Source organism: Python bivittatus, unplaced genomic scaffold, assembly GCF_059951505.1.
Source record: "Python bivittatus isolate LINGU-HERP-01145 unplaced genomic scaffold, Pbiv_v1 ctg000070_np1212, whole genome shotgun sequence".
NCBI classification, from domain to species: Eukaryota; Metazoa; Chordata; class Lepidosauria; order Squamata; family Pythonidae; genus Python; species Python bivittatus.
Window position 1 is genome coordinate 1,168,594 of NW_028277034.1, and position 144,179 is coordinate 1,312,772.

At 39.1% G+C, this 144,179-nt stretch overlaps 3 protein-coding genes across 11 annotated transcripts; 2 read left to right on the top strand and 1 right to left on the bottom strand.

The window, feature by feature from the left end:
- Positions 1 to 3,183: 3,183 nt before the first annotated feature.
- Positions 3,184 to 30,659, top strand: DCUN1D4 (defective in cullin neddylation 1 domain containing 4). 2 transcript variants are annotated; one of them, XM_007439854.4, is made up of 11 exons: positions 3,184 to 3,380; positions 14,257 to 14,327; positions 16,646 to 16,685; positions 22,791 to 22,905; positions 23,957 to 24,048; positions 24,566 to 24,636; positions 25,478 to 25,569; positions 27,604 to 27,712; positions 28,816 to 28,920; positions 29,632 to 29,734; positions 29,849 to 30,659. In XM_007439854.4, the coding sequence occupies exons 1-11, from the start codon at positions 3,215 to 3,217 to the stop codon at positions 29,902 to 29,904; spliced, it is 1,020 nt and encodes a 339-aa protein (XP_007439916.2). In that variant the 5' UTR covers positions 3,184 to 3,214; the 3' UTR covers positions 29,905 to 30,659. The 2 variants fall into 2 exon arrangements, with proteins under 2 accessions (XP_007439916.2, XP_007439917.1); XM_007439855.4 differs by lacking the exon at positions 3,184 to 3,380 and adding an exon at positions 3,884 to 3,936.
- A 6,612-nt stretch (positions 30,660 to 37,271) lies between these two features.
- SGCB (sarcoglycan beta) lies at positions 37,272 to 50,811 on the bottom strand. 2 transcript variants are annotated; one of them, XM_015890177.3, is made up of 6 exons: positions 50,790 to 50,811; positions 48,699 to 48,908; positions 45,064 to 45,249; positions 44,424 to 44,615; positions 43,025 to 43,156; positions 37,272 to 39,888 (listed from the first exon to the last, which is right to left on the bottom strand). In XM_015890177.3, the coding sequence occupies exons 2-6, from the start codon at positions 48,876 to 48,878 to the stop codon at positions 39,685 to 39,687; spliced, it is 894 nt and encodes a 297-aa protein (XP_015745663.1). In that variant the 5' UTR covers positions 48,879 to 48,908; positions 50,790 to 50,811; the 3' UTR covers positions 37,272 to 39,684. The 2 variants fall into 2 exon arrangements, with proteins under 2 accessions (XP_015745663.1, XP_087986817.1); XM_088130691.1 differs by lacking the exon at positions 50,790 to 50,811 and adding an exon at positions 50,387 to 50,534.
- Positions 50,812 to 52,687: 1,876 nt separating this feature from the next.
- SPATA18 (spermatogenesis associated 18) lies at positions 52,688 to 88,853 on the top strand. Of its 7 annotated transcripts, none has more exons than XR_015794012.1 (14): positions 52,690 to 53,308; positions 55,664 to 55,769; positions 56,356 to 56,471; positions 58,900 to 59,018; positions 61,366 to 61,461; positions 66,835 to 66,969; positions 67,870 to 68,107; positions 72,269 to 72,427; positions 77,595 to 77,770; positions 79,570 to 79,693; positions 82,163 to 82,255; positions 83,773 to 83,810; positions 84,600 to 84,645; positions 85,330 to 88,853. XR_015794012.1 is itself a non-coding variant. In XM_088130715.1 (13 exons), the coding sequence occupies exons 1-13, from the start codon at positions 53,222 to 53,224 to the stop codon at positions 85,335 to 85,337; spliced, it is 1,503 nt and encodes a 500-aa protein (XP_087986841.1). In that variant the 5' UTR covers positions 52,691 to 53,221; the 3' UTR covers positions 85,338 to 88,853. The 7 variants fall into 7 exon arrangements, 4 of the variants coding, with proteins under 4 accessions (XP_087986852.1, XP_087986848.1, XP_087986837.1 ...); XR_015794010.1 differs by lacking the exon at positions 83,773 to 83,810 and having other exon boundaries at positions 52,691 to 53,308; positions 85,330 to 85,462; positions 87,983 to 88,853; XR_015794011.1 differs by having other exon boundaries at positions 83,773 to 84,645.
- The last annotated feature ends 55,326 nt before the right edge of the window (positions 88,854 to 144,179 follow it).

The following is a 144,179-nucleotide window of genomic DNA, read 5'->3' on the forward strand; positions in this document are numbered from 1 at the left end:
GAGATGTGCATGACATTCTTTTTTGAATAATTTTCTACAGCTTTTCTACAGCTGTTTCATTTAACTACTTCAGGATATTTCTTTAACACCGGCAAGCTTTGTGGCTTTACTGTTGTTTCTCTTTAGAGTAGTCACACACAATGATTAGCCTTACCCCAATCTGGCATGACCTACTGTATTATTTTTTAAAAGAAATTGTTGAGCAATCAAGCTTTTGTGATACCTGTTGAAGAAAAAAGAAAGTTTATACAGGCAGTCCTCATTTAGCAACTGCCTCAGTCAGCAATTGTTCACGATTATGATGGTGATGAAAAAGTAATTTTGCAACCAATACCTGCATTTACCACCTTCACAGCATCTCTCTCAGTCACCTGTTTGCCATTACAGTCAGTACTATTATCTCATTGTCCTGTGCCTGACCCATTTTCTCCCCCCACTTGCAGTGTAGAAAGATTGCCTAAACAAGCTATCTCTTCCTGAGCTGTTTTTCTCCCCAGCACAGCACCTCCCTAAAACGTGCTAAGAGCAAGTTAATAAGCTCAGCTCTGTGACCTTAATTAGTTGATTAGAATGCTGGGCCACTGGCAGCTGCTTCCCGAAATTGACACAACTCTAATCAGTTTCACAGGAAAGGCTTTTGTTTGCCTTCCTTTGATGTGTATTCCCCATGGTGCCTGCTTACTCTTTTGTAATCCCTTCCTCTCCAATGAATGTGAATACAAACATCAATTCTCTTGCTAATTATCCCAGCACTGGGGTGAGCATTCCAAAGGGCAAGGGTGTGGGGAAAAATCACCGTAAGTTTTGGTCTTTTATCTGGCTTCCATTGACTAAGTTCCAGAAACCTTTCTACCTTTTGGGGTCACCTGGCTGTTTGAGATTGCATCTGTCTGATGCTGAAAAGCAATGGAAAGCTGAAGCAAAATTGTAAGCATGCTTGTGGTCATGTGATTTTTCATTCAGCAACTGCTTTGCTCAACAACTGAGCCACCAGAACCAATTGTGGTCACTAACTGAGGGCTACCTGTAGTTCCTTCATCTCTTACACTGATGTCTACATTCAAGCAATTTTCTCCTCATCTGCCTTTGCATCCATGTATTTTTAGTGAATAATGTAAAGCTGCTTTTTATAAGATTGCAAGCACTAACTAATGAGCTGGCAGGCATCACTTTTTCTAGCATGCTTTGTGCCATTGCCATATGCCAAGCACATTCACCTACCCTAAAGCAAATCCTGGCCACATCCATGTAGTCTCTTCATCCTGTTATGACCATGCCCCTCCTACTGGCTTCAGAGCATGTGTCCTCAGCCCTCCACCTGCATTGCTAGATTGGTCCACAGCTGGGGCAGCTTGACGAGACTTTCTGCTCTATTTCCAGAAGTGGTGTTTTTTTTCTTACCCTTTGATCCAAGCAACCTATAACATATGGAAGAAGCCACTTGAGGCTAAGTGAACCACTTAGTCCCAATTGGTTTGCTATTGAACTGTGGCCTTCTGTCTGGTCTCTGGGTTCATCTCCTGTTTTCCAAGTGCTGGCTTGGGTTCAAGGGAGGAAGAAAAAAAGGGGGGGGGCAGTACACAGAGTAACCAGAAGAATATGCATGCCAATAAGAGGATGCTTTTGCTTTTCTGAAATGTTGGTAAAACGCATTATCAATGCAGCCACTATAGTATTCTTCAACATTATACATTATTATTCCTTTAGAGAAATACAGTTGCTATTGGGTTCAACAATAAGAAACAACTTACTGTATGCATGTAATATACAAAATACAAATTTGAGACCAAAAATATATTCTGAGCAATAAATTCAGAGGATATCACATTACCACTAATGATTATGCTGCAATAATTATTTATTTTCCCAACCTGACATTCTACAGATGTTTTGAACTGCAACCCTTTTGCCCAATCTCCAAGGCCAAATGCCACACTGGCTGAAGAATTGCAGGACTTGAAATCTAATACACCTGGAGGGCAGGACAGGAAGCCAAAGAACCCTTTTACAATCCACCCTAATATAAAGCAAAGCTAATGTAATTATTGCAAATGATTTTTAACTAAGCCCAATTACATTTCTTTTATGACTTTTAGAAATTGCACACAAAACTCAATTTTAAATACTAGAAGAAGCCTGCAAATAGGTTATCCAAGATAATCTTGCTTTGTGTATACATCACAATTACCTGTTTTGTGTCCAGATTAAATTCTGTCTATTATCTGCATGTTTAGCCGTGGAAAGTTGGTCTCCTAATGCATAACTTATTGCATGTTTCATAACACAGAGTTTCTTGGCAACTCCCCCACCCCCCACACACATATGTCCAATTGCCTCTCTGATCCAGTGTTCAATTTCTTTTAGCTTCAGGCTAAAGAAAAATTGGTTGTTCACACCCTGAGTGCCATCTACAGGACACACATTATGAATACTTAACATTCAGCTATGATATATGATATCTCTTCTGGTGCCTTTCCGTGTACTCTATCAGCTTCTTAGAATTTTAACATGTAACCATTGGCAAGAGTAGCACATTCCACTTCTGATGAAAAAAAACCAATGCAAGTAATCCCACATATATGCTTATTTAATGCAAATTTTGGATGACTCTTCCTCAAACGCTGGATGCTAACTAACATCAAGCATCCTTCAAGGCATGCCATGAAAACTCACAATGACAGAAATAAGCTATGAAATGCTTTTTTGGCTCCTGGGGAGTTACATGGGGAGGGCCATGGAATTATTTACAAGAGTACCAAATTGGTTTTTCGTTGTCTTTCATATATTTTTAAAAATTTCTAAACTACCCTTAAAGGTCAGAAGACCTTCCATCTAAGTTTTACGAGCTAGGAAGCGATCCTGCTGATTTCGTCTAAAGTCCTCTAAATTCCATCAATGGTCTGCGGTCCACTCCTTTTCTCCAATCAATTCACAGATTGGGCGTGGCCTCTATTCTGCCCTGTCCAATCAAAGCCGAGCTGCCTCTCCGTGTTACGGTTCCTCTTTCGCACGCGCTTGCTGCGCTGATTGGCGGAGGCGGTCGCCCAATGGGAGCGGCGGGACCCCGGGGTCTGGGCACGTGATTCGCTCCGTTCGGCCAATCGGAAGGCGCGAGATCCGGCGGTGGGCGAGCCGGGCAGCGAAAGGAGCGGCAGGCGAAGATTCCCGTCGGGACGGCGGGGGCGAAAGAGGCGGGGCGAGGGAGCGGCGTCCAATGGCGGCTCGCAGGGGGCAGGGCGGAAGGGCGGACCTCTGCCTGGGGGAAAGCCGAACGGAGTCGTGGGAGAGCCGGTTGGAACGCCCGCGCGGGGCAGGGTGTGTGGGTGCGCACACGCGCTACGGCCGCTGCCCGAAAATGCACTCGGATGCTGCGGCTGTCAGTAAGTGGGTCTCCGGGCGGGCGCGCGGAAGCGGCCTGGTAGGCGGCGGGCGAGTCGGCGTTTGCCTTCGCGGGAGGGCGGCGGAGCGAGAGAGGCGGCGAGGGGAGAAAGCGACTGGTGCCGGCGGGGAGTTCGGGGATGCGTTGAAGGGGGAAGGCTGCCTGTGACGCAGTTCGACCAGGGATGCTTCGGGCTGCGGCGGCCCCTCCGCGCTGGGCGGGCGGAGAGTCTCCCTGCCCTTCTCAGCGGCGGCCGGGCTGAGGAGGCGAGAGGCGAGCGGCGCACGGATCCAGGGCCGCCGGTGAGGGGGAGAAAGGAACACCCCGCTCGCCTTCTCTGCCTCACTGCATGGCGGGAGTTGGAGTTCCCGACCGCGGTGGCTGCGCAGCCCGACCTGGCCCGCGCACTACAATTCCCAGAGTGCATCCCGCGGCCAGCTGTCTGCCTCTCCCCACACGCCCCCTCCTTTCTCCTCCACCATTCGCCCCTCTTTGGGTCAGGGGTGCAACTGGAGCCCGAAACCCAGGCACGCATCGCCTCTCTGGGGAAGGCGCAGGTAGGGGGGGTGTCTTGCAGAGGGACCCATTGAAGGCATCGGGGCAGCTGCATGGGGGTGGGGGTGCCGTTTGTTAGGAGGGGGGAAGGAAGCAGCGGAGGAGGTCCCCTAACGTGTTTTCCTCTGATCTTTGGCTCTCTACCTCGTTTAAGGCTGGACGTTTTCTAGGGCTTGGTCTGCACTGGACAAAGTTCCCACGCCTTGATTGACATTGACGAAAGAAAAGTGGGAGGGGGGAGGCATTCTTTCCTTGCCCCTCAATATCTTGTTTTGAAGTCAACAGAAGCTAGTAATTTACTTCAGGGTAAACTTACTTGAAAGTTGCTGTGTGCCTTTTAACTTGTTGCTGGGGAGCCATTCCAAAAGAGAAATCCTGTTGAATTGTTCATTGATCAGGGCCATTCTAGTATTTGGATAAGTTTCTTTAGGTTACTGTTTTTGTTTTTAATATTCCTGATTTTCCAGGGTTTGTAAATGGATAACTTACATTTGCAGTTTTGTAAAGAGGCTTGCCAGTATTTGGATGGTAGACATAGAGGAAGGGATTTCTCCATAGCTAGGATAGAACAACAAGCTGCTAACGGGTTGTAAAAAAAGGTTAGTAAAAACAATAATCTTCCATCAAATAGTGATGGAGAGGGGAACAGAGTGGTAGAGAAGGGGCAGATCACTCTGTTCCTCTCTGGCCTGTTCAGTCACCTGCATGGAATTTCTTGTCGTCTATGGTGACCAGTGAGTTTTTAAACACAAGGCTGCATTATTTGCATCATCCTTGTCCATGTAGAGTAGAAAACATAAATATTCTTCTTTGGTATTACAGCAAGTTATGGATAATCCACACTGTAACCCTGTGTTAGACACTTTAAAGGTAAGACTGCAATTAAGCTAGTCAACTTGGTGGCTCCCGTAGAAAGATGTAATAAAATATTCAACTTGGTTTTGCAAAATCTCTCTAATATTTATTCAGAAATAACATCATTTCTCCACTTCATGAAATTGGTCACTCTGTACAGTTTATTTTTATGAATATTCAACATTTATAACCTTTAAAAAAAAGTTTGGAGTGATGAACTCGGAAGACTGTCCTGACAGCTGCTTCTGAAATATGTGTGATTTAGTTATCCTCTAGACAGAGAACTTTTATCTACCCAAAGAAGTAGCTCCTAAAATTTAGTCTCTGTATTTAATGTAGTAATTATGTATTGCTATCAAACAAGATTATTGACCCATCTATTCATTGCTATTAATACTTAGTAGATTTATATCAAATTTCTTTGGTTTCCTTTTCCAATAAACTAGGCCCATATCCTCAAAACTTTCTTTCAATAATAAGTAGCAGTAAACTAATTTAGCTGGTATCCAGTGAACTGTTGAACAGTAAACATTTACAAGTGCGGTAGAACATCTGAGGTTCTTCTGATCTGGTTTCTTGAACAGATTATCACTGAATGCCTTGAATGCTTGGAAATTGAGAGGAAAGTGCTAATGGTTATGTGGCTATGTTGCAAAATTACAATGCAGTAATATTCACTTGGAATTAAGGCTCATTAAAAAATAGAGATTACTTTCAAATAAATCTCTTAAGAGTTCAAGTTGCAGCCTTACAGGTTTTATGAAGGGGTAACTGCTACTGAATTTCAAGGATAGACTGTTGCTCAATGGCATTTTCTTCTGAGTAGGCATGAACTGCATAGAAATGCATCCTCATAGTAACATGTAAAATCACACTTTAGCATGTTTGTTAAGAAATAAATATTGAACTAGAAGTAAAGTACTCTGTTTTGCCCTGTTGGTCTTCAATTTGAGATGCCATTTTAACACACATCTCACTTAAATATTTTTAAGCTAATTTAATTTGTTGTGTTTTGTTTTTGAAAGAAATAAGTTATAACTCAACTGAAAGTTTTATTTTTGTGCCTTTGTGATACACATGATTGACTTTGAGCTTGGAAGCTAAGCAACATCTTTTCTGGTTCATACTTGGATGGGAGACTGAAATTTCAGGGCTGTGGGTTGGAGGAAGACTGTGGCAAACCATTTTTGTACTGTTGCCATGAAAATGTTATGAACAAGTCTATGAATCATCAGGGTCAAGCTCAGTTTGAAGGAGATATGTTGTTTAAAGCTTATTGAAATAAAAAGATTCTAGCCAGACATGGTTAGGCAGGTAAAGATGGGTATAGACAGATTTTATTTCAGAGAATGTTTCAGAGCTTTGGTGCAATGTCAGAAAAGTCTTCTCATGAACATTTGTTGCATGTCAGTTAATGAAAGTAGTTTGGTATAAGAAAGCACACTTTAAACTGATTTGAACCAGATCATAATTTCAAGCAATAGTTTTTGCAGAAACTCATCATCCATTCACCACCACCAGCCCCCCATAGGAAACATCAGCTGTTTTTTGGCTTGGTATTCTTTAAGGAAATATGGGGTCAGAAGTGGGGTGCTGAGAGGCCATATATTTGCCTGAACTGTATAATGCATCTGTTGCCTAAGGAAAACCAGGAGAACTTGAGTTTAGGCTGCAACCTTCTGACCACAAGACTGATTAGATTTTCCTCTTTGAGAGCAGAGAAAATGGCCCAGTTTTGGAGGGGATAATCTAACACTGAATTCTTCTTCTTATTCTCCTTGGAAATAACTGCAGCTCTCCCTTGTTGTAAAGCTCTGATTTTAGGACAGGAGAAAGGAAGAAAGGGAAAGTCATTGAACTATTCAAAGGCTTCTCATATGACCCCATCCTTGGAGAAAATGTAAATCAGCTCCTGAGGTACTCAAGTGTTTCTCTCCTGTTGCTTGCAATTGTCTTTCCATCCTCATTTCTGCCCAGGTGGCCTGTTGCTGATGAAGCATTTAAAATGCTGAAGCACTTTGGTGGGGTAGTATTGCCCAATTCTAATTTCTATTATAGATGATAATTTAACCACACAAGGAGTGCTGTGTATAAACATTGATATCTTCTGGCTCCTATTTTGTGAATGTGTTTGTTTTCAGATGGCCACAGAATTTTAAATAAATATGAATTCATAGCATACTCAGAATAGTTCTGGTACCTAAAAGAGTGGTGGGAAAAAAAAATCCTTGGCTACTGTAGTACCTGTGTTTATTTCATTAAAATGAAGTGACTTGTTAATCTAATTGAAATAGATTGTACTAAGCCATAATTTGTTTTGTTCACACATTTTGCTAATCAAAACAATCTGTTTCAGTTTAGAATTATGGTAAACTAGGCCATTATGCTTTGTTCAATAAATTGTGGTAAAAAATCTTGGATCAATCTGTATGAACACAGACATCCATTAGAAGAGAATATATGTAGCTCAGGGTTGAACTGTGGAGTCCTTGGTGCTTTCCGAGCTTGGTTGTTTGCTTGCGGACATTTCATTACTTGACTAGGTAACATCATCAGTGCTAGTGAGCATGGAGTTTGCTCCCTGTTTATATACAGTAGCTTGCCCTGCCAGTGTTGGTGGAGGTGTGGTTTCTCTGTGTTAGTTCCTTGATTAGGGTATTGTTTTCTGCTTGATTGTTTGTTTGGTGTTAATCTTTGCTTATCTGGGTGTCCTGGAGAGGATGTGTTCTGATCTTTTTGTTTCCTTCTTACCTTTTTTTATTGTTTTTTTTTTAATGGTGTGTAAGTGTGGTTTATCTCTGTGTGTCTACTGATGGCTGATTTATTGATGCTGTAGTGGGTTGAGTGGTCAGGCACTTTTTGATAAAGTTGTGTGGGTATCTATTTTGTTGGAAGATGTTGTACAGGCAGTCTGTTTCCTTTTTCTAGTGTTTTGGGTTGCTGCAGTGCATATCACTCAACCCACTGCAGCACAGCCAACACAAGCTATAAAAAGGATAGTACTTCCATACACTAGAAACATCTCAGAAACAACCAATAGACTGTTACAACCAGATGGCATCACTGTAGCACACAAATCAACTAAAGCCCTCCAAAACATCTTAAGTAAACCACAAGACCCAGTGGCCCAAGAAGAAAAAACAGGAGTCATGGACAACATACAGTGTAAGGACTGTAATAACCACTAGGTAAGACAGACAGGCAGAAGGTTAGCAGAGTGCATACATGGACAGACTCAACCATAGTTTCAACTGGGAAATTGTGAGCACCCTATACCAAGCTAAATCCAAAAATGCTAGGGAATTCCTAGAAACTTGGCATTCAAACAAATCAGCCAACAATAGATACATTGAGATAAACCACATTTACATACCATTCAAAAGAGATATTAAAAAAAGAACTACCAAAGAGAGAACCACACCTCCACTAATACTGGCAGGGCAAGCTACTGTATATAAACAATTCCCTACTCACTAGCATTGATGATGTTACCTAGTCAGGTAATGAAATGTCTGCAAGCAAGCAACCATGCTCAGAGAGCACCAAGGACTCCACAGAACACAGACATGTTAAAGAAATACTTAGCTGTGGCATCAAATTTGTCCCTCTGTAGTATCCTTATATCTGTTTTGTCATGATCAAAATGTGCTTAAGAGCAGAATAAATTAACACAAGTGTTGTCTTCCATTATTACAGTGAATGTGATGAAAAGATCTGAAGTATGGAGTCCTTGGTGCTCTCTCAGCTTGGCTGAATAAAGATTACAATTGCATGGTTCTAGAATTTAATTTTTAAAAAAATATTTCATTTTTTGCAAATGCTTTTATTGCATTATATGCATTTATTACAGTTTCTGCTTGTAAATAGTTTTCTTGTGTATAGTAAAATCATATGTTGTACACATATGTGCCCACTGAGAACATATGTATGCACATGTGCCCATCTGTTATAAAGATAGATTGCCAAGTGTAATTCAAAATAATGGTTTTGACCTGTAAAATTCTATGCTTCTTGGTGCCAAGATGTCAGGGTGTCAGGACCACCTTCTCCAGCCTGAATTGACTCATCCAATACATTCATCACAGGAGATGCTCTTGGTGATTCCACATTTTTAGGAGATACAGAGGCTGAAACCAGGAAACAATATTTCTCTGTCATGGTCCTGACTTAATGGAACTGCTTCTTTTTGGACATTAGATGACCCCCCATTGTGATGGCCTTCTGGAAAGCATAGAAATCAGGATTAGTTTGGAGGGGCTTTAGTGATTATGTATTTTCTTGCTTGTAATTATGGATTGTGAATTCTGGAAGTGTTAATGTGTTGTTGTTATTATGAGATTGTTTATAGTTAATGATTAATTATTTAGCTCTGATGAAATGTTGCTGTTTTTGCTTTTTTTTTCTTACCGTTTGCCATTTACTTTTATGTTCTTACCATGGATGTTTTATTATTTATGTTGTATCTTGGCTGTTATAATTTTTGTTGTCTTGTAAGTTGCCATGAGTCTCAGTAAATGACCACCCTCATCCCTTTATAGATAGGCACGTTCATATAAGATGCTATATAGTTAGGTTAGTGTAGATGGTGGGTGAAAGTTCAACCCAAAGGTGCCATAGCATGTAACGCAGGCACCACAGCAGTATGCAAATAGAGCAAGGAAAGTGCTTAGTTAACTTACCCAGTTTCAGATAACAAACTGCATCCTGGTTAAGGTAAACTAATCATGGTTCTACTTTAACCACAATTTAATATTTGAGTGTAAACTCAATGCCTAGCAAGTTTTGCCTACTGCATCTATATTTGGTGTAAAATTTGTCTCTAAACAGAGTAGAACTCTTTCTCAACATATTGTTGATAATTAGGAAGTTTTATTTCTTTTGGGAATGCTTGTCATATTTATTTGGCTGTGGCTGAGGGTTGGATTCTGGGAGATATTTTAGTGTTGTATGCTATTTTGTCCTATAGCAGTATTTATTGTGTTTAGCTTTCATTTATCCTAAAAGAAAGGTAGAACCAGCTGTTGCTGAGGTAAATTGGAATATTCTCTTATGTGGTGGTCCTGAATTCTGTGACTCTTAAGAGTGCTTATTTTTATGATATTGTATCCCTCCCCTAATGCTTCTTTGTACTACTGGATTGAACAGTCATGCATGTCAGTTCCTCTGTATCTACAGTTAGGAAACTAATTTGTGTAATTTTATTTATTTGGACACAATATGTTAAATCTTGTCTTCCTTTTGATACACAGAGTTCACCTTTGGATAAACTAATATGTTACAGTGGTACCTCTACTTTCGAACGCCCCTACTTACGAATTTTTCGAGATAAGACCAGCTCCGGCCCCAAAAATTTACCTCTACTTACGAACTCGCCTCGACTTACGAACCGGATCCGCGGCCATTTTCCGCCCGTGCCACGTGGTCCGCGGCCATTTTCCGCCCCTGACACGTGGTCCGCGGCCGTTTTTCCGCCCTGCCGCGTGGTCAGCGGCCGTTTTTCCGCCCCTGATGCGTGGTCCGCGGACACCGGAACGGATTAATGGTAATTACATTGAACCTTATGGGAAAATTTACTTCAACTTGCGACCAACTCGACTTGCGATCAGAGTCACGGAACGGATTAAGTTCGTAAGTAGAGGTACCACTGTAATTTGTTGGTCTTGTTTTGTAACAGAGTATGAAAAGTTTTTCTCTTCAAACCGATATTTTCTTGTTCAGAAAACCTGTTTGGGACTGAAAAGTATTCAGGCTAGCAAAACTTCATTTATAAAAAGCAAGCATGTGTTGAGTCTTTACAGAGTGCAAGCTTTAGAGTGTGGGAGGAAAAGTTCTGAAGAACTGTGTTGCAAAAAACCTGGTTTGGCTATTTTTCTTACTGCTTACTGGCAATTAGTATTTAGGTTTAGACTCTATACTGTTTACTCGTATTAACATTCTTTTTGTACTCCCCCCCACCCCCCGACAACTTACATATTCTTGTTCTGTATGATGAGGCCATGTTTTGCTCTGCTGGAGAAATCTCTTCAAGGCAGAACTAGCCATTTAGAGGAGACCATGTTGGGATTAGGGCTCTTTTTGGAAATTATTAAACTGAATTTAGAAATAATTTTTGGAACTATGGTGTTTCTTTGATTCAGAGAATTACTCCAAATATATTAATGTTGCTTTTAATGTTAAGGATGTACAGTGGTACCTCTACTTACGAACTTAATCCGTTCCGTGACTCTGATCGCAAGTCGAGTTGGTCGCAAGTCGAAGTAAATTTTCCCATAAGGTTCAATGTAATTACCATTAATCCATTCTGGCGTCCGCGGACCACGCGTCAGGGGTGGAAAAATGGCCGCGGACCACATGTCGGGCGGAAAAATGGCCGCGGACCATGTGGAATGGGAGGAAAATGGCCGTGGACCATGTGGAATGGGCGGAAAATGGCCGCGGATCCGGTTCGTAAGTCGAGGCGAGTTCGTAAGTAAAGGTAAATTTTTGGGGCCGGAGCTGGTCGTATCTCGAAAAATTCGTAAGTAGGGGCGTTCGTAAGTAGAGGTACCACTGTATCAGCAATCCCTTTTACTCCCAAGGCTATACTTTCCTCAAGAGCTTCTTGACTAAAGACACCACTGCTTCTATAGGTCAAATCAGGTCAGAATCTTATGGCACTTTCTCTTTATGACATCAGCAATAATTTGGCCATTCTACTTCAGTTCTAGCTAGCCTATACATTTAGAGTAGCTATGCTAGTGTTGGATTCAAATGTGCATACGGAAAGATTTTTTTTATTCCGAATAGTTTTTTTGCAGAACTAACAGAAATTGTATACTATTGAAGATGGAAAAGTTCACATTACATTCTTCATTTTGTATGTTTTGAGGGCTGAAGAAAGCTAATCAAAATATCCCCTTATAGGATAATGTAATGGATTTTATTGGGGGTAAGTGACCTGCTCTTACCAAAAGCTACCTTACAATAACACACACTCATGTGTGTTGTTACTGAAAGATGCTTTAGCCCTGGTGTGCCAGGAAAAATTCCGTGCTAGCTGTATAATTCCTTGTACTGTTTCTGCTAAAACCATTACATGATTTGCCTCATAATTTTAGGGACATGAAATCAGTTAACAGAATAAATCTCTGTCAGTAATAAACTATTTCAATGCAATTGGAGTTAATAATAATACAGTTCTGCTTGCCTTGTACAAGTTGGATCTTAATAATGCCAGCATTAATTGAGTTGTCCTGGTCACTGCTATGAAAGTCTTGGTCTTTGTTGCAGATTGTGGCTTTATGCAGGCTTTACTGCTGGTTCTCTCTTAACTAGCTTGAACTATTGCATAGGTGAGTTTCCCTTTAGAAGTCAGTGGGAAAGATCCATTTGGTTTCTTTTGGCATTATGCATTGTTCTGGTCTGGTTATTTGATGTTAATTTTAATAATTTTATGGCATAACTTTGGACTGTAGTACACTGTAGTAGATATTTGAGATAGAAATATAGAGATACCTACAGTGGTGGAAGAGTAAATGGAGGCACCAGAGGGGGAGATGTGGTTCTCACTGAAATTAGTGATATCACTTTCCTGTCCCATCACTGTTTATTTGTATAAAATAAACCCATAAGAAGGTGGCATGCTATGAAGCAAAGCAACAGCCTATAGCAGTGCTTCCCAAACCTGGGTAATTTAAATTGGGTAAAAGTGGTTTTTCTTTGGGTAGTGATACACAAACCCATTACCCAATCACAACAGGGACATTTAAATTGACTTAAAGATTGCCATGTATATTAACATATATTCAAAAATCTCCCAAGGTATTCCTATTAAGATGAAAATCAATGAAATGACCAATGGTAATTTGTTGAAATGACATAAAGATCATTCAGCGATACTGTTTTTATAATACAGGTGGTCCTTGAGTTACGACCATTTGTTCGGCGACCATTTGAAGTTAGGGTTTTGAGTAATGAAGGAAAAAGTTTGGGAAGCACTGCCCTATAGCATCATAGTAATTTGCAAGTATACCTTTGGGCTTTGCAAAATTTCTACTTGTACAGTTGAGAATATGGCTGTACAAAATGTTCAGAAGAGGTGCTTTGCAATACACAAAGGTGCAAGCAAAGCACCTTTCTTTAGTTTCTTAAAGCGGCCACATCTTTCACCAGTCTTGCAAAATGTTTCAAAGGGATCTGCGTTCAAGTGCATGCACAGAGACTACCCTTTGCTTTCTTCTCACCTTGCGAAGGGGGGATAGCTAATGTTCTACTGCTTTTTGAGTATCCTTGCCTGCCATACAGCCATTTTGTGAATAGGCACGTATCCCATAACAGCCATTTTGCAAATGTGCCCACCAGATGCTCTCAAAATGTCAAATGTGCTCCTGCCCCAGAAAGGTTTCCTATCTCTGATATATTCAATGACAGTTATGCTTTTATAACAACAGTAATCTTGTAAATAACTCTGTGAGACAGATATTTTTAAATTGGTGGACTGATTAACACATGTAGAGTGATAAGAAACTTTGATTTCTGCTTCATCCATGTAAAAACTGCCAGCCATGCTGTTTAGCTACTTTGCCCTAGAACTGGGCTTTGTAATTCCTTGGCTCAAGGTTAACAAGTTCAAGTCAGTGATAAAGCAAACTGGGGAATAGAATTGTTTCCCTACCGGAATGTCCTCATCACTATGTAAAAGTTGCCCTTTTGAAATTCATATGTTTAAGAAAGGTCTGGCCTCTCTCATTGTTTGTTCTTCTAGAAGGACTGTGTTTAAAATATGTTTGTATTAGCTGTTCAGATACCTTACATATCTCTATTTAATTATTTCTGGCAGTAAGCTTGTGATTTTTATATTTTCCTTACTGTAAGCCAAGCTTTTTGTTGCCAGCAACACTGCAGAAATAGGTGCGGCTGGGCCCAGAGGGGCAGGTTGGTTCAAGAGCTTTAAGGGCTGAAATGGGCATCTTAAGCATCTGCAATGTTTAAGACACCTGTTATGCTCCTAAATCCCACCTCCACCCCATGCCAAACATTGCAAAAGAAAGACCCACTATTTGGGGCCACTTGGAGGATATTCTGGGGATACTGGCAAGGGTGTACACAATTGTGCCTCTGCTGTAAATAATTATGGTATGTGATTTGGAGAAGTTAATCGAAATCAGATCCAATAACTGAAAATGCAGTGAGTGATATACAGTATGCATTGTCATATTGTTCAAGTTGCATTATGTGATTGAAATGTCATTTGGGCTCCAGATGACATTTCAGTGAATGAAGAAGCTCTAAAAAGCTACATATTACATATTCTGTTCTATGAGAGAAGAAAGGCTAAGTTGAGAATAAATTAGCACTAAAAAAGAGTCCTAACTTATTAGGTTTCCAATATTAATTTTTATTCCAACCTGTTATAATTTTAAAAGTGTTTGGTCAGTACCATAATGGATTAATGTAAACTTTATGTCTTTTTTTTTTTTCATTTTTAGATTTTCAGCTGAATTCTCATCTATCAACACTGGCAAATATTCACAAGATTTATCATACTCTTAATCGGCTGGTAAATACTTGCATTTTTGAAAAATTATGTTTATTTAATGTTAAATGCATATTTAAGTATTCTTCCTTTATTACTTTGAAATCAGCAATGAAGACCTGTGTAAATTCAACTGTGTATACTTTCATTAGTGCTAATCCCTTTTCTTCAGTGTTCATCTTTAGATTAATATTCACACTCTATATGTACAACTGGCATGTTCACATACTCTTCCATATACCAAAAATACCCATCTGATTCTACTTTTGTTAGAATTCCTATCCTCTTATTCCTACTACCATACACAGCCCTATCTACTTGTAGATTGCATATTAATTAGTATAATTAGTGTGCTGTAGGATTATCAGAAAAAAAAGAAGCCAAAGCTCTTAGTACTGATTATGAAGGGGGTCCCAAAGTTCTGCTTAGTAAGTTTTAATACTTTGGGTTTTTAGATATAATGGGCACAGTTATATTATTTAGTTATGTAAATGTTTGTGCACTTTAATGTGATAAATAATTTGTATCTCTGACCATAAGCACCCTAATTAGATTATTCAGAGCTGCTTATCCCCTTTCAGAATAAGTGTACAGGAAGTCCTTGCCTAACAACCACAATTGGGGCTGGAAACTCATTCGTTGAGTGAAGCAGTTAAGTGAGATGCCCACGTGACTGCTTCGCTCAGTGACTGCAATCCGGACACTCCCAGTTGCAGTTGTTAAGCAATCTCCCAGGTCATTAAGTGAACGGAGCAAAAGAGCTGTCTGCTGAAGGATTTCAACTCCACGCAGAGCTGAAATCCTTCAGCAGACAGCTCTTTCTCTCTGTCCTCTTTCCCCTCCCTTCTCTCGGTGGTGAACAGTGCACCTGAAGATTTGAGGTCTGTGCTTTCACACCACTGAAAGGGGAGGGGAAACCTTTCAGCAATGCGAAGGCAGGGAACTCAAACCCTGAAGATTTCCACTGCCCACTGCTGCGTCCCCTCTGCTTGCAACCTTCCCTGCTGGCTTCCAATGGGAGAGCCAGCAGAGAAGATTGCATATGGTAATCACATGATTGTGGGGCACTTGGCAACCACTTGTAAATGCAAGCTGGTTGCCAAGCACCCAAGTGACCATGGGGGATGCAATGTTTTACGACATCCAGAAGTGCTTTACGGGTTGTAAAGCACCCTTTCTGAGGCTGTCGTAACTTTGAACCATCATTAAACGAATGGTTGTTAAGCAAGGACTACCTATATAATGAGTAGACCTTGGATAAAACATTAAAACGCATCTCAAGCTACTTCTCTGCCCCTTCCCTCTGGAAGCATTAGGAAGTTTGTGTATCATGATGACATGACCAATTGTTGAAATGTTTACAAGGAGAAAGAACTAAGAGTTAGCAAGGCGTTGATTTTTGTCACAGTCTCACAGATGAAGAGAAATGAAAGCTGCTTTTCTCACATCCTGCTCTTTGGCTAATTCTTCTACCAGCATCAGCAGCCTTTTTTCCACATGCCTCCTTGTAATGGTTATACTCTCCTGGGGCACACTCCCTCTGCCCTCTAATGGTTGAACCAAGGAGGGGTGGCTTTGAAAACAAAGATGGTTTGTCATCACAGCGGAATGGCTCAGTAAAGGAAAAACATGCACACAAGTCTTTAAGGGAAGCAAAACTCTGACATTGCCTTTGTGTACTTGGTGACTCTCATAACTTACAGCATGGAACTTTTAACTCCATCTTTTCAGCCAGTTATTCTAAAATAGGCTTGGGTTTGTTGTGTATCTTCCTCTGTTTGATATTTTGTAGTCCAAAACATTTGCAAGGCACTTGGTTGCTTGTGTCTGCTCCAAGCCTAGGCCTTTTATATCCAATCCCTGAGTTGTTTCAATCTGAAGGTGTATTTAATCTCATTGTTAATATCAGTTACATACAGGCTGAATTTATCTTGCTGACTTTGGGGAAAAACCAGGCTGTAATGTCTTATTCATTATTTGCTTGGATGGATAGATTATTTGAAATTCTTAGAAGCTGAGATGAAATCTGGAGCTTCATTGAATCCATACATTTTGTAGTCATTAAAGGGAAATAACAAAATACTATAAAAATATTAATGACAATTTTGACAGTAAAACACTTAAGAATTAACATTTACAGCCAGAGTAACCTAAATCAGAAAAGTTCACAAGTTTTCCCTCAGATAAGGAAGTCAGTTGTAAATGTCTGCACAGTCTGCGACATTTAAATCTAGTGAATCAGAAGTGAGGGAAAGCGGTAGGCCAGAATAGGATAGCTGTCAATATTTGAAACTACAAAGCAATATCCAAACTTCCAGTTAATTAATTTAAATATTTTTCAGAATTTGACAGAAGATACTAGTCAAGACGATCACCAGACAGGTAGAGTTCTTAAGTTTATATGCATTATGGAATTTTTAAGAATGTTAGATAAAAAGGAAACATTAAGTTTTCATTTGTTAGACAAATTTGTGTCATGTTTTAGTGTTAATTTCTACCAAAAATGGAGGAGGGATCCTTCCCAGGATTTATAAAAAATGGTGCGACAGTTTGTTTATAAAGGTGTGATAATGTGTATTCAAATATTTAATATTGTTATATCAATTACTCTTTATGTCTAGTAAATGTTCAGTTAAAACAGACTGCTATAGGCTGGGTTAAAACATTTGATTAACCATGGTTTGTTTAATTATCTTCAGTGAATACATCAGAATTGGCTGAGTTCACACAACATGGTAAATCATAACCACCAGTTCACAAACTATTGTAACTGAGTTCACAAAATGTGCTAGGGAAAAAAAACCATTTTAGTTTATTGTTGTATGAATCATAATGTGATTTGTTTTTAGATAATGTTAAGGATAATGTTTGATTTCTTTAGAGTGCTTTTACCGAACTGTAGTATGTAGTGAAATCTTTAGTGTTGTGTTCATTTTCAGTGATCATCCTTTGCTTACAATACACTTGCTAAATGTATTGCTTGACTTTATTATATCGCTGCTGTTGGTTCTACACTAAGAAGTTGCAGCTCTTTGTTCTGTAGCAAACCTATAATTTGGTAATATTTTTAAAGTGACAACTCCTGTTACCCTACATAATTGGCCTATTGACAGAGGATGTTGACTGCGCTTTCTTTATATGCCTTAATTTCAGCAGAAGATAAGGTACATGTATAGTGATCATTCATATGTACAAAGGGAACAAAGTTGATAAATGCAGTATGTCAGAGACACAAAGTTATAGTAACTAAACCACAGTTTCTCAACCTTGTCAAGTTTAAGACCGGTGGACTCCAACTCCCAGAATTCCCTAGCCAGCATTTGCTGGCTGGGGAATTCTGGGAGTTGAAGTCCACCCATCTTGAAGGTGACAAGGTTGAGAAACCCTGAGCTAGACATTGGGGATGTGTTCATAAAGTAACACTTAAGTAAACAAGAAAAAGATGGTAGCTGAGTTTACAAACTTGTACTTTACTGAAGTTTGGAAGAAGCTGTTTTTAAGTTTTTAAGTTAAAAAAACGTTCCTTAGAATTTGCAACCAGAACAGTTTTTCTGATGTTCTGATAATGAAAAATACTTATTTTACTCATTCATTTGCCTTAATTAGCATGAGGATTGATTTTGCATCTGAAGATAAACTCCAGCTAGATGAATCATATAAATTTTATAAGGAAAAGTCTGCAACAGTAGAAAAGTCTCTAACAGTAGAATACTAACAAAGGTTCTTGACTTTACATTGCAGTACCTGTTCCTGTTTAATATGTTTTAGATTTATGTGGTTATCACAAGATCACACACATTCATCTACTTCTTAAAGGCTCACATGGAAAGATATAAACCTTAAGAGGCCTATTGCTAACATAATATGGAAAGCAGCCACAATATTGGTTATTTTGAGAAATACATACAACTTTCTGCAGCTTACAAACTGATTTTAAATAGTTTGTTCTGAGGATTGGTTCTGTTCCTTCTTGAGTAGATGCCGTTCCCTGAATAGACTCTCCTCTTGAATATTTAGGGAAGGGTATCTGATATCAGCAAGAATAAGGAGCAGAGTAATATTTTTATCCAATACAATAATATTTTGGGGAAATATAGGATAAACTGAGGAAATAGTTCAAGAGGTATGTTCAGCTCTTGCTGTTTGCTAATATTATAGGTTACAGACAAGGGTTCTTATATGCTAGATTTTATAGTCCATTTATGAGATTTTTGCATGAGTTAATTGGACACTTGCTTAAGGTTGATTTTTTCATGGGCTAAAAATCATTTCAAGCAGATTTAAAGTTATGTTAGTTGATTATTTTTAGATTTTATAAGGGCTTTCTATGTAACAATTTACAGTATTCTGGTATGTTTTCTTTCAGTTGTGTTTTGGTTTACGTATTACTGTATATATTCCTACAAGAAGGCCTAAATAGCTCTGAAGTTGATCTAGTCACTATTTACAGTATTTAAAATTGGCTTGAGGTCCAAGTTTGTCATGAAGCCAGTTTGGACTACTCCAATAGATGACTTCAGCTGAATGAGAATGAATATCATAGTTAATTCTCTTATAGCTTTGAACATTTAATACTTCAAACATTTAATACTACTTAGCCAAATTCAAAAGGAATGTGTTGGGATGGGGAAACTTGCTCTCTACATGATATTAACTCTGCTATGTAGCTTTGCAGGGTTAAATTTTATCTCCCTGCTTTTCATAAGGACCTAACAACAACAACCCTACTAAATTAGGCCAAAGCTCAACCTAGTGCATCATTTTGTTTTTCACAATAGTCAGTAAGATGCCTCTGGGTGCCTGCAAAAACTTCTAATCAACATCAGTGGATGATCTCCAGCCTTAATGTTTTGAAATGGGAAGAAAAACTCTGTCTACTTTCTCAATACAATGCATGCTTTTTGCACATCTTAATCATACCACCTTTAGTTGCCTTTTTCAAAGAGGTTCAAATGTTTTAACCTCTTCTCATAAAGATATTTTATTAGCCTCCTAATGATTTTTGTTTTCCATCTGTGGGGACCAGAACTGTTCACACTATTACAAATGCTAACATACTATACATCTGTACATTATTATTATATTATGCCTTCAGCACTGGCTCCTGGCAACTCCTGAACTAGTCCCTGCAGTTTTCTGATTTCCAGAAATGGTTTGCCATTGCCTTCTTACTAGGGCTGAGAGAGTGTGTGGCTGGCCCAAAGTTATCCTTTGTGCCTAAGGTAGGATTAGAACTCTGTGCTTTCTAACCTGGCACCTTAATCACTACACCAAACTGGCTCTCTATAGATCTATATAAGGGCATTACAATATTGGTGATTTTATTTTCAATTCTTTACTTAGTTATAGATAATTCAAACATATTGATGTATATGTGAAGTAGTGCGGGGGGGGGGTTACCTCATTGTCATCAACTCACACTTGAATTGAATTGCATTTGCCAATTAGTTGACCACTTACTGTTTAAAGAGATCTTTCTGGAGCTCTTTTGTTTTTTTCCACCCTGAATACTTTGGTTTGTAAATTTGACCAGATCACTCCTATGCCTAAGTCACAGTGATTTATGATCAGGCTAAAAAGCACTGGTCCCAAGCATTCAAGGTCCTTGAGTGACTTTACTTCTTGCTTTCCTCTATTGAGAAAATTGCCTATCTATGTGAAACTGTTGTGAAGTGAGCTTGAGATATATGTATATACATTTTTATCCTGCCCCAATCAACTCTGAGCTGTTCACAATTAAAACAGTCCATGAATGAAAACTCAGCCCCCTCAAATCAGCATAAGTATAACTAAAGAATGGATGCGGAATCACCATCAACTAAAATGCCAGCTTAAAAGAGTTTTCAGAGATTTCTGGAATACTAAGCATAAAAACTTTAAGCTTTATATCTGGGAGCAGCATGTTCCACAGTGTTGGAGCAACCACAAAGAAGACCTGCCTTCTGCCTCATATCTCATTCATTCCTTGCAGTGATGAAATCCTGAGCAAGCCCTGTTTCAATGCTGTCATAGGGTGGGCAGAATAATTTTAGATAAGGCGATCCCAGGTATAATCTGGTGCTGTGGCATATAAAGCTTTAGAACTGATAACCAACACTTTGACTGCAAAATAGGTGTTATCCTGCAATAGCAGGTTCTACTTGCTAGCAGTTTGGCCACTGCATTCTGTACCAGTTAAGCTTCTGAGTCATCTTCTGATTTAGAGTGAAATATGATGACCCATAGCTCTTTTCAGTAAGTGTCTGTTTCAAACTTGGAGAACCCTTTTAAACCTGGCTCTTATTCTGAATGCTTAGGTTTTATTTGTAGCAATTCTTCCTCAGCAGATAGAATCCAAGCATGAGTGACCGTGGCCTAGAAACATCTATGTTTGGTGGCTGTAAAATACTGTATGTGAAAGTACCTTATATGAAATGTAGTCATTAGATGATAATCTGCACAGTTCCTGTGGAAGACGTATTGATGATTTTGAAAGTGCTTCACTAGCTATAGATCAGAGTGGGGTGCAGGATTTCATGGATTATCATATAGGCTCTCTCCTCCTTATCTCTCTGCTTGTTTGAAAGCAAGGCTTTCTCTGGGAATTTTTATCTCACAGAATTTATGTGGAAATCAGATTTCGTTAGTAGTGGCACGCCTTCTTAAGGACTGTATATCTGGCATCCTTATCAGGATCGGTTGTTATGTAATAGTGGCTTTGTTTGGTGCTCTTTTAATTTTCAGTCTGTAGCAATTGTAGCTATTTTCAGAGATTTAGGAGAATTGCACATTTGAGTTTTCTCTGCTGATGCTGTAGTGTGGCATTTTGACTTTTATGTGTCTTCTGATATTTTTATTGCAATTTATTGTTCAGTGGTTTAAAAGGTATGCATTTGATTGATAAGCTGCCTCAAACCCTTGAGAGAAAGTAGAACTTGATGAAATAAGACATTTTTAGGGAAGGTGGTTGAGAAGGTGGTGGTGTTGCAGCTCCAGAGGATCCTGGAGGAAATGGATTATCTGGACCCTTTTCAGTCAGGTTTCAGGTCTGGATTCGGGATGGAAATGGCATTGGTCACGATCATGGATGATTTCTAGCAGGAGCAGGATGGGGGTAATGCATCTGTCCTTACTCTTCTTGACCTCTCAGCAGCTTTCATCACCATCGACCATGGTATCCTTTTGGGTCGACTTAGGGAGTTGGGAGTGGGTGGCACAGTTTTGCACTGGTTCTCTTCCTTTCTCCAAGGTCAATCCCAATCGGTGTTGATTGGGAGTTAGAGGTCCAGCCCATGGCCCCACCATTGTGGGGTATTGCAGGGTTTGGTACTCTCTCTGAGGACTTTTACTTTTTAACATCTACATGAAACCACTGGGTGAGGTCATCTGCAACCATGGGATGAGGTATCAATATGCAGATGATACCCAGTTATACATCTCCATTCTGGGTGACTTGAGTGATGCCATGCCCACCCTTTCATGGTGCCTGGAAACTGTAGGGGTCTGGATGGGGTGCAACAGGCTTCAACTGAACCCTGGTAAGACGGAGTGGCTGTGGATTGGAGGCCCCTCTGTATCTGAGAATTTACCATCTTTGATTTTGGATGGGGTTGCACTGCCCCAGACAGACCCAGTGTGTAATCTGGGGATCCTCCTGGACTCATGACTCTTGCTTGAGCAGGTGGCAGTCATGGCCAGGAGGGCCTTTGCCCACCTTCATATGGTGTGCCAGTTATGCTCTTTCCTGGATCTGGAGGCTCTCTGGTCATGCTCTGCTCATCTCTTGGTTAGACTATTGCAATGTGCTCTACATGGGGCTACTCTTGAAGAGTATCCGGAAGCTATTGTTGGTTCAAAATGCAGCTGCGTGGACAATCTTGGGTGCCCCAAGGATGGCACATGTAACACCTTTACTGCAGGAGCTGCATTGGGTGCCAGTTTGCTTCTGGGTCCAATTCAAGGTGTTGGTTATCACCTTTAAAGCCCTATATGGCATGGGTGCAGGTTACCTGAGGGACCATCTCACCCACATCACGTCAACCCGTCCCACCCAGTCAGGCAGAGAGGGCATGTTGCGGACCCCGTCAGTAAGAAAATGTCCTGTGGCAGGGCCCAGGAGGAGAGTGTTCTCTGCTGCTACCCTCGCCCTTTGGAATATTCTCCCCTCAGAGGCAGTGGGCCCCTACCCTCCCGGTTTTCTGGAAAGGACTAAAAACCTGGCTCTGCCAGCTTGCGTGGAGCAATAAGAGCTCTAATCAATCCTGGGGGTGGCTGGCACCCTGATGATGCTCCCTGAGCTAGTTGCCAATTCCATCAATTCTTGGAATTTATTTATGATTTATTTAAGACTGTTTTTATATTGTATTTTAATTGATTTTATCTTCTCTGTAAACTGCCCACATTCACTTTTTGACAAGATGGGCAGTGACAAATTTGATATATAAACAAACAAACAAACAAACATCTACCTATTTCATTGTTGTCTCTTTTTCCTACATTCTTCCCCAGGAAATCTGAGGTCTTGCAGTTCATCAGACAGTTTTAGCAAAGTGATGCCTCCAAGGAAAAAAAGGCGACCTGCAGCGGGTGATGATCTGTCGGCTAAGAAAAGTAGACACGATGGGTATGTAATCTTTCCTATGCAATGATTTTTTAGTTAGGAGACATGATGTTTGGAAGGGCAGCAAATCAGGAGATGGTGGTTGAAATTTCAACTCTATCACCAGCTTATTTAAACGAAATGACTAGGCTTTCTTATGCTTTGCGGGCCTGGCACAATATACTTTCCTTATTTTAAGAGTTACCATCAATGCTATCCATTCTCCTATAAGAAATTGTTTAGTATGAAAGATTTTTCTGTAAACTTATAATTTGACCTGTGGATCTTACACAGCTTTGATTATGTATGTATGTATGTATGTATGTATGTATGTATGTATGTATGTTATTTATTTATTAAATTTATATGGCGCCCATCTCCCCCAGAGGGTGACTCTGGGCGGCTCACAATTAAAATCAAATATTAAAAAAAAGTAAGAATATAAATATCTATGTTAAATTAGCTAAAAAAATAATACTATATTAAAAAAACTATATACAATTCAAGATGGGGGGGCAGGATCCATTACCCCACCAGCCAATTCCAACAAATGATAGAGTAGCCTATAAAACAGAAATCTGACAGTGATGGGCCTTAATTTGTAGCAAAGTAAGATTTGGTTTCTGCTTCTGGAAAGAATAGGGTTGTGCATGCTTTGAAAATCATTTGGAAGAAGTGCTTTGGACCTCAACTGAGCACAGCACCTCTCTGCTATTCATTAAAGCAGCCTGATGTTTTCTGGGTTTCAGTGCAAGTCTGAAAAAAGATCCTTCTGCTGTAAGAGTTGCAGTTGATTTTATAAAGCAGCCACATCTTTTTCCAGGATCATGCCATCAGTTCTGTCTTGAAAGTTCTTTAAATTCCAGTATAGAAATTTGGAAGCATTCCAAATTATAAAAAGCATTCACAGGAATGCTGTTATAGAATAATTCATAGTGCCAAAACTCTGAAAGTGAGTGGGTTGACTAGGAACAAGAAGTTACTTCAAAGGCTTACAATATATCAATATATCAATATTGACATATTGTTTTATTGAACTGAAACACTATGTTCTTAAGCTTTTTCTCTCTTTCAGCATGTACAGAAAATACGATTCTACTAGAATAAGGTCAGAAGATGATATGTTTTCAAGTAAGAGGTGCTTAGAATGGTTCTATGAATATGCAGGCAAGTGTTCACATCTGCACATTTCTTAAATTTTGCTAAGTAAGAATTTGGAAAGAAAAATCATTTCCTATTTGAAGTATTCAAAATATTGAATTTTTAATTAAATAAGGATGGCTTCAAATAATTTTACCTTTCTCCAAAATGAAAACATTACACGTACAACTTAAGTTTTGACTTGAAATTATAGACAGTTTTGCAGATACTTACTAGATGCATTTATGAAAATTCAAAGTTGTTTCTAAGGTGCTGTATTTTAAACAGTTGAAGAGTATCTCTTTTTGGTTAATTGGAGCAATGAATGTGAATCTGCAATGTTGTAAATAATAAAATTTGATTCTGTTTTGAGAAACATTTGGGCTCTTTGAACATTTGCATGTTGTGACAGTTATACCTTGTGGGGTTTGAGACAGGGAAAGGAGTTTTTGATCCTTGGACTTACACTGCCTGCTCTGTACCTAAGCAGTGTTCAAATAATTGTAACTTTTGAGAGAAAATAACCTTTGTCATTCACTTGTAGGGACAGATGATGTTGTGGGTCCTGAAGGGATGGAGAAGTTCTGTGAGGACATAGGAGTTGAACCAGAAAATGTACGTTCATGCTCATTTTATAGGTAGTAGGGAACCTGTTTGCGTTTCTCCCATTTCCATTTTTTTAAAAAAACTTTGTGATTTATTTGTTCTGTCACTCTACCCTGAATCTGATGAGCAACTTAAAACATTGATTGTGCTAGCATAGCGTGCTTAGGCATTGCATGATTAAATGGCAAATATAGCTACTTAGGCCTGCTAGCTCCTCGTCTGGGCAGCTGGAGCACACAGCTTCTGTTGTAGTTGGATAGCTGAGGCAAATGGTTCTATATGCCTGTGCATGCAGGATGCATGTTATAGCCTGTGAACCTGTACTTTCCAGTTAGTTTGTTCAGGAATAAATACATCCAGAAACAATGTTGACTTGCATTTGGATAGCATACTTAACAATTTGCTCTGGTAGCGAACTATGACAAGAAGTCCACTTCTTCACCTACCAATGAGATGGATCACCGGGCATGTGTGGGGTAGAAATTATATGCATTTACCACTTGACTGGTTTATGGTGGCCCATTGAAACTATTTGATATTTTATGTTTTTGCTGTGAAGAAAGGATAGTTTTCCAGCAGTCATCTTTCCTCTTCATGGTTCAAATGCTTTTGTCTTTCCATCCATCCCCCTGTATGACAACACTGGGAATGACCCCTGCACTTTTTTAGGTCCAAATGCTTGAAAAAATAGAATTGTGTCTCTCTTCTGCCCCATCCCTGGTTGCCCGCCCCTGGCGTGATACAAGGCTTTGAAGACTCTAGGTGCATTAAGAAAAGTATTCAAGAAATAAAATTCTTCTGTGTGGTTATGTAAGCTTTGGGATCTTTCATTTGTTTATTTTTAAACCAGGTAGCCATGCTTGTGTTGGCTTGGAAATTGGATGCTCAGAACATGGGCTATTTTACATTGCAAGAATGGCTAAAAGGAATGACATCCCTGCAGTAAGTATTATTTCTATTATCAAATGTGAAGTAGCTCCAGTAATGACCTGTTGCCCTCTTACAAAGTTGATCTTGCACATCTACATAAAGTAAAAATCCTGTACTTTCTTATCCAATAATTTTGTAAAGATGCATATAGCACCTGTTTCTGGATATCCATTAATTATTTATATGGTTTTACCTACTGTCAGTTCCACAGGACTTGAGGCAGATGACAAAGAACAAAAGAAACATATTCAATAAAATCAGGAGCATTCAGTGTTAAAAGGCTTACCTTAATGTGCAGCAGGCATACTATGAGTCCTAACACACTGGTGGAACAACCAGTTTTTAAGCAATTTGCAAAGGGCAAAGCAGTTGGGGCATTTTGTAGCTCAGGAGACAGGTGTTTCACAGCACGGGGGCAGCTACATAAAAAGATACCAGGGAGCCCAGCTCTTGAAATTGGACCTGGAAATGGCCATAGCATAGGTGTTATGTGGCTAAATCTTCTACCAGCAGTTAGATGGCCTACTCTGGACACATTAAAACTTCTGAGTTGTCTTCAGAGGCAGCCCAATGTAGAATGTGTTGCTCTAAACATGAAGTGACAAGGACATGAGTCAAAGTATTCAGTGCATCCCAATCCTGGTAGGTCACAATTGGTGCACCAGCCAAAGCTGGGCAAAGGCCCCCTGGCCATGGCTTTCACATGCTGCTCCAGCAGGAGTGATGACCTCAGGAGAACTCCCAAATTGCATTGGGGGAGGGGGGATGCAGCCCTGTCAAGAACTAAAACTGGAGCTGGGGTAGAGCCTGATCTGTCACTAGCAAACAACTGGTGTTTTGTTTTGACCCATCCAGGCCCTCCCTACTTCCAGGCACTGGGTCTTGACTTCCATAGCATTCCTGGCCCTGAGAACCGTCAGCATACTGAAAACGTTACACCCCAATCTGATAGATGGCCTTTCTCGGTGGTTTCATGTCAATGTTATGCATGAGGGAGAGGATGAAGCCATATGGCATTCTGTATTGGAGCAGCCACCCATTCCAGCACTCCTCCTCCACACACAATAATTGAAACTGCCTGCTTACGAGGGAGTGAAACCACTGCAAAACAGTACCTGGAATCCTCATCCTCACAGGCACTCCAGAGGGTTACCATTTACCAGCACCATTGCAAAACCCTCTGGATCCAGCAGGTTCAGGGGAACAGGCATTCTTAATCAGTCTCTTGCCCCTGTGGAGGTTCAGCATGCTTATGACCATAGCAAAAGACTTGATGACAGTGACCTCCATTTCCAGATCATGGCACATCTGCTTTAAGATAAAGCCCAGGTCTAGCATGTGACTATGTGTAAGGACCAAGATTTCCTGATATCTCATGATTGCTATAGAGGAAATGAACTCCTACACCCATCCAGACTCCTTCTCTCTCCACCTCAGGTCTTGGAGGTTAAAGTCTCCTAACACCAAAAGGCTGGGAGACTCCACTACTAACCCTGCAATGAGATCCCCTGCCCCTCAGGCCCAACATAACATGCAGTCTCCCCCAGTCATCTGTGTGGCAGCACTTCTGGTTGTAGCCAGGGTCTCAGGGACAGCTATCACCAGGCCCCCTCCCTGGTCCACTTGCCGCTCACCTCGGTTGCACTCAGTCATATACGGTCTGCTTCCAGATCCTATACCCATCCAAAGAAACCCAGCTCATGACCACTCTTTCCCCTGAAATCCTTTTCCCACTAGGGCTCCAAGTAATGGGGGTGGAAGCTCTTCCTCTCCTCCTGGGGGGAACAGTCTCCTCTGCCCCACATCTCTCTCACGAGGCTGTCCTAGACCTGCCTCTTATGTGTGTTGTAGATGGATTTCTCATGCTATGAGTGCATTAAATGAAGAAAGGGTGTTGTGCACTGTAATTCCTTGAGAGTTGTTTTGGAAAGATTTTTTCAGATTTTAAAAACAAAGGGTTTAAAACTGGAAATTTGTGGGGTGATTATAGCAATCTCATAACATTTAAATTACTATTGATGACAATGAGTATTGTTAATTTTACAGATGTGATACAACAGAGAAGCTAAGGAATTCTTTGGATTACTTGAGATCTTTATTAAATGAGCCTATGAATTTTAAACTTATTTACAGATATGCATTTGACTTCGCACGTGTGAGTAGCCTGAAATTCTGTTAAATCTTCTAGGAAATCAGGGCCAAAATGAGAAAGCCATGTTGGGTGCTTCATTTTCTCTCCTAAATTGTTTGCTTTAAAACAAATACTCTTGATTTGAAACTGAGGGAAGAAATTAACCTTGCTAGCCTGAAGACCAAAATACATTACATGCGAGTTTGAAGCATATTGTGAGGAAGAGCCAAAGGATTGGCTCCACCTCCATTTCTGACCCTCCCCGGACACATTTGCCTTCAGTGTTTTTCAAAATTTTCACAGACCAGCAGGATGTGCAGAGTATAGGATGGGAAATTCCTCCCCCAAGCTAAAGAAACACCTAACCTTATGGGAAAATAAAAGGAATGAACTGGAAGATACAATTTGTACCAGTCCAAATCCATAGGTTTGGCCCCAGCGTCCTCCAGAATTGTATTTTTTAAATTATATTCATAATGTCATAGAATGTTTCAAACCTGAGGGCTGTTTTTGCCCTCAAACCACTCTTGTGTATCCTGGAAGCGGTGCCATTTTGAAATTTTCATACCTCTAGCATTTCATGGGACAGGAAGGGAAGTATTAAATATATGGGGAGTTACCATATGACTAGTATTTAATTTTCATTTAAAAATTACAGAGTTACATTTAATTTTTTAAATACTTTTTCCTGGCTCTTCCTGCTTCTGAGACTGTGGACTGTACTCAGAGTCCAGAAGTGGCCTTTCCCTAAAACGTACATCCCTGGTTTCTGAAGCCAATTATTGCAACAAGAAAAAGTCACTATTGCTTTTTATTATCCTAATCACAGATGCTATAATTCATGAAGGTTTGAATATGTCACTTAACATGTGAATAGGTCAGGTCACTTCCTGGGGTTGGAAGTTGGTATTCAAACTGAAGATAGCATTAAATTTGTGCATCTACTTTAACAAATCTTCATTGACTCTAGTTAGGTGTAGCTTGACTGTGCATGCATTAATGAAAACAAAAAAGCAAGGGAATGCTAAATAAAGATAAGAGTTTGATTATACTTTGTGAAGAATAAATTGACATGGCTCTTAGCTCAACTAACCAATATTACAAGTAATTTTTTTTCCTTCTGACAGGAAAAGGATCAGCGAAGCCTAGATATCAATACTGCCAAATGTATGTTAGGACTTCTCTTAGGAAAAACATGGCCCCTTTTCCCAGTATTTCATCAGTTCCTAGAGGTACACATAGAAAATAACTTTTTATGTATAATCTTTTTTAAAAATGCGGCATAAAAGGTTGACATTGAGAATTGACGGTGAATTAATTGAAAATGTTGCTACTAATAACTATATTTACAATTACAGTTAATGCAAATACTTATATAAATTAATACAGATATTTATATATTTTTTTGCTTGGAATTTTTGCTTGGACTAATGTCTGTTAAATTGAGGTTTGCTCGCTAAATGGAGTTTTTACTGTGGTGATGTCTTTTACATCAATTATGTAATTATGCAAATGCCATAGATCTAAATGATGGACATCTGGATCTTACAGACACTCCACCCTCTAAAGTGGTCCATTATATTGAGGTAGTACTAATACCCAAAGTATCTATTTGTGATTTCTGAAACTGAAGAAGCAGGTGACAGTATTTTGCAAGATTCAAACTTTGAAAGAGGCAAAGATTTCTTTAAAATTCCTGTGGCCATGTATCCCAGAAAAGTGTATTCTTGATGCTGCCTTCCTTTCTGTAGCTGGTTTCATCTTGTTTTGGAGGAAGATAATTCCTGGCGCATTTAGTCACCTTAAAATATTTCAGCTATAATATTTATATTTCAAAATATTATACCTTCTATTACATTTGCAAAATTAGCTTCTGCATTTGTAGTTCCCAGCGACTGTGTTCAAAAGGCATTTTGAATAACTGTTATTTTTGTTTTAAGTAGCAATCTAAGTATAAAGTTATCAACAAGGACCAATGGTGCAATGTTCTGGAATTCAGCAGAACCATTAATCTTGACCTCAGCAATTATGATGAAGATGGAGCATGTACGTATTGTCAGGAAAGACAAAGAATCATTTCACATCATATCTGCAATCTATGTGCCTTTTTATGTTTTTGTAATATAATTTTTTAAAAAAAATTTTCCTTCTTTCTTTAAGGGCCAGTGTTGCTGGATGAATTTGTGGAGTGGTATAAAGAGAAACAAATGACATAGGAATTTTAACTATGCACAGCTGCTCAAGAGTCTTTGTTACTACAGTTAATGTCAACCATTAGCCATAAACTGCTCTTTGTATATAAAGCGCATGCTGCTTTTCCTGCACTGTATCCCGTTTTCAGGGATCTTTTGGTGTTTGCTGTTTAACAGGCCAGCTCTGCTTGCTGTGTACCATTGTTCTCTTCGAAGGCTGCTTTGCATTTTGTCTCTACACTACAGATGGTAAATTTACCAGCATCCTCACTGTGATTAATGTGAATATTGCTGTCTAAACTTTGTATATGTGTATAAAAAAAAAAGCTTCATCTAGGAATGATTTCAGCAGAAAGGTATTGTAAAAATTTTGTTGCATTTCTAGTTGAGTCAAGTAACCATGTAACTTAATTTTTAATTTTCACTTGGTCCTGGGCATAGCATTTCAGGGAAAGTGATTGGTGGGATGCTTGTCTTGTGTGAGACTGTTGCTAGTTAGCTAGCAATCATTGTCTTAGGATGCCAGTCTTTGAAAGGAAATCTTGCAGTACGATTTCTTTGCCAGTGCCCAACTTCATTTTTATTTAATAAGCAAGCATTGGCTGCCTTTTTAATTGAAACTCTTATTAAAATTGTTACAGCTTGGACAGAGTTGAACATGCCATAGTAACTTCCGTTTGGTGATAATGCTGATTTCTTAATATTCAGATGCTGTAGTTTGCTAATAGGTATAGGTGATCTAATTAAACATCTGATTAAAAAGGGTTTTAGACTTGTAATGTGGCATATTCCTTTATTTTACTGTTGTTCTTGTTCCCAGAGTGTTTGGATGATCTGGATTAAGACAGAATGAAGTCTGTTTCAAAACTCAGCCCAAATGTATGAATGTGTTTCAGAGACTGGAATCAAATCTTAGCCTGAAAACTCAGCATGGCTGTATTTATTCCAGGGATTAAATTTCTTGGCAAAATGCCAGTTAGGAACAACATCTACTCTAATCAGCAACATTACTATTTATTTGGGATCATTTTATCTGTTTGGACTGGAAAGTTCAAAGAAGCAGATGAATGAGATAACTTGGATGTCACCTTTTTCATCTGTCTTCATTACAGAATTCAATATACATTTCTATAAAGATTTGCTAAGGGGGTTATAGACATGTTGAAAATGCATTCAAAAATCCATTGGTCTTTGTTGAATCAACCAAGAGTTCATTGTGGAATTTGCAAAAAAATATTAGCTTGCCTTTTCCTTTACAGAAAGTTAAAGCTACATGAACATTCAGAATTTAGGAATCTAAGTTAAGCATAAATAACAAATTGGTACAAACCACTTATTTTTATTTTTAAAGCATGTATTTGGAAAAACATATATAGCCTAAACACATATAGCCTCTTTAGGACTGGATACTTCTAAACAAATGAACAAAATAAGAAAAATAAAGGACTGGGATCCAAAGAGGTCCATGCGCAAATGTGATTCTGCCCAGAACAGGAGGTGTGGGCACTGAGTGTTTCTTCCTTTTTGATGACTTCATGACCTTCAGAAGCTTGGGAGCAGGGATTGAATGGGGCAGGGTTATACAAGCTTTTGCCCAAGTAATAAGACTAGAAAGGCCAAGTGGATGCAGTGCAACAGGGACCTTTCACAGGGTATCACTTCTGTTGCCCATGTTTGCCAAAGTACAGTTTGAAGTTGGCTGTGCAGTTCCCTTCAGCTAATCTCTGCTGATTAGCTGAAGGGAACACCATGAGCCATCTAGGCTCCCTCCAATATCCCCTGACCTACATTATTATTATTATATACACATCAACGTGAAATCACAGCTGCCAGTTCTTTAGCTGGTGTTGGCCTTCATTCACATTGAGTTTTTCCCAAGAACCTAGGATGTCGTAATGTATCGGCCTAGTATATGTGTGAATCCAAACAGTGTGGCCTTTTATAATTGACAGATGGAAATTTTGTCAATGCACAGATTTTCAAGGCTTTTTGGTATGGCACCCAGTGTGCCGATAACCATTGGAGCACCACAGCCAGTTTATGCCATAATCTTTCAACTTCGATTTTCAGATCTTGATACTTTGTGATCTTCTCCAGTTCTTGGTCTTCTATTCTACTGTCTCCTGGTATTGCCACATCAGTTATCCATGCTTTCTTCTTTCTAACCACAGTTAAATCTGGTGTATTATGCACCAAGACTTTATTTGTTTGTATTCAGAAATCCAGCAATATTTTAACCTGCTCATTTTCGACTACTTTTTCAACTATATGTTCACACCAATTTTTCATTACTGGCACATGATAGTTTTTACAGATGTTCCAGTGAATCATCTTGGCAACTATGTTAGGTCGTTTATAGTTTGTGCGATCTTCTCGCAGGAGCTGAGTATATGATCTACTGTTTCTTTTGTTTTTTTCTGCTTCTGATTATTATTATTATTTAGTTATAAGTCAACTAATTATTATTTAGTTATAGTCAAAACCTGATGAACTGCCCAAGTGGGAGGATACAAATAAATGCTGCATTTATTACAGGCTACTTTTGTTGAGACCTAAAAGGGCTTTCAGCAACAAAGATAACAGCCAAAGAACGTAATGAGATCTAGTTTCTTTAAAGAGAATTATAAGGTTAACAGAATTGTGACTAGTTAATTCTTGGGACTGATTCTCACTTTTTCTATTTACATGTGAATATTAGTATACAAAGCAAAAAGCACCTGATCAAGTTGTGGAGAGCAAGAGAGGACACACTTCAAAATTGTATTGTCTTCCATTTAAAACTGAAGCAGAAATTGGGTTATAGATGGATTCCGGCTTCAGAAATCACTGTTAAACATGTGCCAGGACTCAAGGTACATGGCCAAATCATTCCACTGGTGCAGAAGTAATAGGCTGCTGTCTATTTTCCTTTGTCCATGGCAAGCCTCTTCCACTTTATGGCTTCTATTCTGGTGGGGTTTGCAAATGCAAAATGTTCTGTAGTTGATCAAGAGACTTTCTTATGTTTTGTTCTCAATAATCACATAGAAAAGAGTATTGGCCTTGGCTGTAAAAGCAGGCTCATCTAAAACACAATTATTAAGGAGACTATTCTAATTACTTTTGTGATATACAAAGGTGAAATGGAAAAAAGTTCCAGTTGGTATATGGCTTAGAATTGTATTTTGGGTTTTTGAAATTCTGACCTACCTATTTAACCAGACTTGTTCAGAATGGCACTGATCCTTGTCACTATTGGGGAAAATAGTGTTTTGTGGAAAACTTTTTTCTTATGTAATGCTATCTGGGTAAATAATTTAAAGCTGTTCATTTTTCACACATTTTGAATTTTTGGCATTTTTAAAATAGTATGCTTGATTTTTTGTTTTGGTTAAAGGAAGGAAGGCCATTCACTGAATTGGTTAATGCTGAAAATGTCTTTTCTACAGAAATGCTAGCAAGATGTGTGTGCATTATTCTAATGTAAAATTCTTTTTAAATGACCAAGTAAATAAACATACACGAATGGGCAAATGGCCCATGAAAAACAGACCCTCTATATTGTCCAGTACCAAAGACTGATGAGTCTTTTATGCTCTTAACTTTCAGAATCAAAAATGGTATTAGCAATTCTAATGCCTATTATTATTTATACCATTTTCTTTTTGGGGTGTGGTTGGGGTCAGATAAATTCAAATTGAATATTGATAATGTAAGCTTCATCTGAAACATTTTTGGTTTGTACAAACCAGATGTTCTTTGCTTTTGTGTAAATGTGGGAAACAAAATTGTGAAAGTGTTCCATAATTTACTATAGTATAAATTTACATAAAGCATTTAAGTAAATGTGAATAGTTTCCTGCTTTCCTTTTTAAACAATTCATATCAGTCTCTCATGCTGAAAGTTAGCAGATACATTTACTACATAAACGCTTCATGGTCTTACATAATTCTGTGCCTGTAGTTAAATTTCTTCCTACTTTCCATTGGCAGCTTTTTCCCCCCTACCACTTTAAGAGAAACCATCATATAGTACAATTTTGTTAAATTCATGATGGGGAGAAGAGAAATTCTAACAATACTTACATACTTGGTAATTGATAATAGATTTGGTTTGTGCCTGAGTAAATTGCAAGTGTTAAATACAGTGGTACCTCGGGTTACCAACTTAATCCGCTCCGTGACTCTGATCGCATCTCGAATTGGTCGCAACCCGAGGCAAATTTCCCCATAAGGTTCAGTGTAAATACGGTTAATCCATTCCGCCCTCCGAATTTGGTCGCACCCCGAGGCAAATTTCCCCATAAGGTTCAATGTAAATACGATTAATCTGCCCTCTGAATTTGGTCGCAACCCGAGGCAAATTTCCCCCATAAGGTTCAATGTAAATACGGTTAAACAGTTCTGAAACATGCATTTTATTTTTAAACCACAAAAACATGAAAAAAAGTACAGTACAGCACAGTATGAAGAGGGAGAATGGGGTGGGGAGGCAGTTATTGTTTGGAGGGAGAGTCCTCCTCCAAAAGGACATCGGGGAGATCTCCTTCAGGGGTTTCCTCTCTTTTTTGCCTCTTAGCTGCAGGCTCAGTTCCGGGGAAAAACCTGTCTAAAGTCAGTTGTTTTTTCCTGCGCTGCATAACCCTCCGGAAATGAAATTGCCATGCTGACAAGCACACCAAAAACCTTCCAAAACGTCACAAAACACACCACAAGCCTCACCGAACGTCTTCTTGCTACCGCGATCTCGCCCACAGGAAGCCGCGACCGCGTGGCAGCAGGGAAAATGGCCGCGGATCCGGTTTGTAACCCGAGATGGTTCGCAACCCGAGGTAAATTTCTGGGGCCAGAGCTGGTCGTAACCCGAAAAATTCGTTAACAGAGGCGTTCGTAACCCGAGGTATCACTGTACTTCTTGACAGCCTTAGACACTGTCCTTTTCATATGCTTGTGCAAATGCATAAAGTTACTTTACTGATTTACATTGACTTTCTGGGAGACACACCAAAAACTAACTTTTTTTTTTAACATCCTGTTGTGACATAAGCAAGCAGTCTACATCTGCTTTTTGTCTTAGTGCAAATCTGAAGTGTGCTTTCGCTGACTGCAGTTGTTCCTCCTTCTGGGAATTTGGTACAGTGCAGTTGTGTGTAAATCCATTATCTTGCTAATAAAAACTTGATTCAGTCTCAATAACATGCATAAAAAAAATAAAAATTCTAGAGCAGTGTTTTTTGAAGTTGGCAACTTTAAGATGTATGAACTTCAACTCCCAGAATTCCCCAGCCAGTGCTAGGAGTTGAAGTCCACCTATCTTAAAGTTGCCAACTTCGAAAAACACCGCCTTAGAGATATATAAGTTGTACCTACAGCTGTCTCTGCTACCCTATTTTGCCCAGGGAGAGATCAGGAATTAGTCACTCCCAAAGTAGCCATAGGATGCTATTCTAATTTGTAGATCACAAGCTGTATAGGTCCACTTCATATTCCCAGTGCTTCTGACACGTGCTCAGTAATATTTCAGCAGCTATATAACTGAGACCAGTGTTCCTACACAGGATACGGGGCAGCTGAAAGAGAGAGTGGTTTTAGAGCTACACACATGCCACAACTCGGTATGATTCTGAGTTTTAAAAAAGAATTAAAACAGATTAATTTATATTCTTTATTTAAAAGGGAAGTTTTACAAATACATAGAACTTCCTTTGGCACTGGGAAATCCAACCTGCTTCATAGTAATATGATGAAATCTAAGGCATAAATGCAGTCTTTAAAAATCCCGCTTTAAAACATACACAATATAGCACAGTTAAACACCAGTTAAATATTCCATTTTATATAACTTATTAGTAGCAAACGTCAAATAAGAACAGCACCACAGTGGAAAAATAAATTGGTAAATGCTGATTATTCAATTTTGTTGTGTTACCTATTGTGTGTCTATGGATGATTCAAATAACAAGATCAGAAGCTTTAAGTTACCTGGAATATTGTCATTTTAATCTGTTGGTACAGTGCTACAAAATAACAAAGATATTACTCTATAACATGCTCCATGAATGAGATTTAAAATGAACAGTAATTCTGCCACCCATTCAGTTGTAACAGTAACTACCACAACCTAAGTTTGAATTCCAATATTTCACTACAAAAAAGCTGATCCTATTAATGCTAGCCCCACATCTTCCCCCAAAAGCATGAGGAAGGATTTATAATTTAAGGCTGTACAGTACTTCAGATTCAATGCAGAAGAGGTACTTCAGAATTTATAGAACTCAGGAGTGTGAAAACAGCTGTATCTCTTTCCCAGTTCACTCAGCTGCAGTGGGGAAGCTTTGGGAGAGACTTCTGCAGTCACTTACACCTGGAAACAGACAAGACTGCTTTAATGAGCCTCAGGTGCTGTGTTTACACTTCTGTCATTCTGAATCATTGCTCAGTTCTATTATCAAGTTCATCAAACTCTTCACAACAGTATTTATACCCTACTAAGAACATTTTAAATATATATATATGGGCTTTTTATTGCACACTGATTTGCTAAGGAGCTCAGCCGATTGTGCCTATGAATCCTGTGTTAGACACTAGAAACTATGGCAGAGCAAGCCAGTCACTTCATTCTTCCTTTGTGAATATCTAGGACCTAAAAGTTCTCTTGCAATTCTTACTGCAATTCTTTTTTCTTTCATATGGCCTGCCAATGCTTACAGTATAACAAGAAATCAAAAAGATGTATTATTCTAATCAAATCCAAACCTTAATACACATGTTTAATACACATATCCTGTGAATTAAGCCTGTACTGCTGAGCTAAGTATTCCAGGCACTTCATATACTCATACCTGAACCTTAAAACACCCTTGTAAGAAAATCATTGTTATCTACATACATAATATGTTAACATATAATTATGAGCAATTAAATATAAAACAGTTAAGATGCCCAATATCAAATATTAGTATCTGTCAAAGCAGTTGCCAAAGCCTAGTGGCAGATACCATTACCTCTTTGTGGTAAACTCCCTATTTCATTGTGACATTAAAGCAGTGTTTCTCAACTTTGGCAACTTTAAGATGTCTGGACTTCAACTCCCAGAATCCCACAGCCATCATTGCCAAGGTTGAGAAAGACTGCATTAAAGCGTATACAACCCATAACAAAATGCATTTTTTAATGTGTTATGAAATGAATTAGTCATGGAACAATAAACTTGCACTTAACTCTTCTTGCAACCGCTATCTTAACACTCTTTCGGTAGTTTTAAACATCCCTAGGTTTCCAAGTTTAGAGGGTTTCTTCTTTTAATATTATCAACTTTTAGCCTCTGAAATGCCTTTAAATTCTTCCACAGATAAAAACAATTGCAAAGCATAGAACAGAACAGAACAGAATCACCTCTAATGTTACACTGATTTTGTGAGGATTTTTTATTTTTAGCAGTTCTCATACCAGTTTCTGTAACATCATGAAATACATAAACAGCATGTGGCGTTTAGGGCATGGATGAGGACTGCTGACTGAGGAGGACTGAACATTAATTCAAGTGCTTGTACATCACTGGAATGTAGGCTTTTATCTCTTCCCTACATGGCATGCAAGAACATGCTCACTGATCAACAGTATTCCAATTAAAATTAACCCTGTGAAATAAGTCAAAAGAAACAGCCACATTTCAAAATAACAACAATAACAGCATCAACAACACTAGTACAATTTCGATACTGCTCTTCTAGAGGAGCCCGGCAGGGTGGCTTACAATTAAAATTAGGCTTAAGTAAAACCACAAGGGCAGAACATAACAGAAATGGTGTCCAATAAAATTATTTGCCCATGTTAGCAAGTGATTTCAATCCAGAGCAAGCCTGGCCCATAACGGCCACAGAGCTGAGAATTGGGCAGATCTTTGCTCACAAGACTGACTAATCCCACCCCACAAGATATATGAGGCTATAAATTGAATATTCTCTGTGAACTGTTAAAACTCCAAATTATCTAGCTGCATCATTTTGTTGCATCACGTTTCAATTTATCACCTCTCTCCCCTTATGCAAGCAGAGCACAATCTCCTGAATGGAGTGGCCCTTAACAACGTCTTACTTCAAATATTTATTCAAGCACTGGCAATTCTGACAGCAAAGACAAAATCTGATCTCCATGTCGATATAACCAGTTCCAACTGACCCATTTCTTCAAATATTTCAACAAAAGCACCAAGATCTAAGCATTCACTTACTAACAACTTTCGGTGTATCCTCTGTATAGAAATGAATTGGGAAAGGGAATCTTTTACATTTAACAAAAATATCAAAACCAGAGTTTTTTCCTACCACTTGTACAACCTGATATAAGCAAACAGAGGTCTGACTCCTACAGAAATGTATATATAAATATAAATGCTTGAAGTTTACTGCTTGTTAAGATGTCCTGTATTTAAGGCAACAGTACCTTTAGTCTAGACAGTTTTAAATATTCCACACCCCTCAGAAAGATCAGTGCCTTGATGCAGCCCAATTGTTCACCTACTGAGCCATGCCTTCTCCCTCTACTTCTGCAGAGGCATTCTGTGCTTCTGAAGCAAAATTACAACTACATCAGCTCTAATCAGATAATGTCAAGCAGTTTGCCTATTTGCATACAGTCAAAGCTGCAGAAGATGCTTTGCTGTGAATTGTGGCTAGCGTTCTCATTAGTGCACTCAATTGACAATATTTGTTTTCAAAACTGAAGGTGGGGATGGAAAGACTGAGTGGAGGACGACACAACGTTAAGCACGGAAATACCTTCAAACGGCCCAACCTTGACTAGCAATGAAGCAGAATTATATTTGCAGTAAACCAATGTAATTCATGCTCTTTGACAAGGCAGACCTAATTAATATTGTTTTTGTTTTTAATTTTATTCAGTTTTCATGGGACCTGTACCTGAAGCATTTAGAAATACCATATCTAATAAATTGACACACCAAAATAATTCTTTTAAACATTTTCAATTTTGTTTGGGATATTTTCCAAAATGAACCAACAGTATTTGGGCAGAAGCATAGGCTAATAATCCTCTTATGAGCTTTGCCGAACCCAAATTATTCAAAGCAGTACCACTCAGAAAAAACGTGATTTTTCAACTTGGCAGGAAAAGGGAATAAATAGGCCCACAACCTGTAGCTGCTTGAGCATAGACACCAGCTCTGAGTTTCTATAATTGTAATGACTACTCTCCCCCCGCTCATTAAGTCTACATACTCCAACATGTACTGGAGCAGTGTTTCTCAACCTTGGTAACTTTAAGATCTTTGAGCTTCAACTTGAATTCCCCAGCCAATATTAGAACATGGAATTCAATGCCTATAAACTTCAGAAAACAGCTGCCTGAATGTAGTGAAATTATGGCCAAATAAAGCTCTACATATAACATCTGAGAAATGCGTATGTTTGCAAAGGTAAAAGTACCAGAAGCAAAACTGAGTTATGTATTAATGTTACAGCAGGCCTTTGGCAACAGTTCCAGGGGCTGTTGGCAAAGTCCAAAGCAATTCTTCCAAATTATTTCGAAGTATACACAGGCTTATTTAGTAGTTTCAGTTCAACAGTATCCTGAAGCACTTTTGGAGCAATCTTTCTGTTTAACTGCTTTACTGAAATGCAGTTCTACACAGTAAGGAACATACCTTAAACATGATTGGCATAGTCAACAGTGCTACATGTAGAGTTCTCTGCATAAGAACTGCTTCGCTTAATATTTCTACAAATAACTCAAAACATCTTGGCACATGCAGTGGCTTGAACTTAAATATAGTGTCTTTTCTTTCCATAGTACCCAGCTTTGCCTTTAATATGTATTACCACATGGGTTGATGGAGGTTTGACAACCCATATTACGACTCTTAACTGGTACACGGAATAACGTCCCATCAGAACACATGCAAAGTTTGTATCGTTCCCAGTCACCATTGTTAAATTGTTCCTTGTGAGAAGAATTTGGCAGCCGGGATACACTGATCATCACACTTCCATTTAGGATAATGGAGTTGTCCTAGGAAAGGAAGATGTCAAAATCAGTAAACATATCTGTCTCCATAACCCATACTTCAGATCATATGAAGCTTTCTTATTTTGCATCAATGGAAGATTTCATCCAGTCCTACTCTAAGGGTAGAAACACTTTCCTAACTAACTACATAATATCCCTTAGTACTCATTAAACAGCAATGGCAGGGACAGAGCATAAGATCTTATCACTGGACTATGTTTATAGAGTTGGGTGTTTGCAGAATGTATGCATAATATTTATTTATTAAATTTATCCCTGCCCATCTCCCCCTAATGGGGGACTCTGGGTGGCTTACAACTCATTAAAACAATAAATTAAAATACAATTACATAAAACCTAAAAGCTATATAAAACAATTACTAAAAAAAGAAAGAGTCCAGGAGGCCGATGGTTCGGAGCAGCAAATGCCAGGGCTCTAAGGGGCTAGCCAAACCCACACATGATGTCCCACCCCAGGCCAGATGGCAGAGCCAGGTCTTCAAATCCCTCTGGACGGCCAGGAGTGAGGGGGCCAATCTCACCTCCAGGGGCAAGATATTCCAAAGACTGGAGGGTACAGCAGAATATATATATAATATATTCTGATACTAACTGACCTGCTCTGGATTTCCTAGATTAATGTGCAGAAGAGAACTTAATTATCCATTAGTCTTCATGCTTTTTGAATATTCTAAGGCTATTCTCAGTTTAAAATAGTATGAAAATACTACTTACCATACCTATTTGAGAGACAATATTTTGAATATTTTATATAAATAATGTAAACCACATCTGAATTTTTAAGTAGGAAGCAGTACTATAAAATGTAAATTGCCATTATTTTTGTGCAGATTAATGTGAAAATAAGATGGAATGGTTTACCAGTGAACACAAGCAAAATAAAGAGAATAGATTAATACATCCATCCTTTTCAAAACAGATGTTTTAATGCAGCTTGCTTTCATTGTGTCCAGTTCTCTATTTTCTACTCACCAGGACAGAAAGATGAGTTATAACTAAATACATAAACAAACATGTCTCCAACCCTCCTTTCTTTACTGGAAATGTTCAAGTGACACCCATCTGGGTGCTTTAATTTGGATTCCTGAAAATTAAAGAGGGTTGGATTTCATGGTCTAAATGGGTCATTCCAGTGTTATGATTCTATGAAATTGTATGGCATCTTTTATTTCCCAAGTTTCAATAAAGCCAAATAAGAAGACTTGAGATGAGGCTTTTAATTAACAGATTTTATTGGCCAAGGAAACCTTCTGGATGGCCCAAGCCAACACCGTGGCAGGAGTGTTGCCCAGAACCACACCTTGCAAAGCAAGCAACAAAGATTTTATAGGCATATTCAGATATTTCAGATAGTATATCCCCTTATATCCATACAAGGGAATTTTGGGATGACCCAGGGAAAAGTAAAGGTGGGCCTAAAGAGGTGAATCTAAGTTTAACTTTTTCTTCTGGTTATCAAGGAAATACCTAACTTCTTTGGAATTTGGTGTCTCTGCCTGCCTGGTACGAATCTAATTTATAGCTTACTTGTTCAGTCAGGCATCTGGCTAATTGCTTCTAAAGGAAATGGGGTGGGGGAATGCTGTGCTCTCTTAGAAGGCAATCAGGCATTCAACAAAGAGATAAGGTGGGGGAAAGAAATGCTGTGCTCTTTACAAAGCAAGTTAATCCTTTGTAAATAAGATAGAGTGCACTATCACATGCATGCCCACACATTATGAGAGAGTGTAAAATTGTGTATCAAAACAATGCCCTTCAAAATCATGATACATTATTTTACACACCTTCCTTCTCTCCCTGCCATCTTATAGTTATTTGCATTGTACTCCATGTATTGAGCTCACTTACAGCTATATACAATAGAGATTCCTTGTTTGACTGCAGTGGAACTGTGCTTTATGCTTTAAAATAATCTTCACTGAACTTTAACAATATTGTCTATGTTAAAGCACAGAAATGTAAAACTTGTCTATTATTTTTCATAGTCTCTGTACATGGGTAATGTAAGGTTATGGTAACATGCCTGGATGAATTTCTCTTCATACTAAAAATGCAGAGCTGAGGGGAAAATATACTATTTGGCCATAGAACATGAAGTTTTTCTACTGCAAACAGAGACATTATGGGGTGTATTTTTTAGTTTTTGTTCAGCTTTAAAAATATATTCTGATCATTGCTTTAAGCAGGAGTGAGCACAAGTTTTGAATGAAACCATTTCAGATGTGAAACATCTCATTTTGTGTGTTAGTACCCTGTTTTGAATGTGAAACAGGAATGTGCAACTGATAACTTTCAGCATTTGTGGAGGTTTTTTGAAAAGCTCAAAACATTTTCAAAATGTTAGGAATACCTTGTTTGCCACTCAAAACAGGGTGTTTCAGGGTATTTCAGGAATTCAGAAACATTCAGTTCAAGATATTTTGAACATTGCTAGTACTAAGCTCCCACGTACTTTGGAAAAATGGGGTCAATGCACCATTTGCTAGCTGGGAATTCTGAAAGTTGTAGTTATGATACATCAAAGGATGACATATTGGAAAATGCTCTATGCTTAAGCCCATGACATATTTCTCTTGAGGCAGGGCTGAACTCACTCATTATTGCTACTACCGAACTGAACTTGTTTCCAACTTTAAGTTCCTTAGCAGGAGGGCAATAATTAATGGAGGAACTACAACTGGTTGGCTGTATTTTTGAGGTAACAAAAATGTTTTGATCAAAAAAGTTTTCTCTTAATGGAATTGGATAGTTGCTTCCATTTGCACACTCAAAACAGGACACTGTCTTATTCTTATTCTTCTTATTCTTATGCAAAGAAGCTATTTGTTTTAGTTTTAACATACGAATATCCTGTATTTGCTTCAAAATAGTTACAAGTCTATGCGTGCATATAACTTATTCAGGAATTCAACAGCATATGAACTAGAATGTATTTATACACAGAAGAGTTTTTAAGGGTAACTGAAACACAAAAAGAAATAGCGTTTTCACACACACACACACACACACACAAGCTTAATTTCATAAATGACTAAACCGAGCTATTATCTGACTGACTGACATTGCTTTAATCAAGTGACTACATTATAAAATAACCAAAAATCCTGGAATTACTTACTGCTTTCAGTTCCAAGTTGCGTCCCATGTAAAACTTAATAGTTTTGCCCATAATAAAGACTCCTTCATTTCCACGGACAATAGCATGTCCATCAACCTTTATATTCAGATCACTAGTGGCATTGCTTGTAATCTAAGAAGAAAGAGCATAGCTGTACAATGCATTTACTAAACTAATATCAATTTATAAAAATCAAAACATCTTAATCAAAAGGTGCCTTGTTCACTCACCATTTGCAGTTTGATTATAACACATAAATATTGTTTAGAGTTACCAGATCTGGACTTAAAAATGCTTTCATATCTGGATTTTTGTCAGATTCAAACCAAGAACAACAATGAGACAGTCCAGAACAGTTAGCTCCTTTATTAGCATGCACCTAATAGACAGAATCTCTCCAGACTAATTCTAATCCCCAACAACAACAGCAGCTATAACCATGATGCCCTACGGAGGGCCCAGTCTCATCCTCTTGACTTTCCCACACTCTGGCTGGGAGCTGAGGAGGTGCTTCCCCTGGAACCTCTCTTCCCCCTCCTGGCAACCTTGAAGCTCCATTCCAGAATCCTCCCCATTCATGCTTTCCATCACAATTTTAAAGTTCTAGTTTTCTGTATCTCTCTGTTGTCTTTCTTGGTTGTTTGGATTCTTGTTACCCAGACTTAGTAGCTTTATCTAAACACTACAGAGCAGCACTCACCGAATTCTATATAATTTCTATTTAAGTGATATGGTTGTAATTGGGTTTTATCTCAGTACCGTCACAGTAGCTGCCGTTTGGAAAAGCAACACACAGCCTGAGATCTGAATGGCACCTACCCTGACTGTGTTTAAAAGTCTATGAAAACCTGGCTTTTTCCAAGACTTGGGTTAGGGTGGATGGCGAGTCTGTTACAATGGGTTTTCTTTGGGTTACTTTAAATGTTTCGTCTTTCGGAAGTGCATCATTTTTGTTGCTCTATTTTTTCTTACTGTTTTTAATGGTTGCAGACCGCCCAGAGTCTTTATGAATTTGGGCAGCCATCTACATTTGACAAATAAATAACAATTAATAAAATAAATAGCAAGTAAAAGTAGTTGTAGAATGGTTTATAGTCGTAGTAACCTGTTGCTAAGATTCAGAGATATAACCTGTGGTTTAAATGTACCACTGAATAAAATTCTACCATCATTCCAAGCTCTCTGTGTTAACTATCTTTATGGTTAACTAGGTACATCCTGGCAGAGTTATTGTTAGCTTGCTTACTCTGTGTGCAGAACATGAGCCCCTCCTTTTGCAAATTTATATGACTTTCAATCAAAATATAAATAAAATTATGAATTTTATGTGTTATTATTTTTAAAAAACCTCACATATTATACAATTTACAGTTAGAAATAAACAAAAGGTAATCCATACCCTTTCTGTAGATGCTTTTTGGACATTCAAAATTTTTACTCCACTTGGCAAATGAAACTCATGGGTATTATAGTCAGTGCTAAACAAAGTGTTTTGAGTCCGTGGGTCAACAAATTCCATTCCAATATCACTGGTAATTGAAGTTTTATTTTTCTCCACACTAAGTTTTGTTTCCCCCTGCTGAAATATAATCTTTAGAAACAGAAAAAGGGCCCTGAATTTAATAACAATTTATTATGTTTAAATTATTAATTGGTAGTGCTTTATCATCTCAACAAGCAGCTTATCAATTTATTTTCAAAATGTATAAATGCAAGACAGCTTCCAACAAATTGCAGTAAACAAAACAATAAAAACAGAAAAACTGTAATTGAGAAAATTGCAATATCCAGCATCATAGAATTAAAAGTCCACAATCAAAACAATTTCACTAACCAGCAAAGCAAACAAGTGACCCATAACAAAACCCCAGATTTTTGACCCCCAGAAGTATATAGTGTCAGCACAAGGGTCTCTCAGGAGGGTATCCAACAAGTACCATTATTAAGATTCACCTCTTGGTTAGATTCCAGCATTCAGCAAGATAATATTGAGCCAGACCTCAGACCTCAATGTAACATGCAAGGAGATATATACTTACTGGCTGATTTTCTCCAACGATCATCAAATCTTCATTTCGCCGACCTCCCACTGTGCTCTTATACAATGGATGTATAATTCCCATATCAGAATCTTGTTTAAATCGCAGTAATCCACTATCATGAAATTCCATGCTATCACAGCCATTGGGTCCAATACGAATCACAGCCCAAATTATGAATGTGATCTAAAAAAGTAAACTAATATTTTTTGCACAGTTCTGAAGGACTAATGCCACTTAGAAAACAAATTAATATTAACAAAAACTGAGAAATATTTGCAGCATGCCAAGCATGAATGCTGTCCATGAAAGGCAGCTTCCTACAGCAGTATTCTTAAACTTTTCAAGACCATGAAATTCCCAAACAATATATGAGGAATGACTATGATTCTTTCTTTTAAAAAATGAAAAATAAAAGAAATATTTAAAACATGATTTTTCTCCCCTTATATTCAATATTTTGGTTATAAATCTTAATGGGATGTAAAAGTTCTGGATGAAATTCTGGATTACCTATCCGGATGTGATTTGTTAGTCTTGAAACTGGCATAATATTTAACCTTTTAAATACTTGGTCTTAGGTCAGGGAGTGCTTGATAAAAAAATATTTTTCCCTATAAGGCCACACAATATCCTGTCTCTTGATAGCCAGCAAAAATAGGTAGGAGAAAAATCTGTGTGAATCCTGCTTGATCACACAAACTGACAAACAACTGTGAATTAAGAGCACTGGATTTTATGAAGTTAACATTGTGATGGTTGTTCTTAATATTTGATTTAATTTGACATATTCTTTTTGCCAGCATCTCACTGTGCATGTGCCTTATACATCTGGAGCTCCTATTTCATTTTTGCAAATAATCTTACATGTAGATGTATAAACTGAAACATAGCCTGAAATTTGTAAAACAGCACTTAAAACATCGAAGAATGATTTAGTGCTGTGTTTTGGGTGCTATGTAAGAACAACTTGGCAGTCAAGTGGGACCTTCAAGTTATTTAGAGCACAGAAGGGTTCTATGGAATATAGTTTAAGAAACACTGCACTAGAACATCCTTCACAACATACTATTCAGATCTGTATTAGAACCGCATCTCCCAGAATTCCCCCACCTATATGGGTTGAGTATTGTGGGAACTGCAGTCTCAAAATATTTGGAGGGACCACATTTGGAAAAGATATCAGAGTCAAAATATCTCCTGCTTTTCTAGTTGCAGCTGGGATTGCAAACCACATGTATGCAGTTTTCAAATATTTGACAGATCAAAATGCACAAATGAAAAGCTGTTTTCAACTCAAGAATTCTGTAGTCCCAAGAGCAGTCTCATCTACAAGGAACAATGTCCAACAACCAAATGTTCATTCATGCAATCGACGCTTCTGCACAATCCTCATCAAAGTATAAATTATATGTCACATACTAGAGACACAGGCTAGGTCTATATGCTATGGCCAATAAGTGGGAGTAACTGATTGTGATTAATTAATTATGTGCCATCAAGTCAGTTTTGACTCAATAATTATTAATAGCAATTATTAAAATGATAATTAATAAGGTATTGTAGAAGGTAGAGGGAGTGGCCTTAAAGAATAGGAGGAAGAGCTGCTACCAAGGAAACAGATAAAAGTAAGTAAACATCTCAGGAAAGCTCCTCCCTAGTTCACATGAAGATGGAGGGAGGGAGGGAGGAAGGAAATGCATTCAGGCTTGCAATAGCTTTATAATAAACTGACCTACATAGCATTGGTTTCCTGGTCTGGTCTACCTTGAAGGACTGACAAGTCTATATGCTATGGCCAATAAGTGTTAGTAACTGAGTGTACCTCTAGCTGATTAGATTATTATTGAAATCAACCTCCTGTACTTTTAATGAAACTAAAGGGCACACCTTATTTATAATTTACACTATTGTCTAAACAGGCATAGTTCCAATTATATAAAGTTTGGTTAAAATCCTGCATATTAGTAACAAGAATAATTTCACTAATAATCATACCTGGAGGTAGAACTTTAAAAACTTTTAGAATTATACTGACAGTCTTAACCATTTTATGTTCTAAGAACTAAATAGAGCCAGTTTATTGTAGTTAAGGTACCAGACTAGAAACTGGGAGACCCTGAGTTCTAGTCTCGCCTCAGGCACAAAGCTAGCTGGATGACTTGGGCCAGTCACTCCCCTTAATCCTAAGAAAGAGGCAATGGCAAACTACTTCTGAAAAAACTTGCCAAGAAAACTGCAGGGACTAGTCCAGGCAGTCACCAGGAGTCAAAAACTGATTCGAAGGTGCGCACGTGCGTGCACCCCCCCCAAAATACATGCAAGTTTTGTACTCCCACTTCCCTGAACACAAGAAAGTTTGGCAATATTTTATCTGGTTAAGTTGAAATGGAATACTAGTAAAACTATGTTGCTGTTTGTCCAAAAACCTGGTTCAGTCTGGTCAAATAGTAACTCTGGATGGGATAGTGCTCCCAAGATCATGACCTGGGGTCCTTCTAGACTCATGACCACTGCTAGATAATTAAAAGGGCTTTTTGTCAGCTATGGCTAGTGGGCCAGTTGTGGCTTTTCTGAGAAGACCTGACAACAGTGAGTGACTTATACAGTGGTACCTCTACTTACGAACTTTTCGAGATACAACCAGCTCCGGCCCCAAAAATTTATCTCTACTTACGAACTCACCTCGACTTACGAACCGGATCCGCGGCCATTTTCTGCCTGTTCCACGTGGTCCGCAGCCATTTTTCCGCCCGTGCCACGTGGTCCGCGGCCATTTTCCGCCCGTGCCACGTGGTCCGCGGCCATTTTCCCGTCCATTCCACGTGGTCCGCAGCCATTTCCCGCCCGTCCCACGTGGTCCGCGGCCATTTTCCGCCCGTTCCATGTGTTCAGCGGCCGTTTTTCCGCCCCTGATGCGTGGTCCGCAGACGCCGGAACGGATTAACGGTAATTACATTGAACCTTATGGGAAAATTTACTTCGACTTGCGACCAACTCGACTTGCGATCAGAGTCACGGAACGGATTAAGTTCGTAAGTAGAGGTACCACTGTATCTTTGTTACCTCCTGTATAGTTACTTCAATGCATTCTACACGGGGCTGCCTCTGAAGACCACTCAGTATTTTGCAGTTGATGCAAAATGCGGCAGGCCACCTCTTGGTGAGTAACAGCTACCCCATCATACATTACACCAGATCTGTGGGCATTGCATATGCTACTAAGGAGCTTCTGGGGACAATTCAAACTGCTGGTTTTGACCTATAAAACCCACATGGCTTGGCACCCAGGTACTTGCAGGAACATCTGCTTCAAACAGAACCTACCCTGCTAGTTCATACATCCTGTGTGAGAGATCTGGGGAGGGGTCAGCAGTCAAACCATCTGGAACAGTCTCCCCCAGAGATTTGTAGGATGCCCTCCCTTCTAATATTTTAAAACTATTCAGACCACCCTACACTTCCTAAGTCAGTTTGCAGCCTCCCGTGCAGTTGCAGGAACCTCCACTCTGCTGTTTTCAGTGCATGGAATGGATAGGTTGAGTCATTTTGTCCCTTGATCAGGAAGCAAAGATGGGGCCTCTCCTACTGCTCTAAGTTCTAACCAGATGCATTTTATAGACTCTTATACTTACAATTAAATTAACAACAGCCAAAATGAAAAGCAGGACCAGCACACAAATAGCCAAATTGCCTTTTCTGCCTCGCAAACCAGTTTTGTGTAGACGATCTTCATCGATCGGTATGTATCCAGCCTTGAAGTTGCTGTTGTGCTCTTTGTTAATATTTCTGCGTTCCACGGCCTTTTCGCGCATTGATTTCTTCACAGGGCCATTCGAGCTTTGCTAAAATGTCAACCAAATGTACCATATTGGAACCACATTAGATGTTTCATTTCTGCCATAATATGATGACCATAGGAGGAATTGCTTCCTAACACTTAAGCATTTTAAAAGGATCAGAAAGCAACTTCACAGAATACATTACTTATTTATAAAATGATTACATTCTGGAGAAATGCAGTAACAGTTGAAAAATACTTCAACAATGATTACAGTACTTTCCTGCTGGGATATATTTTTTTTCCTCTTCTCCCAAAATGGGGAAATCTTCTATATGTCTTTAGAGCAAGAAGAATCAACTCATTTCTCCCCAATATCGACCTTATATTTAGGCCATGCCTATAAATTGGCTAGACCAACAACTTGCCCAACTTTTAGCTACTAGCCATGCCCACCATCATTCAAATAAACAGAGCATGAAATTCTAGATTTAGGGTTAGCTTGAAAGAGGCCCAGTGAAGGTGTATGTTACAGTGCCTGCTATACTTTTGGAAAAAAGGCCCGGTGGAAAACAAGCAAACTTGACAATACTGTAATTTATAGTGAATGAACATCGGGCGCACCAACTCGCACAGTCCTTCAAATAAAATCCTAAAACAATCTCACGTTCAAATGTAAATACTACTGTGTTCCCTTTATTTTTTATGTATGAAAAAGGCAATCTTTCCAGCCCGCAGCAACGCCTTCAAAGGGGAGCGTTATTAATCTAGATCGCCAGCCCCTTCCGCTCTTCCCGATCCCCGCTATTGCGTCGTGCGTCGGTCTGGCCAGACCGTCCCGTTTACGCGCATCATCTCCGCCACACACACGCTCCCTGTTCCAGGGCGTCCAGGAGCAACAGCCTTCTCCGGACCCTCCGGGCGCTGGCGAGAGGCTCGCAGTTGTAGTGGTCTATTTTTGCTTCAGCCAGGACTGGGCACCCTTCCTTGGGAAGGAATCCCGTTCTCGAATGCCGCGCCGGGCGCGGTTCTCCGGCAAGGGGCAAACAAGCCAGTTTGCAAATCCACTCAAGCGCATGACGGGAGGCGAGGGGGGTGGGGGAGGGTGGGAGACGTGTTTTAAAGATTCCTTCAGAAAGCGCAAATGTAACGGGCGATGAGGCGACGAATGCCCCAAAGGAGGCGCTTCGCTACCAGGGCCAATGGCGCTGCCAGGGCGAGCTCCTCCGCCCCTGCGCCCTCCCTCTAGCCGCCGACCCGCTGCTAGGACACCCTCGGGTGGCTTCCAGCGCCCTCACCGCCCTTCTTCGCCGAGCTTCCTCGGCTGCGGCGAACCCCGGGGCGCGCTCAGACCCGCCCTTTAATCCCAATGGGGGACTAGGGCGTTTCAGGAGCCCCTGCCACGGCCTCTCCCCTCCCGCCGCGGCTCTCCTTCGCGCAGGATTTGCAAAGCGCAAGAAAGCGCAGCCGCCGCTTCCTTCCCTCCCGCGAGAAGTTAAGCCTCGGCGGCTCCCGAATCGCTCCCTCTGCCTGGCTACCGACCTGCTCGGAAGCCGCCGCCGCCGCTGGAATAACCGCCATCTTCCGCTGCTTTCCTTCCTTACCCAGAAGGGGGAGGGAGGCTGGGCGGCGAGACGCACACCGAAAAGCTGGCACGGGGTCCTCCTCCTCCTCCTCCGGCCCGCGCTTTCTGCGGCAGGCGGTGGGGAGGGGAGAGCGAAGGGAGGCAAGACCCGCAGCTGAGTCTCCGAGAGACCCCCATGAAGGAAAGGAGCGCTGGCTGAAGGGACGGAGAGAAGCAGGAGAACTATTTTTTTTTTAATTATATCATTCTTGGGTACGCAGCTCAAAAAGATAGCTGCAAAGATTTACCTTCGTTTAATGAAAATACCCTATTCTGACACCAGATCCCCCTCACAATTTTAGAATTTCGCCCCCTTTTTACCTTTAGCGCCTTCCCCGCAGCTGCACCAGGACATGAAGTTTGCTAAGGTCCTTTGCTAAGAGCTTTCCCCAAGACTGGTTCTCCTCAAATGTGTGGCGCAGGGATTTGGGAGAGTTATCGTGCAAAGCGTCTGGAAGGCAGCGAGATGGAGAAGCCTGGTGTATAAGAGGATGTGCAAAAAGTTTCTTAAATTCATAGAATGGAAGGATTAGAAGGGAAATTGGAGATAATCTAGTCCAACCTTCTGGTGACCTTGCTTTATTTATTTTGTTTTTATCTATGTTTGTTTAACTGATTTTATTGAATGTTTTAATTTTGGCTTTTTTGTACGCCGGCCAGTCACTTTGAGTGGGATGGGTGGCCATATAAATTTAATAAATACATAAATAAAATAAATCCTCTGGCTGGTGCAGGAATCCACTATAGCATATCCAACCCAGTGTTTCTCAACCTTGTCAACTTTAAGACAGGTAGACTCCAACTCCCAAAATTCCCCAGCCAGCATGGCTGGCTGGAGAATTCTGGGAGTTGAAGTCCACACATCTTAAAGTTGACAAGGTTGAGGAACACTACTCCAGCTGATGGCTTCCTAGCCGTTTTTTAAAGATCTTTAGTGCACCAGAGTCAACTGCTCCAGAGGCTGTCAGCTGTATGGGTAACAGTTCTTACCATAGGAAATTTGTCTTGATATCCAACTGAAATCTACAGCCTTGTAATTTAAAACCAACATTTCTAATCCTGTCTTCTGACAATCCTTCATCCACCCACAATCCTCTTTTTTCTAGACCAGTGTTTCTCAACCTTGGCAACTTTATGATGTGAGGACTTCCACTCCCTAGAATTCTAACCCTAACCCTAACCCAGAATGCTGGGAGTTGAAGTTCACACATCTTAAAGTTGTCAAGGTTGAGAAACACTGGCCTAGACTAAACATAACCAACACTTCCAATCGTTCCTTATCTGTTTTTCCTGCCAGACCTCTTATTTGCTGTAAGGGGTTGCTGAACTCTGGACATGCTCTAGGTTGTCAATGGCTTCCTGACATACCATCCCCCAAACTGGAGGCAATAATCTAAGTAAAGTCCAACCAATACAGGACAGAGAGGAATGATGACTTCTCTTGAATTTAATCCTATAATTCTGTTTTTGCAGAGGAGAACTGCATTTGGTTTTGTTGCAGCTGCATCACACTGATACCATCTTGGAGAAAATGATAATGCATTCTTTAAGTGCTCTCACACAAACCAATTTTTAATAATGCCTTCCAGAGTTTTGGTATTGATGTCAAGGTCACCATTGTGTAGTTACTCTGATCCTCTCTTTTCCCTTTTTTGAAAATTGGAGCATTGCAATCTTTTGTTCTAAGCTAAAGTCTTTTTATAACTGTTTCCATTCATCCCTGATACTTTCCTTTGTTACTGAAGCAGAGAGAGAGAGAGAGAGATGTCTTCAAGATGTAGAGGAGAATAATCAGAACAAGAAGTGGGTTCATTTAGATTTTATCTTGTGGTCTGAAAATTAATGCTTATTTTGGGAAAGGCGCCTGAAATCCTGAAGTTATTAGAATGACTTGAGAGAGTGCGCGCGAGAGAGCGGTCGCCTACGCGCGTCCCTGTTGTCCGCGCGCGGCTGCCCGTCGCGGAAGCGCCTATCCGTACCTTTGGAACGCAGGAAACACCTCCGTATCCTTCCAGCCGCACGCCGCGAGAGACCCAGAAGTGCGGCCTTTGCAATATTATGTTCATTACCCGAACCCCTGACGGGATCCTATCTTTTCCCCCCGACAGTATCTGTCTGCGGCAGCGCGTAATAAAGGTCGCTTTGTGGTTCTGTGCGCCTCACAACCCCCCCCCCCCGGAAACCTCGCCAAGGCGAGGCATCGGTTGGTCATCGGTGGTGGAAGCTGGCAGCCAAAGGAAAGACCATGTGGGGGATCGAGTGATTCGGAAGGAGATCTTCCAACGCGTTTTATTTTCAAGCGGCCACTAGACTCCATCTCCTTTGCCCTTGGGCAAAGGGGGAGCGCTCCTCCCGGGTCCCTGAGTTTAGAGAAGAGGAATGCAGGGCAGAGCAAAGGAAGGTGGGGGTTTCGGCGTTGCTACAACCAAAGAACTGGGCTCTTTCCGCGCAGCCGTGGCGTCCCTGACATCCGAGCACAGCAAACGTCAGTTTGTTTAACAATCACCGAGTATAAAATGGTCCAATCATAGAGGAGGCTTGCAAGGGCAAATCCCAGGCTAAGCCCATTTGGAGGCCACCAGCAGTTGAGGACATCTCCTCGCCGATCTCCTCGCTGGGACCTCCGGGGTGGCGAAAACCAAAACCCCTGGGGAGAAGAGAGATCGATGCCCATTGCTACGTTGGAAGAGAAGGCACCTCTCCTCATCGCCTAGAGTCTCTATTCACCCTTTCTGTCGCCATCTCTGGGCGGTATGGCCGACACCCTGAGAAGACTGATCAACAACGAGACCTGCAGGATTTTACAGGAGAAGCTGGAAAGTTGGTATAAAGACTATCACGTGAGTGTGTAAAACGCCTGATTGTCTTCCGAGAGAGCATCTGGAGACGATGGGGTGGCTGGTATATGTATATGGTGATGTTCTAATAACCTCTACCGATTTTTTTATGTGATGAAATATTATTTTCTCTTCCGGCAAAAGCAAGAGGAGGTGAGGGGGGAAATGCATGTCGGGGTGACGGGCTTCCAACGCGGCTGTCAAAGAACGAACGTTCTCCCGAATCCTCTTCTTAAGGGACAGAAAAGCCCTGCCATAATCTGATTTGCGAATGGGGTTGAGATCCAAGTGTATGGCGGGAGATGGATCTCTGCTTAGTGGATCTTGGAGACCTCTAGCGATTTCCCGGGAAAACAGTAACCAAGGACGCTGGATTTCAGCGCCAAGAGGGAGTGTTGTGGTTGCCACAGTTACAGGACGTAATGGTATACCGACAACATCTTAGACCAGCGATTATTTGTAACTATTGATTACTCAAGTTTCTTTTCTTCCTCCCACACCCCAGTTTGGCACGGATAGCGCTTAGGCGACCTTGGCTGATCGGAAAAGGCTATTTAGGCAAGGGAAACACACCAGGGCTATTAGCTGGACTGGAAAGTTGAAAAACCTCCCAATGATACCAGGGGGAAATCACTTTGGCACTATTAAAAACTAGACTACATGGAGCGTCCCTGAAGTCACCAGGAGGCAGAAGCTTAGCTCAGTTTGGAGCAGTCTTTACATTTACATTTACATTTACATCCTTAGTTTATAGTCTATAGTTTATAGTATAGAATAGCTGGGAGGCTATTCCTCCTTAGTATTTACATTTCACATGGTTAGAATGACATCCTGTAAAATCTTTTTAGTTCTTAGATTTTTATTCTGCTGTTCCTGCAAGATGCTCAGACAGAGTACTTGGCAGCCAGTTCTCATTTTGTTCCTGCAACAGTCTCCTGAGGCAGATTGAACTGAGATATAACAACTATTCATGGCTGAGGATAGAGTCTGCCATTGGAAGTAAATAGCAAATGGTTTAGCTACCTCTGCAGTTTCTATTACAATTTAATATAATCCATGTCTTGATCATTGCAGTGTGATGCAATCTTTGTCCTCAGGTCAACAGCGGAGAATGATTGTAAGAGCCCATTACAAGCTGTGTTGCTCTACTAGGACATACTCATTCTTTCCTCTTAGTAGCATTTTAATATTTTATTGATGAATATCAGGGCCATTTCAGACTTCTGGAACTGTATTTTGCATCTTTAGGACACGAATGGTTTTGAGATGTATCAGTTTGTTTTTTGAGGTGAGTTCTCTGTACATTTTCTTTAAATATACTGAGATGAGCTGGAGGTGATAGGAAATTAAGGATCCATTCGGTCCTACCCAATTTCATCTGAGGTCTGACAGCTCAATGTATGGACAGGTTGAACTGAAGATCATTGCACTGTGTAGTGATACCACAGAGTTCTCTTTCTGGAACTTGATCCGCCATGGCTTATTCACACATACCGGTCATCATCTGATGCTGCAGTCAGGTCTGAATGAAGCCTAACATTCCACCTCATGAAACCATGTTCCAGTAGACTGTATAGATCATATATTTTTCCCAGTTTCATGGGAGGGTTTCTGTGGATGCAAAACATTATTCCTGATTAGATTGTTGATCTCAGAATCTAACTATGTGACACTTCACTTGATTCCCATCAGTTTTCCTGTCCCATTTGATTATTTTAAAAATTACAAAAATAAATAAATGGGAAGAAAAGCACAAACTTTGCATCATATTTATTTGCAATAAAGCCTGTGAAATCCACAAAGTTAGTCATTTTGTGAATGAGGAAGTCTCACAAGACACCCATTTTGTGAGTGTGTCCACCACATGCTCTCACAATTCCAAATGTAACGTGGGTAAAAAGGTTCTCCTTTTTTAATGTATTATATATAAGCATATGGAATAACTGAAAAATAACATACTGTAAACTGAAAATAGTTTTCTTTGCTAATGAAGTTGGTTATTTATTAAGTCAGTGTGACTGTTTTTTCTCTGTACTCTCCTATGATGGTGCGGCTCGCATCTCAATCCTTGGTTTATTATGTTTACTATTACATATTTACTCAGTTCCATCTGCAAGGTGATCTTTCAATAAACAAGCAAAACTTTCCCATGATCAGTATGGCCAAAAGTAAGAAAAGGTTTAGGCTACCTTTCCCCAGATATATTAAAACATAATTTCTCTCATTCCTACTCAGCAGGAGGGACATATGATATAAAATTGTATTTCTGACTCAGATTTGTTCTATAAGTAAGAATGACTGCTGAAGGAATAATATGGATAAAATGGGATTAATCAAGAACATTTACCTGATTTTCAGATTAATTCATGTGATCAAAATTTGACTCTGTGCTGTGAAATCATGAAATTGAACTCCATGATTCAGGGACAATTGTTTTCGATTCTCAATCAAGCTTGTCGAGAAGGTGAGATTGTGCTATAGCAGAGGCCCCCAAACTCTTCAACTCATTGATCCCTTCATGAAGTTTCAGATTGTTCATCGATTCCCAAACATTTATTATATGAAAATAATTTAATAAATACTACTGTAATAGTGCTATGAATAATAATAACAATAACAATGCTAAATAATGACTTCATAAAAATAGGTAAGATTTAAAATATGAAAAATATAAGATTTAACATACCTTTTTTACCAAAACTGTTGATATCATTAATGGGAAGGATGCATCTGATGAGCATCAAGGGCACTTTGGTTGGAGATTGGTGAGTTTTAGTTGTAAGTCACCACGTTCTTCCAGGTTCAGCCTGTTCCTATTGGCACTCAGATATTTACTGACCCCCTTTTGACCCCCAGACATTTATCAACCCCTTGGATAGTCCCATTGACCCTTGGGGGTCGATACTGATCACTTGGGGGAACCCTGCTCTATACGGTACATGTGTAGCATGTGTTTGTGTGTATGCATGTATTGTTGAAATTGATTCATACCTAATCATTTAAAACATTTTGTCATATGTCTTTTTCATCCTTTTTATTTGTTGACTCAGGTGGCAATTATGCGGGTATGGAAATAATAAAATCTCATCTCCTCCCATGGCTGGGTACTTGTTTTTCTAGCCCCCCTTCTGGAAGGACCTTTGACACCTCTTCTTCTATCTTACAGGTAATTTTTAATTTTTAAAAATACATTTCCTGATAAAAATTAAACCAAAAGTTTGCATGGTTTTGATTCATATATTGTATTTTTTATCATCACTCCTTGAAAATGAGCTTGGGTGTTCAGACTTCAAATGGAGAATTTGAAACTGATTGCAAAGACCACACACAAATTTCTCCAGAGAACTCCCTGTTGAAAACACAATTTTATAGTGGATCTTCATTCTATCAAATATTTTGTATTACAGAAGTCAGTTTTTAAGCCATTTTGCTTGGTCAGTCAATATTTTACGTAAAGTTTTTCTAGAAGTACATGTTAATTTATTCATGGCTGTTTTACAGAAGAGTCCCTATGTTTGTATTTGTGGTTTTATATTTATGTTGAACATCTTAATGGGGAAAGCAATAGTATAGTTGGGAAAATGGGTTTGACAGATAGGCATGTTTCCAAGAGTTCTCTGTGCATCCAGGTAAAGTGTACGATGCAGAAAGAAGATTTCAAATGACAGAGGAGTTTGCTCAATGAATGTGGCATGGCTGAGCATGCAGTGTGAAAGGTCTCGTGTCTTCTCTTCCAGAAGTTTTCTATACATCCTTGTTTTATCTCCTTCAAATCCTAGAATTCTCATCAGTAGCCATGTTGGCTGTGGAATTCTTGGATTTGAAGCCCATATTCCTGGAAATTGCCAGGGCTGGGAAATACTAGTGTAGAGGCTTGGTAGTTACTGGTGTCACTGCCTTTATTCCAGGGGTGTTCGCCCCACCCCAAGTATGTAAGAGGGATACAGCTCCCACAATTTTGTTGCTTTTCTGGCAAATTAAACAGGGAAAAATAAAGATAAAAAGGAAAGCATTTTATAGTGCCACTTCCTGTTCCTATAATGTTAAGGTATGCACCTAGGGGAATCATCTCTTCCTCCCTTTTGCCTTTTGGAAATAGACTAATTTCATAAGGGGTAAGTAAAATCAAACTTTGTTAATTAAAAAAGAGGGGGGGAAAGAACGTAAAATCAATTTTTAAACCTTCAGCAGGAAAGGAGATAAAAATTTATCAGTTTTTTTCAAACTTGGCAACTTTAAGATGTGTGGACTTCAAATCCCAGAATTCCCCAGCCATGTTGGCTGGGGAATTCTGGGAGTTGAAGTCCACACATCTTAAAGTTGCCAAGTTTGAAAAACTGTGATGGAAGGCTTGAGTGAAGAGGTCCAAGGTCATGGAGAGAGTGAGAAGAATCTCAAGCATCTCCTCAGCCGGCAGCCTGAGTGTGTGAAAACTAAGAAGATGAGACTGGCACCACCCTAAGGAATTCAGAGTGTTTAGTTGCGGTCATTGGGGTTAGAGTTAGTCTGGCGAGATTCTGTCTAGTAGGTGTAAGCTAATAAAGTAACTGAACTGTTCCTGAATTGTCCCGCTAAGTTTCTTGGGCTGAACCTGACAAAAACATTGATTTCTGTTCTGTATGACCATTTCCCAAAGCTCTCTGTCTCAGTTCTTGCTGGATTTCTCCTCCAGAACCCCGGGGATTCCAGTCAGTTAATGCTGAGGTAGATGGAGAGATGGAACAAAATAAAATTCTTGTATACTGCATAGTACTTGGGTATTCTTGCCATTAGGAGTAATAATGATGACAAACTAAAAGTATGATCTTAATGAAGGACGAGCATGCACCCTCAGATACAATAATTAGCTGAAATTCTCTGGACAATCTGAATTCAGTGTTTTCCAGCCAGACAGCTGTCCTGGCTGGAAAGTCTTAAGAGTTGTACATCTGGAGGACATCATGATATGGAAGCTGTATCTTTCATATAAAAGGTCCAAAATGTTAAACGTCTTCAACTGGAAAATTAAAGCAACAACTGAAGTATCCTTGCTACTAAACAGTGCTGTTAGACTTCTTCATACCTTTCTGCTAGGGAAAAGCTATGTTAAGGGGGATCGTGTGATGTGATCCAATCATGCTATTTGTATTGCAACAAAAGCAAAACCCTTTTTGGATGATGCAAATATTGACATACTGTTGGGTTCCTCTCCCAGGGATCTGGCTGCCCTTTTTCTGCATATACTCATATCAATCAATCAATCAATCAATCAATTAATCAATCTTACTATTTTAATTAAACAGGGGTATTTGCCCCAAGGCGAGATTGGGTAAAAATGGTGAAATGTATGCTGTGATGTTGCAGTGCCAACCCTGCCCCTTACATGGATTTGTGTCAGGGGTTGCAATGCCAGGATGAAGGAGGGGGAGTTTGTGTTGCAACCTCATGACACACGTATCTTCGCTTGACTGTCCTTGACCTCCCCGCCATGTTAAGCTACTTAAAATCAATTTAAGATCCCTGCAGCATTTCTCACAACATTTCTGGGATATATTAATATGCCAAACAAACACTCTTTTATTTATAATTTTTAGACTATGTATCTCTGCTTGTAGGAATCTCTTGAGAAAGACAGACTGCTGAGAGAACTCAGCAGTGCTCGGAACCATGAAGTTCAACAACTGGAAAAAGAATTGAATGCTACCCGGTTACAGCTCAGTTTGGTGCAGCAAGAGTAGGACAATTTTTTTTGTCCCTCTTTTTATAAGTCGAAAATATTAAATCCTGTTATATACAAATAACTGTGCAGCATATTTATATGTGAAGGGCTTCCAGGTATGACGGGACACAACGGGCAGGATTTCCAGCCAGCATGGCCAATAGCTGGGAATTCTGGGGATTGTCATTCCCGTCAGTCTGGAGAGCACCAGCTGAGAAAAGGCTGCTTGACATAAACTGGCATGGGGAGATTGTATATTATATTGCTCAGTGCCAGGTATCTCCAATACAATTGGCATAACAGTATTACATTTGCTGTGGAAGGTAAGGTTTTTTGCGTGGGTACCTTTAAGTCATTCTTGGTTTCTGGTGACTGTCTGGACAAGTCCCTACAATTCTCTTGGCAACATTTTCGGAAGTAGTTTGCCATTGCCTTCTTTCTAGGGCTAAGGGAGAGGGACTGGCCCAAGGTCGCCTAGCTGGTTTTATGTCTAAGATAGGGCTAGAACTCACAGTCTAGTTCTATCTAGTTGTATCTATTTATCTGAATATTTTTATCTGAAGGAAGAAAAAAAAAATTGTCTCTTTGCAAACCTCAAAAATTGTGTGCTGGACATCAACTATAATTATTAACAGTTTGTTTATGAGTAGGAGCAGCAGTTATTTTATTCAGAAACCTATTGAATTATACATATATTGTGAGCAAAACTAACCTAAACATAAATCAACTTATATGGACTTAAATTCCTTTAGAGGTACAACCACAAATATTTATTAATTACTAATTATTATTTTTTATTTTTAAGTAGCAGGAAATTCCCTCTTTAAAAAGCTTGTAGTATGTGATCTTTATTAAACTATTTATTTCTTTTCCATGATAGTTTTAACACAAAGTGCAGCTAACATTGAATGGCTCAATGAATGAAATCTTACTGGTTTTGCCCTGCATGTAATTCGGAATTAGCTTTGTGTGATCAGTAGAATGTCAGCCCTTATATATGAGAGATTCATAGATATTAAAGGAAGATGGTATTATTTTGTATTAGGAAAATAAAATAGAAATATTTCCCTTTGAAATTGTAAGAATACTCATCAACCCCAAAATAAAATATACAAGTAGTTATGATTAATAACTTTAAAAAATTGAATTCAAGCCTTCATGTTTATGATAGGAGCTGATTGGTGACATGTAGGGAGAAAATGAACTAAAATAGTCTGACTCATTAAATGAGAAAAATCCTGTCAAATGTGTGAAAATTTGGAGCTATTTGGATCAGTATAGCTTTATCTATATAAAGTCCCTGAAGCCACCTGGAAATGCCAATAAGTTGGATTTTCTTACATCATAAAATGTCCATTGTTCTGCATTTCTGGTTTTTCCATCTCTGCATTATGTTAATTATGTTGTGAGATGCTGATTGCCAAAGTATCAATGAGGTTTGACATTTTAGGCAGAATCCATAGTCTACCAGAACAACCCTTAGAATTTCCACCTCAAAGCTTCTGGGAAACAAGCATTGGGCAACATTTGCATGATATTGGAAGAGTTGCTTCAAGTCAGAGTAAGCAGCACTAGCCTAGATTGACCGATGGATGGACAGATACATAAGTTGCTTTTTGAAGCTGTGATCCAATTATAACCTCCAAAATATATGCAAATAGCATTCATTACAAATGTTAGCTTCTGCAAAGAAAATATATGAGAGATGTTCCATAAAAGATTGAGCTTTTGTTACAATTGTGGTCTTCCAAATTGTGATTTAAATTATACATGCCTGTGCCATTCATATATTTTGCTTGCTTTGTACTTAAGAAATGATCACTTAAGATAAAAGTGATTATTATATTATATTATGACATTTATCAACAGAAGAGAATATATGTAGCTCAGGGTTGAACTGTGGAGTCCTTGATACTCTCTGAGCTTGGTTGTTTGATTGCAGAGGTTTGATTACTCAACTAGGTAACATCATCAGTGCTAGTGAGTGTGGGGTTTGCTCCCTGTTTATATATAGTCGCTTGCCCTGCCAGTGTTGGTGGGGGTGTCAGGTAATGAAACGTCTACAATCAAACAACCAAGCTCAGAGAGCACCAAGGACTCCACAATTATGACATTTCCCCAGAAAGTAGAGGATCTGGGGGTGGTTGATGGCTACTTCTGCTGTACTAGTTAACGTGATTTTGATAAGGTACTTTACCTGTTGATAGATTAAGTCAGCCTGTTCCAAGCTCACATCTTCCAAAGGGGTGCATTGGGACTGCAGTTCTTCGAGATACTGTGTCCTGTTTCATTGAACAAACTAGAAGAAGTAGTGTTTTTTTACATTTAAAGGTATATCTTTCGGTATTGAATTCTCTTGCAGTCTTACAGAAGCCCAGTTGGCTCTTGAGGACACAAAGACCAAATCAGCCACTACTCTTTTGGCAGCAGAAGATGAAATTGTTCAGCTAAAAACAGAGTAAGGAAAAAGAACCCTATTATGCAGGACTATTTATGACTTTTACCTATTTGTCAAAATTGCTTGGTGATTTGCCACCCAGAATAATGTTGCTACCTTCTGTTCTGCATCTTAGCCTACAACTTAATTTATGAATAAGTTACCTAGGTATCAAGATATTCCTTTGAGAGAGATCTCTGTGTATTTCCTTCCAATGGTAAAAAAAAAATAATTGTACTTGTTCTCTGATTCCTATTTTTCAGTCAGTTCCAATAATGAAAGAATTTATAACCAAAGAGAGCTAGCCAAATTAGTATGCTGCAAAGGTGACATCAGAATTTGTCTGTATTGTTCTGGTTTATTGAAATTATCAATAGTAATTTTGGTTGGTACTTTTAAAAATCAGTTGCAATTCTCAGTTGAAATTGATGGAGGTTTCTCTACTAATTTTTATAAAGATGTCACCAGACTCCAGGCAAATAAAGAATTTCTGCTTTCCTATTTTCCTTCTATATTATAAGTTCTCCTTGATTTTAAAATTAAGTTGAATGAATAAAAATGGAGAAAGAATTTCTTTCTATTTCTAAAGAAAGAATAATTCTTTTGCAGATAAACAATCCTTAGTGAATGGATTTCCAGTACAGCTTATAATTAGGTGATACCCAATTTAAATGCTAATCCATGTCCAGGCCAGACCAATCTTATCAGCCCAGCCAATATTGCCCATGGAAACGGATGATAGTCCATCTGGACTTTTGAGATTGCCCATAGCTATTCTTACATCTGTTATTAGCACTTGGATTCATATAACTGCCTGCAGAAAGAGATGAGCAGAATTAACTTCCTTGCTTCTTCGCTCCCCAACAATCCACAAACCTACTAACCCTGAATGATAGGGAGATCTTTTTAAGTAGAGTAGAAATGAGGCATGGAGGCTGAGGGGGAAGGGGAGATTGCAAAAATCTCTGTTCATGGAAAGTGATGTTTCTGCCTAATTTTCAAGATCAGATTCTCCCTGTGTTAGCACAAAAGCTCTAGTTGACTTAACAAGGCTCCTCTGGTTTTTGAAGGGATATTTTTACAAGGTTTGAGGTCCTAACAGGGCAGAAATGGGCATGACAGCCAGCTTTCTTCATGTCCTATTCTCTAGGCAGATCTGTAGATCTGCTCCAATTATGCTAAAACGTGGATAACACTGCATCTGCCTATGTCAAAGAATGTTACTGCACTGTTCTGTAATGTCATACTACATAATTTCTATAAACTAGAGCTGAAACCAGATGAGACTTTTTCTTCTAATGTTATGCTGGCCTAACTTATAAAACACTCCATTCCAAAGATAGTGGTGTTGCATTTTTTACATTTTAAAAAATTGTTTGCTGCTGTAATAGAATTGGTGAGGTTATTGTCTTAGAGAACTCTGAAAGCAGTTTTGCTGTTATATATTTTCAGATATTTGTAATTTCCAAAAAAAGCCATTTTTACAGGTTAGGGTTTATTGGGATATGTAACTGAGTTGTCAAGGAGCTGATTGCATGTTGAAAGTTTTAACATTATTCTGTTCATGATATTCCACGCTGCGATTTTTAGCAGCAATTATACTGAATCTTCTGAACAATTTCATCCGTGTGTTTATGTGATATGTGCAGGTTCTAAAAATACAGACTCAGTATTATATTTATTTTCAATTTTTATTTTCAGTGGTTATTTTGGCTTCCGGTGGGTAGAGAAAAATCAGCAAAAGAGATGTGGAGAAAGGCAAGCTTGTTTGCAGGATAGTGCAGTTAAATAAAGAAATTACAGGTAGTCCTCGACTTGCAACCATTTGTTCAGCGACCGTTTGAAGTTATGATGGTCCTGAAAAAATGGACTTACGACTGGTCCCTGAAGTTATGGCTGTAGCAGCACCTCCATGGTCACGTGATCAAAATTTGGGCACTTGGCAGTCCACCTGTACTTACGACCACAGGGGTGCTTCAACTCCTCCCACCCACCTATCTGCTCCCCATCTCTGACCTTTTGGCCGCCCTGCACCCTGCTTTGTGGGGTAGCAAGCAGCCCCAGAATCGTGCAGCTGTGGGGATGCTTGTCATGCCCTGGGAAGCTGCAGCCACCCCTGGAAGCCTTAGTCGCCTCAGCCACCCTAGCCCACCCCAGGAAATGGCAGCAAGCATTTGTTCACCCAGGCCCCAGAAGTGCCTCGCTACCTTTGCTGTCTTCTTTTCGGACCCAGCTTCTCCAGCAAACTTTCCTACATGTGGCTTCCTAAGCCTTTAGAAAGCTGTGCTGTCTTTGGAAAGCCTTCAGAAAGACAGCACAGCTTTCCGAAGGCTCAGGGAGCCACATGTAGGAAATGTTCGCTGGAGAAGCTGGGTCTGAAAAAGAGACAGCAAAGGCAGCGAGGCAGTTCTGCTTCAGCCATGGCAACTAGGTGCAAAAAGCAAAAGATTGGTGTGGGGAACTGGGAGAGAAGGCAGCTTGGCAAATGAATGCTTGCTGGTGCTTGCTGGGGTGGGCTAGCGTGGCTGAGACTTCCAGGGGCAACTGAGGCTTCCCAGGGCATGGCAAGCAGCCCCAGAGACGCAGTTCTGGAGCTGCTTGCCACCCTGCAAGGCAGGGTGCAGGGCGGCCAAAAGGTAAGAGATGTGGGGGGAGTTAGGCAGGTGGGGGAAGTTGGAAGCACTCCCTTCCTTACTGAAGCTTGGGGCTGAGAGGGACCAAGCCTGGAATGGCTTGGATTGGGGTGGGTCCTTGGCTAATGATTGGTGGAATTCGCTTAATGATGGCAAAGGGGATTGCTGGGATTGCCATTGCTAAGTGATACGGTCACGTGATGTCTTGCTTTACAGCCACATTGCTTAGTGATGGAAATTCCGGTCTCAATTGTGGTCGTAAGTCGAGGACTACCTGTACATTTTTTAAAATGCCTTACAGTACTATGCAAAAGTTTTAGGCAGTTGTGAAAAAATGCTGTAAAGTAAGAATGCTTTCAAAAATATATGTTGTAATTGTTTATGTTTATCAATTTACAAAATGCAAAGCGAGCGAACAGAAGAGAAATCTAAATCAAATCAATATTTGGTGTGACTACCCTTTGGCTTCAAACCAGCATCAATTCTTACATTTTCACACTTTGTACACTTGCACAAAGTCAGGGATCTTGTAGGATTAGAGTCAGGTGTATGATTAACCAGTTATACCAAGCAGGTGCTAATGATCATCAATTTCATATGTAGGTTGAAACACAGTCATTAACTGAAACAGAAACAGCTGTGTAGGAGGCTTAAAACTGGGTGAGGAACAGCCAAACTTTGCTACTAAGGTGAGGTTGGAGAAGACAGTCTCATGTCACAGGTCATACACCATGGCAAGACTGAGCACAGTCAAGATGTGTTGTTCAAGTCCTTTTGAAGAAGCACAAAGAAACGGGCAACGTTGAGAACCGTAGACGCAGTGGCTGGCCAAGGAAACCTAATGCAGCAGATGAAAGACACATCATGCTTACTTCCCTTTGACACTGGAAGATGTCCAGCAGTGCCATCAGCACAGTACTGGTGGAAACCAGTGGGACCCAGGTACACCCATCTACTGTCCGGAGAAGTCTGGCCAGAAGCGGTCTTCATGGAAGAATTGCTGCCAAAATCCATACCTCCAATGTGGAAACAAGGCTAAGTGACTCAACTATGCACGAAAACCTAGGAACTGGGGTGCAGAAAAATGGCAGCAGGTGCTCTGGACAGATAAGTCAAAATTTGAAATAGTTGGCTATAGCAGGAGGCAGTTTGTTCGCGGAAGGGCTGGAGAGCGGTACAATAATGAGTATCTGCAGGCAACAGTGAAGCATGGTGGAGGTTCCTTGCAAGTTTGGGGCTGCATTTCTGCAAATGGAGTTGGAGATTCGGTCAGGATCAATGGTGTCCTCAATGCTGAGAAATACAGGCAGATACTTATCCATCCATCCACCACCACCAATCAGGGAGGTGTGTGATTGGCCCCAAATTTATTCTGCAGCAGGACAACGACCCCAAAGATACAGCCAATGTCATTAAAAACTATCTTCAGCATCAAGAAGAACAAGGAGTCCTGGAAGTGATGATTTGGCCCCTACAGAGCCCTGATCTCAGCATCATTGAGTCTGTCTGGGATTACATGAAGAGACAGAAGGATCTGAGGCAGCCTACATCCACAGGAGATCTGTGGTTAGTTCTCCAAGATGTTTGGAACAATCTCAAAAACTGTGCTAGTGTACCTAAAAGAATTGATGCTGTTTTGAAGGCAAAGGGTGGTCACACCAAATATTGATTTGGGTTTTTCTTCTGTTTGCTCACTTTGCATTTTGTAAACTGATAAACATAAACGATTACAATATATATTTTTGAAAGCATTCTTATTTTACAGCATTTTTTCACACCTGCCTAAAACTTTTGCACAGTACTGTATGTTGATTATTAAAAATGTAAACTTATCCAGAATCTTATGCTTATTCCCACTGTGCTCATTCAGTCTTACTATCTAGTTAAGCTTATTTAAGATTGCAACCTAAATGTTTTGAATGTTGATGCTGCAGAATGATAGTTAGCGAGCACAAGCTTAGCTTAATAATAGCCAGTTGTAAAATAATAACCCCTGAGGCCACTATTGTTATGACTTGAAATGAGCTCTAAAATGTACAGTTCCGCCAGGTGAACTGTGGGGTCTTCAGTCACTCTCTGGCAACACTCTACATGTATGTTCCCATCCTATGGCATGTAAAGCATACCATGACATTTAAAGTCAATGGGGAAACTCCTACTGATACGGAGCTTCATATGATTGATAAGAGAGGGATAGAGGCTCCCTGAACTTGTGTAAAGGGAGTGGGAACTTTCATTATGGTTCAGAACGTAAGGCCTATATAAAGGGGAGACGGCTGCAGGGTTGAAACCAAGAAAGAGAGCAGGACGCACACACTTGTGCAAATGAGCAAGCTTGGGCAGAGTGGAAGGGAGAGTAGGGGTGGGAAGGCCCTAGTACTGACAGTGGTAATAACCTTTGAGTTGACAAGACTAGCTGCTTTCTCCTAGCGCTTTTGGAAATGAAGTGGATTGAAACCCTAGGAGCTTTCTCATACTCCAAGCGACTACTGTATACAACATGATACGCTTCAATGTTTATTTGTAACCTTAAAATTTAATAATGAAATCCAGAAATTTCCACATGGCTTTCAACTGGCTAAGTAGTAAAAACAAAGTTTATCATAAATTGTGAGGATAATTGTCATTTGTGTAGTGGGAAGTCTTGAGTTCTTCCTGCTTACCACTTTTTAACGTTTCATGTAGATGTTAACATGACACTGAAAGCAGGGCATTAATTTCTGATATTTCATTTTATCTGATTTATTTTTTTGTGGTTAAGCCTAAAGGCTTCTCGTGCAAAAGAAGATTGCACTTTGCAAAATCTAGAGCGGCTGAGTGACTATGAGAATCAGCTTCAAACGCTGAAGAATGAAATTGCTATCCTTAGTGCTCAGAAGTCTCTTCTTCAAAGCAGGTAAGGAACTGTGAAGTTTTTTGCAGTTTCTGACAGCTAAAAAGCAAGCTTCTCATGGGATCTACTTTAAGCAGATCTATTTCTACGTTCATTAGAGATTTCTTGGTTTTCTTGCTGACTACCTGTGATGTACTGGGGAAGTGGTTACATGTTTTCTGGATAAAGGAAGAATGTGCAGATGTTCTGCGCTGGAATATTTTGCCGATCACTATCCAGTTTCCCATGCTCTGAAAAGCTCATCATATTCCCTTGATCTGGGGAAAGAGACCATTTCAATAGATCTGCAATTCAGTATTCCAACCTGTCAATTCAAGATGAAACATCTTCCTCCCATGGAGAAAAAATTGTATCTATTGAAATATGATTTTTAATTTTTAATATTTTAATGTTTTAATCCCACTTTTATTACTTTATAAATAACTCAAGGTGGCAAACATACCTAACGCTCCTTCCTCCTCCTATTTTATCCACAATAACAACCCTGTGAGTAAGTTGAGCTGAGAGAGAGTGACTGGCCCAAAGTCACCCAGCCAGCTTTCATGCCTAAGGTGGGACTAGAACTCAGAGTCTCCTGGTTTCTAGCCTGGTGCCCTAACCACTATACCAAACTGGCTCTCAGTATGGCTCTTAATATTTCAAAATCTCAAAAAATATGTTGAATTAGGGAGTATTCAAGAAAATAACTTGATTTACCAAACTGAAGAAAACCAGAATCAAAAGCAGTAAAGTATCTCATCATGATAAAAGGTGAATAATAAAAAAGGGCAGGTGTTCTCGTAAGAACGATAGCAACAATAATACTATATTCCAAAATCCAGTTTTTTCAAGGGAACTATCTGGAACAAAGTGTTTGTAGGGGTAAAGATCTTGCCTTCCTGCCGTTTGGCAAATCTGTTTCAGGCTTGCACGAAGTCAATCTCCTTCTCCAAGATCTGCCCGAAGTAGATCACCTAGTCCACTTCCAATACGAGGCTTTTCACCTGGACGAGGGAGATTTACACATGCTTCGCGCCATGCTCGTCTTGTGGAACATTTCTGTAACATTTATGCTCAGGAACGCCTCGATGCTCAAAGCCTCTTGAGGAGCTATATTGATGATCTGGAAATGGTGCAGAGAATAATCTATGTTGCAGTTGAGGTATGACATTACAACTATTTTTTTAATACCATGCTTATTAATTTGATAAATATAAACAGATCATAAACTGCTCTAGGAACTTCAGTGCTGGAACCCCTGGGGTCAGGTCTCAGTACTGAAAACTGAAATGCTGATGTTGGTTTGACAATATGCTGATCACAGATTACAGATATTTGACAAGGAATGAGTTTAGTTGCATATACAGCCTCTCCCCAGATGACTTATAAGTGGCCAATGCTGGCTTGTTTAGAGTTTGTTTTTGGAAACTTGTATTTTCTCTACTCTTATTAATCATAGAAAAAGATCCATGGCTTGTTCCTCTGATTAGTGGGCCTGGAAGTCATTAGTAGGTGCGTGAAATCTCTGAAACAAACCCTTAAAAAAAACCAATAGCTGGTATTGGCAACTGAGAAGAACAGCCAGCATGTGTGCTTGGAAGTGTTCATAACAAATTATACGTCACTCAATAGGAGTACCATATCTGGGTTGCAAGAATCAAGATGGCCACTAGCTGGCAGGAAAGAGCAATTTCTGTATCTTTACTGTCATCTAGTGATTGTCCAAATTTTTGTAGCACAGATACATATTTGCCTTTATAAGTTTTTGAAAAAAAAAAATATTTTATTTTGTGGGGTCCTTGGGATTCTCTGAGCTTGGTTGCTTTCTTGCAAACGTTTCATTACCTGGCTAGGTAACATCTTCAGTGCTAGAATTCTAGCACTGAAGATGTTACCTAGCCGGGCAATGAAACATTTGCAAGAAAACAGCCAAGCTCAGAGAACCCTAAGGATCCCACAGTTCAACCCTGAGCTACATATATTCTCTTCTATTGATATTTTATTTAACTTTAATATGGAACATTGATTGTAATAATAAACACAACCCCTATTCTATCCCCATTTACTGTATAGGCATCTATACTTGGTACTCTGCAGCCGCCAATCATATTTGCATCATTCTGTAGATATGAATATGTTTTTGTATATTATTTATCAGATTTTTAAAAAAATCATTGCATCAGTTTAATAGGTGCTTAAAATAGCATAAATTAACAAGTGGATAAGCATTTTACCATAACATATGAGTATGAAATCACCAACATACCGTGGCATAGCATATCTATCTATCTATCTATCTATCTATCTATCTATCTATCTATCTATCTATCTATCTATCTATCTATCTATCTATCTATCTTTAAAAATTCCCCTATCACCCCTATGGGTGTGTGGGATGTGTTTTCCTCAATCTCGGGTCCTCTGCCAGAGGCCTGAGAATTTGAGGGTTCTGCGCAGTATCTCAGCTGTTCCCAGCACTGCACTCTTCTGGACAGAGAGCTCAGATGTTGTCCCTGGGATCTGTTGGAGCCACTCTCCCAGTTTAGGAGTCACGGCCCCCAGGGCTCCTACCACCACTGGGACCACTTTGGCCTTGACTTTCCACATCCTCTCTAGTTCCTCCTTCAGGCTCTGGTACTTCTCCAGCTTCTCATGCTTCTCAGTGAGTTGATGTCTCGTTCATTCTTAGTGTACAGCTTGATGTCATCCATGTAGAGGAGGTGGCTGATGGTGATTCCACTCTTGAACTTATTCCTGTATCCAGTCCTTGTGATTATTTGACTGAGGGGGTTTAATCCTATGCAGAACAACAGTGGGGACAGTGCATCACCTTGGTATATGCCGCACTTGATGGCCACTTGTGCGAGCTATCTTGAGTTGACTTCCAGTGTTGTTTTCCACAGTCCCACTGAGTTCTTGAGGAAGGTCCTTAGTGTACTGTTGACTTTGTATAGCGCCAGGCATTCACAGATCCATGTGTGTGGCATTGAGTCATAGGCTTTCCTGTAGTCAATCCAGGCTGTACTCAGATTGGTCTGCCTAGACCTTGAGTCTTGGGCGACTGCTCTATCGATGAGCAACTGGTGTTTTGAGCCTCTGGTGTTGTTCCCAATGCTCTTCTGAGCTGTGCTCATGTACTGGCCCATATGGTCTTGTAGCTTGGTGGCTAGGATGCCTGATAGAACCTTCCATGTTGTGGGGAGGCAGGTTATTGGCCGGTAGGTGGATGGTGCTCTTCCCTTGTGAGGGTCTTTCATGATCAGCACTGTCCTTCCTTGTGTTAGCCAGTCTGGGTGGCAGCCTGCTGCTAACAGCTGGTTCATCTGTACCAATAGAGGTGAATATGTGTAGCTCAGGGTTGAACTGTGGAGCCCTTGGGGTTCTCTGAGCTTGGTTCTTTTCTTGCAAACATTTGCAAGAAACATTTGCAAGAGAAGAACCAAGCTCAGAGAACCCCAAGGATTCCATGGTTCATCTGTACTGCTAGGCGTTCATGCACTGCTGTTAGTTTCTTTAGCCAGTAGGTATGGATCATGTCTGGGCCAGTTGCTGTCCAGCTCTTCATGTTCTTGACCTGCTGTTGGATGTCTGCTACTGTGATGGTGACTGGTTCCTGTTCTGGGAGATTGCTGTGGTCTGATTTCAGGTCCTGCAGCCACTTTTCATTGGTGTTATGTGTCTTCTCTTTCTCCCATATGTTTTTCCACTACTGTTCAGTTTCTGCTGCTGGTGGTTCTGCTGTTATTCCGTTGCACTGCAGTTGGGAGTACACCTTGGATGATTCTTTGGAGAACAGGCATTTATCTTCTTGGCCTCTGTTTCTCTAGTGTATCTCCTTAACCTGGCAGCCAGTGCTGTGAGCCTTTGTCTGGTCTCTACGGCTTCAGATGGAGCAGGCCCATGTATTTTTTCAGTAGCCGAGTCTTATCCTTAATCTCCACACCCTTCTGTAGTTCCACCAGCTGACTGACTTCTCTCCAAGTTGCCTTGATCTTAGCCTCCAATCTCATTTTCCGGGGGTGTATGTACTGCTGTTCTTGATTGTGTAGCCAAGCATTTCCAGGATTACAGTGGCTGTATTGTATACCAGTTCATTGGTTTGAGTTATGGTGGTAATAGAGATTGTCTGGAGGGCTCTATTGGCATCTTCTAGCATACTATTTGATGGTACTTCTCCACTGAGCCTTGGTAATCAGTCTCGAGGGTTGACTATAGCTAGTTTATCCATGATCTTCTGCCTCATATCAGCTGCTATGCTCTGTAATGGAGGGGGTGGCAGTGACGTTCCAGCTTCAGGTGTTGGCTGCACATCCAGTTGTTCTTCCAGGTCTGCTTGAGCCCGGGTTGTAAAGTGGAGTTGGTCTAAAGTTGTGAGAGCAGCTTCCTCTTCACTATGTTGAAGCATTGGGTAACTAGTTGTTTCTCAGTTAGTGAGGATGTAGGCCTTCTATCTATCCATAGTTCCCTCATACGTTTCATATATCCCCTCTCATTAGCTCTGCTGTTGTAGTAGCATTCCATCAATTCCAAGTTCTCTTGTCTCATCCATGTATGGTTTGTTCCAGTAGCCCACTTAACATCAGATTGTCGTGATTCCCCAACATCTGACGCAGACCTTGTTAATCTGGGTGACGTCTGAACCGGCATGACTCTCTTAGTTCGTGTCACTCTCATATTTGAGGTAGGCAGGTGAAGCATTAGGGGTTTTTTACCCAAGGACCCCTACTGGTAAGGTAGGTACCAGCCAGGATTTGAACCCCAATCTCCTGTGTCAAAGGTGGTGTTCTAACCACTACGCTATCCAGCCGCTATATATATTTTTTATATATAAAAAAATAAAATCAGAGGCAGGATAAAACTATAAACTAACATCCATAATCCAACGTCAACATAGCTATCTCAGGGATTGTGCTCTACATTTCCACCATCATATCTGGTGACCTTTACCATGTCTTCAAGAGTTGGGGCTACTCTGATCTCTTGGGGGACGATGTTCCAAAGAGTGGGTGCCAAGACAGAAAAAGCTCTCTTCCTGGGTCCTGCCAGATGGTACTCTCTAATGGACTGGACCTGCAATAGGCCTCTCCTGCCAGATCTGATGGGACAGGTAGACACAATTGGGGAGAGGTGGTCCCTCAGATAACCCAGAGGGTTCAGGGACCATTGATCCAAGGTTACAAATGATATTATGCCTGCTTCAACTCTTCAAATAGTAATTCCTAGTATAGGGAACAGCTGTGGATATCAGTCTCCCTGTGAAATTTGGGCTTCAAGAAGTATTGTCTGGGCATCTAAATTTAATTTGCTCTTTTCTCATTTGCAGGAGTCCTTCCGTGCAGCAAAGATGGCCTTCAGACAGTTCAAAATGCGTGTTAGAAAGACACTGTCTCTAAGTTACTCAGGGCCTGAACCACTTGAAGATATGGTGATGGACTATATCATTCGTCAGGAAGACCTGTATGATGTTCAATCCAGTGTCAATGTAAGTCTGGGACAAAGTTATATTGCTTAGTGAAACTTGAATGTGGATGGATCAGAATCAGACTTTCCCACTAATTTTTTTAGATGAAATTAACTTAACTTAGCCATGCATTTATTTATTTATATCTATTATTTATGGTTTGCTTTTGTTTAGACTTATATCAGTAAGTGGATACAAAACTGAGCAGTGTTAAAACCAGCAATTGGAACAGTGGAAGCATAAAACCATTTAAAAATAAGGGCAAACCAATTTTACCTATCTATTTATTTATTTGTTCTATTTATAAGCCATCTCAATCATCCAAGTGACTGTAGGTGATATACAATATTAAAATAAAGCAAGTAGAAAGCAGTAATAAAAAAACCTCACAACCCACAATTATTTATTTACAAAATATATATCCTGTCCCCATCTAGTTTTAACCCAACTTGTAAACTAAAACAATCTGTACAAATGACAAACATTTCAATTAGAACGTAAATTAAAACAGCATTAAAAACAAGGATTATTACTTTTACAAGTTTTAATTAACAGCTAACTAACAGCTGGTGCTTTAAAACCTCTACAAAACTTTATTACAGTGGTTATATTCACTATTGTCTACCGGGAGGCATTGTATGACTAGTTTTACTCTTGTTGGAATTCATCAGGTATAGGTAGCCCCCATATGATAGGTCTTATAGATATTGTATGTTCCACCCTTTGTAAAGTTTAAGTAAAATTCTAATAACCCTGTCAGATGACCTTTTAAACCCAAAATATACAAAAGAGAACCATTTTGGCTGCCTTTCTAAGTAATTGGTACAGGGACTATCCTAACTGCACAAGGCTGCAACTGAGAAGGTCTCCCTCCAGTCTCCAGCCCCTCTAACCCACAGCAGCATTTCTTCTCAGAAAGTCCACATAGGATGGGCAGATTCTGCTAGGAGATTATGGTCCTCTAGGTAACCAGGACCAAGCCATACAGGTCATTATTAGTCATAATCACACTTTGAATTGTACTTGGAACAAATAGTCAGTGCTGAGCCTGTGAGCACAGATGTTCTACTGCAGCAGATGCAGGCTGCTGCTTTCTACATGAACTTCAAAGTAGTCTTCAAAGGCAACCTCATACAGAGCATTTTAGAGTGTTCCAACTTTGTGTGGAAAATATGAGTCACTATTGCCAGGATATCTTTTCCAAAAAGAGCCACAATTGATGTACCTGACAAAGCTGAGCAAAGTCTCCTCCAGCCATGGCCTCCACCTGCTGATTAAGTAGAAGCTATGAATCCAGGATAACTTCAAGTTGTGGACCTACTTCTTCCGGGGGAGTGCTATAAGAGTGGGTTGTTTGAATAAATAAGAATTCCAGCTTGCTAGCATTCAGCCTGAGCTTGTTTCATCCCATCCAATCCCTGATGATCATCGAACATCAGGTAAGAACATTCATAGCACCTGAACAGCAGTCTGGGGTGGAATTATAATTGAATATCATCAGCATACTGTTGATATATCTCCCAAACTGATGGATTCCCTCTCCCAGCAGTTCCAATTAGATGTTGAAAGACATAAGGCCCTGTGATACCTAACGTAAAAGTGACCAAGGAATTCTCCCACTAACACAAAAAGGTTATCCACACGAGTAATTCTGTTTATGTCCTGTGACTAGGTTTGAAACCAATCTAAAAGGGATCCAGATACTGTAATGTACAGTACTTAATCCAGGACTTTACACATATTCGCCCATCATCTTCTCCAGAGCCTTCTTCCCCTCAGGCTAGTTTTCCTCCTGCCTCATTGCTCAGAGCTCTTGTGTAAACCAAGGAGAGTTCAAGTTCAGCAATTCAGTGGGAGAGCTATGGCAGGAGGGAGGCTAATGAAACGGTTCCTTACATTGATCATCAGCTTGGTCTCTGAGGGAAAAGTGTTCTCCAGCAGTTATGTTCTCTTTTTTTTTTTATAAACATTTTATTATATTATATTAAGAATACAATTAAAAACAAAAAAGAGAATACAGTAAAGATAGAAAATAGAACTAAAAGAAAAAGACAAAAACTAAAATAGTGAAGATAGATAGAACAGAAAGCAACTGCTGACTATCTCCCATACAGATATAAATACACATTTAAAAAGAGTTAATCTCTTACCACTAGTTAATCCAAATTCACATTATTTCTATCAACACAAACCACCTAATTATTAAAACCCACAATCAACACTTTCGTTCCCCCCCCGCAAGCATGTAATCTAAGAAGGGTTACCATAAGGAGACAGATTTAAAAAACAATATTATCTCTTATTAATACTATTAATTTTGCCATTTAAACCAAGTCCATTAGATAATCCATTCTTCTGCTGTAGGTATTTGTGGGACCTTCCATCTTTCTTGGCTTGTTCATCTTTCAGATTCATCTATAACAACATCTTATACATTTTAACAATATTCAGCATCTATACAAAAACATTTAAACAGTTCCATATAAGTAAATCAATAAGATACAAAGCCTTCTAACTCTAGCTATTCTTTTATTTTAAAATTTAATTCATCCTATCCCTTCTAATTTTTCCCAACAAAAAAGGATTTTATTCTTTTTCAAAGTATGTATCAAAACAGCATAATCCTTTCCCTTCCTTAAAATCCTTACTGATATTTCTTTAGGCCTAGTTATATCCACCTTTTCAGTATTAAATTTAAAATCAAAGTGTACCTGAAAGACCAACACATCACTTGATTTAACATATACAGTTGCATACTTAGAATTTATACAAAGAATTTTCTCTATTTCATCCATCATATTTATTAAATTTTCTCCTTTAATCTCAAAAATTTCCCTGGAGCTTTAAGTTCTTTATCTCTCAATGCTAGTGGTACAACTTTATTCAACTCTTTGTCCCTCTCACTTTCCAACAAGTTAACTGTGTCATTAACTTTTTTATTTCCTTTTTCCAATTCCTTTTCGATTTTATCCAGTTTTAGGTCAAGCTTTTTATCAAGATCAGCAAATCTTAGATCAAATATTTGGTTAACACTTTGAGTAATGGTTTGTGTGATTTTGAGAGTATATTCTTCAAACATGCCTTTCATCCAGTCAAGTTCACCAAAACGATGCCTTATATGCTTTTTGGTGGCCATTATTTCTGTTTCTTCTTCTTTCCACCCTTAGTTAAAAATTAAAGAAAGGAAAAAAGGAAAGCTGTTTCTTCCTTTCAATAATGTCCAATTTAATGTTTTCTCTCCCTCTTGTGGCCAAAAGTGATAATTCCCAAATGCAAACGTAACTGGATAGCCACAACAAACAGCAAGATGGGGGGGAGGGAGGGCAAATCAGCAGCCAATCCCAGATTAGAAAAATCACAGATTTTGCTTTCTCACAAACTAGCAACAAAACAAAAGAAGGTCAAATCTGCAGCCAATAATAACTTGTGAAAATCGCCAAACCAAAACTTTCCCACAGCATTTAAGAATAAATCTCTCTCAATTCCACAAAGAAAAAAAGAAAGAGGAAAAAAAACTTATATAAAATTCTTCCTTTCTAAAAGCAAAAGTAAAATATAGATAAAAGTAGTCTCCTAAAAGCATAGAAAACTTCTTTAAAAACATTAAAACTTCCAGATTGCATGCTCTTATTTCAATCCTTCAAATCCAGTACAATGCACTTTAAAAGTCCCAGAAAATAATGAAAGTCCAACCAAGAGAAGAAATATTTCTGTAGTGGAGATAGCCTCTTTAAATTCTTTAAATAACTTACAACAAAAGTGATTTTAGAGGTGGGGTGGTTGGAAGTAGTGTCTCTTTAAGAGGCTTTAAATGTAGCGCCGACAAGCTGATCTGCCCGCTTCCCAGCTGATTGCTCACTGTTTGTTCACAACCCACATTCAATCGATAAACTATAGCTGTCCGGAAGACACGTGACACAATTCGATAGCTTCCCCTTGCCCGGAGAATGCTTCGTGTCTTGGAAAAAATTCCTGAGACACCGAATTATCCACGTTTAATGCTCCAGCTTCAGAGGAGCTTCAGCCGGAGGGACCTTCCGCCATCTTGTCCTCCACTGGAAGCTCAGCAGTTATATTCTCAAAGGTGTTATGAGAAGTTAATAAATCTACCAGGTCTAAATGTTAGATCAATGAGATCTCTGGGATCCCTCAAAAACTGTATCTTAAGCAAGTGATAAAGCACTATTTAACAAGGCCTCAATAGGGTTAATTCTGTCATCAGTGATACCTGTGATACATCCCATAATGACATTCAGTATTATGTGGCCCTATGTCAGCCCTCCCAGGTAAACCAGACAGGAAACATGACCAGATGGGCTACTTCTATTTTATTGATAGGCTACATTAACAGAATCTTGCAAGTCTGAAAGTACAAATTTCCCGCCCTCCCTATTTACTGCTTGATCAGTTAGGGTGGGTCCTTTCTAAGTTTCTTTTTCAGCCCATTATTTAGCTGCGGGTTTCTCCCCCTTTTATCTGATTGTTCCCTAAGCAGCATCTCTTCCCCCCATCTTCCAAGGCCATTCTCACATTCCATTATACTCTATGAGATTTAGGAGTAAATAACAATGATTATACTTTCCTCTAACAAAATGTTGTGGTTTGAGTACTATGAAAATGTGATGAAAACATCTAGGAGTGTCTGGGGTGTGTGTGTGTCCAAAAGGCAAGATGGCAGCCATAACCAAGTGGTTGAAATCCCATCCCCTCTGTAATGCATCACATGTAAAACAAGGCTCTTTACATATGATGCGTTAGAAAGGGGGCAGGGCTTCAATCTTGTAGTCATAGCTGCCATCTTGCCTTTTTTGACCCTTCCTCCACATACCCCTGAAAACATCCCTATTCCTAAATTGTGTCTGACTTCACTGCTCTTCAACTGTATAACTGTGGCAGTGGAGAATTTTTAGGCAAATCCCTAAAATAGAGTTTTAGTGAAATAGTACATAGTAAATGATTTCAGTAATTTAACTTAAATTAAATGCAAACAATGTCAACATGGTTTGCAATGGATGCCAGTATGATGTGATTTTGAAGAAAGTAAGTTTTGGAAACCACTTGATCTTAACATGGTCATTCTTTCATTTTGTGTTCCTGTTTCAAATGGCCTGTGCATTTATTATTAATTTTTTTGGTAATTTCCAATTAGTTTTCTCTAGGAAATAACACATATTTTATATTCTTTCAGGAAGTCATCCGTGTAATAAACATCAGTTCTAAGATTTCTTTGCCAGAAGAAGTTGATTTGATCATGATCAGTGGTTTGATACGAGAGTTATGCCGGATAGCTTTTTCCATGCAGACTCTTGACCCACCCCTTGATATTTCTCTTGGTATAGATGGAGAGCTGTTCAGTGATTACAAGTAAGGGAAACGAAAGTATGCATGTTTTGCATTCCTATTAAAAAAAAAAAAAAAAGATGCAGAGACATACTGTGTCACCTCCCTGAACGGAGACATGCTGAATTAAAGTCAGTGTTCACTTCTGCATATTATTCAAGAAGAGTTATAATGCCAAGAAAATACAACTTTGGCATGTTATATTTTGTGCTAGTTACTTGCTGTCAGCCTACAAGGTAGACCAGACGAAGAAACCAATGCCACGTAGGTCAGGACTACTTTTACTGTAACAGCTTTAGGAACAGAATCTTGCAAGTCTGAATGTGCTTCCCCCTTCCTCACTTTATCTTCATGTGAACTAGGGAGGGGCTTGTTTGAGATGTTTTCTCAAGTTATCTTCTTGGCCCAGGCTCAAGCCCCTCTTATTTGATCATTGCCTTGTTAGCAGCTCTGCCTCCTGTCCATTCCCTATGCCCTCTACACTTGCACACATGCAACCAGAAATAAAAAGTTATTAAGCTTTGTGCCCTGCCCTAGTCCTTCTCAGGTAGGCTGGTGGATCTCTTGGCTCCAAGGCCAGGAAGACAACTGAGATTATCAGCTAGGTAACACCAACCAGCCAGGTATATTGGTGGAGATAACAACAATTTTGGCCTGAAAAAAGTTACTGTAGGCTTACAGTACCCACTACATAAATGGGTTCATCCTCTCCTTGACTGAGTTCCCACAGTTGTGTGGTTATAAATATGCAAACTTTTAATCCCCCAACAACACTGTGCAGTCAGAAGGCCGTTTCCAAGCAGGCAAGATGATACTAATTTAGATTATTATATTACATTTGTTTGGGAACACCATTACACATTAAAATGTGTCCTTTGAGTAAAAGGCTACTGATTTCTGACTTCCTTTTTAACAACTTCAGCAACTTCTTGAGGGATTTCTACTGCTGCTCAATTATTTTGTGACATTGAAAAAAAACTTGAGATAATACAGGTTGGAGTTTGCAAATGATTAGACTATAAATACGGTTTGGTGTTGAGACTGAAAACAAATTCCCAGATTCAGGTTTTTTTTCATTCTAAGAAGAGGGTTTTTTCATTAGTTTCCAGATGTTGGATCTGAACATTCTCTAAAAGCAAACAAAAAAATTAAATCCCAGAAACTTGAAGTCTACTTATTCTTTTCATAAACTCAGCAGCATCAGCAGGGGTATGTGTGTCAAAATGTGCAAGATGGTGGGTGCCGCATAATAATCCAAGGCTTGCCTCTTTTGTACCTATGTACCAAAGGGGCGGAGCATGTATTGCAATGCTGTGCCTGCCATCTTGTAGATGTTGACTTACACACCGTTTGTGGATGCCATTGTATAAGCTGCATTAAAAACAACCTCATTTATTGACTTCAGATCAGTGTTTCTCAGCCTTAGCAACTTTAAGATATGTGGACTTCAACTCCCAGAATTCCCTAGCCAGCCATGCTGGCTGGGGAATTCTGGGAATTGAAGTCCACACATCTTACAGTTGCTAAGGTTGAGAAACACTGCTTCAGATGGTAATACTCACCTCATTTTTAGAGTTACGGGCTATGAACTACAGGTCTCCTGTTTCATACTCTGCCTCTTTTAAGGATTAGGGAGAGACTCAACATTTTATTGCAAGTACCATCTGTGTCTTTTCATTTAGTCCAGATCCCAGAGTAAATGTGATAACTGTTCTGAGTTCCACAGGAAAAGATGAGATGCAAAGGTGATAAACATAAGGGAAGCCGTTTGTCTTTCCAACTACAACCTCAGTTGCAACTAAACTTCTTTCATATCTGATTAGATACCGTCGCAGCTACGATTCTGATTTCACAGCTCCACTGGTTGCCTATCATGTCTGGCCAGCTCTCATGGAAGAAGATTCGGTGATTGTGAAGGGAGAGGCTGTAACCAGGAAAGGTGCTCTGGTAGGCGGTCTTTTTAAATTTTAAACACAGAGGCTGAGGTCCCTCCATTGGATGCCACATGCAATGAATGGTATTAAAATAGGAGGTTCTGAAAGGGGTGATCAAAAAGTCAAGATGGTACCCATGCTCCTGTAGGTTAATATCCTGATCTACCAGCAGTACCTTGGAAGATATTTATGTATGAATATGGTTTTTATTGTATTTTAATTAATATTTATTGTTTTTACTGTAAACTGCCCAGAGTTGCTTCCTAGTGAGATGGGCGGTGACTAAATTTGAAATATAATTAAATAAATAAAAATGTCCACTTGATCAAAACCCCATTTTTTTTAATGTGCAATGCACATAAAAAGGGACAGGACTTTGATCATGCAGGTGTGGATGCCATGTTGATATTTTTGACCCCTTCTGTGGACACCCTTAATTTTATTGAATATTGAAATATCTGCACCAGCTGCCAATGGTTTGGAAGGCTCAGTCTGAGAGTTTGTGGGCTGTTTCTCTCTTTATGAACCCATCCAGTTATTAATATCTTCAGATTACGCTCTTTTGATTATATCACCCCTTAGAGAGGTCCGTATAAAAGACGTGAGGGAAAAAAACTGATGAGGTTGCTCTTAAACTATGAATCACACGTCCTTAGCAGCTGCAGTGATTTCCTTAGCTTTGTTTTTTTAAAAGAAGATGTCAACACATATTTTTTAATTTGGCTTTTAAAAATACTTTAAAAAAAATTAGGGATAAATGTCATTTTAAACATATTTTATGATAATGTAATTATTTTTTATTTGCTCTGTATTTCAGGGTGATTTTTCAGAGATGTAATCTCTGAATGTGATATTTTAATTATTCTTAAAAATAATATCTATTTCTGTTAGCATCCTTCTCGGTCAGAACTATTCTTGATGGACCCCAGCCTTCATGTGCAGATTTTGAGACACAGGCAAAGTAAAATGTTTGGTCCATGTAACCTCTTTTAGTACAGACTAAATATCAGAATCATTTGCTCCTACTTTTCTGTCTTGCTTAGTATGCTTCATTTATATCAGAGACAAAAGTTGGGGGAGAGGAGAAAGAAAATATTATAATCCTGATTATACTAGCAGATGATTACTGGTGCAGTCTTGAACTGGTACAGTCCTCCAATTATGATACTGAACTTCAGTTACTGATTAATCATATTTACCCCAAAGGGAAACAATTTGGAATTTAAGACAATCACATACCCACAAAAGAAGAGAGACTGAAAAAGATTACAGCTCACATAAAAATCCCAGCAATGCTTAACTTCCCTACCTTGGCATCTAAAATTGGCAATTCCAACTGAGATCAATTCTAAAGATTTTCATCTCCCCACTTACATGTGTGTGTGTACATGCGCATTTATATAACACAGATACATGCCTACCAAAAACACATTCCAAAGAAAGACAAGCCCAGAACCAAAAGACAAATGAATATTAACTGAATTAATAATGGCTGATTAAAATAAAATACCCCCTTTATAAAATTAAGTGATCCCCAGCTGCAGATATCAACCATTCTCTATCCCATGTAAACCACTGTCACACAGAGAAACACACAAGTAGACATACATATAGACTAACACACATCTCTGAAAGAGTTATCAAAGGAAGAATTTCCTTTAAAAGACACAACCAATCTTCTCTAAGCTGGCTCTCTCTATTTGTTAAAGAACTACAAATCCCAAAATTCCATGTGTGCTGGGAATCCTGGGAGTTGGGAATTCAGCACATTTGAAGGGTGTCAGCTTGGAGAAGTGTGACTCTCACTGGGTTCAGGCATTATGCTAAGCTGTAATGCAGTTTGTTTGGTTTTGGCTTAGTGTGTTGTCTGAACCCAGATATTTGGGTTTATAAATCTGCTTTGGTTTGATGTATGAATCCAGCTAATTGTGGCTTATTCAGTAAGCCATAGTTAACCACAATTTGTCAATTGGATTGTAGAGACAATAAGATTTAGACTTTCAGCTGCAGGTCAAATGGGAGGCTGAAATTTTAAAGCATCTTGCTCAAGAGAAATTCCAAATAATTTGCATGCTATGATTGGGACTGGAGTCTGGAATGTGGTAGGGCAGTATTTCCCAACCTTCACAGCTTCAATTCCCAGAGTTGTTAGCAATGGCCGACTTGGTTGGGGACTTCTGGGAGTTTGGGGGTTGAGAGAGTGGGGTTAAAAAAAAACCTCAAGATGGCGCATAAAAAACAGGTGGAACTTTGACTGCACAGTCAAAGCTTCCATCTTGACTGTTTTGACCACACCTGTGGACACCTTGCTGGGAACTGAAGTCCCCGTTTCTGAAAATGGACAAGATTTGTGAACCCTACAGTGGAGTAATGCTGAACAAGTTTTTTCTTGCACAATACTACCCTGGCCTTCTGCAAAGTCTACTCACTAAAGGATGCCTGCTTAACCCAGATCTATTTCATAGTTTGCATTTTATTTCAGTGGTCTTCCAGGAGCAGGAACAGGAGCTGCAGCCACAGTCGCAGCCGTAGCGTTAGCCCTCTGGCTCGTAGTACAGGCTACTCCCGGCATTTGGTAAAGTAAAATGAACTGATTAACATAATAGTTCAAAATGCACACCCAGGAGTTTGCACTGAAGACAATATTAAAACATGTTTTTTAAAGAACAGACTACTCAAAATATGGGGATGAGGGGTAAGGAGGCTGTGCGGTTAAAAACACTCTGGTTATGTGTGGAGACCTACTGTGCTTCCTCAACCTCATGGGTTGTCTGCGTGTGTGGAATTCTGTTTGAGAAACCCAGTCCCCATTTATGGCCCCTAACCCTAATCGTGAAATCCTGAGACTGTGCTGCCAACACAATTCAGTGGTAGGAAAATAAAATAAGGGAGGGAAGGGAGCAGCTAAAAACCACTTTTGAGCATATGCGGTAATAGGCCGTTTTTCCCAACTTTCTTCCTTGGATCACTCTTAAGGCAAGGAGAGATTCTTGAAACCATGATGTTTTTCTGATTCTACTACCTCGGGAGAACATGAGGATGAGTCCTTAGGAGCTTGTAGAAGACAATTTATTAGCCCACTAATCTCCAGTACTCATCTATAGCTCAACTCTCACAGGTTTTGTCAACCTGTAACTCTAAGCAGACCATGTGTAGCCTTCAAACATCTTAAAGTTGCCAAGGTTGAGAAACACTGATCTATATGATTGCTAGATGGCAGTAGAGCAATACACGGAATTCTAACTGACCTAGTTTGCTTTGGAGAGTGAATATTTTTCATGCCAGTTAATCTAACTAATTGGTGTTTAACTGAACTAAATTATGTTTAACTATGATTATGATTAACTAAACACTTTATTAATAAAATCTAGCACTGCCAGATCTGGGCTGTAGAAATATGAACAACCACTAGAGGGCCACAAAAAATACAGAAGAATAATTCTTTATAGCCCTCTAGTGGTCAGCTGGAGGTTAGATGCCGGATCTTGTAGCTCTGTTAATTCTCCATTATCCTGGAATTGATTTCTTAGAAGCGTATTTATCATTAATCTCCAAAATAAAACAGAGACAGCGTGAAGCAAACCAATATAAAGCAGGTGATCTGATTTCTATTCTAATTCATGATTCTGCTTTATTTGTCTTGTGAATTGGGCTGCCTGTCATTTTAAGCAGTGATAAATTGACCCTGTTCTTGCACGTATGCATTAATGCATAAAATGTGTATATGCTTGCATTTGTTTCCCATTATTGAATTCTTGGTTTCCTTTCTTACTTTATGGTGGTGGAAGACATGAAAAGGAGTCCTGCTAAGCTTTCTTACAATGCTTCAGCTTTGGCCCCATTCCTTTCTACTTATTGGTGGTAGTGGTGGTGGTGGGAGAGGGTGAAGAGAAGAGGAGAAGTAGCTCCATCATATAGCTTGTTGATTTTGCACTCATAGTTCCAGGGGTGTATACTGGGGGGAGGTGGATAAAAAAAGTCAAGATGGTTGCTGTGACCATGCAACTGAAGCTGCCATTTTGACTTTTTTTTTACATTCCCCCTCCCCTGTGGACGCATCATTTTCATCTCAGATATCTGTTTCTCTTGCAGGAACATCCCAGTTTTTGAGCTGTGTGCTTTAGAGAAAGGTTGGATCATAGAAAAGGAATAAAATGGCTTTTCATAAACCATCCATTCTTGGGAAATGAATTAAAATTACAGAATGGTCTGAGCAAGAACCCTTCCAGCAAAGATCCCCTTCCTAGTACAACATTAGCTGCTGCATCCGGGAGCTGAGAAGAGATAGTCCAAGTTGAGTGGAAAGAGATACTTTGCCTCCTCCTGTGTCCATGTCACACTGCCAAGAAACTAGGTCATGGAGGAAGAAGCTACAATAAGGCATTCTCTTATTCCCAGATAGTTTGGAGCTTCTCATGTTATTCAGGTAGCAACGGAAGGCGCTGTTGTGTAGCAACGGGTGTGTGGACAGTACCATAACTGGGAAAAATGATGCAATATGGCGGCCACAATGGTAAAATTGAAGTTCTGCCTGTTTTTCGTGCGCGTTGCATGTGGGACAGAGCTTCGATTGCACCATCGTGATCACCATCTTGACTTTTTGTACCACACCCTTTGCACATCCCTGCATATACCATATGTGATGGGGCCTCCAATGCCTAGGCATTCAATAACTGGGCTCCACATCCAGATGAGGCAGAGTTTGCTATGTCTGTTTTCTGCCTCCAGCCTTCGGGAGCCCAGAGAGAATTGACCTTCCCAGCCAGAATTCTCAGCTGCCATGATGATTGTAGGATTGGGGCAAGCTGATCTAGGTTTTCCCGTCTAGTCTGATGGCATGTGTTCAATTCAGATTTGTTTTTCTAGAATAAAAGGAACAGGGATGAATCAAAACATCTTCATCTTTCTTTGTCTTTTAGCCAACTCGAAGCCGGAGCCCTTCCCCACTAAGGAACGGAAGCCCAAGTAAGTGGGCCTATTCAGAATGTAGGCAGCATGGCTTTGAAATGCTTGGATAATCAAGTAAACAGACCATATATAATTTTTCAGGCTGTTCTTTTTCTTTAAAACTGGTGCTCTTCAATTGCACCATTTTAATATAAATGGTTTTCCTTAATGATGTTAAAGCTTCTAATAGTGGTGTTTAGAATTCCTTGAGTCATTTTATCCAAGCATTCCCATATTGTGATGTTCTCTTAATCTTCGTTGCAGGTTTTAGCATTCATCGCAATGAGAAATTCATCAGTACTTTCTTTTAGAGCTATCTTTAGGGAGATAAGCAGCAAATGAGGGATCTATCCAGAACTAAGAAAAATTACGTGTAAATGCACAGAATTCTATGCTGAATAGAGCCATTCACTATACTGTAAATTACCTTAACCTGCTGGAAAAAGCCAATTCTAGGTACTTAATCCTTGTCTAATTAATAGTACAATCCATCTTTCTTACTCAAAAGTAAGTAAGTACTCACTTTCTGATACCAAGTGAGCTTACTCCTAGGTAATTAAGTATAGGACTGCAATTGAACAATCAATACACAAGGAAAAACAAGTAAATATACAGTAGCTTCTGTTTGAAATAATTTGCTACAAAGTTATTTGGGGAAAACACTTATGCATAATGCTATATCTATATTTTTTTCTCCAATAGGAAATTAAATTAACTGGATATGATTTTTTTGATTCTGTACATCTCGATCAATCTGCTTCTATGGTGCCTCCTCCTGTTCCAAGAATACCTCAAACTACACTTAAAATAATGTGAACGCCTCTGACAAAGCTTAGTATGTTTTTATAACTTTGCATTTTTTAACAAAATGAATGCAACAATTATTTTAAAATTGCATATAGATTTTAAGGTTATAGTCCCTTGATTTTTAAAGTTGGTTTACATAATTTATGACATCACTTCCTTTGGGAAATTAGTATGGAGAAATGGGATAGGGTGCCAATATTCAGTATATTATGACCATACCATTGGGCTTTATCTTGAGGACGACAATATATTGAAGCCACATTCATACACATATTTGTTTGGAACTCAGTTTGACCACACTCTGTGGGACTTAATACAGAGTAGATGTGCGTAAGATTGCATGGTGTGGCTGTCTTCTGAAATATAATAATCACATGATGGTGCTTATTTAGGGCTTTGAAGTCCAGCTGCAATAAATGGGATGAAAGATGCATAATGTTGTTAAGATCAAGCCCAGTAAAAGTGTTTAGCTATGTTTTCATTGAAATATGATTATAATGGTGTGGTTTTTACATAATCATATAACCATTGATGTAAGAATTAGAACTTTTACTTCAGCAGTACATACGCACTGGACTTCACAGTAACAGTGCGAAATATTGTCCATTGTTTATGACAATGTAAGTAAAAAGTCATCTTCATCTTTAAACCTGTGAAAACTCTGAGACTTTTGAAACACAGCTTTCATTAAGAGGATGTTTCATATGGTAGCCTACCAGAACATTTCATTTTGTTTTCTATAAGGAATTGACTCTCTGGCTTTATTTAATGCCAGAATTAATGTGCCCTTAAATCCATATAACAAGAAGAAACCCAAGTGTTTTCAGATTTGTTTTATTTTTTGTACAAAAACAAAGATCCCTGCAGCACCTTACAACCTAACAAATTTATTCATGAATACGCTTGGCATTTTACAGTCCCCTTCATCAAATACATGCCATACACAGATAGTGAACTACTATATATACATGTGTATGTGTGTGCCTTCAAGTGAGCGTTGACTTGCCTGGATAAGTTCCTGCAGTTTTCTTGGCAATATTTCTGGAAGTAGTTGGCCATGGTCATCTTCTTCCTAGGTCTGAGAGACAATGGCTGGCCCAAAGTCACCCAGCTGGCTTGGTGCCTAAGGCAGGACTAGGACTTGGGGTCTCCTGATTTCTAGCCTGATGCCTTTAATCACTACACCAAACATCTACCCCCCCTCCCAACAGAAAGAGAGAGAGTGATTATTAGAATAAGGCTAGCAAGTCTGCAAATAATCTTGAGTGATCACTAGATGGCAGCTGTGTGATTGCCTCTCTGCTGCAGCCAGATGAGAGCTACTAGAAAGAAGGAAGAAGGGAAAGGCTGGGGAGAATGGTAAAAGGAATGATGAGAAACAAAATTATCTTAAATAGCAGACATAAGCAAAATGTGACAGATAGGAGTTTGCCCTGAATTGCTGGTTAACAAATACAGTGCAGTGAGCTTAATCAAGCAAACATATTTTAGCTAAAGCAGTGGTAGCCAAACATTGTTACTCCTAATGTTTTAATGTTTTGGGTTTTTTTACATTTTGGGATTGTGTGTGCATGCTGCTGGATAACTAATTAGGTTGCTTTTTTTATCACTGTTGCTTCACACCAAAGATAATTGATTTATAGGGCGTGTATTACATTTTTAGAAACAATATGCTTATAACACGTTCTTCATTAAGACTTTAACCTTAAAAACAAACAAGCAATAGAGCATATCTGAACTGCCAAAACCTGAATGATCAAGGCCACGGTTTCTCAGCCTTAGCAACTTTTAAGATGTGTGAACTTCAATTCCCAGAATTCCCCACCCAGCCATGCTGGCTGGGAAATTCTAGGAGTTGAAGTCCACACATCAACAAGCTGCCAAGGTTGAGAAACAGAGGTTTAAACAATCAGTGGCTTCTAAGTTGGGTTGTTGTGGGGAATGAAGGCTTTTTTACACTGGAAGGGAAATCTTTTAGACTCTTCCTGAGGCTCCTAAAAGAGGAAGGGGCAGCTTGCTATGACCTATTCACCTAACAGTAAACAGACTCCATATCATCTGAACTTGGCCGCTGTGTCTTGTGATCCTTATCTATGTTCCAAGGGCTAACGTAGATCAAGGCCACATGCACCCAACCTACTCAGCCCAGGCGATTAGAATATTCTAAGCAGGTAGCTCCTAAGGCCGTGTATCTGGTCCAAATGCAACATATTTACTGAATTAGTTGTTTTGAGCAGCCAATAGAGTAGGAAGTGTTTAAATGATTTTCTTATACAGTGTTATTTACAATCAGAGTGATAATGCTGATATACTAGACCACATTCGAAGCAGACTGATGCTGTTCACAAAGCAAGTGATCTACACCGACCCCTCATTTATACTTCTGATTTTGTGTGTTGGGTGTGTGTGTGTGATATGAAAAGCTATATCAAAGAGGTAAACCATTCCTGCACACCAGCACTTTCGAACCTGACAATGTGTTTGTATATGTATCTGCAACAACTTCTCATCTCTCCTGAAGTAAGTTTCTCTTTTCTTTTTGCTTGAGGCTCACCCACAGCAGCACCATCTAATCTTTGAAAGCTACTGGTGGCCAAAGAGTAGAATGAATTTTGCCAGCTTGACTCTCTTCCATTAGCCTCCCGACGTATCTAGAGGTGATGAGTCCCTTAGCAGACACTAGCAATGTCTTTGCTGAAGTCGTCTCTTTGTAGCCCCCATAAAAGTATCTCAACCATTTTGCTTTCGCAGACGTCAGACAGTACTTTTCAGTGGTGTGAGTAGTTTGGGGGAGCAAAGAACAGGCAACGAGAAGAATTTAGCACTCCCATTCTTCACTGTGCCTTATTCTGCTGTTTTGAAAGCAACATGGGGCAAAGCCACGGTAGAAAAATATGATGTTGACATAGTTTCAGATCCAATGGGAAGTCTTTTACACATTCAAGGAAGTGAAGCTATCAAATAGCATTCTAGAGATCATACTTGTATTTTTTTCTCCTTTTTAAACCTGAAACTTAAAGAAGCTATGATATTTGGGGTGGGCAGACCTGAGGTTTAATCTTTTCTTAGCTATGAAAATAATTGGGGGAGCTCTCCAGTTCTCAGACTGGCCTACCTCAAAGGGTAGCCTTCCACTTGGAAGGGTTAATGGCAGTAATCTTACCATGACATCCAGTAAAAGAGAAATAATTGCAGTAATGATTGAAATGGACCTTTGTGAGGAATCAAAAGCTGTAAATAATGTATCTTGTTATGGAAGTTTCCTCCCAAAAATTGGGCATTCCACCACATCAACATATATTGGCCACATTTTACATTTTTTTAAAAAGAATTGTATTGCTGTAAACATGTAATCAGAAACTCATTTATCTTAATCCACCAATTCTTTAAAAATATATTATTCTGGATTGCTGTTGGAAGTAGTTGTTTTATTTGTATGTGTTTTTTAAAAATCTATTACTCCTTAAGGAATACTGAAATCCAACCGCTTATTTGAAAATATGTTATCACACGCTATTTGAACCAAGTGTTAATGTCATTTGCTTGCAATATGTTTCATAAAATATAGTACATAAAAGTCCTGAATATTGTTCCATAACCAAAAAACGCAATGAGAAATATTTCTGGTTAGCCTGTGGGACACTATTAAATAAGATTATGGATATATGGACATGCTTGTAATCCCAAAAATACATTATTGCATTTTATTGTAACACAAAAATGACACCAGTGTCTGCAGAGGGGTGAAAAAAAGGCAAGATGTGGTCATAGCAGTGTGAGTGAAGGGGCAGAGCTTCAGTCACTTGCCATGACCAACATCTTGCCTTCTTTGATCCCACCCCAGAGGCCAGTATGCATAGACATTAGGCTGTTCTAGCCAGATTATATTAATGGGTGGTTTATGCAAATAAGAAATAGAATCATATATTCTGTCCCAGTCCAGGTTGGTTAAGAGGAGTGGGTTTTGGCTGTGATACTGAACTCTCCAACTTGGGTCTTGGAGAGAACAGGGACGGACAGCGATTTTCCATTGTTCTTCCAGGTGCAACTTTGCACTCCCCTGAAGATCAAAGGGGGAGGAGGGGAAAAAAGACTCATTCCACATTCCTAAAGTGTTCTGATAGCTGACTGGCTTTTTGTTACATCATTTAATGAAGATCTTGGCAAGTTAAAACAAGCCATTTTGGTGTGAGTTCAATGGCCAGAACAAGAACGAGATTATTGTTTTTTCTGTCAATCCTCTTTTGAGTCCTAGTTTCATTTCTTCCCATGGATGCAGCTGTACTTTTTGCAGTCGGTTTGTGCCTGAAATGCAGACATACCTCAGAGATATGGTGGGTTCGGTTCCAGACCACTGCGATAAAGTGAATATCACAATAATGCAAGTCACACAAATTTTTTGGTTTCCCAGTGCATATAAAAGTTATGTTAACACTATACTGTAGTCTATTAAGTGTGCAATAGCATTATGTCTGAAAAAAACGATGTACATGCCTGAATTAAAAAATTCTTTATTGCTAAAAAATGCTAACCTTCCTCTGATAGACTTGCTTGATGCAGGGTTGCCACAAACAATTTATATATATATATATATATTAAAAAAAACACAATACAGTATCTGCAAAGCACGATAAAACGAGGCATGCCTGTACTTTGCATGCATCCATGAAGCAACCTGATACAATGCTTACTATCCATATTCTATATGGCAGTCGCCTTAACAGTGATCCCCACTAGATGGCACTCCTGTTCAATACATCAATAGTTAATGAGGGGCTATATGTGAGATAGATAGATAGATAGATAGATGCTTTGTGTGCTTTTAAAATAATTAGAAGAATGGCTTCAGACCTCACCTGAACACAACACCTCTCTGCTTCATTAAAGCAGCTTCTCTTTTTTTCAGCTTTCCCTACAACCTGAAAAGTAGCAGCTGCTTTAATGAGCCACCTCATTAAGGTGGCTCTTAAGGCAGCACCAAAGGAGGTGCCTGCTTTAATAGAGAGCAGAGATGGACTGCATTTGCAAGGGGCAAAGCAGTTCTTAACATTTTCGGAGTGTGTACCTCCATTGCATCTCCACTGTCAACAGCATAAAACAAACAAAACAAAATAAAAACACGCAAATAAATGCTTTTAGACAAAGGTATACATGTCAAAAATGCAAATGACTGCAGTCCTGGATCACTCTTTGATGCTGATTCAACTGCATTCAAGTATAGAACAGCCAAGGTGCATACCTTCTCAGCACTTGGGTGCAGTCAATACAGTAATCCAAAATTTAACTGCATTATGGTTAGAAGGTGGTTGACGGCTAAGGTTTATTGGATTAATGCAATGAGTGCCCTAGACCGTTGTGCCTGATTCAAGTCATAATTAAACCATAGCTAAGTGCAGTGCAGGAACCAGGCAGTACCTTCTAATAGTATTAGAAGACTCTAAGAGAGTCTTTATGGAATTGGGCAGCCTCAACAGATCCAATAAATAACTGAGGAAACGCAGAAGGTGGAAAAGTATGAGAGTCTTCCGATACAGCTGCCGTACTCCAGCTCATTTTTATTCTTTCAACCCCCTAAAATGTAAGAAATTATATAAAGGGGCTTGGGACTCTATCTTAATGGCAGGAGGATAACTCTCTGAAAACAGGATGGAACCAACTTTGATATAATAGGAAAAGACAACAGAAGGCAGTGTGAGTTAAAAAATGGCCTAGATGTGGCCAAGAAAAATTCCCCAACGCATTCCTTAGGGAAAAGGAATCAGCTGGGGGCTCCAAACACTGCCAGTGGCTCCATTTTCAAGCCTCTCTCCTGTCTGCATGACCCAGAGCGACACTTCTGTTGAGCGTCTGGAAAAAAATGCCTGAAGCCACATTTGCATGCTTTCCCTGACATGTTTAAAGCTTATTGCATCATCTCTAGACTAGTATCAAAGAAAACAGGACAGTTTTGGAAAATGCAAAGCTATAGAAAACGTTAACTCTTTCAATGCTGGGTCAAGGAACAGGGGAATAATACAACACGTCACAATGTTACACACAAGTCATTTGGTATTGGTTTACTATTGGCATAAATTTCAGCTCAATTGTCTCTGCTGCCATAGATGACATACTGGAGAACCCCTTGATCTCCCCAAACCAACTTTTATACGTTCCCAGAACTCTGGGATGGTGAGAACAGACTCCTTGAGAATCCTTACTTTCCATTCACAAGGCAGAATCTCTGAACGCATGTTTAACTCTTCCATTGAAATGTATGAAACGTGCCCTTTCAGAACTAATTCCTGACTTGGGAGTAATTCAGTGGGAATTACTATCCAAGTTAGAGTGTGTCAAAATGCCCATTTCAAAATGCTTTTCTTTGGCTGAATTGGTTGGTCTTTATAATGGATGGATGGTATATTGAATTGTAGCAGCAGCAGCAGCAACGGCAAGGCGAAGAAAGTGGGACATTAACTGCACAAAATGTAACTATCTTTGGATGGGATGTTTCCTCAAATTACGACGCGCTAATTCTTGAGCCTTGCCAATAACCATTTCTGCCTCTGCCTTTATTGTGAACCAGCCCCCAAAGGCAGCCTCTTAGCACAAAACAAATACACAGTGCCTTTAATATACACTCCCATCTGGGACTTGGGAATCCACGAAGGACAAGACAGTTTCATCAGCCAGCTTCCTCCTCCAGCCACTGCCAACTTGGCTTTTCAGAAACAGAAAGAGCACATTCTTCTCGTCCTGCCCTTTGAAAACAGCCACATCCCATACCCTTCAGTCTGATAAAATAAGCCAAGAGTTCGATGAATGGCAAAAGTTGCTGAAGAGAAAGAACTGCCGGCAACTGCCCCTTTTAATTAAAATGCATGTTGAAACACTTAGTCCATTGAACATAATTAATAAAAGGCCAGCCACAGACAAGGGACAGTGAGTTCTTTGTGCCTGTTGATTTTGTTTCTTGGGAGGAATGTGAACACCCCAAGATAAGCCTGACTGTTTATGAGACCGTGGCATTTTTAAAAGGAGAAATGAATTTCTTTCTGTTATACTGGCTAAATAGGAAGATGACCAGGAACAGCAATATCCATCATTTATTTTAATTTTAAGATAAAAGATTTTACAATCGGTGGAAGTAGAACAAAAAACACACTCCCATCATTCAAACATTAGGATGGTCCCCCCTCCCTTTTTTAAAAGAAAGTTTTAGGAATACATTTGGACGAGACTCCCCCAATGTTGCCTCTGTCAACTGTTTATTATCCATCTATTAAACATTAGACCACTGATTACCGAAGTCTTGATATTAATACATAGTTAAAATTTTGTTTTTAGAGTTTGTCTAGGCCCATTTAAAAATGATGACGAGATCAAACAATGCAATCCAAAGACCAGTGATGGCTGCACAAAAGGTTTTCCGCATGTTGGCAGGTTGTATGCAAACCTCAGATGACCTCAGTGAGATGAAGGGTGAAATGGAATTATACAGATCTCAGTCCAAGCCATCCATGGCTTTACGATAATAAAAACACTATGAATCTCCTCTAAAGCAGTGTTTCTCAACCTTGGCAGCTTTAAGATGCATGGACTTCAACTCCCAGAATTCTGCAGCCAGCATGACCAGCCAGCATGAAGTCCACGCATCTTATAGCTGCTGAGGTTGAGAAACACTGCTCTAGACACAGATTTACCACCACTACTGTGCTATCAACACAGAAGCAGTATGAATTCTTCAGAAACCAATCTAGTTAGTGCTGTACTTAGCTCCTGGATCAGACACAAAACCATCCAGCCAAGCCTGTGGAATACTATTTTAAGGATGTATTTAATATAGCACACAAACTGATTAAAAAGTGCTTCTGATAGTTGTCTCAGTCTAGGAAACATAGAGATCAAGAACCACCAAGATACCTGTATCTTCCATTCAGGAAATGTATCACCTTAGAATAGTGACCCTCCATGAATCATCTACAAGGCTAACCAAAGCTTGTAGTACACTCTGAAGCCTGAAATGGGTCAGGATAGATTTACATTTTAGGACTATAACTCAGAATTCTCAGCCAGTTTTTCCAAATACTGCAAATACTGGACTTTCCATCTAGAGGACCCCAAATAGGGAAGACTGTTTAAGGCTTCTGCTTAGAGTAGCTTTGTCTTACATTCTGGCAGAGATGCTAATTTGAAACCTCACTGATAATCCCATCTTCTAAGAAGGCTTCTCCGCTAAATGAAACACAAGATCTGGTAGACTTCTTCAGGTCCAACTGGCAATATATCCACCAGAGTAAATATATTTTCCTGTTCTTCTTTAGCTATTCTGAAGTCTTTACAAGCCCTTTCATAAGAGTTGAAAAGATATTCTACATCAGTCTTTTGTGAACTTAAGAAGACATCTGACATCTGACATAGCATTCTGATCCTACTGTTGGTTGTCTGGAAGTTTACGGAAGAAGTTCTTTTCCATCTCAAGTCCTGCTTCCTTGTGCCACCCTCTCTCTTTTCTCTCTGTTGCCTTGGTTTCTTCATTCTCAGTGCCACCCCTGGACTCCTGAGCAGAATTCTACTCCTCTTCTACTTCCATTCCATCCTGTGGTCATTTATTGGGCCACAATAAATCCATTTCCCACTTTCATGATTTCTAAATCCAACAGAAATAACACAGAGAGAGACATATATAAATACATGTTTTTTGTGTGTGAGTGTGTGCACTTCTAATTTCAAATTACTTTAGGGATTTAATCACATTTTCGCAATAGGGATTTCTCATAAAATACTTCAAAACATAGCCAACCTGTTAGTACAGATAGGGAATAAGTTCAAACCTCTGTTGCAAGCCTCTTCTTCCAAGGTGTTCTTAGGAAAAGATAATTATGATAGGCCATCACCAATCAGGCTAAACCTTCTAAAACATTGCTGGGAAGCTTTTAGGATTTTTACCAAGGACTACTCCATTGAAAAAAGGACTACCCCCTTAGAAAAGAAACAGAAAGAAAAGTGCTTCTTACTCAAAGCCCAAAACTGCAGAATTGTACAAATTTTGTGCCCATCCTGAAACATAGCAAGGTAACTGTGTAACTGTACAGTCTTGTTCGCACAGAATATTTGAATGAGAAATTCCCTAATTAAACCACTGAACCCAAAACTTTAGATACAAAATAGAGTGCATTGGGAAAAGGGAAATATAGGGAGAAAGGAAGGCAACAATCAGACCCACAGACTTTCAGATCAGATCAGAACAATCAGACTAGCTAAACTAGTTACTTATTTTTTCCTTGAATAACTCTTGGATTTTAGATTCATTACTGAGGGGATAGCAAGAGAAAGATTATCTGGCCCTTCTGTCTAGAAGTGATTAGGCAAGGGCATCCTCGTTCCTTCCCATTCTTCTTTCTTTCTCTTCTTCTTGAGCACTATCCTCATTTTACAGAATTTAGAATATAATTGAAAGACAGCCTATTTGAAGAAACAGGCTATTGCTAATAAATAAATAAACAAATAAATTCTAGTTTACACTTGGTGTGATAGAGTGGCTCACCTTCATTTATTTATAAATATAATAACTCGTCTTCATAATGAACATCTCTTATATGAACGCAAGTAATTGTTCATGAGACTCTTTGGGATTTTCAGATTGAAAATGTTAGATAACATTTTGATGTCTTTGTCTGGTTTTCTTTTTCTCTTCAAGTCTTTATTGTTTTAGTTTTGTCTAGATGACTTTTTTCACATCTTAAGAAAGATTGCTGAGTTTAATTTATTGGACATCTAACCAAGTCAGATGATTCTGCCTTAGTATTGTTTCATATACTGTACAGTGGTACCTCGGGTTACGAATTTAATCCGTTCCATGACTCTGGTCGCAACCCGATTTGTTTGCAACCCAAAGCAAATTTTCCCATAAGGTTCAATGTAATTACCGTTAATCCGTTCCGGCGTCCGCGGACCACGCGGCAGGGCGGAAAAATGGCCATGGACTGCGCGGCAGGGCAGAAAAATGGCCGTGGACCGCGCAGCACGGGCGGAAAATGGCCGCGGACCACGCGGCACAGGCGGAAAAATGGCCGCGGACCACGTGTCGCGGTGGAAAATGGCCATGGATCTGGTTCGTACCCCGAGGCGGAGTTCGCAAACCGAGGTAAATTTTTGCGGCCAGAGCTGGTCGTAACCTGAAAAGTTCGTAAGCAGAGGCGTTCGTAACCCGAGGTACCACTGTATTATAAGGAAGACAGAAAAGCAATGCAAGCAATGTGCTTCCACTTTTTAAAGTTGGGGGTAACCTGCAAGTAAAGAACTTGTACATCACTAAATTTCAGAAAATTATTTCTTTGCATGTTATTCATGCAGGCAAGACTGTATTAAATATTGAGGCTATGTTTCAAAAGAAGTGCTTCACAATGCATGGGAACATTTATGAATCATCTGTTCTGGAATCATTAAAACAGCCACATGGTTTGTGAAGTTCAGTGGCTATAGAAGCTGCTTCCGGCTGTCTACTCCTGTCTGTGCAACTACAGCCACTTCCTTTTGCACAAGCCTTGCAAGTTACAGGATTGCTTTAATTTATTTCTGCATTTTGCAAAGTGCCTCTTTCACGGGGATTTGCACAGCCCAATTAAAAGTGTGTGTGTGTATGTATCAAAATGTTGCTGTATACTTCCAGAAGAAGCAGTATTCAGTATGCCAAGCAAATCATTAGACAAGAGAGTTTTCTAATTATTTACTTGCTTTGGCTAAATTCAAAGATGTCTCAGTTAAAAAGAATTAACCAAGAACAATTCACACCAAAGTGGTCTTACCAAAATGAATGAATGAATGGTTACTTTTTATTTAGTACATTTATGCTTATTTGGTCCTCTTCCTTTGCTTGTAGAGGAGACATTTTCAGTGGCATGTACTCATAGTCAGCTGCTGTAGTTTGGAGGGGTCAGTAAACATGACTAAGATTACAGGATGTCCCTGTATGTACAGTATGTATGTATATCCTATGTATGTAAGTATGTATGTATGCCCTAGGATGGCCAATTATCACAGGCAGCTCTGAGAAAGATCTCTGGATACATCCATGTTGGCCATAGTCTGTACTCAGAAACAAGACCATGCCCAAATCTCCCCAAATCTCTTTCTTTCTCTCCTTTCTCTATGGCCTCAACCCTATCAAGCATATAAACATTGGCAGCTTTGAGAATCGTGTTTCTTTCTGATCTTAATTGAAGCAAGCAGCCAACAGTTTATGAGCTCTCCCAAGTTTTATCCACAAGAGCTGATTTGGCACAATCTGCTTTTCTGACAGCTCACTGCAAATTTAATCAAAACCAGACATATTCCAAAATGGAACAGACTTATAAACATTTATTACATTACAAAATGTCCTGGTACCACCAAGTCTAGATTTCCTTCCTTCCTTCCTTCCTTCCTTCCTTCCTTCCTTCCTTCCTTCCTTCCTTCCTTCCTTCCTTCCTTCCTTCCTTCCTTAATTACGTCCTTCCTTCCTTCCTTCCTCCCTCCCTCCCTCCCTCCCTCCCTCCCTCCCTCCCTCCCTCCCTCCCCAAATACAGATTTGCTGCTGTTATCCCTTCTTTTTGGAAAATGAGGCAAGCCATTGCTGGGAGTGGCTTCAGTGCTGGGACTGACTGCAGCTAAGGACCTAGAGTCTACAGATGAATGCTCTGTCTGGGGAAGTCTAGCTTTTGGAACCACAGGACCCCAGAGACATTTGTCCACAGAATGTGATAGGATCTCATATGATTAGTGATATACACCAGCTTTCCCCAATCTGACATCTTCCAGATGTTTTGGGACTTTAAGCTCCCACAATTCCCAGACTTCAGCTTATCCAGATGGATTTTTTAAGCAAAATGTGCAATGGACATGGTTCATTATGGCAATTTTATGGAGTTTCCAGATGATGTCATTTTCTAGTCATCAGCCCATGATTTATCTGCTTCTGTCTTGTTTCTTCTTTGAATGGAGATGATTCACTTAAACAGAACACACCAAATCAGAAATGGATAGCTCTAAAAGTATGGATGAACCATTCTGTTATGCCCTATGGGTATTTTTTGAAGGGTGGAACTTTGATGTCTGTAGTGACACTCATTACACCTCCACAATTCTCTTGCCTAAATATTTTAAATTTAAATATGTGTACAATTGCTTTACATAGCTTCATACATGCATGATGAACATGTGTCTATGCGTGTGTATCAAGACACCTCAGTTCCAGAATCCCACGATTTTAAAATATTGCTACTTATGACTTTGTTACCAGAATTAAAATGTCAATAGTCCAAAGATATCTGGCTTTGGCTGTTCAACTTTGAGGTTCTACTGAAACACAGTATGGAGCCCATATGCTTGAAATTTAGAACATGCCCTGGTTTTTCCCAACCTATTACATTTGGAGAAGTCTGCCATTCACTCACAAATACTCCCAAAAATGCTTTCTATACCAAGACTGATCAGGTTGAAGAGACCAGTGGGGTTGGGGGAAGAAAAGCTTTGAACAAAACTTGCTAAGTGTGTCAGTTGAGGCTCACTGAATAATGTCTGAAGGTCTGGGCCTTCTTGCTACTTAATGAGCAGAGCTTAGAGATTTGACTTCTGCAAAAGCCTTTGAAATCACCTACCTTCATGAACCCGTTATATGTTAGGGGCAGAGGCCTAGGTTGTCCTACAAATATTGTAGCACCATAACCCTTCCTTTTGGGGAGCAGAATGCAAATAGATGAAAGGTCATTCTGCTTGAGGTACGCAAAAAAACTTTCTCCCTGTTATTGATAGGCTATCACATACAGCAAACAGACTTTCTCTTCAATAGCTTCCAGAATTCGTTTACTGAGAATGGATTTTCCTTTGAATGGAATGACAGTTTCTCTCTCCTCTCACCCCAGCCATTGGAAGTTAATCTGTACTGTTTTGTTTTAGGACTGCAGGACTCCAATTCTTATTGCCTGAAAGACAACATGTTTGTGTTCTGCCCAGTTTTACTAATTAAAAGTGAAATGAAAAGTTGATTTCATTTTATATTAATCTGTGTGGTCAATTACCATTACCATACAGGGGGATGCTAACATGTCTGGATGCGTAAATTAATAACTTTGTTATTTTGACCAGTACAGAATTATGTGAGAGATCACAACTATTCTTTATATTTTCTGTTAAGCCTCTCTCCTGCAGCAGAAGGAAAGAAGACGAAAGGAAAAAAAGACATAACTGAGCTGAGAAATAGATGGGGAAAAAAAGGATGTCTTCTCTTTCAGGGTACAGACTTTCAACCTGAGTGGAATTAAAATTGAATTCTTTTATTTTATTTTTAATAAACATGCATCATTAACATCTAAATGACCAAAAATGCAAGGAGTTGCTTTGCATTTGAAAAGCTTTGTCTAATGAATCTTAACTGACCAGACTGTGTTTCAGAATGCAGATGCCCTCTTGCATTTTGAGTTCCCCGAATACCTAGGGAGATGCTTTATGTATTGTAAATTGATTGGAGAACAATTCTCCAGCTGGACCCTAAAGACTGCACCATATTGGCCCGTTAACTGTGGAAGGCTTGCTTTTCAGAAGGTGGGTCCCAGCCATGACGGAAGCAGAGCACTCACTGGATTAGGCATCTGATGGTCAAAAGGCCAGGCGACAGAGCTGTTTACAGCTGCCTACATTCATTTATACACAATGGCCTGGTTGTGTTTTGTTGGTAGCCCCAGTGTGAATGCTGTGGGCTGAAATGTGGATATTTGCACATAACAACAAACTTTGCTCACTTCTGCAAGTTCACTTGTGCGCAAGATCTGCTGCTGAAAGTTGGCTAAAATGAAACTTGGAAATTGGTATAGATGTTCCTCCTCGAGAGACCATCATAAGAATTTGAGAAAGGCAATACAATTTTACAAGAGCTTACAAAGGTTGTAACATGTGACATTCTGCCCTAGATTGTCACTAGATGCTACCATAAGCATGTGACTTTGTTGGAGAAACATTGACATGGAAATTTAAGGAGGTCAGATGAATAAAACTTATCAATTGTTTTTTCCTAGCCCGAGTTCACTTGGCATATATTAGCCAGAAAAAAAGTAGAAATAAGGAAAAAATTAAAAGATAAAGAAAAATTCGAATCACACGTCACACACAGAATGTAATTTTCCCAGAACAAGCATTGAGAAAACAGCTGGTGTGTACACACATTTGTGCTATATCTAGGAAGTTACCATCAAGGCCCTTAATTTTTCTTATCATTGAGTGACTTAATGGTCCAGATTTCTCAATATTTTCCAATATTCTCCAACACGTCATCAACTGATTTACAAAGAGCATAACACAGTCCCCCTATTATTTCCTCAGCTGTATAATTTAACACCAGAGATAGCCGGAAATATGCCCACATTAGAATCCATTCAGAGCCCAAATTTGGTAATCAAACTTTTTATTAAAACATTCAGAGTATATAGGCAGGCAAAGTACAATAAATAATTTTCTGTACAATTTTTCAGGGACATTTGGGAGGGTGGCATAAAAAAGGTCAAGAAGGCAGCTACATTTGTGCCATTGAAACTTCACCTCTTGTTTACATATGTTGCATGTGTGACACATGTGAAAAAAGAAGTGGGACTTCCACTGAGTAGCTATTGCTGCCATTTTGACTTTTTAGACTCCCCTGTGGTTGCCCCTAAATGGCCTCACCTAAAATCAGTCTAATGATTACTCCACTGGATTTGTCTCTAACAAACTCTCATTCTGTGTGTGCACGTGTATGTTTCTTGGCACGCGAGCCCAACACTTTCAGTTAGCTTATAGGTCTATGTGTTGTATGAATGAGTTAATTTAATAACCAGGTTAAATGTGTGTTAATTTAGTAAGTCAGCTAAGTCACTGTCTCTCTTCACTGCAATGACATCATTTCCTTTCCTGGAACCCTCAAGCTACCTTTAATCTTACTCAGTAGTTGACCTTTCCAAATGTAACACTACTGTACCCATCATTATATTCTGTGTCAGGTGTCAATAATTCTTCCACTCATTCATCTGTGACAAACCCAAGGTAGCTGAGAAGTTGTTGCAACAATATCCATCCCAGCTTTCACAGCACAGATTCACAATCTTGGAGAAGGACCTTGGGGGCACAGAAGCAAGGAGGGGGGTGTTTCCCCAACACCTTTAATTGGCAGCAAGAGGTAGTCTCCATTTCTCTGGATGAGATGGGCAGTAATGGGAAAACACTGAGAATCCAACAATCTAGTAGAGGTTACAGGGCTTTGATGCTTTGCTGGAAAATCTCTAGAGGAACGATTGTTGATAACCTCTTCTTCCTTCTTCTCTCTCTCAAACTCACACAGACACTCTTTTCTTCTCACTTCAACTTTAAATGTGATGGAATTTCAACTGGCATTATCCATTAATTAGAGATGAGCAATGAAAAGATGGAGATTCCTCTTTTTTATGTTTCTCTTTAGGCAAAATATCACCTCTTCTGCACCTCTTATGAAATAATAATAATAATAATAATAATAGTAATGTACAGCAATGTAATTTAAAGGGAGTGGATAGAATTCCTGCTGGTTGCCAGAGCATAAATAGTGGATTTAGATTTCACTTATGCCTCTTGTTAATAAAAAGAAAAGGGTGGGGGAAGGGAAGTAGATATCTTTGCCAAAAGAGTTAAAGGCAAGCACAGAGAGGAAAATTAAAATATTCTGTGTTTCCATTTATTTTTTGCCAGATCTTTTCAGCTGCAAGATCCAGTTAAGGCCAAATTGTTTGAAACTTATTAGAATTGTCACGGCAATCAAGGATTGCTGTGTTTCAAATGCAGATATGGATCTACAGCAGTCTTGTGCAATGATAATATACATTTGAGAACCATTCATCTTCCTTTCAATGAATTCTTTGAAGGCAACATCTGTTCGTAATGATGGGGCATCTCACCGGCAGGTACTGCTGAGAGTAATTTTAACATTCAGTTGTACAGTAAATTGACATTTCAACACCTTTCTGATCTTTTCAGAATATGACTCTTTCCGACTAGAATATTTAAGAAATTGCTTAAGACAGCATTTCATCCACATACAAGAGCAAGGTCAGCCAAAGTTAACACAGACTTAGATTGTCTTACTAATGTCCCTGAAACATAGCCAGGTTTAACTTTCGTAAAGCAGATTCTTGATGCAGTGTGTTACCAAGACATAAGGTACACGTATAATCTTTGTTTCTTTGACCTTGTCTTTTTTGTTGCTGCTGTTCATGTGTTTTTTGTTATATGAAAGGAATGTCCCTATGGAGCAAACTGAGCTTGGTAGATCTCCAGTATTGTTTTTTTTTGGGGGGGGGGGACTGTTTTAAAATAAAAATATGGATTGGGGAAGAACTGCCTCCCAGAAAGAGGAAGGTCTAGACTGTTCCTTCTTCATATTCCCTCACTTAAAAAAAATCTTGTTAAAAAAAAATCATGGTGAAGGCAGGGTTACCAACAGCCATAGCCAGATGGAAAAGTGACTAAGAAAGAAGAATCTGAGGTTCATAGATCGCTCAGTGCTCAATATTGTAGGGGTTCAATGCCTCTTTCCAAAATAGAATAAGGCTACTAATATAGCTGCTATTGTTTTTCTGTGTGCATTGGAAAATGTCAGCCCAGTGTGGTAGACTAGACCATGAAACAGACTCCACATAAGCCTAAAACTACTTTTATTAAGATTGGCTATTGTAGCAGAATCTTGCAAGTTTGAATGTGTTTCCCCTCCTCCATCTTTTATATTAATGTAAATTAGGGGGGTGCCAGTCTGAGTTGTTTTTGTAACCCTCGTTTGGGTTAAGCAGTGTTTATCTACTCATTGCTTGGTAACAGATCCCTCTCTCTGTCATCCTCTTTACTCTCTACATCAAATACTCCTATAAAAGAAAGTTTTTACATTTTAAATTGGACTGCATATTTTAATCCCTTCCAAGCATTAGATATATGTAATCTGACCCAATTGACTCTACGAATTGCTTCTACTGTGAATATCAGGACTGTAATATTTCTTTTACAACCAAGTTTCCAAAATACGGTTATTTAAATTAGCAAAAACAAATGTATTTGGATATATTGCAAGTTATAATGTTTCTGCTATTGATAATTCCTATCAAAAAATCTACTATCAGTGTTGATAAATATATCCACTGAAGAAAAAAAAAAAGAAAATCATGAATTCACAAGGAAAAGGCATTTGACAAAGTTGAAAATATAGATTTTAAGGTACCATGAGAAAATCTGTCAAATGGGTGCTGACAATGTATCAAAATCTTGCAGCTAGAATTTCTTCTTCTATGGGATTCTATCCAGATAAGTGTATAGCTCTTTGGATTTGAAGGCAAAAAATGTTTTAGTTGTGTTCAAATAGCACCCAACTGTATCTTCTTAAAGCAACTAATCTTCTCTTGGGATGACACAGCTGGATTTAGTATACATTCACTTCAGTTGTAGTTCATAATGCAAACGAGATGTATAAAGTATAAATGTATATAAATTTATATAATGTATAAAGCTTTACTCTCCATTCTATAGGTTGTCATAACCCTAGGAGATTTTTGTTATTATATCCATAAAGTGAATTTAAATAAAGCAAAAGTATTCTATGAATATGGAAACCTCTGAATTATTTTGGCCAACAATGCAACATCCCATGGGAAAACAAAATATGTGAGAATGTGATTTTAAAAATATGTAATATTGCTGCTGTTATAATTCACAAACTATGTTTGAAGATAAAGAAGAAAGAGACCTTTATTAAATGGGGTTTACTAGACTTATATATATGAGATAACTATTCCAGATTAACTCTTGGGAGTTAACGTTAGTTGCCATCATTACACTAATGTTTGTTTCATAATATCTTACAAGGTCCAATTTTGTGTTTTTTAAGACTTTGGGAAAGGATTACACATTCTCTGGAATGTAAGAAATCCAAGGCATAATGGCCCTTAAAATTATGCCAATGATTTTAAGAAGGGAGCTAACCTATTTTACTTAGAACTAAGTTCCATTATATTCAGTTGAATAGGATTCAGCTTTAGTTTGTAAATATATTTCCTATGAAATTTGCAAATTCCTAGTATTAAAAGAATAATTTAAAAACTGGAGCAACACCAATGTTGCTGGAACAAGGGTGATAGAACTTCCTACTAAATAACATTTGGTCACCCCAGTTTTCCAAGGAATGAGAATTTCCACAGGTGCAATAGTTAACCAGGGTGTGTTTCCTTTTGTAAGGTGGGTGCTGGAAGCTTCTTTACTTGCATTTACTATCAGAGTGGCCGGGCAGAGGCAATTCAAAGGTTCTGCTAGACAAAGTCCACAGTTGTAATGCTCACACTGGATGTCTGCGAGAAGCAGCCAGCAGCCAAAGCTTTTCCAGACAACAATATTCTTTGTTCTTCGCTCTTCAGAGAGCTTCTGTCCTTTGTTTTCTTTCATAACCAGCCATTGTTTTGTGTATTGTCGAAGGCTTTCATGGCCGGCATACGATGGCTGGTGTGGGTCTTCCAGGCTGTGTGGCCGTGTTTTGGAAGTTTTGTTTCCTAACGTTTCACCAGCACCTGTGACCAGCATCTTCAGAGTGCAGGAGCATAGACAGGAGCAGTTCTCTCTGTGCCCAGGGTGATGTGACCCTTTTGTGGGTATTTATGGGTCACATCACCCTGGGCACAGAGAGAACTGCTCCTGTCTGTGCTCCTGCACTCTGAAGATGCCGGTCACAGGTGCTGGCGAAACGTTAGGAAACAAAACTTCCAAAACACGGCCACACAGCCCGGAAGACCCACACCAGCCAGCCATTGTTTGCCTCTTTCTTCTCAGAGAAGCGTCTCCCAAAGACTTCTCAGGCTATTTCCCTGTACCCTAAACAGGGGCATCTGCAAAGGAAGCGCCAAAAGTCAATAAAGTGGGGCTTCACTCATGCGGTTGTGACCTCCATCTTGTAGAGGAGTAGGGAGATGACTGTAATGAAGTGATTGCATGCAAGAACAGTTAAGAAAATAAATGACAACTCAGTCCTGAGAAAGGAGAAGGCATGAGAAAGAAACTCAAATTAACTCTACTTTGATTCTGTTTAATATAAAAGGAGCAGAGGGATAACTCTGTCCGGCTTTCAAAGTTCTGTTACTATAGCCTACAATTGTAGCGTCTGTAATATTTGTAGTATGCGGTGTATAGTATGTCTGTTTCCTGACCTGGTCTATTTAGAAGGGTTGACATATCTTGACTTTTTTGCCATCTCTGCTTAACTAGTAGTTAAAATGATAGCTTGACAGATTAACCTAGCCTCTTAACGAAAATGTGTGTCTGCTTTACTATGCTGGGTGGGCATTTGGACAATTGTAATTTCAAAATATTGGTAGATCAGCAGCTTGGGAAAGGCTGCTTTAATTAAAATATCAACCAAACTGCATATCAGTAAAACATGGATTAGTTTCAATAAAAATTAATATGGAATGTGGGCCTTACATCATTCATTATTTACATCATGGTTAAACATTTATTGGGACTTTCTGGAAATATTTGGAAAAGTAGGAAAAATTTTACAATCTGGTTTTAGGTTCTTTTAAAGGATTACTTCAAACTTTGCTTGCTGGATTATTGGAATCTTTTATGGCCACTGAGCAAAAATACATGGAAAAATGATCTATGTAAAACTTGGAACCTAAGAGCAATTGTCTACTTTTTTTGAAGAAAAGCATCATACCTGCTTCTTTCTGCATCGCTTAGTTTTGTGACATTTCAGTTAGATCTAACTTACAAGGTACCCTGGAGTGAAAATTATTTAATTGAACTGTTATTTATTGTTATTTGCAGCAAAGCAAATGATGATCAAGATCTCATGCTTTGGTCTCACTTAATTATTGTATTTCCTCTCTATAAAAATAAGATCTATGTAAAAAGCTCTTTGCATGCAAAAGTCTTTCATGTCAAGGTGGTTTCAAGACAAGCGTTCTCATTATTCAGTATTTCCATGCAGAAGACTTGATGTAGAAGCTCCTCTTCAAATGTTAGACTAATATCAACTTCCATGCAATTAACCTTTCTCGGTGACAATAAAAACTTGGATTAGTTAATAGAACTCTTGAGAAATACTGAGTTTTCCCCAAAGCTCAAATATTTACATCAGGGATGGATAGACAAGTTTGGGGGTGGCAAAAGCCCTATTTGAGCCATTGACCTCACTTTGGTCTTCACTCCAAAAAGTGGTGCTGTGAGGACAAAAACTAAATTTGATTTATTAAACTGTATTAAAAATAAATCAATTCAATATAGTTAATATAATCAATCTCCAAGTAACTGTTGAGTTTAAAAAGTACCAAGCTGAACAGCCATTTTTGAAGTCCCTCTAAAGGACATGTCCTAAGCTTCTATGGTGGTGGTGGTGGTGGTGTGGTGGAGTTGCATGCAGCCATAGGAGCCAGAGATTGCAGATGTCTTATATACAGGATGAAAGCACATTTCTTAAGTAGACTTCTGGAACTTGCCACTAGCCAATGCATGGCACTGGGTTGGACATAAAATGTTTTTGATGGCCCATTCCTATCAACCTGGTTGCTCCTTCCACAGAAACCTGCTTCTCTTGTGTAGTTTCACTTCAAAGGTCCCCTTCCATTTCTGTTTTGGCAACACTAAAAAAGTTACGCTCAAAATGTCACACTGTTCATTGAGAACTTCTAACCTACTCGGCACCTTTGCTTTCTATTGCTGAACTTTCTTCCCTACAATATAATAGTGTATTGCAGGGTGTCTGTGCATGTCATGGTTTATGTTGTGGATGTTCCTCTGGCTTTTTGTCAAACTTTGAGATAAGGTCCTTTTCAGCAGATGCTGCGTATCAGAGGAGAACTCCAATGGTTTTAAGAACAAGGCACAACATAACAACCAGTTTATTCCACTGAACTGTCTCTCTCATTACAAGAACTTCTTTATTTCTTGAGCAATGACGTTAGCTAGAAGCTTTGCCAAAAACAGACATTTGGTTTTCATTAGCTGCACTTATTCCCTCTTTCTGGGTTTTGAGGACTTGAGTTACAGTACTCAGCATGGCTTGGATATTTCTAAGGTATTTTTTGACACATTTTGGAAGGCTCATATTTACAGGAAAACAACAATGCTTTCTGAGTTTCTTCTACCAGTGGGGAATTGCTCTGATTTTTATATTGAAAGGTCTTTGGATGGTATAGATAGGCATCTCCAATCTCTCCTTGTCACTCCAGAAGGGCCATGGAACCAAGAGTGAATGCCACAAAGCTTTCTTTAGAATAGGGACCCCAATGTTCCTCAAGGCCAGGGAAGCAGATACACAAGTCAAGAGGTCTTCTAAGCCTTTTCCTTCTCACTGCTCCACAATCCATATTCCAGCTTGGAGCCCAACAGAAGATCCGCAGGCTTCAGAACTAGCTTCTCTTCCTCTCTCTCTTCCTCTCTCTCCTTCCTTTGCTTATCTCTTTGTAAAAACACACTTTGTTAGTGTGTCGCCTTTGACAGTGAACAGGAGACTGAATATTGTGCATGGATGTGTGATGGCAACTGTGTGGTTTCACATGCACACAGCTTAGAGGAATATTGGTAACATCGAATAATAACAAGTGGGTGGTAGACATTATAGTGTTTAAGAATACGGTTTGTTGGTTTTTCTTCTCCAAAGAAGTCCCTTAGCAGAAGAAAACTGTTTTAACCATTTTGTTTAGACAGCTGAAGATCATTTTCTGATCAGAGTATCTCACATCACCAATTCATTGTTTATGAAAGAAGTTCTTTAACGTTGGAACCAGAAAACTGAGTTATTGTAATGAAGATTAACAACATGCTCTTTTGTCCATGCAACAAATCAATAAAAGTTTATGCTGAATTTTTTTCTTGCTGGAAGTTAAAAAATGGGACAATTTTTAAAGAATCCTTCCAGAATTGATCTCAGAATTCAGGCTGAGGAATGCCTGAAGCATCAAACCCTACCTTCTTCATTATTTATTTTATTTGGTCAATTAAAAAAAAAACAGAGCTCCAAAATTAAAAAAAAAAAAAATTAATACTAGTAAAACTTAATAATTACAAGCCTGGTAAGAGAGAAGCATCTTAAATGCCAAGAGAGTGGAGCCAAATGCAACTCCTGAAGGAGCAAATTCTTGTCTTCTTGAAGAAAAGGCTGCCAAGAAAATGGTCGTCTGACGGCAACACATTTTCTTTTTTTATTATTTATTTATATTTATTAATAATTTCATATAATAAAAGATGAATCAAAAGAAAAAAAGTGCAAGAAAAAAAAACTGAAGTTAACAAATATATAAATGACTTCCAACCTCCTTTTCAACAGATAATTACAATCTTATTGTCCCTCCTCCCTCTCCTCTCATCCCCTCATTTAGTCTGCATCTTTCTTAATCCTCAGATCCATAAATCATCATTTCATTTCTTTCTTCTTTCAGCAAAAAGTCCATATAAGGTTTCCAGTCTTTTCAAAAAAGTTTTTGTTGTTTGTTCTCTGGCCAAACAGGTCAGTTTTGCCATTACTGCAAATTCTGACATTTTCACACTCTGCTGTGGGAATTTCATTATTCTTCCATCTGACTGCAACACATTTTCAGAAGGGTCCTGCAGATCTTAGCAGAAACGCAGGCTATTCCAACTGGCTGGGGAATTCTGGGAGCTGAAGTCCACACGTCCTAAAGTTGCTGAGGATGAGAAGCACCGTTCTAAAGAACGGACTAGCCTAGGAACAAAGGTTACCTCTGTGCCAATTTACTGCCCAGAAATACTTCTTTGGGCCAATTCCAACTAAAATCTGAGAAGAATCTTGGCTGTTTGTTTCTCACCATACCTTCTTGTTTCATTTCTCCTGCATTTATGTCTTCCATTTTTAAATAGGGAAGGAAACAAAAAAATTACTGCTTGAAAAATGTGTATTTTTCATAACCCATATTCCTCATGTTGGAAGCAGCTGTCAAGCTTGTGAATGCCAGGTGTCATCACAACATGTGTATTAACACATGCACTTCCCGGTCTCTCCTCCTCCCCCAGACCTGACTTTCCTTTTTTAACCTGCACAAATAGCCATCCTTAGTAGGAAGGAGATTCAAATTAGATCTGAGGGACTGTGGGACAGATAAAATAAGAATGAGGACTTTTTCCGTAAAAAGGAAGTCCTTCTTTAAGAAGTAAAAGTCCCTTTCTTCAGACTTTCAGAAATGGTTTGTCAAGTCTCTTGAAAGAAAAAGAAATAATTTCCCTTCATTAGGGTTCACTTGCATATGGAATCTGTTTCAGAGATGAAGCTAGCTGAACTAGAGAAAAAAGATTTTTGTGGCCAAGTATCTGTCATGCGCAAAGAGCATGAAGAGATGCTACTATGGTCAGATGTAGCCTGTGGCCTGTTGAAAAAGGCTTCACGTAACGCCAGGACAAGCTGGCTTCAGGCCAACCCTTCTGACTTTCATGCTGAACCTCGTAGGAAGAAAATGTGTGGATAGAAGCTGGTGATAATGTTTTTGCTTCAGCATCAATGACCCACAGCAAGGCGACCCTGAAGACCTCCTCAATGTGGCATGATTACAATAGGAAGGATTACAAGGAAGCAGTAGCTCTAGGGAAGCTACAGTTCAGATTTCATTATTTTGGCTGCTAGGGAATCCCTAGGAAAGGTTTTCAAGTATTGAAAGATGTACTTCAGTCATATCAAATGAGGGAGGCATGTTTCTAATTTACCACTGCAGTAGCAACTGCTAGGACGGCTGGATAGACAAAGTAATATACATGCGTAGGACAATTTCAGTTGATTTTAATGCACTTACCGTTTTAAATTCAACACTGAATGACCCAACAAACAAGCAAAGTTTCACAGGTAATGTAGAACTGGGGGGAAAGGGAGAATGTCTCAAGATGCCTCTGAATCGGTGTCTCCAGAGACAGAACCACTTACACGCTCTTCAGCAAGGAGAATTCCAGAGGCCAGTTTTGTCCTCTGGGCAGAAATGTCCTTATGGAGGCAGAGCTGATCAGCTGGCTTTCCATATCTGAAAAATGTGCAATCTGACCCCAAAACAAAGTATGATATGCTGCTTTTTTCTGTCTGTCACTGTATATAAGAAGGCACAATTATAAGCTTTGAAGGACAGGGACTCATTGTGACAGGACTACGTGGATTCTGATACCACACTTGATCTTAGTCATAGGCTGAGAGATTTTTTTTGAGGTTTTTATTTTTACTCTTGATGTATCACTTATGCTTTTTTAGTGACTGTACCCCACCTTCCTTATGCTAGTTTATGACTGTAAGGAAGATTTGATTTGACATGGATTCTGACTCTCTCTTGCACACACAAAAATTAGCTGTAAAACCCAGTCTTAGGAGCAAATGATTAGGAGCACATTCCTGTGCAAGTGAGTGAGATCTGCTCAATTCAGGGATGCTGACCTCTCACTGAAAGGAATCAGGGCCATCTTGATTTTTTTGACCCTCCCCTGAGGATGCTCCTGTATCTGAGTGTTAACTAATTTATAGCCAGAATGAAGGGTAATCATTAGCTTGTAAGGCAAAGAAATACTGTTATTTAATTTGTTAATGTGAAGTAGGTACTCCATCAAAGAAAATAAAACCTTAGTTGCTTCCCTTCTTCTCTTATTTCCTCTGTACTAATACATCATACAACTAAAACTGGAAAATCTTTTTATTACATTGCCAGACAATAGAGGACCCCTTAATTATCCATATTTCATTCTTATTCCTTGATATATATCTTATATTTACACTTACTACTTGTACATTGACATATATTTATGTTTGCATTCACTTATTTTTTAAGTTTTATATTGCTGTTTTCTGGCCTTAGGACTGCAATAAAGTTATTTGATTTAGTTATCCAGACACTCCAGATTATGATGTCAATATTCTGCTCTAAAAAGATCATGGAACTGGTTTCCCCTCAATGCATCATTTATTTTCTATGAGGACAGAAAATTGCCCCAAATATCTTTGGGATAAATTGCCCTTTAAGTGAAACTAAATTTGGCCTGACTTCAAATAGAACTTGAAGCAATAAAAAGGATCATGTAGTCAAAATGAGTTGTGTTCCACCAACTTGCAAGCTGTAATCTAGTTTAACTAGATGATTACTAAATGTGATTGATATTATAGTTATATTCTTCCCACTAATGGCTTACAGAATCTTCTAGAATCATCCAACCATCATTGTGTCAAAGCAATGTAATAAAGATAGGCTTTATATCTCTTCATTGATGATGATGGTGCTGTGAACACTTGGGGAAATGATCGATGTCTTCTTAAGTACAGGTACTCCAAACTAAATTCTGAGGAGAATTATTGAGATCATTTTTAATTACTAAATTTCAGTGTGAAGTGTGTATTAGGAAAAGACCCCAGTTTCTCTGTCACATGATGAAATTAGGAGTGGGAGAAGTGACCTGGATTAATGATTGGAGGAGTTTTACATATTTCTATAATTTGTATTCCACAGAAACAGCTTTGAATGGCTTCTATGAAAATATAAGCTTTTTGGAGTGAACAGCCAGGAGTGAAACAATGAATCAGTTACTGGAGTAGGAGCTGAAATGGTCCTGGCTGAAAAATAAGTCTGCAGAAGGACTCCTTGACTATTTTGTGATTTGATCAATGAAAGCTTGTGAATAGAGAAGATTGGTTAAGTTTCCTATATTTTAACAGAATAATTCTTATTCTGAAGAATGTAAGCATTTGCAGTAGATACCATAATTCAGAGGATTCCCTTTAAAAAAAGATTAGCTGCCAATGAAATTGAATGGTGGAAATGATTGAATAATTCCATGATTCATGCTTCGGGAGATTAACCATGCTGCTCCTAAATATTTTATAAAATAAGAGTAATGCAAAATGTGGGAACTTTGTGTGGCTTAATTATGTGATCTTTCTCACTAAGGGACATTCCTCCATTCCACCTTTGCAGGAACAGTTCAAAGCTTTCCACAGCTCAGATGGAAGTGAGGTTCTCCAGTTGCCTCCTTGCAAACCAGCAAAAGAGAAGCCTCACTTAACTTGGGAAAATTTAGAGCAAGAACTTGTTTGGGCAAAATATTAATATTCTATCCTTCAGAAGGCTACATGTCTACTAAAATCAATGTCTGATGTTCCTCTGAAAAGCAACCACAAAATTTCTTGCTGCACTCCCTTCTTATGATCTTTTATTTCTGAACTGAATTGGGTCTACGGTGTCTTTCAAGTAGAGGATGGTCTCAAACAGGGGCTGCTGTCAATGAAAAAGGGTGTATGGCTACTTTAGTTAAAGAATGACTAATCCAATTACAGTACAGAAAACAAATATGGGGTATGAATGTGAAGGTGCTTGGGTTAAGTTGAAGGTCACAAGACTGTATTAAATTATACTATCAGTAAACAGAAAGGAGGCCCTGGGTGACTTATAGGAATAACAAATACTGCTTTTAAAATACTCCCAAATACACAAATTCAGAGTAAGTTGCTGTGCTCTTCAAAACTTTTAAGTGGAATGAAGACTGGAAAAAAAAAAGAAACATGTATTTCTTTCAAGGTTTTTTTTTTTTTTTTTGACATTATGAAAATATGTGTTGCTAGCAGTGGAAGCAGATGGCCAGTTGTTGAGACATGGCCTCCATGACACCAATGGTCAGAATGGAAACTAAATGTTTGTGCAGCCAGGAGTTTTGCTGTGTGACTTTAGCCCCTCTAGATGGGCAATTTTGGATAATTACAGATTTTGGCTCTCAAAATTGTGCACCAGCTTCAAGTAGGTCAAAGTGTTTTTTGATGGGAAAGGAATCCAGCTATAGAAAAGCTCCCCATTGGAGGATGGTGGAAAAATTGGGGAAAGTTCCAGCTAGTGCTCTGGCCCCCTCATCATTTTCTTGCTGGAGCAGGAACTGAAGCACGGATGTCCATGGTAGGGGAGAGGCCATGTGATCAAAGCACCATCTTGACTTTTGGACCTCCTGAACTGAACTTACCCCCTTCCAAGAGAGCAAATAAGAAGGTGATCCTAACTTTTCCACACGTTGGCAGAAATGTGGCAAATAAAAAGCCTCTCCCTCAAAGACATGCTGTGCCGGAAAAGGAAATGTCTTGTTTTGATTGCTCTCAATTAAATTTTAGGTGAGGAGTTAATTTTTCAGCAAAAGCCACAGGCCATAACTTTGGGCACCAGACTTCCACAGCTAGAACCTTCCCTCCACCTCATTTTTGCTATTGCTTGCCTTGTACACACATTTGACCATTCTAGAGGCCATTGTTTTATTTCAAAAGGAATCTTGTAGATGGTGACAGATCTCTTCCTTGAGCAGAACAGTTGCACCAATGATGGGTTGGGTTATTGCTCTGTGCTTGTGTTCAGTTCCAATGGCAATTTGGTATAATGCTGGAATGTGGCCTTTTGTTAGTTAACAAGGAATTTCAAAATCTAGAGATTAAAGGCACCAGACTAGAAGCTAGAAGACCACGAGTTCTAGTCCCACTTCAGGGATAAAGCCAGCTGGGTGACCTTGGGGCAGTCACTCTCTCTTAATCCTGAGAAGGAGGCAATGGCAAACCACTTCTGAAATCTTGCCAAGAAAACTGCAGGGACTACTCCAGGAGTCAAGACTGACTTGAAGGCACAGCATTTGATTTAGACAAAGGAAACTGCAGTACCATCTCTTCTGTGCCACATGATGGCAGTGTTTTACAAGCACACAAAAATTGCCAGCTGATGACACAGTTAATGCAAGCTTGAAGGGGAATTTTCCAAGCTGAGAAAACAAAACTATGTCTAGTGAAAGATCAGTTCCATCAAGTTCAGTGGGGCTACTCTAGGTCAATGTTCACAAGATTAGAACCATACATTATGAATTTATGAATTACTTAGGTGTAAGCTCCACTATTATAATATTAATATGTGTATATTAATATAATTTTTATTAAAACTTAAAAAAAAGAAAATAAAAACTAATACAAACTAATATATAGTAAAGAGGAAAAGAGGAAAAGAAAGAAATCAGGGGGGAAGCAAAACAGTGCAAGAAAATGAAAAAAGTTAAAAAATAGAAAAAGAAAGAAAAAAAGATGCAGACCCCCACTATTATGTATAAATTCTACAGGTTGTAAGTGGATCTATTCTAACTGAACTCAATGGATTTAAGTTCTGATTCTGAGTAGATATACATAAAATGGTGCAATAAAATGCAGATGGTTTTATTACTATTATTTCATTCCTGTATGGTAAAGCTTAACGCAGCCTCCCTCTTATATACTGTTAACTCCCTCTTAACTTTTGCACAGACCCAACTTCTCTAGTTTTTACATTCCAAAAAAAGCAAAAATAAAAATAAAAATCAGGATTTTAATTGTTAATGGCCTTTCTTGCTTTTCAGGACCCAATTAGTAGTTTTGTTGGTCTGCTGTCTCCCTGGCTGACCATATTTCCCCCTTAGCATTAAGAGAATTTGTTAGCTTGAGCGTAGAATGATGAGGTAAATTTGATGTTTACTAACAGTTCTTATGAAGAGGGTCAGCACGATTCAATTCAATTCCTTCAATTCAGAAGGAACGCTAACTGAAGTCGAGGCAGCTTAGACTCTGAGAATGGGACCGAAGTGCAGCCTTAAAGGAACACATGTGCAGGGTAATAACTTGTTGATTTCATACGGAATTCCTCCAAGGAACTGACTGTACAAGGTTTCAATAGCAGGAGGTAATACAGATTACCCAGAGCAATTTCTTGCATTTCCCTTTCAGAGAGAGAAAGAAAAACGAAATCACTTGCAGTTTGATGGGGGGAGGATATAATACAAGGGAAAACAGATTGTGGTTGCTCTCCAGCCCCTTCTTTCAGTTCTTGAAGCTCCCCTCCCCATGGCACCACTGAAATTTGTCTGCAAAACTCAGCTACGGCAATGCAATTTGACTTTTGCACTTAGGAAAACATGCAAATAAGGCGTAAGCAGCTGTGCAACATGAAACATGCAGTGGCACTGGTGCAGAGTGGATCAGGAATAATGTAAGCCAGTGGCAACATCTCGGCTTGTAAGCTAAGTAAGACTGAGCCTGTTTACTACCTGGATGGGAGACCACTAGAGAATCCAAAGGCTATAGAGTAGACAGAAAATTTTAAAAAATCAGAGGAAGGCAATGGCAAACATTTTTTATTGTTGCCAAGAGCAAGCTGGCTGGGGAATTCTGGGAATTGAAGTCCACACATCTTCAAGCTGCTAAGGTTGAGATTAGTCCAAAATAGTTGCTCAATTCTGATCCAGATAATAACAGCCATTGTAGGTAGCCTGATCTGGAATGCCTCTTACAATCATTAGCATTTAAAAAGTAAGAGGCATTCCAGGTCAGGCTACCTACAATTTATTACCCACTGACCTATTGTGATTTATTCTGATTTTTCAATAGAAAACAATTCTTCCTACTTGGAGACCAGTTGGCAGCCCCTAGCTGATCTTGGTTGACCCCAGAAAATTCAGCACGGTTGAACTGGTTAGTAATTGGATGGGACACTGCCAGGAAATCCAAAGATTGCAGGTTACATGGAGAAGTTGAAGAACCATTCTGCAAGATGGCCCTTCTGGAGTTTTTGGCAAAAAAACTGTACCGGGATATCCTTGATGTAAGCAGGAATGAAGATTTTTCCTTTCATGGTACAATTGTTACTAGGTATGGCTAATTTTGCTTGAGGTATATTTTTGAGGTGGGAGGTGAAATTGGTTTTGAAAAAGAAGGAAGGAAGGAAGGAAGGAAGGAAGGAAGGAAGGAAGGAAGGAAGGAAGGAAGGAAGGAAGGAAGGAAGGTTTTATTACAAATGTGCCACTTAAAATTCCAACTAGGATGCATAATTTAATCACTTCAGTCGATCTGCAACTTTATCGTGTTTTTTTAGCAACGGTCCAGTAATAGAGTAATGATTTAAATTCCTCAAATTTTGTCATGTGATAAATTTCCTTTCTAATTATTTGATACAGCTGGAAGCCAGCAGTGGTTATGACTTCTAGCCATTCAGTAATCATGATGATCCTAGTCACTATAGTTATCTGGTGGGAGAAAACAGCATCTCAAGTGGAAAAAAATCAATTATATCTTTTCTTCTGATAATATCTGAATTCCGAAAAAAGCAACTCCATTTATTTGGCTCTGAGCATGAGTTTTGGGCTGTGCAGGTGTTTACTTTACCAAATTATTTCCCTGGGAATAATGAAATGTTGGTTAACTTGAGTAAAAGAAAATAATAACCCAACAGAAAATTCCCAGTTTCAAGCAAAGCATGATTTTTATGACCTTCAAGGTTACATTACTTTCCATAGGCTGCCAGGGGAGGAGGGGAGAGAAGACCCATATGACATTCGAGGAAAATATATTTAAAGGTCCAGCCTGTTAAAGTAGTTCTCATTTGAAGGATGCAAAGTTAGTGTGGAAATGTTTCTTGGCAATTGGACTCTGAGCTTCAGGTAGGAGAGACTGTTTTTCATTCAACAGGCCGACGTGGACCTTGAGGCCAATTCGGCACATTCTTCAATTAGCAAAGAGACCCCGATGATGCCGCAGAATGAAATTGCTGATTTATAGATATCTTGAGTACTGGGAGGGTGTCCCATCCTCTCACAGGACAGGGGCATCCAGGATGTGTGTGGTGTGTGTGTCAAAAAAAGTTAAAGTGGTGGCAGCAACTATGTGAGTGTTTCTCAACCTTGGCAACTTTAAGATATGTGAACTTCAACTCCCAGAATTCCCCAGTCAGCATGGCTAGCAGGGGAATTCTGGGAGTTGAAGTCCACATATCTTAAAGTTGCCAAGGTTGAGAAACACTGGACTATGTGATCAAAACCCACCCCTTTTTAGATATGTCACATACAATTCATACAGTTATTGCCATCATTTTTGAGACACACACCCCAAGTGGACATCCTTGCATGAATTCATGTTGTGCATAGCTAAGAAGAGAAAGCATCCTTTTGTCCTCCTCCTTTCTGTTTAGCTTCCCTTCCATTTTGTAAATGGAGATCAACTTCTGGCTTCTGGTAGAAATCCCTCTCCTTAAGTCAAAGACTATCAAAGTGTGCCATAGCATTAATTCCGTCTTGTTCCATGTATGTATCTCATTCCTCTTCTGTACTAGAACACAGGCAGATGGCTGGTTAGAGTCATGTATATGAGATGGGCGGCCTATACATTTACTAAATAAATAAAAAATAAATATAGAATTCCTACCCTCAGATTTTAATTCCCACTGTCTACTAATGCCAGCTTCCCATTTCTCACTGTGGTACTATGACAGTTTTGCCACACCCATGATTCAGACAACAAATTTTCAATGCCCCTCATGATGAAGTATTTCTACCATTTGTTTTTCCTCCCATTTTCTTTCTCACCCCCATATTTTGAACCAGGAGTTCACAATTTCACATTTTAGGTCAGCATAACTTTTACTGGTGATTCAAGACACCAGTACTGGTTTCAAGGAAGAGAGCCACGTTCCTTAAACGATATTTGGCCTGATGATTAGACACAGGAAAAATACAGCTGTTATATGATTCTGGTGATCAGTATTTATAAAAGATCTTTGGGTTTGCACAGGGCAAATACTTGTAGTTCATCATTTTTTTGATATCCAGGTAAGGAATTGTTCTTTATTTAAACTGAAAATATCCACTAATTTGTTGGGAAAGAATCTGGAGCTGCTGAAAGAAAACCTGTTTTTGTCTTTCATAGTAAAACAGAGACAGGATGATTTCACTGGCATGATTAAGGACTACTGCCATATATTTTATACCACTAGATGTCAGGAAAACTGTGTGTTTCAATTTAAGATTAAGGTAAACATTATACATTAATAAAACGCAAATGCAAATGTATATGTTTTATATTACTGGGGGGTTTTTTTGGTTGTTCTTCAACATTTCAAACTGGCTGCTCCTAGAAAATGAAGCCACGCCCAGCGGCGCATATAAAAATAGGGCGGGGCTTCCATCACATGGTTGTGGCCGTATTGACTTTTTTGACTTCCCATGGATACCTCTGACTGTATTGACTCAGGACTATTTCTTTCTCTCCCTCTCTCTCTCACAGAGGTCAGTTTAGGACAGTGCTAATATAGTTTTTAAAGTATTACATTTTATATTCAAAAATTGATCACTGAAGGATATACATACAAAAATCAGTTTTTGTGTAGGGAGAAAGAAGTAAAAATAAATACTTTTCTCAGAAAGTGGAGCTACATTATTTTATTATTTCATCTGTATGTCTGTGGGCTATCCAAGCCAAATAATTTTCTTTTAGAAATGACAATGCAAGAAAATAAGTTTGCTTGGGAGCCAGGTTCTGCCTACATGATATATTGTATTGAAAATGGCATCTACCTTTTCCATTGGCCTGTAGAGCTGACTCAGACCTAGCAATTTTAGGTATACCCTGGGAGAAGGCCCTGAGTAAGGCAAACCAAATGAGAAAACTTGGCTACTATTTGCCAAAATTGTTTTATTTACTGTATTTAATGGAAAGGAAAGTGACCTTGAATTTTTTTTTAAAAAAAAGCATAAATGCAGATAGAAATCCTGTGCAATACCTATCTCGGCTATGTCTGTGGTGGAGGTGGGCTGTCAAAACAGCTAAGATGGTGGTCATGCCTTTGTGAACCAAGTTCCACCCCTTTTGTACATGTACTGATGTCACATACATATACAAAGGAGTGGGGCTTCCATCATGGTGCTGCAACTGCTATCTTGACTGTTTTGACCCTTCCCAGTACCCCAGCTGCCCCACTTTGCCAGCCAAGCATTACCAACTGCAGCAGAAACCACTCCTAGAATTTCCAATAGCTTCTGGCCAATAAAAGTGTGCATGTAACATAGCTTTATATGTATAGGCACATATGTATGTGTCTATGTATACCTGTCTAAAACCTTGCTGCAAAATAGGACATGGCCAGGACAAAAAATAGACATTTATAATAATTGATTAATAGCTACTAAATAAAATTAATGGCCAGCAAAATAAGAGATGGTACTGTAAAATGAATTGATCCCCATCTGCTTCTATCAATCATTCTCTCACATTTCTCTTTCTCCTTCCAGGAGAAACACCAAAGAATTTTTCTAAAGAAGATAAAGATTGAGACAGGGGAAGAGATAAATGAGATAGTGGTGCTCTAAAATAGGGATTATATGCATGCAGATGAGTGCCCATGTTAATTTTTGGCCCTTCTTCCTGGATCCACTAAATATCGCAAGATCTTCCCATTTTCTCTCAGTGAGGGACATAATTGCTTGGCATGTAAACACTCTGATCTGAGGCTGATGAAGGATATAATGACTGCTATTAATGGAATCTCTGCACAAGTTATTTCTAGCTGCATATAAGTTGGAGAAATGGAGAAACTCCACATAATCCAGTAATTCCATTTTCGAATACTATCTCTCTCATACCTGCTTTCCCAAGCAATTCAAGAGAAAAAATTATATACTTAGGAAGATGCAGTTAAATGCTGGAAAAGATATTCAGATGCCATGATGTGTCTACACCTACAAAGATCAGAATCATGCAGGGAATGGTACTCCCTGTGATACTCAGTAGAAGTGAAAATTGGACTTTGAAGAAGACTATAGAAAGAGTATTGATGCTTTTGAACTCTGGTGTTGGTGAAGACCCCTGGATAACAAAGAAAACAAACAAAATGGATCATTGTAAAAATCAACCCAGAGTTCTCACTTGAGGGACAAATGACCACACTAAAATTATCCTACTTCATACACATTATGCGAAAATCTAGCTCTTTGGAGAAGGCTCTGATGCTGGGAAAGGTGGAAGGAAAAAGAAGAGGACGACCAGCAGCAAGGTGGATGGACCCAGTTACAGTGGTGATGGGTATCTCATTGGAAGATTTGAAGGAACAGATGAGGGGTAGATCTTTATGGAGAAAATCTAACTGTGTGGTCATAATAACCCATCAATCAAATTAAATGCTAGAAATGAATGCATTTTAGGTGCCCTTTATTTCAGACAACTGTTTGTTTAAGCTTCTTCCAGAGGACAATCCACCGTTGCATGGTGCCCTGTATCAAAGTGGTTCAGTCCATGTCTGATAATAAGGAAGAATTTAAGAAAAGAGAATAAGGACTTGAAAGTTGTCTTTCAACAACATTTGAACAGCAGTATTTCCCATTATGATGGGATGTGTTGTAGTTCTGATTAAATTACCTTAAAAAAGGTGGTTGCATAAAAAATATGTGGAAATTTTATGCAACTCTTTTCCTTCTGTTTTGATTGTGTACTTCCTTTTTTGCAGAGATGCCCAAGTGGTCAGCCCTGCATTTCTACTTTCTTCAAGGTTGACTATAGCTGATTACAGCTGTAGAAAAGCAGGGCTGGCTCTGAATGAGCAGATGACCAATTTGGACCGCAGAAGAAGATGCTGCTGTGGGTTGGTGTGAGGGTTCTTTGTTTTCCAAGGACTGGACACACTATAGCATAGAAGATAACTGTACAAAATGCTTTATTGGAACACACACCTTTCCTAACAATGGGTTGCCCTGGATTAAGTCCACCCTCCTAGGCTTTGCAAGTTGATGTAGCCCCATAAGTAAGTCTTTGACAGTCAGTCCTTATAACAGATAAAGGCCTTAAAGTTTGTAAAGTGGCATACAACCTTTGCCTCCCTCCAAAAGTTCTTGCATTTGTTGGGATGAAGTGCTGCCTCTGTGTGGTTGCTCCTCTTCTGGTTGTAGCTCCAGGTAGGAATCACACCACAATGGGCTGTTTGCCAAAGCTTGTGGTCCTGGCAGTGGACTGGTAGCCCTCTCGCTTGCCTGTAATAGCTGTAAATTCCCAGACGTTGCTTCCCGCTTCCTAACTGCTTGCTGTTGTCTTATCCTTTCTGTTTTCCTACACGCCCACATTTTTGTAGGCTAAAGGTTTGGGTGGAGCGAGGCTGCTTATGGATGTTGTCACATTCCTAAAGATGCCCGGGGGTGGCTCAATTAGCCAGACAGCTGGAACTGCGAGTGGGGGAATGAATGAATGAATCCATCCCCTCTCAAGATGAGATGGAAAATCTGTCCCTATTATTAATTGATAGGGTAAGTTAGTAACTACCCCAACCACCATAATTTCTAGTTGATCCCTAACCTGTATGGTTGTTCTAACTAGTGGTACAGGTCTAGTATGACCAAAAACACTTGTTAGGTGCTCTTCACCCTCTCTTAGTGCTCCCTTGATCAAATGAGGGCGAACTAAAGTCCATCAGCTTTCAGTATCAACTAAACCCAAAACAGGGATTCCATTGACTTCACCTGGTATTGTTACTTCTGACCCCCTGGGGGCTTTCGCCATGGCTGTAGCATCCAGTGAGCCCTAGAAAAGAGTTTACTTCTTTCTTAGTCTGTGGAGGCTTAACTTCCTGGACAGTAGTAAATTTCCCTGGTTCAGGTTTAAACCTCCCCACTTCCATCTAAGGATCCTTGGTATTTTAATTCATTAAACTCTAGGCAGCAAGAAAGTGGGTCCTACTTGGGCTTGGTGGCCTTTTGGGCCACTAACATGTGAGCAGGAGGTTCATAGAATCCAAAGCAATAAACCCACAAATTAGCTAAAAGCTGAAAAGGTTTATTAAACAAAACATAACAAAACATAAATAAATAACTGCATGATATAATATAGACTGGAAACACCTCCTGACAAGGCAATAAAACAAAACACAGCAATGTTCAGTAGAAGAGTCCCATATTCCAAAGGCAGCTGGAAATGTTCCCCAGATTATTCCAGCAAAGTGCAGCACTTTTCCTGGCTAAGTCTGTACTGAGGATTGTCTCTTAGCAGTGATTTAGGGAATATAGATCTTTCTCTCTTAACTCATCGCGTCTGTTCTTTTGAAAATATATCTTCTCAAGTGTGCTGCAGGCATTCCATCCTATGTGGACAGATAAAAGAAAGCCGCTTGACCGTAGCAGTCTAGCTCTCTGCACCAGGTGGCTAACCTTGTGGTCAAGGATCTGAGATCATACTACGTTGGTATCATTGATTAAGCTTCTGAGATAAATGCTTACATTGCACTAGGCTGATATCAGTTCCCAAAAAAGCAAAGGCCTAAGAAATAAGATTTGTATTATCCCACCAACATCTGGTTGGGAGCCTTTGTGCACTGATCACCTAAGAGGGAAAGAAAATGTGCAGAGGAAAAGAGTTGCCTTCCACCAGCTGTTTGCCTTTCTTCTACAGTTCCACTACAGCGGCCCAGCACGAGTGATGGAGCTCTTTCTAAACTTTATGCCTGCCACTTGAGTTTCTAGTTATGCACCACCAACATGTGTCTCAGATTAAATCCTGACAGTCTATGTGTGGTGATTCACAACTGGGATGATTTTTTTGCTGCTGGCTGGGGAATTCTGGGAGTTGAAGTCCACACATCTTAAAGTTCCCAAGGTTGAGAAACACTGTGTTCTATCATTAGGGAGAGGGTATTAGTATAATGTTTTCTACTATTTGTAATAATTTTCTATGTTCCCACAATTTTTTCCCCATCATTTTTCTTCCTATAGTTATAGAGGACAAGATTGGAATAGCCACACCAATTGGTGGGGGTTTAGGAAAAGTAAGGAAAAGCGATTGTAGGACTGAGGCAAAGGAGAAGAGTGTGCTCTTGAGGAAAGTAGTTGTCTCTCCTTTTTTCTTTCTTCCTCCTTTTAAAAAATATGCACAGTTCCCAGCTGCTTTCCTGTCCAGACAATTCCCTCTGTTTGGCTGATATTCTCCTGGATCCATGACAGGTCCCAGCTGATATAGATGCGTTCCTGCTTGTGAAGGGCCTCCATTGCAGACAAACATGCTGAATGTGCGGAGAGTGTCTTTTCACTTTGTCAGTAGGGCAGCTAGAAGAAAGGAGATGTTGATCACCCCTGCAAAGGTAATCTGTCCGCAGAACATGGCAGGGACTTGAATAAGCAGCCATGACTGATTGGATTGATCTTGCAACTTTCCAGCATCGAAAGCCCTCCGGGCTGATAACAGAAAAACAAAACAAACAAAAAGCAATGAAAGAGATAAAGGACTGGATGTGCTTATGCAACATTCTCCTTCCAGTCGCAGAAAAGGAGGGGGTCTGCCAATCAAATTAGCAAGTTATATGAAATATGAGTTTGGAGACAAGCCTTCTGCCATTTTGTGGTCAGCAATTCCATATCTTCTGCTTATTGCACTATGTGCTTCTCGCCCAAGTCTTCAACTTTAATGAATATTTTAACCCCAAACAATGGCAACAATACAGTAATTATAACAAAAACTGTAAAGCTGAATAAGGCGTAAAAAGCCATAAAATCAAATATGTGTGAAAAAGTCAGGTAGACGCTATCAAAGATTGAGTTTGTCTCTTCTGTTAGGGAGTTGTATAATATTCTGAGATTCTGACTACATTTATTTGAAAGTAAATGTTTGCATCTTTGAAAATAAATGTGAATAGAGGGTTAGAACCAATGGGTTATTTGAAAAATTTAATAGATAATGGACAGAGCTCCATGTCTGTCAAATGTGAGGAGAGGGGAGGGGAGGGGAGGGGAGGAGAGGAACTCACAAGAGATTGGATATCCTTTTTATGAGAAGCATGCGATCCAGGCAATATTTCCTAGAAGCATTTTGGATTATGGGGTTGTTTTGAAGCACATTCAGTACGTGCTCCAAGGAGACTGGGGTACCTCTCTGAAGGAAGTTTAGTGAGTGGCTAATGGGGTGGTGCAGCATTAAATAAATTATGGAAGTCCAGAGATAAGGTTATGTCCTATAAAGATAGACTGTTGTTTGGGACAGACAAATGCATTCCAGAGGTTTCCTAAAAATCATTACAATTTGTTATGAATCCAGTGTAAAACAGTCCTCAATTTCAAAAGTTAGGCTGGAAAATATGTTTCATTCTGGATTTGCAAAATAACCTATTTATATTCACTAGTAAGAATGCCTTTCCAACAGGCTTCCAAATTTGGAATTTAACTGCTTAATATTATATCCACTATTTACCCCTGATCTAAGAGTTTGCACAAAATAGAAATAATACATTAGGAGAAATAAAGCAAATAAACCACTTGTTTATGGGAGAGAAACTAACTTGTTTTGACCCAAAGTTGCCTCTGATCATATAGGCTTTGCAAGTTTTATAAACTATAGGCAACAGAATGATGATTTATACTGTACATGCGTGGATGAAAAAGAATTAATACTACAGGGGAAAAACATGGCAAAAGGTGCTCATCCAGTTTGATGTCTAGTTGGGAAATCTAGATGGGATATTTCAAGATCCCCTCTTCACATTTTTTCCCCATTAAACCAGACTTGGACTGGCCCACCATTCAGCTATACACTGTCCAAAGGTTGGTGGGGAAAAAAAGATTATCTCCTGTGAAATACAATAGAAACCTGTTTCACTAAGTGATGAGGGATTAAAATAACTGGGTGTGAATAACCCGGCTATTGATGCATTGTTATATTACTTCCAACTCTGAAATGGATAGCTTTGTTTTTTTTAAACCAGAATTCAATATCTTTCATTATTAGCACTGAAAAATCTTGCCATTCTTCTCCACATCTTTCACTGAGGTTTTTGTCTCTATAAGGGTTTAAAGTGACTAGAAGAAACCAAATCAGAAAAATTATTCAGTTTTAGTTCACAGTGAGGGGGTTAGAATGAAATCAAGATCCAAGCAACAAAACAAATAGAAAATACAGACATCTGTTAAGCAATACTGAAAGCTGTGTAATACTGATGTTTGGGTCAGAAAAATTCCTTTCAGGCTCCACCTCAGGAGATTGCTATGTTAGTCTTAGTTTTCCAAGTTATGGTCCCAGGTTGTTTATATCCAAGGATAAAAAGCTTGTTTCTTTTTGGAATCCATGGTGTGTTCTGGTTTTCTTTTGTAACCTTGAATATGAGCCTTTCTTCTTTTTCCAAAACAAACATCACTTTCCGGGCAACTTTATTTTCCTCTGAAAAAAGAAAGGAAAAAGAAGAAGCAAATGAAAAAGTAAGTCTGTTTGCTTTTTAAAAGAAGAGGCAAAATGCATAATTTGGAACTGTAGAGCAAACAAAACAGAATTAGTGCAAGGTCTTGGGATATGATGAAACATGTCTCTGAAAAAGGATTTATTTTTTAAAAAATAATTTTTATTGAAGATTTTGATTACAATAGTAGGAGCTTAACACATGGTAAGGTTTTTTTTAACCACTCACTCAGGTTTTTTTTTTTAATGTTATTGTTTTTGATCTCCCCAAATATATTTGTGCAGAGGAAAGGATTCGGTCAAAGCCTCTTGATTCAACAACCATTCATTTTAATGAACAGTTGGACAGCCTTAATTTTTGGCTACAGAAATTGTAAGCCTTCCCTTTCAGGTAGAAATGAGTTCCTATGAACTCATAGTAGAACAATTTGGGATTTTTTGATTTGTTTGGATTTGGTTCCACATTGTAGCTAGTATGCTACTTTTTTTTTTTTTAATTTGCCATTGAATTTTTTTATTTTTAAAAAATATTTCAAATTTGCATTGGACCTTTATGCTAGTCTATGACTGTAATAAAGATTGATTTGATTGATTTGGGTTGGGTTGGAACTTCCACACATTTTCCAAATACAGTGGAACCTCGGGTTACGAACTTAATTCGTTTCGTGACTCTGGTCGCAACTCGAATTGGTCGCAACCTGAAGCAAATTTTCCCATAAGGTTCAATGTAATTACCGTTAATCCGTTCTGGCGTGGAGGACAGGGAGGCGGCTATTGCTTGGAGGGAGAGTCCCCCTCCCTACGACCACATGTCAGGGGTGGAAAATGGCTGCGGACCATGTGTCGGGGCGGAAAAATGGCCGCGGACCACGTGTCAGGGGTGGAAAAATGGTCACAAACCACGTGTCAGGGGCGGAAAATGGCCGTGGACCACGTGTCAGGGATGGAAAAATGGCTGCGGACCATGTCACGGGAGGGAAAATGGCCGTGTATCCTGTTCGTACCCTGAGGCAGTGTTCACAAACCGAAGCAAAATTTTGCGGCCGGAGCTGGTCGTAACTCGAAAAGTTTGTTAACAGAAGCGTTTGTAACCCGAGGTTCCACTGTAATACTTTGGGATCAGTCAAACCAAAGGGTAACTCTGTTTCTTACCTATGCTGTAGACCCAGTTTGGACCAAGATCCTTGGTGATTACTTCTAAAGAAAAAGAAGCTGCTGCTTTTCAACCTGTCAGATAAATATAACATGATATGTGTCTTAGGAAAATTATCAAACAGATCACTTAATTTATTGATATCTTTCTCTACTATCCATAGGCTATGTGGTTTTCCAAATGGGAAAAAAGTAAAGTCTCCTTTGAGTGAAGATTGATTCCGGATGAATACATGGAGTTTTCTTGGCAATGTTACAGATTAGTTTCTGCTGCATTTTTCCACTGTATTTTTGTACTTCCAGGTGCCTGGGAGTCTCCCATCCAAATTCTCACCAAGCCAGACCTTGCTTAGCTTCTAAGCCCAGAGAAATTTTCTGCAAGACTCACCTAAAAAGAGGCAGGGCTTTCTTTGTGCAGTCATAGCCACCAACTTAATTTTTTTACTCCTCCTGCAGATGCCCCAGGATTCAGGTCAATGGTTCTCAGGTCTTGGCTCCAACATTAGTAATCATATCATCCAGGCTGCTTAGTCCAATGACTAAGACTTTGATACTGGAAATTTATGCCCCAAATAAGGACAAAGTATTGTTTTATAAACAACTTATGGAGAAATTAATTGATTTCTCTTAAGAAAATTGGTGTTTGATGGGGGATTGGAATGGAGTGATCTCTCCACAACTGGACAGAACTGCTCAGAAAAATATTAAAATCACTCAAGGCAAATTGCCAAAAGTTTTCTTTGATTTGATGGACACTTTAGGGCTTGTGGATATATGGAGACAGAAGAATGGCAATTTAAGCCATAGATCCTTTTCAAGAATAGACATGATTTAGATTTCAAACAACTTGGCTACTAAGGTTTCTAAAGTAGAGACATTACCAAAGACTTTTTCAGATCATAATCCTGTGAGTTTGGTTTATACAAGAAAATCTAATTCTTTTAGATGGAGACTAAATGAAATGTTGCTACAGAAAGAAGCAATAGTGGAGGATTGTAAAAAGAAATTAAAATAATTTTTTGAAAATAATTTAGGTATGGCACTGATTTAAGAATGGTTTGGGATGCAAGTAAAGTTTTTATTAGAGGTTATTTGATTCAACATAATAGTGAACTTAAAAAGAAGAGGCAAGAGAAGATACAAGCTATTTTGGATGAAATAAAGAAAAAGAATTAAAGAAATTTCCAGAGAAGATAAGTATTTATCATCAAATTAAGCTTTTATAACAACAATGATCTATGTTAACAGTAAGAGAAATGGAAATAAAAATGAATTATGTAAAGCAAAAAAACAAACAAACCTGAGTTTGTGAATAAACCAGGGAACTGGCTAGCATATAAATTATGAAAAGAAAAAGAAAAGAAAATGATATTGAAATTACAAGGGGGAGATACTGTATTAATGGACAATGTAGCCATACAAAAAATATTTCATTAATATTATTCCAATTTGTATAAAGGAAGTGACATCTCTCTAGAGAAAACAGATGAATATCTACAGTAAAGAAACATATTTATCAAGGTTACAGTGGAATAGAGACAGATTATGAATGGATCTATAACAATAAGTGAAGTTTCTGAAGCTATAAAAAGATTAAATTGGAACGATGCCTAGACCAGATGTATTATCAGGTTCTTATTATAAATGTTTTGAGGATGAACCTTGATGACAGAGAGTTGAAAAGAGGCCAATGCAAGTAGTCCTCAACTTACAACCATTCATTTAATGACCATTTGAAGTTACGACAGCACTGAAAAAAGTGACTTACAACTGGTTCTTGCACTTACGACTGTTTCAGTGTCCCTGCTTGGCAACCAGCATGTATTTATCATGGTTACAGCATCCTGGGGTCATGTGATCACCATTTGCGACCTTCCCAGGGAGCTTCTGACATGCAAAGTCAATGGGGGAAGCTGGACTTGCTTAACAACCATGGCATCCATCCATACCGCTGAGTAAATTATTCTGTATCTTCCCTTCTCCAGTTTAACAGCAGAAATGCAAGCTACAGTACATCATTTCTGAGCCTGAAGGCCCAGCTTGAAATGGCAGTTGATTCCTGAGAGTCTATCTAGACATGACAGATAGTTTATAGTTGTTGTTGGCCAATGTCCCTTTTGCTCTGCTCCTCCTCAGTTAAAGCCTAGTAAAAATAATGTGGGAGATGAAATCACAATGTTTGATACTTCCTAGAACGTACAAGAAGCAGACAAAGTGTTGTCCCAGGAAACTTCTGGGTTTGTGGAAAAGAACTGGTTTAGGGGGGAGTTATCTAGCTGTGCCATATATTGGGTATCACTAGAGAAGAGGTGAAGGTTAGAAACATTCACAGACTCCTAATAGTTTGGCTCTAAATCTCTTCAAGGAGCTTCCCCTGAAGACTAAAGTTCAGATTCAGTAAGTGGATGCGTGTCCCTTTTCCCCAAGCACCATATGGAAGTGGTTAGAACCAGATTGGAATCTACCCTCAAACATGGGAATTCACTTAGTCCAGCCTGCCCTTTGGTAGAGAAAATAATAGGAAGACAGAATTCTACATATACCATCTTCAGCTTCTGGAATAAAGGCAAGATATAAATGTAATGAAACATAACATTCCAAAGCCAAATTCTTCAATTTCCTCCTTCTTCTTTTGAGATCTTTCCTAAAATCAGTTTGTCTCATTCATTTCCTTTTGTTCTTTTCAAGATTGGAAGTTTTAAGTTATTTTGTCTTTTTATTTTCTTTCCTTTTCTCCTTATGCCTAGACATTTTCTGGATAATTAATGCAGCATTTGTCATTTCCTTTTTTATGGCTATGACCAACATTTGAGTTTATTCAACAATCTAATAGTCTTTGCAGCATTGTTCTTGCTAATCATTCATTTTCTCTTTTTAAGGCATGTAATTGCTATTTTTTGTTCATCTTACTGTTTCTTTTGTAAAATTTGCTTCATGCAACATACTTCCTCAGATGAGTTAAAGAACTAGGGACTTCAATTCCACCATATGCAAAGTTTGGATAGTTTCAGCTTTGTAGTTTTTGTGTTGTGTTCTGTTGGTTCCTTTGGTTAGTATATGGGTCAATGTACTGTGTGAACTCAGGAAATTAGCTAATTTGGCAACCAAGTATGGACTGTTTCTGTTGAAGATTCTTCTTTTCTCCAAGGCATGACAAGTCTGGTTTTTACTCTGTACAATTGACTGGATTATTTTTTCTATTTTGAGAATTCACTGTTGCACAGAAAATAGCTAACATCAAAATAGCCCCCAAATATATTCCAGTTAATTTTGATGCTTAGAGTTTCTTATAGATCATTTATTAAAACTGCACAACATTTCTTCTAGATGTCCAGTGGCCTGGAACCTCACCAGTTTGTCAGTTAAAATTCCAGCAAGTATGAATGTTTGTGGTGGTGATGGGAAGGTGTCAAATGTTGTAAGAATTAAATATCCCTGTTCTTCTTCTTTGAAGAAGAATGCTTTGCTTGGAATTGGAGGAAGACTTTTGAATAGATCTGAATCTCTATATCTCTAGAATGTGATATAAAACAGATCCTATTCTTGTCTGCTCTATTACTCATAATAGTTAACAGGGGCAAATAAAACAGGATCAGAGAGAAGGCAAGTTGGTAGTAGTATATTCCACTTAGTAAAAATAAAGTCTCCTTTCAGTTGAGCTTGTCTCCAGATGACTTCTTAGATATTCACAATATGGAAGTGGTTTCTCATTGTTATCTTGATTCCCAGACTTGTGTACAAGTCTCACATCTAGGTTCTACCCAGGCCTAGCACAACTTAGCCTCTGAGGCCAGACAAGATCCAGTACGTGCTGCTACCTGATGAAACCATAGTCCAATCAAAGGGGATCCAAACCATTGATTTGTTTTTTCATATTTTTCATGTACAATACAGACAAAGAGAGATGGCCAAGTCACTGATAGAAGACCTTCACTTGATTATACAGTAGCAGTATAAATGCATACATATATATGTACATATTTGCTTTTTCTGCTCCCATAAAAACCAGACATCAACATTGCAGTCTTCTAAACATCAGATAATTCTTGTCAGGAACAACAGCACTTGTTCATGATGAAACACCACATTGTTTGTTGTTAACTGTTGGTGGTTGGTGTTTTTCACAAAGGTAATCTAGGAGAAACAAGAGCATCAAGAACCAGATGGTTCAAATTCTTGTTGAAAGAACCAAGAGAGGTTTAAGATAGCAAAGTCTGAGGAAAAGATGACACTCTGGGTTTTTTGCAATCTATTCATGGCCAAATGGAAATGCTGCTGGCATAAATGTGCCAAGATGAGACTTCTATTATTCAGTTGCCCTGCATTTGTTCATGGTACTTTGCTGGAAATTCAGACCCATAATGGGATTATCTAGTGAGTACAGTTAAGTTGAAGGACCAATGAGAATGTTTTAGACTAAAAAACCCCACAAAACCCTCAGATGACTAAAATAGTAGAAAGAGAATGGCTATATTATTTATTTTTATTGAATTATAATAATATATTATATAGTTCTAAAATTATATTATGAAATGTATACATTTTTTATTGTTCAAAGATAGACGGTTTAGCTTGATGATAGATAGAGATAGAGATAGATATCTTTCCTGAGAATGCCCGTGGGTTGCAGATGTCGATCTAGCCCTGTCTAGACAGAATCAACTTTTTGCAATTTCCCCATATTTTCCAACTTTTTCTCCCAACGTTTTCTTACTCCAGAAATATCTCTTTAAAAAAGAAAAATGAAATAGGAGCACACCTTTAGACAGAGTCATCTTTTTGGAAGCATTCCAAAGATGTCCAAGTGAGTATGTACACAGAGTCTTGTCCAAACAACTCCTTCTGCTGTTCAGAGGCATAAGCATGCCTTGGTTTCCCCTCTTTTTTTAAAGAATGTGTTATTATATTATTATAATATATAATAATAATAATATAATAATATAATATAATATAATATAATATAATATAATATAATAATAAGGCATAAGTAATACCTATTATTTCGATACAGTGGTATTGATACAGTATTGACAACAGATTATTAACACTCTATTATCTATTTAATGTATAATTTAAAGATAGAAAAAAGAAAAGGGGTTTATCAGCGTTAACTATAATTTGAATGTCAATGTTAACAAGCATAAGATGGTTTAAATTTTACATCCAACTCTCTTCTGGAAATTACTTGCTTCTAACTTCAGCTATCCAGAGAAAGATCTCAGTTATATATCATTCCTTTTCTCCTGATCTCCATGACAAGACTCAGAAGAGTTTATAGGTTTGCGACATCACATACAGAAAGGAGAAATAAGGATCATCACCTAGAACCTCATAGGAAGGAGGAAGACTAACTTGCTCTATGAATTCATTGATGACTTCAAGCAGTAGAGAGAGAGAGCAGTCTCAAATACGCCAGACCAACTCAGTAGCTTTTTTTCCCCAAGCCAGGAACAGAGTTGACTGAGACAATATGCAAAGGGTATAAAAGCTTCTCCACAGCAGATTCCAGCTGACTAGGTGCAGATCTCTCTCTCCAAGCCCATCTTTTCCGATTGACCTTGAGCAGCAGGAGGAACTGGCCTGGAAAGCACAATAGAAAGAAAATAGCCTTTTCTAAGTGGAATTTAAATTAGTTTGAAAATGCCAGGCTAAGAATGATGGATGGTTAGAGAGCTTTTTAGTAAACACTGTGGCTCAAAGAGAAACAAATGCTCCAGCATTCAACTTGCCTCCCATAGAAACAGATGATGCACCAGAAATCTCAGCTGGTAAACACTCCACACCTGAGGAGCTGGGTGACAAATGATGGCCTAAGGGAAACAAAAGTGCTTTTTGTACAAAGTTGTCATCATCTCTTGATCTGAAGAAAATAGCAGACAGGCTTGCTTTTTGTCTTGACAACAGGCCTATTGGATAATCAAGAAAACACATAAATAAGCATTTTATGTATACTTAAATAAAATAAAAATATGTATTCTAAAATAAAATAAGTTTATTTTAACTACTTAATCTCTGTAAGTATTTAATATACAGCACAGCAAATTCCTTGGTCTGCCAATCTCGTTCCTGGCCACACCCTTGCTCCCCCAAAATAGTTGTTCTGGAGTCACCATTGCAAGCAACAGCCAGAGTAGAAGGTCCATATGGCACAGCCATCTGTTCTCACAATAACTCACCAGATGTCTCTTGGACATTTTTTCGAGCTATTGGTACTGAGAGGCATTTTATCATGGAACTGGTGGTACTATACAGACAGAATGATTAACAGCCATGGCAAGCCTTGTTCTCCATGGGTTTTTCTAAACTCCTTTATAATCAGCCAAGGTGGCCACCAGTATATCTCACTGACCTCATTCGTCATGCAGCAGTCTAAGGTGTCCTTTCCCAGCCCGGCTTTCCTCAAATATTTTGGTCTATGGCTTCATCATACTATAGGGAGAGAAAATGCTGATAAAGCTCAATGCTCCTTTTGCACTGTTTTTCTTCTTTCTGACCTAGCACATGTGAGACAAAAGGGCAAAAGTAAGCATTATGGATAATGGCTGTTGTAGGTTCTTTGACACCATGTTTTGAGTGTAGCCAGATGCTTATGTTGAAATGCTCTGCTCCAATCTGTGAGCTAGCAGCAAAGTATGTTATCAGAAAGTGCACCCATCCCTACTCTGCCTCAGTGACAAAGCTGGTGAATGATGCTTGCCTATTTTTAAAATGTAAGTGAGGCTAAAGAATGCAACTGGTAGATTCATGTTGCTTTGTTTCCCCATCAGAACCACCACTGATCACTTTCTTTAGCAGGTGGGTGGGTAGGGGTGGGTGGGTATAGGATGGTCCTTAGAACAGATTGTTTAGATGGCAGTCAAGCTGCCCAGCTAACAGGCTGCTTTATGCCTGTTACCTCTGAACATTTCTGGCTATCTCTGAACATAGGTCAAGTGCTCTTCTGAAAGAGTGCTAAACCTGTGTTCAGAAGTGACCCAGCTAATAGATTACAGATGCAAAAGAGGGGTGCAGGGTGAAGTAGGAGGAAGCAATCAAGTAGGTTCTGTCCTTAACTAGTGCTGCAAGGCAGTGGTAATAACGGCAGCAACTGGAAGTAGTCTGTGGAGCAGGCTGAATGGCTTTAATTCCCCTGTTACCAAAATAAGAAGAGCACCAAACCCATATTTATAAGGAGCTTGCAAGAGTACAACTTGACAAGCTCTGTGGAAAATGCCAATTGGTCAATACATGGGCAGCTGCCTTTGTGAAAGCTTGGTGAGTGTGCCTTGCTGTAGCACAGGCCAACACGTCCATGAAGTGGCCAGAAACTCGGCTCGAGGGGTGGGTCCTCACAGCAGCTTAAAGTGGCCAGTACGATCTGAGCAGATCCTAGGACCTGACCTAGGATCGGTCACATTGTCAGTAAAGCTTCCTAGAGTATGTTCAGCAAAAATTGTGTCATGGGAAGAGGGAAAACCATTATTTAAGCCTGGAACAACTACACTAAGCTGTGAGCTAGAGATGAGGCAAAGACTGAAGACATGACATAAAGAAATGTTTATCAAGACATGTTTGGAATGTGGTTAAGAGGACATAAAGATGAACCCTTTCTCAAGCAATTATTTAAAACAACCTCTTTTTTGTGACTCAGAGCATTTGCAGTCCTGTGTATTCAGAACAGGGGCCCTGGAGCTAAGAAAGAACCAAGTTTAGCTGAAGCAACAGGAAAGAACAGGGCAATAATTTGGAAATCTTTTGCACCCCCTCCCATAATAATGTAAGAAAATTGAGTCATCAACCAAAAGAACGCAAATTAGAAAACAGCAGTGCAATTAAAACTGAAATAGATTTTTGAGTGTGAAAGTGGCTTGAACATTTTCTGCCCTTAAAATAAACATTTGGGAAAACAGTGGATGGACGTCAAAGTCCCATTAATCACACTTCAGAATACCTATCTTTTAGCTTGCACAAATTGCACTGAATTAATAGCAAGGGTATCTGTGATGTATTACTTGGCATATATAGCTCTGAAAGATCCATCAGAACAATTTAGATATAATGGGAGCAGATACGATTAATGGAGAAAGATGAAAGGAGATGGACTTGTTTACAGCTAAGAATTTGCTAGCACTTTCAAAATACCTGAAAGGTGGTCAAGCTCTCAGACCAAAGTGCAGGACATTGAAGAAGAGAGTTAAATTACAAGTAGGCAGATTCCAATTAAATATCAGAAAAAAACTTTCTAACAGAAAGAGAAGCTTGAATAGCACTACCCTTTTCCAGAGAGATGTTGGGCTCCCTTTCACTGGATTAATGGAGGCTAATCAGCCATTTTTTGGGAATGCTTTAATTTGGATTCCTGCACTGAGCATGGGTTGGACACAATGGCCTAAATGTCCTCTTTCAATTCTATGTTTGTAATAATGTTAGTTTAATAAGCAATGTTTTATTAGGCTGAGAACATGCCATCTGCTCTCTTTCCCTTTCTTTCCATTGCTGGTCATTCATTCATTCATTCATTCATTCATTCATTCATTCATTCATTCATTCATTCATTCATTCATTCATCTATTCAGGCATACCTTGGAGATATTGCAGGTTCAGTTCCAGACCACTGCAATAAAGTGAATATCACAATAAAGCGAGTCACACAATTTTTTTGGTTTCCCAGTGCATATAAAAGCTATGTTTACACTATACTGTAGTCTATTAAGTGTGCAATAGCATTATGTCTGAAAAAACAATGTACATACCTTAATTAAAAATACTTTATTGCTAAAAAATATTAATCATCATCTGAGCCTTTTGCTGTTGGAAAAACGGCACCAATAGACTTGCTCATTGCAGGGTTGCCACAAACCTTCACTTTGTAAAAGAAATGCAATATCTGTAAAGTGCAATAAAGCAAAGCGCAATAAAACAAGATGTTCCTATATTTGCAACCAGCCCCAGTCCTGATGGACTTTAGGCAGCAAACAAAAGTATATGTCAAAAAATACAGAAGCAAAACACAAAAGCAATGTAAATGTTAATATCATCTAAATTGTTATGAGCACCCACCGTCAGCTTGGGCCTAAAGCTTGTTGGAACAGATTTTATTTCCTTCCAAATGCTAGAGAGGTTTCAGAGAGTGGGGGCTACCACTGAGAAGGAGGCCTATCATCTGGTCCCACCCCATGTCCCTTTCAGGGGGGAGTCTCAGCAGGACTGTTGTTAATGTATGGACCACTGTTTAATCATGTTAAGGACTTCCGGGGAAGAAATTGTGGACTGAAGACAGCTCTGCGAAAAGCGGAGCTGTGGCAGAATGAAGAGCCAGTGAGTAGATCATCTCTTTGTAATTCCTTTCTGGGCAAGGAGAGGACTTGAGATTGCCCACAAGTGCTCAGACAGTTTCTCCTTACAAGGAGACCACAAGACAGTGGTCTCTGGCAGGGTTAGAGCTCTGGGAGACAAGGGAATAGCCATCTTGCTCAAACTGTGGTTGGCACCTTTAAAAGGACACTGGGTTCACATACTTCCTTTTCTAATCACTTTCAGAAATAGCTCGTTCACTGCTTTTCAGCTATTAGGAATCTTTGGCTTGACAAGTTTTACAGCACCACCTTTCCTTTGTATAGGGAAATGGTAATGGCATTCTCCCAGTGATGGCCAGGCACAGAGGCCATTTCATCTGTGTTTACTGAGGGTGGGGGTGAAAACAGGCAAGTTAGTGATTGCAGCTTCCAGCATACAAAAAGAGCGGGGTTTGGATCACACTGCTGCAATCATCATCTTGCCTGTTTGGACCCACACTATGGCAGGTGCTGTACCTACATTAGGTCAGAAGATTCATCTTGGGTAGAAGATCATAAGGTACTATTGAAAGATTTGCAAGAGTGGGGTCATATTACACCAATTCTCATTTGAGCTTACTTTATAATATTGCTGGGAGTGACCCAAGGAAGGACCTTCCTGGCTATGACATATGCACCTTGGAGCTCAGTTCTGCTGGGGTTGTAACCATCATCTGCTGTGGTTCAGATTGTTGAACACGGTGGACCTCTTCACCCAGTTCAGTTTTGCTGAGCACGGTGAACCTCTTTACCCACGTAAGTGTTTGCTGTTGATTAATTTCAGCAGCTAGACTTTTTTTATAGTTTTTAGTTCTTTGCATTTTATGTTCTTTTTTAATTCCATAAACCACTTTATTATTATTTTTAATGAAAACCTGCCTAGAAAGTTCTGGATCTGCTTTGAGTTTCATCAATGCCACTTTTAATAGAATTAGAAAGAAAAAAGGTTTGATGTTTTAATCAGCAAGTGAAGGGGATGAGATGTGCTAGACAAGTTTCCGTGTTCCTATTAACTGTTACAAAAATCCATTTCAAACATTTGTGAGAATATTATGTGAGTTTAACTGCTGACATCAATAGCTGCAGACTTAAGACATATTGAGATGCTTTTGATCTCATACCTAGACTTTAATATGATGTGTAGTGTGAACAGTGATTTGACAAGTACCAACATTTTCAAGAGGAAGTAGAGAATAACCTATCACTCCAATGTGCCTGACTTTATTAAATCTTTCTTTTAACAGACTCCAATTTGGTTAACAATTTGGAGGATGAGTGATTCTTTGATGAACATGGTTCAAACTTTTTTTTAAACCTTCAAATAGAGAATTCAAATAGAAGATTCCACACGTGACAAGACCTGGAAACTCCACAATATCCAACACTGTCAGTTCTTGGCCTTCTATTACAGATATTTTGACATTTAGAATTTCACTTAAATCTCTTGAAGTTGGCAGGGCTTAGGGTTATTTTTAGCATTTGGCTTTGCTTTTTTTTTTTTAAATAAAGATTTTGTCATAACAGAAATCTTAAAATACCTAAACTGCATAGACTTGATAAAAATTCAATTTGCAATTAGAATGGACAGTTGTGGTGGTCAGAATGGTTTCTGTTGCAAATGGTGATTTTTAATCAAACTCTTCAGAAGCCTGACAATTTTCCGCATTGTAGAAATAAAATCAGAAATCCCTTTGCTAGAATTGTATGTATAGCAGGTCCTTCATCAAGTGGAACAAGAAGAAACAGGCGGTGGTTGCTATTAAAGCTGAAGTACTTCACACATCTGATGAAGTTCCCCAAACCAAGGAATGACCACATTTGGCTTCTGTATAAAATTCAATTCTTCTGCCTGTCTCCAAAGTCTAAATTAAATATGACATCAGAGTTCTGTAATCAGAATGCTCAAAACTTTTATTTACTCTGAAACAGTCTAAAGGATTGTGGTTAGCCAAAGTACTCTGTCTACATTCAGAAGTGATTGCTTCACATTCCAGCCAGTCCTTATCCTTGCTAAAGACATAGAAATGTGGGTGTAGCAGAGGAGGACTTCATGTGTCTGTCTCTTTAAAGAAGCCTGTTTCTACTTTGGGAAATCTGCCCAGCTGAGTAAGGGAGAAGCTCAGTCTTCAGCAATGGTAAGAAGGAGGAATAGATAAATTGATCTTTAAAGAAGTTCCTTCACTGTTTAAAATCAAGCCAAAACCTAAGAACACTCTGAAGAATTTCTCAAAGTAGCGTGCTATGAAATATATTTTTCATTGTTGAATGATTCTATCATGATTTGTTTTTTTAAAAGCTTTTTTGACAGCCAATTATCAGGTTATTGTTGGAAGCAATTTTCAAAATTCTGATTTCATCATAAAAGCAAATAATCAGGTTGTATTGGAGCGACCTAATTCACAACTTTGTGGTATTAAGGCTGGGATACATATTATGAAAGCTTTGTTTTTGCGAAAAGTGGGACAACCCACATTGTCATTCCTGTTAAACTCTCCACTCAACCAAGTCAGAAAATATGCTTTTTATTGTTGAGTTGCCTTTCATAGTTTCATTTCAGGTAATGCAATTCTTTATTTTAGTGATAGCAAAGAAATTGAACTATTTGTTTATAGCCTGGAAAAATGTTGAAATCATTTAAATCAATTGGGGTCATATTGCTTGGCTTCGTATAGCATAGCCACCACAGTATAAGTCTAATCTATTTATTTTCTTATAACTTCCATGGGATTGTCAAACAGTCCTCAAACTTGTATCTTGGTAAGGAGTCTAACATCACTCTTACAGATCTCGTAGCCTCTCCTTCTGCAGAACTACAAGGACCAGATGCCCTAGAAATAGCAGGTGACTTCTCTTTGAAGTTCTCACATGAACGTATCCCAGATGGTCAAGGGGCAGAATGTCCCAATAAATTCTCCTCAAATTCCAGTGAAAGTACCACTTGTATTCCTAGAATCTTGCAAATCTCCTTCTTGTTTTATTGAGGGTTTTGTGGGAAAGGATGGCAGCTAGAGAAATCTCCCCTGATAAGTATATATGTGGGTTTTTTGCAGTAAATATATGCAAATCATTACATAACCTTTGATCCATGTGGGCCTGCTAAGTCACAAAGGTTCATAATAACCAGTGACAATAGCAGTGATAAATATTAGACTCTTTCTGCTAAAGCCTGGCGAGACTAAGCAATCTTTTTCCTACCTGGACCTCTCCAGCCTTTCTGGATCTATTTGGTTTCTTCTTGAATACAGCTCCCAGCTCTCCTTTCCTTTCTTCACTTCTATTTGTCCTGGGGGTTTTTTTCCCCCACCTTCCTGCTTTTCAAATTGTTTCCTACTTTGTCCCATTTCTTTAGGTATGCTGTCTCTTCCTACCATCCTTTTTTTCCTCTCCTTTCACCACTGCACCTTCCTCAGTCTTTATCAAGAGGGCGCCAATTGCCTGTCTTGATCTACACCAGTGTTTTTCTAATTTGGCAGCTTTTAAGATGTGTGGACTTCAGTTCCCAGAATTCCCCAGCCAGGATGCTGGCTAGGGAATTCTTGAAGTTGAAGTTGAAGTTCACACATCTTAAAGTTGCCAAGTTTGAAAAACACTGATCTACACAGACTGGCAGGCCTTTGTTCACCGAGATTCTGGAGAAGCATCTGTTCCAGCTCTGCCTGCAGTTGGAGAGATAAAACCTGGACCACAGGCAAAGCATGCTGTCTAACTTGGCCAGTTGGAGCTTGTGCAGACTCTGCAATGCACTGGTTTGAAAGCTGAATTACATGATAGTATTCAACCATCCCCATAAATTTTTAATGGATACAGAGGATTAATTTAATCCGGAAAGTCAGCGGCTGAAGAGAGACCAAATACTGGATATTATTCAACCTTAAAGTATGTACAGCTGTGAGAAAAGCGATGGAGAAGACATATTAAAGTGAGGGGAGCTAATAGTCTGTTAAAATGAGTCACAATATTCAACTACTAGATAAAAGGTGGTGGTGGAGGGGAAGTCTTCTGTTTGTGACATTTTGTATTTATACCATTCTGGTCAAGCCATCCTGACAAATTCTGAAAGATCTACCAATTATTCAGGATGTCCAATTTTCATGAAGAGATTTCTCTGTTGCTAGGCTGTCTCATTCCTAAATACGAACAGAAGCTAGCACCATAGTTATACCTTAAACAGTCATTTACAAACCCAGTGAAATCAGCTCATGAACCCAGGTTCTCAGAAACCATCTTACCATATCCTAGCACTCTCTAGGTACACTATATTGGACAACAGTGTCCAACATTCCCAAGCAAAAGGACCACAATGGCTTGCAATGATGAGAACTGTAGTCCACACAACTGGATGGTGTCAAACTGGATCAAGGTTAGGGTAACAATTAAGGAGTTGGAATAGATTGGGGAGATAGATCTCATTGGACTTTGGCTGGTCCCTATTTCTCAGCCCAATCTACCCTGCAGAGTTATTTTGTGAGAAAAAAAATTAGGGGAGACTTCACTGTGTATTTTCTTGAGCTTCCAGAAGAAAGGAAGGATGTAATAAATGTAATAATAAAGAAATCATTATTCTTCCCAATCTTCTAAAGACAACTGCATTCCAACCCTTCCTATATGCTAGGGACATCTGGCAGTGAGGAATTTAAAAAGTCAAGGTTTGTGCAGTCTTGTGCAGACTTTTTGACTCCCACCTGTAGTTGCTCCTGGATGAAACCAATGCACTTTTCATGCAATTTTCCCCTTAAAAATAGATCCAGGTTTGGCAATTGAAAGAAGGCTCAATGAGATTCTTATAATTTAAGATGTCCTAGCATTAACTTTTGTGATTTCTTCCTTTTCAACCTGTCCTTTCATATGCTCCTTTTAGCAGTTTCTAGGGCAGTGTTTCTCAACCTTGGCAACTTTCAGATGGATGGAATTCCCCAGCCAGCCATCTGAAAGTTGCCAAGGTTGAGAAACACTGCTGTAGGGATACTTTTCATTTAAAGTCATCATTAAACCCCTCATAATATTTAGTATGTCTCTTTGAAGTCTGTGTGTTGCAATAAGAAATATATTGTAGGGCTAGATCAAAGGCCATGATGCAAAAATCTATGAAACAGCCATTATGGCGCCTTTGCCTACCATCTTGTCTCCAGTTCTTTATGTGTGCCCATTAATTTCATGACCACTTAATGCCCGCTTGAAGTATTTGCATCATTTTATTGGGCATTTCTAAGGTATATGTCTTGTATAATTAGGCTTAAAATAAATCTATAATACTTTGTTTATAACTTTGGGCCCTAGATTCTCTGGAAAGTTTAGCATTTTCTATTGAGTGATGGTAATTCGTCATGCAACAGGGATGCCAGAAGAAAGGGAAGAAGACAGCCCTGGAAAAGGTTCTATTTTTGTGTTTAATAAGCTAAACAAATGGCTAAAATATTCTTTTTCTTTGTTGTAGCAACATATGTATCCTAGGAACTCATGAAGTGTGCTCTCTGTTGCTCCACTTATTGTCAGAATGTAGATGGGCACCATAATTTTCACATTACAGATAAAAAATATCTTTACCAATGAAATACTTTTTCTTTAAAAAAGGAAGCATTTGGGAAGATACAGGTTCATAAACCTGTATTAAGTCCTTTTAACTCTGTTTTTGCTATGTTTTAACAATAACACTGCGACAGCAGTCAAAATGGAGATTCTAGTTTATTTGTAAAAACAGCTGCCCACTTCCCACTTTCTTTTTAGATTACCATGGAATTCCAGAATTTATGGCGTTACCAGATTTGGCTTCAAATCCATATGAAAAGTAAATAGAACCCTTCCTCTAACAGTTGACAGGCTTGCTGGGTATTTTTTACCTCACCATCTCCTGGTTTCCTCCAGCTACAAGGGCAAACAGCAGAAAGGAGCTGGGATCTGGGTGGCAGAAAGTACCCAACATCACCGCCAACTGATCAGCATGGGCTCCAGTAATTTTCTGCTTGGACCTGGCCTTTAAAGAAGCCAGGTATAGTCAAAAAAGCCAAAATGGAGGCCATGAAGGTGCAATCAAAGCTCTGCTTGTTTTTATGTGCAACTTTTTTGACCACACCTTGGGGACAACCCTGAAAGGAGGAGGAAATCACTACTGGTTTGTTTAGTAAGTTCTTCTCAGTGCTATCACTCCAAAGATCCTGTGCAACTAATCCAACTTTTCTTCTTTAACAGGTTATTTGAGGAAATGAAAGAAAAAGGGGAATAACTGGTAAAAAAAAAAAACATGAAAGCATTATAAATTAGAGAGGACCATGTCTGGAATCTCCATAATATTCCATGCAGGGCAGTTTCATCTGAAAGTGCAGCCAGCTAAAACTATCTGAGCACATTAGATCACTCTCCCTCATGTTCAGGCCCTCCTGACATGCTGAATGAAATTACGGAATGTTTGGTTGAAGGGCACCTGGTTGGAGTTCCAGAAGTCTTTCAGGTCCAGGGAAAAGGTTCCTAATGCTGCCAATAAAAAGACACAGAGCAGCTATTTCCTGTTTTCATCCTCAGTGATGGGAAAGATGATGGGAAAGCAGAGGAAGATTACAAATTGGAGGACATCAAAATCTGGAACTCTTGTAAAGTTCTTGAATAAAACTGGATAATTGCATTGTATGTGCTTTATTATAAATCAGCTTATATTTCTCCCTTCCTAAAATACAATTTGCATTAATATTTAGATTAAACATTTGAAATACCGTCTGTAGGATTAGTTAAAAATGAAAGTTCTCTTTGATCAATTGCTTTCTGCATTGCATTTCTTTAATGGTATATCTGGCTTCAAAATGACCATGTTCCTTCTGCAGGGATTTTACTCATACAAACAAGGGTTGTTTTCATATTTTGTTTCGGGGGGAGGCAAAAACAAATAAATGACTACAAAGAAGAGCAAGAAGTAGCAGTGCTTCCTCAACATGTTTCCATTCACTCAGTTGGAAGATAATAGTGTCATGATGCATGCATCAATGAGGGAATTTGGCAGTTATGGGCAGTTGGGGGACTCAAGAACCTGGCAGTCAGTGGAAAAATGGTCAGAGTCTCTTGAGATGAAGAAAATTGTATACAAGTTTGCTTCTCAAAAGGCATATTGAGCTTCATTAGCATGGTACCATATTTATTTCAAATATTTAATGATTACTTGCTCTAGAACAGTGTTTTTCAAACTTGGCAACTCCCGGAATTCCCCAGCCAGGAGTTGAAGTCCACACATCTTAAAGTTGTCAAGTTTGAAAAACACTGTTCTAGTGTTATTGCTAAATAAGAACTCTTGCAAAACTCCAACAAAAGCTTTGTTCTAAAGCAGATCCAAAATTTTAAAAGGAAATTCTGTAATTTTTGGGTAGAGAAGAAGGAATCCAATTCATGTTGCGCCAGAAGTAAGCCCAGTTGGCATCAGTGGAACTTAGTCCTAAATAAAGATCCTGAAGAATCAACTAACTAAATAAATGAAGCCAAAAGTGAAGAAACACAGGGCCATTTCCCTTTAAATGAGTGCAATAGTTTCAAGAATCCTGGGTCAAATTTTTGTTTTCACTGGCTCTAGTCAATAAACTTAAGATGCTTTAGTTATCCTCCAAATGTAAATGTGACTAAGACAAAATAGGCTTTCAAATATATATTAATGCCTTTGTAAATGATCTGGAATTGAATGAATTTCCAGTTGACTTCAATGGTTCACTTATGATTACTACCATATAATGCTTCTGGAGTGCTTCTTATGGTTGTGTGTCAGATTGAATGTAATCCTACATTCAAAAGCAACAAGAAAATAGAGGAAGAAATTAGAATGATGGAAATGCCTGGGAATAAGATAGAATGGACTGGGAATTAGAAATAGGAGAGTGGAAGAGATGTAACTGACATGCAGAGGGCGTATTCTTGGAGAAAGAGCCTGTTATTAGTTTGCTAGAAACTCCACGTGGGTGGATAGTACTAACAGTGTATAACCTTGTAAGAGAAAGCAGTGAAACCTATCAAATATGACATTAGTAACCAATCAAATATGACATTAGTAGAACACCATGCTTCCCACAGAGTTGAACAAACACTGGCTTTTGAAGAATAAATGGAAATGACATTCTCAGAAATGCTATAGCAACTGTCACCTAGGTGACTATCAGAAATATTCTTATCTGGGAGACTCACAGGCTGGGGGCTGCATCGACACATTTGGGAAGAACCTTTTAAGAGCTCCAGTTTACACTATCTCTAGTAAATAAATTGGATAGATTTCTCAACCAAGAATTATGATTCCTTTACTAAAAATGATGCTGGGGAAAAGATAAGAAAATGTATTTTAATGAAATTCTTTGAATGTTTTCTGTGCATGAAGAAGAATGAAATGGAGCTGGGATTTATTTAAATCCTTTGATAAAACAATGAAAAAGAGGGATATCTGCATAGAAATATGAGACACAAGTTGAGCAGAAGCAAATGTATTTATAAACAAGCTGAAAGGGTGGCTGAGTCAGGTGTAAGATATGTCTGAGAGGTAGTAACTTGTCATTTGTAAATTAATGTCGTGTAATATTTTTAGAACTTCAAATATAAGCAATGGTGCATCAAATTATGTATTTAGTGAAATTATTTGTTGGCCATTATTGATAACTACCATATTTTTCCGACTATAAGACGATACTTTTTTCTAAAATCCTTACGCTAAAAATTGAAGGGCGTCTTATTCAAGGAAGTAAGCCGAGGAGAGAACTGCGTGGTTGCAAAACTGCCCATACTCTTGCATTAATGACTTTGGAACAACCTAAAGAAACACAGAAATACAACTATTAGTTTCTTAAATTGATTAAACTGTCGATTACCAAAGAGAAAGAGAGAGAGAGAGAGAGAGAGAGAGATTGCTTCACAGAGAAAAAACCATGAACAACCCCACAGTGAAGCAGAATTAGCAGTACAGACTTTACTGTAAGTAGTGTTAAAATTGTTTGGATGGGTTAATTGTGGCCAACATCACATGTTTGATACTCACAGAAAGTGATTCAAAGAAACTGTGATTATTTAACACAAATATCTTTTTTCCTAGATCAGTGTTTCTCAACCTTAGCAACTTTAAGATGTGTGGACTTCAACTCCCAGAATTCCCTAGCCAGTCATGCTGGCTGGGGAATTCTGGGAGTTGAAGTCTACACATCTTAAAGTTGCTAAGGTTGAGATACACTTTCCTGGACCAAGATTTATGCTTTTCTGTTTGAACTGATAGTATAAAATACAATCTTACTTGTATTCTAGCAGGAACAATAAACAGATTTTGATAGCTTTAGTAGGATCCAGTAAAGTACAAACTTCAGCAAATA

What these genes read in the sequence shown, in the direction of transcription:
- SGCB (XM_088130691.1), bottom strand. Translation starts at nt 50,425, where the DNA reads ATGGCGGTTATTCCAGCGGCGGCGGCGGCTTCCGAGCAG. An exon ending in TGGCTGTTGTTAATTTAATT is followed by an intron (nt 45,250 to 48,698) that starts GTAAGTATAAGA and finishes TTACTTTTTTAG; the next exon opens with ATCACATTCATAATTTGGGC. An exon ending in GCAACTTGGAACTGAAAGCA is followed by an intron (nt 39,889 to 43,024) that starts GTAAGTAATTCC and finishes TTCCTTTCCTAG; the next exon opens with GACAACTCCATTATCCTAAA.
- SPATA18 (XM_088130711.1), top strand. Translation starts at nt 53,222, where the DNA reads ATGGCCGACACCCTGAGAAGACTGATCAACAACGAGACCTGCAGGATT. An exon ending in CAATCAAGCTTGTCGAGAAG is followed by an intron (nt 55,770 to 56,355) that starts GTGAGATTGTGC and finishes TTGTTGACTCAG; the next exon opens with GTGGCAATTATGCGGGTATG. An exon ending in CTCAGTTTGGTGCAGCAAGA is followed by an intron (nt 59,019 to 61,365) that starts GTAGGACAATTT and finishes ATTCTCTTGCAG; the next exon opens with TCTTACAGAAGCCCAGTTGG.
- DCUN1D4 (XM_007439854.4), top strand. Translation starts at nt 3,215, where the DNA reads ATGGCGGCTCGCAGGGGGCAGGGCGGAAGGGCGGACCTCTGCCTGGGG. An exon ending in AAGAAAAGTAGACACGATGG is followed by an intron (nt 22,906 to 23,956) that starts GTATGTAATCTT and finishes TCTCTCTTTCAG; the next exon opens with CATGTACAGAAAATACGATT. An exon ending in ATGGTTCTATGAATATGCAG is followed by an intron (nt 24,049 to 24,565) that starts GCAAGTGTTCAC and finishes ATTCACTTGTAG; the next exon opens with GGACAGATGATGTTGTGGGT.